A 121,896-nucleotide genomic window follows, 5' to 3' on the forward strand; every position below is an offset into this window, starting at 1 on the left:
AAAAAGATTTTAAAAAGGAGGGACAAGAGTAGATAGTCATAATTAGCAAGAGGCAACTAAGGTGTACTTATGAGGATTTCTGTAAGACCAAATATGGGAGATGACCTTCTTAAAGTTTCAGAGGAAGTTTCTTTCAGTCTTTAATGAAATTAAGGCTTAGGTGAGTCAGATGGAGCTCAAATCTTATAGATTCACACCTGTTAAAGTGGAAGGACAAGTTAAAGACTGCCTTGTCTACACCCTTTCTTTTACAGTAGAGATTCAGAATGAGTGAGTACCTGAACAGACTCAGACTCATATTGCCTTCCTCCTTGTCTAACTACTATCCCTTAGCTGAGTTATTGAAATGTGTCCTTCCTCAGAAGATAGATCCTTCCAGATCAATAGCCTCTAATGTCTTGATTCAGGACAATCAACAGAGTCAGGTGAGTAGAATGAGTACTTCAAGCAGCACCCAGTCTGCCCCCCCACTCATCTCAAATATCATCCAGGGATGTTTAAGCAGATACAGAGGACAAAGTTTCAAAGGAAAAGAAGTCCTACAACTGGGCAAAATAAAGATGCTTCTTGGAAGGCATAGTCCTCCTTAAATGTTCAGATTTCTGCTCTTTGCTCAACTTAAAATGTTCCCACTACTTCTATCCCAGGGAAGGCTATGATTAGGAGTGATGAATTAGTAATCCTAGGACAGCATTCCTTCTCTTCCCCCCCCCCCCAGGGCAATCCAGCCCTGGCAAGAATCCCCAAATTTCTGAAATTAATAATTCGTAAGATTTGGAATTCCAGAAGGTGTGTGAAGTAATGGAAGGCAAAATTACATTGGAAAGAAAATATTCTCATAATCAAGGTAGCAGAGCTATCCAGAAGGCACGGCCTACCAGTCACCCATATCTTTTCCCAGCACTCGATGGACTGTACTCTCCATTGTCTTATGCAATAATAACTAATATGAACAAAACGTTTCTCAATCTGCTTTTTTTTAGGTTTTTGCAAGGCAAATGGGGTTAAGCGGCTTGCCCAAGGCCACACAGCTAGGTAATTATTAAGTGTCTGAGACCAGATTTGAACCCAGGTACTCCTAACTCCAGGGCCTGTGCTTTATCCACTGCGCCACCTAGCCGACCCTCATTCTGCTTTATTTAAGAAAGATTTTATTTGAGTTTTACAATTTTAAACCCTAATCTTGCTTCCCCCCACCGACACAGAAGACAATCTGTTAGTCTTTACATTGTTTCCATGGTATACATTGATCTCAGTTGAATGTGATGAGAGAGTAATCATATCACCAAGGAAGAAAAATAAAGTACAAGAGATAGCAAAATTACACAAAACGATAACAGTTTTTTCCCCCAAGTTAAAGTCAGCAGTCCTTGGTCTCTGCTCAAATTCCATAACTCCTTCTCTGGATACAGATGGTATTTTCCATTACAGATAGACCAAAATTGTCCCTGATTGTTGCACTGATGGAATGAGCAAGTCCATCAAGAATGAACATCACTCCCATATTGCTATTAGGGTGTACAATGTTTTTCTGGTTCTACTCATTTCACTCAGCATCCATTCATGTAAATCCTTCCAGGCTTCCATGAATTCCCATCCCTCCTGGTTTCTAATAGAATAAGAGTGTTCCATGACATACATATACTACAGTTTGTTAAGCCATTCCCCAATTGAAGGACATTTACTAAATTTCCAATTCTTTGTCACAACAAACAGGGTTGCTATGAATAATTTTGTCCAAGTGATGTTATTACCCTTTTTCATAACCTCCTCAGGGTATAGACCCAGGAGTGGTATTGCTAGATCAAAAGCATGCACATTTTTGTTCCCCTTTGGGCACAATTCCAAACTGCTCTCAAGAAAGGTTGGATGAGTTCACATCTCCACCAATAATGTATTGGTATCCCAGATATCCCACATCCCTTCCAACATTGATCATTTTTCTTTCTGGTCATATTTGTCAGTCTGAAGGGTGTGATGTGTTATCACAAAGATCCTTTAATTTGCATTTCTCTAATAAGTAATGATTTAGAGCAATTTTTCATATGACTATGGATTGTTTTGATTTCCTCATCTGTAAATTGCCTTTGCATATTCTTCGATCATTTGTCAGTTGGGGAATGATTTTTTTTTGAAAATTTGACAGTTCTCTGTATATTTTAGAAATGAGTCCTTTCTCAGAAATACTAGTTATCAAAATTGTTTCCCAATTTACTACCTTTTTTTAATCTTGGTTACAGTAGTTTTGTCTATGCAAAAGATTTTTAATTTAATGTAATAAAAATTTTCTACTTTGTTTTAATGATGTTCTCCATCCCTTCCTTGTTCATAAACTGTTTTCCATAGATCTGACAAGTAAACTACTCCTTGATCTTCTAGTTTGCTTATAATATTGTTTCTTATGTCTAGATCCTGTATCCATTTTGATCTTATCTTGGTATAGGGTGTGAGATGTTGGTCTAATCTAAGTTTCTTCCATACTATCTTCCAATTTTCCCAACAGTTTTTATCAAAGAGAGAGTTTTTATCCCAATAGCTGGACTCTTTGGGTTTATCAAACAGCAGATAACTATAATCATTTCCTGCTATTGCACCTAGTCTATTCTACTGATACACCACTCTATTTCTTAGCCAATACCAGACAGTTTTGATGACTGATGTTTTGTAATATAATTTTAGATCTGATGAAGCTAAGCTACCTTCTTTTGCACTTTTTTTTGCATAAAATCCCTGGAAATTCTTGATGTTTTCTTTCTCCATATGAATTTACTTACTACTTTTCCTAACTCATTAAAGTAATTTTTTGTAATTTTGATTGGTAGGGCACTGAACAGGTAGTTTAGTTTTGGTAGAATTTTTATTAGAATTTATTAGAATTGGTAGAATTTTTATTATATTAGCTCAACCTATCCATGAGCAGTTGATGTTTACCCAGTTATTTAAATCTGTTTTTATTTGTGTGAGAAGTGTTTTGTAATTGTTTTCAAAAAGGTTTTGACTCTGCTTTGGCAGATAGACTCCCAAGTATTTTACATTTTCTGAGGTTACTTCGAATTGGATTTCTCTTTCTAGTGCTTTCTGCTGTATCTTGCTAGACACACATAGAAATATTGAGGATTTATGAGGGTTTATTTTATATCCTGCAACTTTACTAAAGTTACTAATTATTTCTAATAGTTTTTTTAGATGATTTTTTGGGATTCACTAAGTATACTATCATGTTATCTGCAAAGAGTGACAGTTTTGTCTCTTCCTTCCCTGTAAGAGTACTATAAACTTTCAGCACCTGATCTCCTCAAGCACCAGAGCCTTATTTTACTGGTTGATTTTAGAGTGCCATGGGAGTGGGAGTGGACCAGGGAGTGGGGAGAATATTTAAGCACTTGTATTTGATTTAATAATTGGAGATCTTGAAGATCTAGGAGATCTTGGAGTACTTGGAAAACTTGTCTCCCTTGTCTCCCACCTCTTCAAATTTACCTGGATAAAGATAGGCTAGTCGGCATGAATCTAATACTTCCTGAGCAGCTTGTATAGCAGGAACTTAACAAATTGTGCCTGAATAGGTACACAAAGCAGAACTATCTGAGTGGAGTCTGGGATAAGGACTAGCAGGTACAAGTAAGGAAAAAGGGCTTCCAGGCAACATCCCAGAGCATAAGACTTCAGAGACGTAACAGTTTGATTGTTATCAGGGGGTTGATTTTAAGGAAGTTGGAACAAGGAGGTGTGAAGGAAAGCAAAAGTAAGAAGAAATAAATAAGTATTCAGCATTGAGGAGTCAGAGAGAAGTGGAGTCTCCAAGGCTGTGCTACAGGGGATGAAGCTTCTTCCTCAGCAGCAGTCCATACCAGTGCCTTGAACAGGATGTGGGGACCTGCTTGCTGTTCCTTTTGGCCACAGCTCCTGGCCTGACTGCACTATGCACATCTGACTCAAACCCCTAAATCTACAACCAACTGCAGAGACTCCTCATGGGTGCCACTGTCCCTGATGCAGACCCTGACACCAATCCTGACACCTATGATGGATTTCACTCCAGAAGCCACAATGAATTTCACTCTCCAGCCTGAGATCTGGTGCTAACCAGGGTATCAATTTCAGCTTGGTAAATGTGTTTCAAGGGAGTTTCTGTGTTTATGTTAGTATCTAAACTCTTGTGTGTGTCATACAAATCTGAAATAGGTAGTTAAATGTTACTCCTTTTAGTTTGAGTTTTGAATTTAATTGCTTAAAAAGGTCTAATTTAAATAATTAATGTAGTTGGGATCTGAGCCTATCCATTTATTCCATTTGAAAGTTTATAAGCTGAGCAATTTAGTCACCTAAGTTTGTAACAAGTCAAGAATTTGTGTGTATTAAGAAAGAAAATATAATTGGGATAAATTGTATTTTAAGGAATGTAGGAATATTGAATCACATAATTTAATTATTTCTTTTGGGAAAGAGATATTTGTACTATCTGATTTGTTTTGATTTTAAATTGATATAATTTTCAAACAGTTACTTATGTAATATTTTCTTTGTCTCACCTACCATCACATGCTTATGATAAGGGAAATATCACAAATTATGACCCCTTTCTGGGATAAATCTGTGGATTCATGCATAATATAATGATGGAAATATTATTTTGTAAAATTTAATAACTCATGTTGATTGACTTGGATGCTTAGTTGTTTTTACTATTGTTTAATTGACCTTTGTTTATACTATTTTTGAACTTTTGTTTACAACTTATTTAGCATTCATTATGTACTTGAATTCAGGAATTTTGTTTCAAAAAAAACAAAACAAAAAGGTTTGGATCTATATCTCCCTGGCCCAATATTGCATATGATTTTTATTGCATTATAATCTGAGAAAGAGGTATTCACTATTTCTGCCTTTCTACAATTGATCATTAGGTTTTTTTATGCCTTAGTACATGGTCAATTTTTGTGTAAGGGACTGTTGTGTGTGGGAGTACTGTAAACTTTCATTACCTGGTGTCCTAAAGCACAAGAGTCTTATTTTACTAGTTGATTATAGAGTGCCACAGGAGAAGGAGTGGACCACGGACTGGGGTGGATATTTAAGCCCTTATATTTGGCTTAATCAGTGGAGATGTTGGAGATCTAGGAGATCTTGGGGTATTTAGAGAATTTTCCATCCTTGTCTCTGGGCCCTTCAACATTTGCCTTGGTAAGGGTAGGCCAGCCACCAGGACCCTAACATTCCTGAGCAGCTAGTCAAACTTGAACCTAACACTTCTCAGTTCTAATTTATTCAATTTTTTTCCCTTTCTTATTGCTAAAGCTAACATTTCAAATTTAATATTGAATAACAGTGATGATAATAGGCATCCTTGCTTCACCCTTGATCTTACTGGAAATGCCTCTAGCCTCCCCCCATTGAATATAATGCTTTTTGATGGTTTCAGATAGATAAATTTCAACAGCATGTCCCATTCTTCATATTTAAAATGCTTTGGAAAGATTTTATGTTAAACTAAATGATATTAATGGTGTTTCCCTTATTTTCAAGAAAACAAATATTTGATATATGAATTTGGCTTAATATAGATAGCAATCAAATGGTCTTAGAACTGAAAGAAATCTTAAAGAGTCCCTAATATAACCCTCTCATCTGATAAATAAGGAAACTAAGAACCTGAAAGGAAGTGATTTGTCTAAGATCATATTACTATTATTATAGACAACAATTAAACCCAATTTCTCTGACTAATCCACTTCTAATGCTCTCTTACCAGGCAAGAAATCACCATACATTTTATTTCCACAGTATAAGCATATTTATTCAAGCATCTGTCTTTATGACTTCCCACACATTTTTTTCCAGGTTTCCCTCTTTGTCTTCTGCCGAATCGTGTCAGACTTTTTTGACATGTGAATGAAATATTTTCTCTTATTTTTCAATTTTGTTGTATTCTCCCTTCTGTTTAGTCCCTGTTAGACACCATACATAGAGTCCCAGTTCTGGACTCCTTCAATCTTCCACAGGTGAGCACTGGAGGAATGGGAGACAAGGAAGACAAAGGAGACAAGTTTCTCCCTCAAGATTTCCAAGTGCTCCCTTTATTCATCAAAACACCAGTGAATAAATACCTTTCCAGTCTCTAATCCACTCCCACTCCCCTGGCACTTAGAAAGATAAGATTCTGGTGTTCAAGGACACCAGATGAAGATAATTCACAATACTACCATACACAATGTTTCCCAACACCCTTCATACAGGTTACCCTGAAGTTGCAAATTATTGATAACAAATACAGATTTGAATCTATTCTAAAAATATAAGAGAAAAAATTAATTTACCCAAATTGGAATTCCCCCCCTTCTTCAAGACACCTAAAACAAAAGCACAAAAGGAGGAGGTTAAGGAATACATTGTACAAATTCACAGGATACTGCCAGTAGCAGCAGCATGAGATCCTGCCTGAGAGCCCTAACTATTTATTCAATAATATATGCCTTAAGGTAAGAATTGGGCTAATTTCAAAAGGGAGATGAAAGTAAATCAGATAGATGTTTGCTTCCCTATCAAAATTCCATTAGAAAATCAGTGGTTTAGAACATATAAAAGAACCTTAAATACAGAAATTAGATTATAATTATAATTATAACTATATAATTATAAAGTATTTATTGTAAAAATAATAAACATAATAACAATAATAATGATGATGACAAAAATGGGTAGCTAACATTTATATAGCTCTTTAGTATTTGCAAAATGCTTTAGAAGCATTATCTCATTTGATCCTCATAATAATCTTGGGAAATTAGTGTTATTACTATTATTATTATTATTATTATTATTACTACTACTATTACTATTGCTATTTTACAGATGAAAAATTAAGGTAGACAGAGGTGAAGCAGTTTGCCCAATACCTAATAAGTATCTAAGATCAGATTTGAACTCCAGTCTTCCTGAAACTAGTTCTGGTGTTTTATTCTCTATGTTAACCAACATCTCACACCATGTACTTAAAAAGGTACAAACCTATGTATAAGTTTTAGCAAAGAAAGACCACCACACTATCTAGACTTTCAAAATATAAAAGAAAAAGGAATGAAGAAAAGTAATAGTGGAACATCTTTTTTAGAAATTAAGAGAAAAGAATGGAAGGTAATACATAAGGAAGGTCCAACAGATAAGATACCTTTAAAAACTGTAGGCTTGAGGCAGCCAGATGGCACAGAGGATAGAGAACTGGCCCTGGAGTCAGAAGGACCTGAGTTCACATCTGTCCTCAGACACTTAATAATTGCCTAGCTGGTGACCTTGGGTAAGTCACTTAACCTTATTAACTTAAACTTTTTTAAAAACCATAGACTAATATTATTAGACACTTGAAAAAAAGTCACAAGCTCTACATTTTAGAGACTTGAATTTTCACATGGAATTCTCTATTTTTGTTATGTATTTGCAAATGTCCACTGCATTTGGTATTTGTTAAGTTTGGAATAAAAATTTAAAACCAATTTTTAAAAAGGTAAAATGGACTCACTAATAAATCAATCATTAAGCATTCTTTAACCACCTACTATTCCCAAGTACTATGATATATTGGTCAGAAGAATTGATATAAGGATACTCTTAAGATATCTTTGAAAAACTTTACTATTGGCTGTTACATGGTAAAGACAACAAGGTTTGCCCACATCAAAAAATGTACATCATGCCCAAGCAGGAAGGATAAAGGAAACATGAGCTGAAAAAATCCAGACCCAACTCTACATTAAATGTTAAAATAGACAACTTGTGTCCAGTCTGTGGTACTGCCTTTCAAACACATATTAAATTGATCAGCCACAGTCAAATACATTGTGTCTTGACTACCAACACTGAATTTCTTCAAGGAAAGATGAACAACAAATTTCCCAAGTACCATGCTATGCACTATGTATATAAAATCAAAGAAATATCCCTACTCAAGCAAGGAGCTTACATTCTAATGAGATTTTGAATGTTTGGAATAAAAGTATTTATTAAGCCCCTAAGATCATAGATGTGGAACTATGACAATGGAGATCAATTCCTACATTTTAGTGATGAGAATATGAGGAAAAGAACCTTTGAACTTACCAAAGATCTTTCAGGGAACAAACATTGGAGTAATATCATTTGAGAATTGGAAGGGATGTTTGAGGTCATATAGTCTAATTTATATTTAGAATTGCTTCTAAAATGTTTCTGACAAGTGTTCATTCAACTTCTACTATAAACTTCCCTTATTGGCAAGAACTGATTTTGTGAAAGGAAAATAATAAATGTTAGAGGGGGGTGTGGAAAAATTAGGACACTTAGACAAGTCATCTGTGAACTGATCCAACAATTCCAGAGAGCAATTTGGAACCACGCCCAGAGGACTATAAAACTGTGTATACCCATTGTTCCAGCAATACCACTATTCGGTCTATATCCCAAAGACATAAAAAAGGGGGAGGGGGGTTGTGAAAGGACCTATATGTACAAAAACTTATAGCAACTCTTTTGTGATGGCAAAGAACTGAAAATTATGAGAATGTACTTTAATTGGGGAATAGATGAACAAGGTGTTGCATATGATTGTAATGAATATTGCTGTGAAAAACCTGAAAATACATGAAATGAAATAAAGTTAAGTGAGCAAAACCAGAAAAACAGCAATGCCGTTTGAGGATCATCCGTGAATTACTTAGGTATTCTCAGTAATGACACAATCCAGGAAAATTCCAAAGGACTCATGATGATAAATTCTATCCACTTCCAGAAAAAGAAGTGATGGAGTTTGAATGAAGATTTAAGCATACTGTTTTTCGTTTTCTGAATTTCTTTATGGTTTTTCCCCTTTGGGGGTCTATATTTTATTTCATATCTTGATTAATATGGTAATATATTTTGCATGATTGAACATGTAAAATAACTCATATCATATTGGGTTTTTTGGAAGTTAAAAAAAATTTAAATGAAATGTTAAAAAATATCTGCATGTAACTGAGGAAAAATAAAATATTATTTTTAAAAATTATTTCATCTGCTTACAGAACATATATATATATATAGACACACACACACACACACACACACACATATATATATATATATTAATTACTCAAGGCACTACATCTCTAATTAAACAGATACTTTGGTCATAAGATAAATCTGTCAGAAGAAAATGTCTATTCAAAAAAACCTATATGACAATAGGTACTAATAAGGGACTCAAAGGAGATAGACAAAGGGTCTTGCTACTTTTTATTTGTAGGAGATCTTTGTATCTGGTCAGGAATATAAATTATCTAAGAGACCTATTTTTCTTTCTTGGGTAGGTAGGTGGCTAGAGAGTGGATAGAGAGCTATGCCTGAGTCAGGAAAAACTAGAATTCAACTAGGGCCTCAGGTACTTTGTATGTCTTATGTTAAACCACTTAATCTCTGCCTCAGTTTATTATCTATAAAATGGGGATAATAATAGTGCCTGACTCTCAGGTTTATTGTGAAAATAAAATGAGATAACATTTATGAATATTTGTATTTTCAAATAATATTATAAAAGCATTTTGAAAAGTTTAATGCAATCTATAAATTATTATATATTTAGGGCAGCTAGGTAGGACAGTGGACAGGGTATGAGCCCTGGAATTAGGGGAATCTGAGTTTAAATTTGACCTCAGATACTTACTAGATGTGTGGCCTTGGATAAATCACTTAACCTTATTTACCTCAGTTCCTCATCTGTAAAATGAGTTGAAGAAGGAAAGGGCAAATCAATCCAACCTCCATACAAGAAAATTCCACTTGGAGAGTTGGACAAGACTGAAATGATTCCATAATAACAACAACAATTTGTATTTATTTATTATTTATATTAGCAGTATAAGTGGTTGTTGTTACTGTTGTTCACTGCCTGTTCCAGGTTAGAATCTTCATATAAGATTAGTCCTCTAGGATATTCATGTCAGATAATCCCTCTGATCCATCCTGCCTATAGGAAGCACCTCAGAATGAGCAGTTCAGAAAATCATACTTTAATCCTGCCCATTCTAATTAACAAGTCCACAGAACAAAAAGTGGGCATTCACAGAATGTTACTATTCACTTCTATATGTATATCTGGAAGATCAGGGTTTTAACATGAAGATCTCAGAACATTGATCACATGAAAAGTGCCATGATGAATAACTCCAAGAGCACCTTGACTGTCAGTGAGGAGAAGACCATCTTATCTCTTTAAAGGGTCCTGGATTCTCTGTGAGAAAACACCTCAGGATGATGACTTTAAAATAAAACCTAGGTTCCTTATGTTGAGAGATAGGTATCCCAATTTCCCTGCCATTTCAACTGACCTCCTTCTTTCCCTTTCAGCAACATAGACTAGGATCTTCCATGAACTTATTATGGTTCCCTTGGCCTCATTTTATTCCTCTGAAAAAACATGTTGATCTTCATGATTTCCCAGGTCATTCTTCCCTAAGGGAAGACCTTGACAAATGTGAGAGGGAAACTTCAATCGACACATAGGTTGTAAACTTTGCTTTTTGATCTTCCTGAGTCAAACTACCTGTGATCCTAACCCTTCCCTCAGAGCCTGCTATCATTACTGCTACCCAAGGGTTAATAGGAGACTATTTCCTGCTTTGTTAGTTTTCTAATATCATCCCTTTAACCTAGGTCACAACTAAATTCTAAAAATACCTTCCATAATCTGAACCTGTTTGATCATCACCACCATCATCATCAATACAGCAGATACTTATTTTGAACTTTGATGTTTTAAAGCACTTTATATGCAATCCAAAATACCTCCATGAAGTTATATAGATGTTATTATACCCATTTTGTAGATGGACAAACTGAGATTCAGACAATTTATGTGACTTCCCCATGGTCATATAGTCAATAAATATGGGGGGTGGGGGTGGGGGGAGGCTAGAGGGTGTGTTGAATATACATTATCTTGATTATTGTTATGATAAACAATTACTTTCACAGCTTCTTTTTTTTAAGCTTTGTTCCATTGTCCTTATTACTTTCCTTCCCCCATCCCCAAAAGAATAGCAGAAAAAAGAGGCTAACAGTCTCAGATATTTCAGGCTTCCCATGCCAAGCGGAAAGCTTTCTCTAACTCTATCCCTGAGTTATATCATCTTAGGGAAAAAAGAGGTTATACCTCATAATATCTCTCCTTCCTTTGCTAGCTCTGACCTTGTTTCCAGTCACAGCTTTCTCATTTGAGGGAGGGGGAAAGATGAGGTTGATCTGATGGAAGGGCCCTGAAGACACTGAAGAAGTTTTTACCAGGTTTAGAGTTCTCTCAAAGAGTTCTCTCAAGGGACAGCTGGTTGGTGCAGTGGATGGAGCACTGTCCCTGGAGTCAGGAGTACCTGAGTTCAAATCTGACTTCAGACACTTAATAATTACCTAGCTGTGTGGCATTGGGCAAGCCACTTAGCCCCATTTGCCTTGCAAAAAAAAAACCTAAAAAAAAAGAGTTCTCTCAAGAAGACTTCATTAATGTTGTGGACTCAGTAGAGGGAGTGAGAAGTGAAAATGTGAGAAAAAAAGGAAAAATTGGAAAAAAGGGTGATAAGTAAAAGTATGAGAGTCATAGGAGAGGTTAGAGAAGAGCAACAAGAGACAAAAGTGAGAGAAACAAGCAATAGATTGCTTGAAGGAAGAACAAACTTATATAACCCAAATAAAGCAGTTAACAGGATTAAAAAAATTAAAAAGTGAAAGAAAATATGAAGTATTTTATGGGGAAAACAACTGAATTGGAAAAACACGTCAAGGAAAGATAATTTTATGAATCATTACACTAGAATATAAAAGAAACTCACTTAAATCATTGGCATTTCTCCATGACCAACAAAGCCAAGTAGCAAGAGATGGAGAAATTCCATTTAAAGTGAATATAGACAATATAAAATACTTGGGGGTCTACCTGCCAAGACAAACCCAGAAACTAAATGAAAACAATTACAAAACACATTTCACATAAATAAATCAGATGTAAAAAAATTGGAAAAATGTCAATTGCTCTTGGGTAAATTGAGCTAAAATAATAAAAATGACAATTCTACCTAAAATAAACTACTTATTCAGTGTAACACTAATTAAACTAGTAAAAAATTATTTTTAGAGCTAGGAAAAAACAGTAACATAATTCATCTGGAAGAATAAAAGGTCTAGAATATCAAGGGGAATTAACTAAGAAATGCAAAGAAAGGTGGTTTAGTTCTACCAGATATAAAACTATATTACAAAGTGGCAGTCATCAAAACTATCTGTACTGACTAAGAAATAGAATGATGGATCAAGGAAATAGATAAGGTACAAAATAAATAATAATAATAAATAACAATAACAATCCACTTTTTGATAAACCCAAAGATTACAGCATCAAGGATATGAATTCATTATTTAACGAAAACTGCTAGGAAACTGGTAAAGAGTATGGCAGAAACTAAGCTTAGACAAACATCTCATATTCTCATACCAAGACAACATTGAAATGGGAGTATGATTTAGACATAAAAGATGCTTTCATAAATCAATTTCAGAAAACAAGGAATAGTTTATCTGTCAGATCTATGGAAAGGGAAAGAGTTTACACCCAAAGAAAAACTAGAGAACATTATAAAATACAAAATGGTTAATATTGATGACATTAAATTAGAAAGGATTGGCACAAATAAAAACAATGCAACCAAGATTAAAAGGAATTAAGAAAACTGGGAAGTGATTTTTACAGTGAGTGTTTTTTGATAAAGGACTGATTTCTAAAGTATACATATAACTGCAACAAATTTATAAGAATACAAGTCATTCCCCAACTGATCAACAGTCAAATGATATGAACAGGCATTTCTCAAATGAAGAAATTAAATTTATCTATCATCATATGAAAAAATGTTCTATTACTACTAATTAGAGAAATGCTAATTAAAATAAATCTGAGGTACCATCTCACACCTACCAAATTGGCCAATATGACTAAAAAAGGAAAATGATCAATGTTGGAGGAGACGTGGAAAAACTAGAACACCAATGCCCAGTTGGTGGAGTTGTGAACTGATTCAACCATTCTAGAGAGCAATTTGAAACTATGTCCAAAGACAATAAAACTATGCAGAGTCTTTGATTTAGCAATAACACTGCTAGGTCTGTATCCCAAAGAGATCATAAAAAAGGGTAAAAGACTCACTCATATAAAAATATTTATAACAACTCTTTTTATAGTGTCAAAGAATAAGAAATTGAAGGGATGGCTGAACAAACTGTGATATATGAATGTGATGGAGTACTATTGTTCTGTAATAAATCATGAACAGCCAGACTTTAGAAAAGCCTAGAAAGACTTGCATGAACTGATGTTGAGTTAACTGAACAGAACCAGGAGAACATTGCATGCATTAATGGCAACATTATGAGTTGTATCAACTATAATGAATGTAATTCCTGGCAGCAGTTCAGTGAACATGTACAATCATGAGATAACTGATGGAAAAATGCTATCCATATCCAGAAAATAAAACAAAAGAAAGCAACAAGCAAAATTTTAGAGTCTGAATGCAGAGCAAAGCATATCATGTTCACTTTTTTTAAAATGACTAATGTGAATCCCAAAGTCTCATAATGAAACATGATACTCACCTTCAGATAAATAAATGATGGACTCAGAGTACAGAAAAAGGTTTAACTAGGTGGATTTGATTAAGCAGAAATCGATTTTATTGCAGTTTCATCATTGAGAGTGTGTTATAGTGTGTCAGAAATTAATGGAAAAGTGAATAAACTACAATTCAGACAGTGGTGTTTGTATACTATTTAAGATAAAGGAAAAAATGGCTTCTCAATATAACATATATAATATGATTATACAAAATAAAGTGGAGTATGTGTATTTTTGGCATGACTGACCATACTAAATCTTAAGGAACTACATGTCAGGCTATAGAAGGAAAATGAACATCTTCAGGTTTTTGAAATCTTTTTTTAAGAAATTAAGTGTGTCTGTACTAATTAGAGGAGAAAAGAAGATAGTCAACCAGCAGGTGCAGCTGGTCCTACAGCTTATGCAGAGAGATCATACATCTCTAATAGAAAATACATAAGAAAATCAACAATTCCTCCTTTAGTTCCTACATAATGCCATTATCTCAGAACATCTAATCCTCGTTAAAATTCATACTAAAGACAATCTTGTACAAAAATAGGTAATTAAGTACAAAGATAATTATAGAGATAAATGTTCTGAAATAAAAATAAACAGCTCACAAATCATGCAAAATTTAGAACATTCTCTTTATTTTTTTTATTTTTTTAGGGTTTTTTTTTTTTTTTTTTGCAAAGCAAATGGGGTTAAGTGAGTGGCTTGCCCAAGGCCACACAGCTAGGTAATTATTAAGTGTCTGAGACCAGATTTGAACCCAGGTACTCCTGACTCCAAGGCCAGTGCTTTATCCACTATGCCACCTAGCTGCCCAGAACATTCTCTTTAAAACTAAATACCAAACATTAATCAGAAATATTAGTCAGGGGTGGCTAGGTGGTGCAGTGGATAGAACGGCAAATCACTTAATCCCGTTGCCTGGAGTCAGGAGTACCTGAGTTCAAATCTGGCCTCAGACACTTAATAATTACCTAGCTGTGTGGTCTTGGGCAAGCCACTTAACCCCATTGCCTTGCAAAAACCTAAAAAATTATATATATATATATATATATATATATATATATATATATATATATATATATATCAGTCATACAAAACCTCTTAATGAGACTGGAGGATCATAAATTCTAGAATTCAAAAGCAATAAAAGCAATAGAAAAAAATTCACTTATAGAAGTAAAACATACTGAACTCAAAGATAGTATGTATAGAAACAACATAAGGAAGATAAGTCTCCAAGAAAACATGAGAGGACAACTTTAACAACATAATGAAGGAATAATAGAAAAGAACTGTCCAGAACTTTCAAACATAGAAAATGAAATACCAATTAAAAGAATTCATGAAAGCCCCTCTTTAAAAAAAAAAGCAAGCAATGTTAGAAACTGTAAGATCCATAGTATTTAAATTTAACAATTCACTTCTGAAACATGTTCTAAAGTCATCAGAGGAAAAAATTTTAAATCAAAAGGAAAGGAAATTTGAATAATGCAAGACTATTTTGAACCCACTTAAAAATGCAAAAAGTAATGGAATAATATGTTCCATAGAGCTGTAGAACTTAAGATTCAGTCAAAGGTACCCTACCTTACAAATATAAGCTTAATCATACATGAAAAAAGGACATTCAATGATAAAGAAGCATTTGAAACATTTTTTTAGAAATAAATTCTTAAGGGGCAGCTAGGCGGTATAGTGGATAGAGCACCGGCCCTGGAGTCATGAGGACTTGAGTTCAAATCCCTGCTCAGACACTTAATAATTGCCTAGCTGTGTGACCTTGGGCAAGTCACTTAATCCCATTGCCTTAAATTTTTAAAAAAGAACTTAATAGAAAGAAATCATTAACTAGAGATTATATGCTTCTTGAAACCCCAGGCAACAGAAATGGAGAAGCAAATAAATACTGCAAACAAAGACAGTAATAGTAATGAAACCAAGAATGAGAACAGAGACTGATGATACTTCTTTCTAAATATACACAAGAATACAAGAATGAAGACAGACATTTGCTGGCAGTAACAATGAACAAGTAGACTGAACATTATGGATAGTATGTAGTGACACCCTACCCACAGAAGAATCAGTATTTATTTGTTTTTTTTTTATCACTGCAACAAGGAATAATACATGAAGAGGCAGAGCAAAGAGCAGAATAATGAAGAGGAGTGTGGAGTGTGCAGATTTCAAGATAAGGGCTTGCAAAAAAGGAGAAAGTGAGCCTGTATGGTCTCAGAAAGAGAAAAAACTACAGGAGAATAAATGAAGAGAAGGGGAGGAAGGCCTGAAGAGGAAAGAAATGAGAAAATTCTCACTCTCTGAGGGGGAGTTTTACTGATTAGTATTCCCATGGTTGAAGAGAATGACTTATAAAGGGAGATGAGGACCTTCTTTGAGGTATAGCCTTGGGGATTTTAGGTCTGAAAAGTCAAATTCTCCAATTTTGGGGAGGGAAGAGACTAAAACTCCTGGAATGACAGATTCCTGGAGGAGTGGGAGTAAAAGGAAACAGGAAATTTTGAGATAAATATGGAATGGAAAAACAGTAATCAAGGAAGGGTATGAGACAGGATAAAAATACATGGGTATGATAAGAAGCGGCATGGTGTGACCTAGCCATGGAACAGTGTTTTCTCTGACACAGAAATTTGGCATTGCTCTAGAAGTGAGGTATTGTATTTCCCCATGTATTAGAAGCTCCCATGTATAAGATGTACCTTAATTTGGGGGGCTAAAATTTGGAAAAAATATATTACCTAAAGTTATTGAACTCAAGTTTTATCTATCATAAAATTCATACAACTCCTCATCACTGTCAAAACTCCCATCCATTATCCATGTTTGATGATGAATCAGTCTCAATAGAGGCTCTGACTGCTCTCTTACCTGTGCTCTTACCTATGGCTGACCACAAGCACTCCCTGGGAAAATCTGGTGTGTGGATGCATACTTAGTCCATTCCATTTCATGAACCTAAAGCACCAATTATGTCCTCCTTGAAAATCAGTCTCTTCTTTTTCATCAGCAATTCTTGCCTCATGCTGTATGGACATAGGAATTCCAATGGTCCCTTGCTCTTCAATCCACCTCTTCAATTCCCTCTCTAACTCAAGCGATTTGATTGACTTGCTTCTCATGACCTTCAAGCCTTTGTGTTTTCTGTAGGATTTCTTCTTCCCATAGCCAGTCTCCGATTGTTTTCTCAGTTGCAGGAGGACCAAACTGACGTTCAGCAGCAGGATTTCCATTCACTTTTGCAAACTGGATCACTTTGAACTTGAATTCAGCACTGTATAAAAATCTTTTCTGAACTATTTTTGGGCAGAATGTGGCAAAATGTAACCTAATATACCAGTGATAAATGTGAAACAATGATTCAAAAAGACAACTGCAAAAAAAAGTGGAAAATATAAGTAAAAAAATCTACAACCACTGGATAAGATGCTCCCAGTTTTTAGACCTCAAATTTTTTGGGAAAAGAGTGTGTATTATACATGAAGAAAAATGGTATAATGGAAACTGGCAATCCATTGGGGAAAATATACAAGTCAATGGCAGAAACTGCCTAGAGGTAGATGGAAGAGCTAATAATGAATATAGTGGAAGATTTTAATTCAATAGAAATATAGAGAAAAGAAAAAAAACCTCATGAATCAGAGTATGAGAGTTTAAGGAAGATGAAAGAGAAGTTCAATAAGGAAGGAGAATGAGAAAAATCTTTTTTGGAAAAGGAACACATAATAATTTTAAAATTAAAAGAACTAATGGAAGGGGACAGAAGGAGGAGGACTCTAATCTACTTAATTAAGAAGGGGGGTAAAGGGGGGGGAGAATTTTATAATCAGATAAAAGTAGAAGAAAAAGAGGAACTAAACTAATAAACAAAACCCAAAAGGAAAAGGGCAATAAATGAGAAGAAAGGATTGGGATAAGAGGAAGAAAATTAGAGAAGACAGAACTAACTTAAAAAAAAGATTGAAATAGATGATGAAACTTTGGTAATAAAACACAATAAAAGGACAACTCAGGCACCATTCTCCAAACAAATCAGTTTATTAACAGTGATATATTTATTAATGAAATAGCCACACTGACAACCTCAGTAAAACCAAGGACCCCCATGAGAAGGGAAAAAACCCTCTCTATTGAGACACATGAAAAGAGTATTCTAGGTGATTATGGAATGCTGTATTGGCTACAGCTAGGAAAGGTGGATTGATTAGCTTTCAGGTGTAGATGATCATATGTCTCTCTTGGACAATTAAGGAATGTTCATTGATTTTTATAGGATTCATCTGCACTCTGAAATCTTGAGATTAGAATCACCCTGTTAGATTCCCACCAAGGCTAGAATCAAACCTCCCCTAATTTCAGTAGAAGAGACAAGAGCAAAAGAATTGTTTTTTGGGGAAGGGCTCTAGTATAATCTGACTCCTTTTTGCAGTCAATAAACTGAGGTCCCAGGTTAAATTGGTTAGAAATCTGATGCCCTCACAGGCTAGCTGCAGGTGTGATTCACATTTCCCTTTTAGCATTAAAATGTTAAAAAAAAAAAGGGGGGGTGGCTAGGTGGCACAATGGATAGAGAACCAGCCTTGGAGTCAGGAGTACCTGGGTTCAAATCCAACCTCAGACACTTAGTAATTACCTAGCCATGTGGCCTTGGGAAAGCCACTTAACCCCATTGCCTTGAAAAAAATCTAAAAAAAAATTAAATGTTAAAAAAATTAAAGGAGAAATAGATAAATTTCAAATAAAACATATAGAAAAAGATAAAGTTATAAGCAACTTCTTTGATTATTAAAATTGTTAAAACTTTAATCTTATTAAAATGAAGATAGCAGAAAACCAATAAAATATCAAATGAACAAAGTGAAATAACAAAAAAAAGCAGGAAAAAAACAAAAATTATAATGAGAACATATTATGTACAGTTATACATTAATGAAACCAAGACACACACACACACACACACATACACACACACACAAAAAAACTCTTAAAAATATAAAATGTCCATGCTATAGAAAACCAGATAGAGATTTTAAATAACCCAGTTTCAGAAAAGAAATTATATGTACCAATAAAGGAGCTATCAAAGGAAAAATCCTAGACCTTGTGGATTCACAGGAGAACTCTTAACAAACTCTTAAAGAACAAATATCTGTATTTTTCCTATTGTTCTCCAAAATTAAGAAAAAAATTAGTTGTCCAGAATATTTTTATGAGGCAAGTATAGTCCTAATGACTAAATCAGAAAAAAATAAATCACAGACAGAAAACTATAGACCAATATCACCAATGTATACTGACTCAAAAATTTAAACAAAATCCTATCAGATTAAACAACAAGTCATTCAATAAATCATTCATTAAAAGCAAGTGGAATTAGATCAATTTTAAAGGAAAAAATCAATATAATTATATTAAAACCCCAAACATCCAAAGCCACATGATCATCTCATCAGAAAAAGCCTTTGAACAATGTACAACACTTTTATGTTAAGAACTCTACAAATTATAGGCCTAGAAGGATATATTAATCATAAAAACTATCTAAAGTCAAAAGAAGGCATGATCTGCCTTAGGAAATAACTAGAATCTTTTTTTTCCCAATAAACATGAGAATGACCTAAGGATGTGTATTTTCCCCTCTTAGTATTTGATATAACTCTAGAAGAGCTAGCAGTAATGGTAAAACAAGAAAAAGAAAATAAAAGAATAAAATATACATAAAGAAGAAATAAAAATCTGCTGATGATATGATGTTTTACTTGGAAAATTCTAAGGAATTAGCAAAAAAAGTATTAGATCAGATAATATATTCAGCAAGTTGCAGGCAAATTATCAAACATCAATAGCATTCTTATATAAGAGCAACAAAACAACAAAAAGCAATTATAGAGAAGAAAATCCCATTCCAAATAACTACAAAATGAAGGAAATATCCAAAAGCACACAAAAGCCTTGTATAGATTCAATCACAAAGTGGTTCTTAAAGAAATAATTTAAATAACTGGGCTATTCAAGACAAGGCTGGGTCTTGAAAATATGATAAAAATTATAATATTACTAAAATTAATTTGTGTTTTTAGTTTTATGCCAATAAAATTCCCAAGGGAATCTTTACAGAATTTGGAAAAAATAATTATTTTCAAAAACAAAGTATATAAAATATGGGGAATGTTGTGAAGAAATAAGAATGAAGAGGGAATAGCACTCCCAAACCCTAAAACTATATCATAAAGTAGCAATCATTAAAAACATCTGTTAGTGGTTAAAGAAGCAAGAGATAGATTACTAAACAGACTAAAAAAGGAGAGTCAAACAATAGAAGTCAATAACCCAGTTTTTGATAGGGCAAAAAAAACCTCTCCATATTGAAAAAAACTGCAAAAATGTTTAAAACAGTCTGACAGAAATTAGGTTCAGAGTAAATGCCCATCAAATAGGGAAACACCAAACAAACTGTGATATGCAAGTGTTATAGAATATTAATATGGGTAAGAAATGATATATGGGATGAATATGGAGAAGCATGGAAGTTCTATATGACCAGGTGCATGGTAAAATAGGCAGAATCAAGAAAACAATATACACAATAATTAAAGTAATGTAAAGGAAGGAACAATTAGCACCAAAAAAATCAAAAGTAAATGTGACAAAAAATAAAAATAAATGTCTAAAAAATAATATCAGGAATTGAATGTAGAGATATGAGAAAACAGCATCAAGTTAATCCATTGTGGGGGGCGGGATGTCTATGGGTGTTCCACATTGCTAATGTTTTCAGACTTTTGTCATGAAGATTTAAACCACTAAAAAGCAAGGAATGAATGAAAATTTTATTAAAATGATAAATAATATCTATATCAAATCAACAGCATAATAGAGATAATAGAAATAAAATGTAATAAAGATAAAAGACTTTTCAGTAAAACTCAGGGTTGAAGCAAGGATGTCCATTGTACCATTATTTAATATTGTACTAGAAACCCTAGATATAATGATCACAATGAAAAAGAAATTAAAGAAATAAGTATAGGTAAAGAATGAATATTATTTTTAAAAAATATTACTTTTGTAGATGATATAATGGCTTACTTAGACAACCCTAAAAAAGATCATTAGAAGACTATTCTAAATAACTAATTTTAGAAAACTTGCTGGATGTAAAATAAACTCAGACAAATCATCAGCATTTTTATTTATTAGCAGCAAAACTAAGGAGGAAGATAGAGAAATTTAGATGAAGACATTTAAATAATTGGAGAAATATTAAATCTTTACTGATAGGCACAGATATTATAAAAAAAGAAATTATATTCTAAATTAATTGATTTATCCAGTGCCATACCAATCAAACTAGCAAACAATTTATAAATACAGAAAAAAATTGCAAAATCCATCTGAAAGATCAAAAAAATCAAAGAATAACAAAGGTATCAAGAAAAATAACATTCATGAATAGGACCTTAACAATTTGATATTAGATGAAAAAATACACAATTGTTGATCAAAAGAACAAAATAAGTGTACAATTTACAGAAGTAAATAAAGTATTCTAATGTTTGATAAATTCAAAGATTCCAAACAACTTGGACAAGAACTCACTACTTGACAAATCTGGGAAAACTATATATTAAGCACAAAAGATACACATGTTTACGACATAAGGCATAAGTAAATATTGGAAACATGGAAGAAATAATCTATCTTTTCAAAAAGTTGGGGAAGAAAACAAGAGATGGAGACTTTTTTGATAAGAAAAATAAAAAAAATTATATAAAATTAAAAAGTTTTTGTACAAAGTCAGTGTAGACAAAATTAGAAGGATTAGAAAAAAATTATTGCTAAATTTTCCAGATTTGTATGAACTATTACCCTAATGAAAAATTTTTAAAAAGATATGAATAGTCAGTTTTCAGATGAAAAAATCAAAGCTATCCTGCTTCAAATCATTCTTAATTAAAGGAATGTAAATTAAAACAACTCTGAAGTACCACCTCACACTGGTCGTACTGGCTTACATAACTGAAGAGGAAAACAACAAAAGCTAATGTGAGATTGCTGTTTATTAACTATGATAAATTAATAATCAATATAAAAACTTTAGTTTCAATCACTGGAGTAAATATTTATGAATTAGTTTGACTTAAAGGATCATTTGACTAATTAACAAAAGGTTTGAGGGGCAGCTAGGTGGCACAGAGGATGGAGTATCAGCCCTGGAGTCAGGAGTAACTGAGTTCATTTAATAATTACCTAGCTGTGTGACTGAGCAAGTCACTTAATCCCATCCTTGCAAAAAAAAAAAAATTATAAGGTTTGAATTCTTAATAAGAGTAACTACCCTTTTTATGTCCCCAGAAGAAAGCAGGCAACTGATTTATTTCAGATTGGCAGATAAGACCTTTTCTATGCCTTTGCAGAGTTCCCAGTCACCAGTACTTATCTCTGATTCCTGTGGATTGAAATCACAATTCTTTGGAATAAAAAAAAAACTTCTTATTACAGAGGTAGTACAATTTACCTCACTAATAAAAGAGTGGAACATCTTTTACTTAGCTCAAAATATTATGTGATCATTTTTTCCTTCTTTCTATACTATATTCTTTCTGACATAGTAATTTGGGCTGTCCAGTATTTAATTCTTTACTTCTGTTTTTTAATGTTATTCTTTTATTCTTTGTGATCATTTTATTTTTCCTAATAATTTGAGAAGTAAAGATAGATCCCTTCAAACTTTTTACTTTTTAATGAAATAACTACCTGAATTTTCTCTGAAAAAAAAATAAGTGATATCTATTGAGGCTAAAAGACCTTGACTGGATAAGAATCAGTCCTAGGAACTTTGCCATGAAACTCTTTCATGTCTCTTGAGATAATTTACTCCATTCTACCTTTCTCTTGTCTCTGTTTCAATGTACCCCCCTTTTTTCTCACGCCTTAATTTTATATTTTTTAGATATCAACTCATCATAGTCAACTCATAGTTATGCCGCCTATGTGTTCTACTTATAACTGCCTAAAAAATGAAAAAGTTCTCAGGAGTTTTAAGTATTATCTTCCCATTTATGGATGTAAACAGCTTAATTTTTAACCTTTGTACTTACTCTTTCCTTTTTATCTTTCTGTTCTTCTCCTGAGTTTTATATTTGAAGGTCAATTTATCTATTCAATTTTGGTCTTTGCTTCAGGAATACTTGAAATTTTTCTGTTTCTCTAAATGTCCATTTTCCTCCCAATAGATTATATTCAATTTTTTCTTTGTAGGTCACTTTTGGTTGTAACTCTACCTTACTGCATTCCAAAATATAATATTTTAAGCCTTCTAAACTTTTCATGTAGAAATGTTAAATCTTATGTTATCCTGATTGTGACTAAATAATATTTGAATTGTTTCTTTTTGGCTGTTCTCAATATTTTTTCCTTGATCTAAAAGCTCTGAAATTTGGCTAGAATAATTCTGGGAATTTTCTTTGAAGAGATTGGTAGGTTCCTTTAATTCCTATTTTACCTTCAGGTCCTAGAAAATCAGCAGTTTTACTTGAGAAATTATTGAAAGATGATATGTATATTATTTTTAAATCATGCCATTCAGGTATTACAATAATTCTTATTTTCCAGGTCATTTGTTTTCCCAAGGAGATATATTTTATTTTATTCTACCTTTTCATTTTTTAAAATTTTATTTTATTATTTCTTTATGTCTCATAGAGTCAGTAACTTCCACTTGCCCAATTCTTATTTTTAAGGAATTATTTTCTTCAGTGAGCTTTTGTACCTCCTTTTCCTTTTGGCACATTTTACTTTTTAAGAAATTCTGCTTTTCAATGAAATTTTATGTCACCTTTTCCATTTGAATAATTTTGCTATTTAATGAGTTTTCTTCAATGAGTTTGTGTCCATAATTTTCCATTTGGTTAATTCTTTTTAAGGAAGTTTTTTTTTTCCTTCCTCTTTTATCATCTGGCCTATTCTGTCTTTTATGGGGTTATTTTCTTCACTATTTTTCTGTGTGTTCTTTACCAAGCTTTTGATTCTTTCTTTTTCCTGATTTACTTGTATCAGTCTCATTTCTTTTTCCATTCTTTCCTCTACTTCTCTTATTTGAATTTTAAAATCCATTCTGAGCTCCTCCAGGAATTCTTGTTCTGAGAATAATTCACATTTTTCTTTGAGATTTTGGACGTATTTACCAAGACTTTTCTTCCCAATTTGTGTTTTGATCTTCCCTATCATCATATTAACTGTTTATTGGTTAGTTTTTTGGTTTGTTTATTTTTTTTATTTTGTTCATTTTCCAGTCTATTTCTTGACTTTTAAATGCATATTAAAGTTTTGCTCTGCTCCCAGAGTGGAGAAAACATTTTTGCAAGCTTCAAGTTTTTATATACATATATATATATATATATATATATATATATATATACATATATATATATATATATATATATATATATATATATATTGCTTTTTCCAGAGCTAGTTCTTTGGATCAGTAAGTTTTCAGTTCTTCTAAGTGAGATGTGATCACTGCTCTCCTGGCCAGAAGCACTATCCTTTGCATATGTGACCAGGATGCTTTTATTGCTGCTGTACCTACCTAATTTTGTTTCCTAGCATTCCTCTTCTTCACTGTTGGACTATAACCCAGAACCACAAATGGGCATTGCAACAGAGTCCTACATCAAGGGCTAGGTGCAAAAGGTTCCCTATAATCTTTTTCTGACCAGTTCTTCTCTCTCTCTCTCTCTCTCTCTCTCTCTCTCTCTCTCTCTCTCTCTCACACACACACACACACACACACACACACACACACACACACACACCATATACCACACACACACACACACACACACACACACACACACACACACACACACAAAGAATATCAGTGGGTGGAGAATTTCAGAAGTCATAGCTACCCCCCACCCCAGGTATACCTCTGACTTGCTAGGTGTGGTCTATTCTGGTGTGGCCTACAGTGGACTACATTGGACTGCACTCTAATCCCCATGAGACCTTACTTACTGAATTTCTTAATTGTCTTGGGCAAGAAAATTGCTTCACCTCATCTTTGTGGATTCTGCTCCTCCAGAATTCATTCTGAGATATTATTTTAAGGTTGTTTGAAAGGGAATTTGGGTGAGCTCAGGAGAGCTCTTGGTTTTACTCCATCATCTTGGTTCCATGCTTCAAGTTGAATAAATTACTTTACTATTCTGAGCTTCAGTTTCCTTATGCATAAGAAGATTGAATTAGTTTACCAATCTATAGCATGAAATTTATGATCTGTGAGTTCAATGAGACACATAGAAAATTCTGGAATTGCACTAAAGTAAGGAATTGAGACAAAGATATCTAGAGCCATGAGAAATCTAGATGACACTTGTCTCTAAACTTAAGAAAAGTTAGCATTTATATTTACCCAAGCCCTTGTCATAGCCAACCTGGAAAGAGCAAGTATTCTCCCAAAGCCCTCATTGAATATATAATAAAATCCCTGTGGTTGCCTTCCTAATTGTGGCCCAAGGGTTTTGCTCTTCTCAGAGCTCATTGCTCTAATAAAAGATAAGGGAAAAATTTTCTTCAAGGAGAGGTAACCTCTCCTCCCAAGGTCTGGTAGGCTAAGAGCTTGCTAATCAAGTATAACTAATCCCCTATGCCTGAGGGAAACAAAAGTAAAGAACATACCATGCCTTCTTGCTTCAGAAATTTAAATTACTCTGAATCACAGATATAACTCTCCAATCCTGAAAGAAGGCTGGCAAGTCTCCTTAAACTACAGTCAATGAATTGTTCAGAAAGGTAGGATATTCTCCCCATCTCCTAATCCTATAATACTGCTTTGCAAAGAGATTATCACCTCAGAGGAAATGAACAAAAATTATTTTCTCAAAAAGAATTACAAAATATTAACAACAGCATGAGAGAGTTTCTAAATCATTACCCAAAAGAGAAATGCAAATCAAAGCATCTGGTTTTGCCTTATAACCAGAAAATCTGCAAACATGACAACAGATAGGAATAATCAACCCTGGAAAGGTTGTGGAAAGACAGGTATGCTTCTTTCCTGAAAAAGTTGGGGTATGGGGAATCTTCCAGAAGATGTTAAATGGTAAGGGATTAGGTCACAAAAACTAATTTTGATGGCCAAAAGGATGAATTGAAGTGGAAGATTGATAGAGAATATAAGATATTATTTCCTTTTTTTCCTTGAAGAATTCAACTTTTGTCTAAAAAAAGACCAATATGAAGTTTTCTTTGTGTGTTTGTTTGTTTTTACTATAGTGAATCAAGGACAATCTGAAGAGACAAAATGGCATTTTTATCACCAGCAACTAAAACTCTCTTGCAGCTCTTTATCTTGATTCTTTGTGGATTTCTAGGTAAACAATATTCTGAATCCTAGTTGGGATACATCCACTGGAAGCCATAAAAAGGAATTCATGTTTTCTTTTATTTCCTTTATATAACTTATAATTTCTATTAGCTTTAGGGCTCTGATCTTGGGTTTCAAAATAGAAATAGTTAAAATATGATGCAAAAATAATAAATGTATTGTAAAAACAATAAACTAACTTGCTAAAGTGCAGCTTAGATTAACAGTCATGAATTTTGCAGAAGTCCTCTTTGGATATAATTATGTGGGATGAACCAATATAACTTTCTTATATACTAGATAGGAATTTCATTGTTCTCTGAGTACCCACTTAGAATCCATCTTTCTCAGTCCCTTCTAGGTTCTATCTCTCCCCTTCTTCCACAAGCAGAAATACTCCTCCAATTCCTGCTAGGATCATGGACAATGAATGAGCATTTCTTTTTATTCAACCTTGCATGATGTATCCTTGTGCTGACCCCATCTCCTTTTCCAACTCAAAAAATTTTTCAATGGCTCTCTATTGCTTCTGGAATAAAATATAAAGTCTTCAACTAGACATTTAAACCAGTCTAACTATAACCTATATTTCTAGACATTTCATATTGCATCCCCTAAGACCCCTGGAAATATGAGGCTCTCACCCACAGTTCTAGAGTATTAAGTATCTAGGACAACTTCCATAGAGATTGAGGATAATTATAGTCTCAAATACTTACAGATGAGATACTTTTATGAGTGAACCTAAACACATTACCTCCCTTGTTTCTATACTTTCTCAGTGTTCCCTGTACTTTGAATTCCCTCCTTCCTCATTTTTACTGCTCAGAATTGCTGCCTTCAAAGCTCAGCTTAGATGACTGCTAAATTTTGGCCTTAGTTCTTGGTGCTCTTTCCCATCTGAAATTACTTCCTATGTACTTATCTATCTACATGGTAGATTCTCCCCAAAGGATATAAACTTCTTGAGGCTAGAAAACATTTTGGTTTTATTTTTTGGCACATAGATGCTCAATAAATGTCTTTTGAATTGAAATTACAGATTAACCTATTAACTTTGACTTTCTATATCTTGATTGTAGGTGTTTTCAGCAAAATAAAAGAAGATGTTTATGAAAGGGTAAGATTGTCTTTCTATGATGTAAATTAGACTTCAGATCTAATTTTCATTCATGATTCAGTTTATATTCAGATATTAGAAGAGAAAAAAATAGCTCTGAATATAGGTATAGGTAAGATGCTGTGTGACTCAGTTGATAGAAAACTAGAGTTAGAGTCAGGAAAACTTGGGATCAGGTCCTACATCTGACTCAGTGATTGTGGGAGCCTTCAGTTCTCAGGATTCCAAACAACTCTCTAAAATGATATAATGTAAAAAAAAAGTCAATCTTCATTCTCTGAAGAAGTTCCTCCCTGGAAGCTCCCTACACTCAGGAAGTCAGAAGTATGGTCAACAATAACAATATACATATGTGCATAGGTGTTTATACACACACACACACACACACACATATGTATATATTTGTTTTAGGTCTATAGCTAGGAGTTTTTGCACCTTAGAAATGTACTATGAACTATGCTTTTCATCAGTAGCACCAAAAGCACCCTAAATTGTATGTTAAATGGAAAGTCAGATTAGACATGTCCTATGGGGAAGACAAAGTCCCAAAAGAGGATGATGGTAGAGAGATAATCCTATCACTCCCTCTTCCCACCCTCACTACTCCCTACCCCAAAGAGTCATTTAGTATTTTCCTAACTGATTATTATTGTTAACTGGATAGGAGATGCAGGAAAAGAGAGAGAGGTAGTAACCCTTAGAGAAAAATAGGAGAGTTGACTTGAAGCAGGGTTTTAAAGAGACTAGTCCTGAGGGCTAAATGATAATTTTTCAGCATGAATACTAATGCATCAGAAATCACAAATGCTATAAATCAGGGCTTGATTTTTTTTTTGCTTTGTTGATTGTCAAGACTTAAAGTTTTGGATAAAATGTTAATAGCACAGATTACATTTAAAAATGTATCATGTACACATGTATTTTTCTGGAGAGATGATTGCTGCCTCTTCACAACCACACACACACACACACACACACACACACACACACACACAGACATCCATTTGTACATGTACATACACTCAATCCTCAAAGTATCAAGTGAAAGGTCTGAATTTTATGGAAGAAACTAAGGCTCCAGTAAATGGAAATGAATTCCCATGGGGACATAAGTTAAAATTCCTGAAATTGAGACTGAGTCTAGATGGAATCAGATGAAGATCAAATTGTTATTAAAGGGATAGTTCTCTGGAGAAGGCAGTGGGGAGAGACATATTTAGAAATTAAAGTGAGAAAACAGAAATATCAACAATTACAATAAAGTGAGTAAAAAAAGCATATAGAACAGATCTGAATTTGGTTCAATGATTTATTAGTCCAAAATTCCCTAGATAGGAGCTATGGAAAACATGTCTTCAATGTATAAAATAGCTAAAATTCCCTCTTCTCACAAAATTCAGGACTGCATATTTACAAAAGAATATTCTACTCATCCTTCATCTATCTCCCTCCATAAATGACAATGAAATAAGTGCCAGATACCCTTCCCTGGTTATTTCTCACCTTTAGTTTATAATCATTCCCATATACTGGCATTATCCTGCACATGCTCAATTTCACCTTTGCTGAGTAGACTCCTCTAGCATCCTAGAAGTTATCTGATTGCATTTGTGAGACAATGATCACTACGTTATACTGATAAGTCTTTGATAGCTGGCATTATTTTGCAAGGATATACACCCTCTCCACCCTAGTCATTTTCTGATGTCTAGCAAGGCTTTTCTAGGTCTTGTTTGCAAGAATTCCTTCTGGTCTACATTGGTATTTTCTTAGTATAGAAATATGAAATTCCTGGTCCTAGATCTTCTTCCACCAATAGGAACCACAGTTCACCTTTAACTTAATAGATAAATCTTAGGAAATTGCCTAAGACACAACAAAGTTAAGTGACTTGACCAGTATTATGTAAATAGCAAATATTACAGATGGATCTTGAACCATGGATTTCTGACATTAGATCTGTCACTCACAGGTTCCTTGATTGAAAGTTAGAATAAATAAACCTTAAAAACTACCCAATACATTCATTTTACAGATGAAGAAATTAAGAATTAAATGATGATACAGCTAGTATTTCAGACAGGATTCAAATTCACATCTTTCTACCTCTAAGTCCAGAGTTCTATTTATTCTACTTTTTATTGAGGCTACGATTAGGGTAGGGGTGGGGGAATAGTAAATCTAGACAGTTCTAAAAATGAACCATACCAATTATGCTTAAGGTTAAAAAAAAGGTCTTGCTCCTGGGAAAACTATTGGTCAACTCCTTCTATCCTTCCTTCTTGTCATTTGTCAATTGTTGTTGTTTTATTACTATTGATTATTGCAATAGAGTGCTATAGATATTAAGAATCTGGGAAGATCAGTAGGGGCTGAGTGACAGAAGTGTTTTCAGAGGAGGCTTCATAGAACTAGTCTTTGATTGATGGGTAGAATGAGAATCAAAAAATACTGACTTCACTACTAGAAGCAACCTTAGGGTCTGGGAAATAATAAAATAACTCATATTTGGTAGATGAGGAGGATGGAAATGGGGAAACAATTGCAATTCTTCCCATTAAGGGAGACATTTTTGTCTTAGAACATATTATATACAGAATACAGCTTTAGATGGGTTCTTCTCTTAGCCCTAGAACAAATCAGATCCTTTGTAAGTTGGTCTCTGAGACACAGGATGTTCTGTAGACAGTATTTTGGAGTTCCATCTTACCATGCCTTCGCTATTTTTACAGGGGATTTGTCGACAGTACTCAGACCCTAATTTAACTTGCTCAAAGATATTTAAACCAGTTTGTGGTGGAGATGATGTGACCTATATCAATCTCTGCTATTTTTGCTGGACCTTTTGGTAAGTACAGAAAGTTCTAAGATGGTTCTCCCTCGTGCCCTGTCAAGGGATTAGTATGACCCAGAAGCATTTACTGTACCATCACAAATTGCATTTGGAAACCTTAAAGTACTATATTAATGGCAGTTATGATAATTAATATAGTATTAATATGAAATAACTGGAGGGTCTAGACTCTTTCTGTACATAGAATTTTCCACACCTGAATACAGTCTGGTTATTTGAGGTTGTCTTATTAACTACCTAGAATAGTCTAGGTAATTATAATAATTGCAGCTATATCTAAACTCCTTAAAGCATCCCAAGGGTTTCTTAATGAACTGTTGTCTTATTAACCCTACAAGATAGGTAGTGCAATTATATACTCCTCCTTAACCAATTCAATTCTACACTCTCCTCTATTTTTGCATCCTTTACTACCTTACTCTATCACTACTCAACCCCAACCAAATCTCAAATTTGGATAACTCACACCATCTGCCTTTCCTTTCATTTTCTCAGCTGAATTCCTCAACTCATACTTTATCAGGAAATTTGAGAACACTTGATTTTTTACCACCCTTTTCCTTATCTCATTTTTTTATTGTCTCCAACTAAGGCTTTTACTTTATTGTCTATCAAAGCGATGACCCTTTGCCTTGTTAATTTCTCATCTTTCACATATTCCCTTAATTCTATCCTCTTCTATTCTTCAATTTAAGATACCCCCCACACACATACATCAACCTCTCTAAAACCTTTAATTTTTCCTTCTCTTTTGATTACTGCTTTGCTGACTACAATTCCACCAAATTTCTTAAGCCTAAAAAGTCCCTACTCTATCCTACCAGCTCCATAATTTTTTATACTATCTTTCTCTGAACTTTCACAGTCAAAAATGAACATTTGATGAAAGCTTAAGTAGAAAAGATACCACCCTTAATTCTGAGGCAAGATCAAAACATTTACTCAGGAATTACAATGAACTGGAATTCTCCCCCTTGCACTCACATGTATATTCAACACTACTATTTTATTATCTACTCAAGAATATTTGAAATGAAGAGATTCAGCCTTCCTGGTCCTTCAATAGGAGTGTACATAGTGGAGCAGTAACTGAAGTACCCTTCAGGTAAAAAGACCAGGCATCAAATGGATCAGGGCTAGTTCCAAAGACCCTGCTGGCTGCCCTGTCCATAGTTCTTGGTGTACAATAGACACTAGGCAAGCCAAGATAATATGACCCTGGGATTAATCAGTTATTTCTAATCTTCCTGTAACTTACAAACATTTCTTTGTTCCTTGGTAACACATAGGGACATGGTGTTCATATTGGATCAAATGAACTTGCTTCTTTTAATGGTGCTAATGTCCAAAATCAGTGTTCAGTCTTCCTATATGTCTAAGGCTGTTTGAGAAATTCCCTCATTCCACCACACTCCCCTGGCCCACATGAAGTTTTGTTTCTATAAGGAAATATTTCTTTCTTTCTTCAGGAATGATTTTACAAACAAATTACATTTTAAGAGATTTGGTCCTTGCAATGATAGCAGAGTTTTACCAATTAAGAACTTGACTTCTAGACCACTTGATCCTATGAAATGACTGCAAATACCTTCTCCTCAACTGGACTGCCTGTTCATCGATTATTGTATGCTGAGCAGATTACTTTAAATTTTATTCAGAAGAAATCTTATTCCATATTCAAAAAAAGGACTTTGGAATCTGAATGCCTACCAAAACAAGTTTTCACTTTTTTTTAAATTTGTTTTAATTTTTTCTTTCTCAAGCTTTTACCCTTCTTTTCTGATTCTTCTTTCACAACATGACTAATATGGAAATATTTTTAATATGATTGCATATGTATAACCTATATCAGATTACTTGCTATCTTGGGGATGGGGCAGGGAAGAACATTGAGGGGGGGAAATGTGGATCTCAAGATTTTACAAAAGAAAGAATATTTAAAACTATCTTTACATGTAATTGGAAAAAGATAAAAAAGGAAGAAATGTTTTTTCTGCTTATTCCTTATTTTTGTAACCATAAGATATCAAGTCTGTTTATCTCCCCCTCTTATTCAAACGTATTTAATTAAAATGAAATTTCTGCAATGAAGTATGACTTGCTAGTAAGTCAAATTTTCTACCTAGGGTTATAAAGATAAACATGTAAAAATGATAATAGAACAAATGTGATTTCCCAGAGATTTGGGGGAGAATAGCAGTACTGAGAGAAAGAGGGCTATCCTGTGAGTTAAAACTTGGCCCTAATTTTGACTCTATAATTAAATCATTGTTTAACCTAAAATAAATAATTTCCTCTCTGTAAACCTCAATTTCCTCTTCAATAAAATGAAGGCATTTCAGTTATGATATTCTATGTTGAATATTCTAAAGTCCCTTTCCTTTTCTAAAAGTCTTTGGTTTAATGTCATGATACTTTCTAGCAGTATAAATATGGTTTTACCATCTTGTTGGATGAAATATCTATCTGAAATATTAATCCTTTAATCGTACAGATGACTCTAATAAAAATGGATCTTAGGACCTGAAAAATTCACATAATGTCAAGAATTCTTCAGTTGTCTATAGATGTGTAGAGATAGTCTTATTTACTGTAATAATGTGCTTGTTTCCTATTGCAAAACCCTTTGCTAAATCCTGAGTGGATTGTGTAATAGACTGTGTAACAGAAACCAGCCAAGATCTTAGAAACAATTGAGATCAGTTTCTAAATTTTTTGGCACCCTAATTTCATGACCTTAGCTAACTGGATCCAAATACAACAAGAGTTCATCAGAGTTAGAGTTAGAGATAAAAATGATAGAAGAAAAAAGTAGAAAAAGAAATGAGAACAAAGTAAGAAAATATTAAAAAAACTAATAATTTGGGTAAAAAGAAGCACAAAAAATGTTACTGAAGAAAATAATAGCTTAAAAAACAGAATTGGTCAAATGATAAAATTGGCACAAAAATCCATTGAAGAGAAGAATTTCTTAAAAATCAGAATTGGCCAAATCTTCCAGGAAAAAAAATCCTTAAAAATTAGATTGGTAAAGTGGAAGTTAATAACTTCCTGAAACCTCAAAAAAATCAAACAAATTCAAAATAACAAAAAAATGGAAGAAAATACTAAATATCACATTAAAAAAAAACTCACCTGGAAAAGAGATTAAGGAGAGATAATTTTGAAATTACCGGACTAGAGAGAAATAAGTAGAACAAAGGCAGAAACTCACCTGAGGTGTCCCAAATTTCCCTCCAAACCAGTTTTTAAAATTGCTTCACAAAGAATCCTAGAGTGGTAGAACCACATAAAATAGGAATGAAACAATATTCTAGCATAAAAACAGCTTAAAAGATTAGTGGGAAAGGTCTGTCACACTGAAGTGAAAAATGAGAAACATTGTAGTATTAGGCTAAACCCCAGCAAATCAACAATAGGCCTTGGTGGTGGTGGAATAAAGAGCTCTCAATTTACAGATGGTAAGGAAGTCACATAACTGGTTAGGAAAAGATTGCAGGGGAACCTAGATACAGGATTCTGTTGTATTGCCCTTATACAATTTTATGACCAGGACAAGAAGGAGGCATTTGCAGCCACAAGGCTGTGGAGGTCGTGGCCATACTTCATGGACAAAAAAAGAGTACTTGTTCTTTCTCACAAAGGACACAGAGACCTCATCTTTCCTTAGATCATAAAACCTTGGAACAGACAGCTCCCCCTGCCCCCAAACTAGCTCTGAAAATAGCAGCAAGAAAGAGCTGAAGTATAAAATATAAGGAAATATACCTGTCAAAATAAATCCAAAGCTATGTAAACAAAATTTTAAAAAACTTTGTATACAAATAAAATCATATTTAAATAAGTGAAAAATATTGAGTATTCATGGGTAGACAGGGGAATTATAATAAAAATTACAGTTCTACCTAAAATAATTTTTATATTTAACAGCTTCCCAAGTAAATTACCAAAAATATTTTATTGAATTAGAAAAAAAATCAAAACTCATTCAGAATAAGAAAAGTCAAGATTATCAAAAGAACTAATGAAAATAATGTAAAGGAAGGGTATTTAGCAACTATACTATAAGGCAATAATATCAAAATCATCTGGTACTGGTTAAGTTCTAATGGAATAGAACAGATATGAAATTTATACCAGCAAAAAAAATTATAATAAGGTTGTATTTAAAAATATAAAAGACTTAAGATTCTGAGATAAGAATTATTTGGTTTTAAAAATTGGAAAAACTGGAAAGCCGTATGACAGAAATTGAACATAGACCAATATCTTCTTTCATTTATTCAGTTAGGGTCAAAATTGAGGTGCAACCTAGATATAAAGAGATAAAAAGATATAAAATGAGAACACAAAACATATTACATACCAGAATTATGGATAGGTGAATGATTTATGAATAAGACATAGAGAGAACAGATATAAATGGATAATTTTGATTATAATGAATTAACATTTTTATACAAATAAAACAAATGTAGCCAAGAAAAGAAGAAAAGCAGGAAATTGGGGAAGGAGGGGAAGAGAGAAGGAATGTATAAATGAATTCTAAGGGATATAAAAGGCTTATATCTCAAGTTTATAAAAATATTTTGTAAAATCAATAAAAATACAAGTCATTCCCCAAATGATAAATTGTCAAAAAAATATAAGCAGGCAATTTTCCAGGGAAGAAATCAAAATAATTTATAGTCATATGAAAAAATGCTCTAAAATATTATTGATTAGAAAAATTAGAGAAATTAAAACAACCGTGAGATTTCATTTTACACTTACCAGATTGAACTAAATAATAGGGGAGAGTGACAAATGTCAACAAGAATATGGAAAAATTGGGACACTAATTAATCATTGGTGAATTTGTGAGCTGATTTAATCATATCAGAGAGTTATCAGGAATTATGCCCAAAGAATTATTAAACTGCTTATATGCTTTAACCCAGTAATACCACTATTGAGTCTTCTTGCAAAGATGATTAGGGTAAAAGGAAAAGAATTTATATATTCTAGAATATAGCAGTTCTCTTTATGGCAAAGAACTGAAAATTGTAGGGATGTCCATCAATTGAGGAATGACTGAACAATCTGTGGTATATGACAGTGATAAAATACTACGGGATACCTAGGTGGCACAGTAGATAGAGCACTGGCCCTTCAGTCAGGAGGACCTGAGTTCAGATCCATCCTCAGACATTTAATAATTGCCTAGTTGTGTGACTTTGGGCAAGTCACTTAATCCCAATACCTTAAATAAATAAAAAAAAATTTTAATGAAATTGTGAGCTCAAAGATCTAGAATAACATGAAAAGACTTGCAGGAATTAATGAAGTGAGCAGAACCAAGAGAACACTGTATACAGTAAAGCAATAGTGTCTTAAGAACAGTTATTAGCTAATAATTCATTTTGACTCATATGAATACCCAAATTAACTATAAAGGACATATGAAAAAAATTACCTGCATCTAAGGGTGGAAGATACAGATAAATAGAAAGATGTATAGAATGATTTTATCTAAAAATATATTTATCTACTACACACATTGATAAATAGGGGATTTTCCCTCTCATAACTAAATAAGTCTAACAAAAATAAATAAATAAAGAAGTTGAGATAAATAGAACTTTAGAAAAGTTAGATATAATTAACCATAATTAACCTTTAGAGAAAATTGAACAAAAATAAAGAGGATAATATTTTTTCTCAATGATATGCCAATACATAAAACTTAGCCATGAATTAGCACATTTAAAAAATCTTCAACAAAATTCTAAAAAGCAAAATTGCTAAATGCATCCTTTTCAGACAAGGAAATAAAAGGCAAAAAAAAAATGTATTCAATAAAAGATCCTGGAAGTAATTGGAAACTAAATAATCTAAACCTAAATATGGATGTGTCAAAGATTACATCATAGAAACAATCAATAATTTCATGAAGAAGAATGACAGTGAGACAACATGCTAAAATTTATATAATGAAGCCAAAAAATACTTTGAGGAAAATTTCTATCTTTAAACAAATAAATAAAATAGAGAAAAAGAAGAACAATGAATTCGATGAGCAACTACTACAAAATGAATTAAGTTGAATATACCTAATTGAGCATCAAATTGGAAATCCTGAAAAGTCTAAGGAGAGCTTTAAAAAATTGAAAGTAAGAAAATGATTGAACTAATAAATAAAACTAGGAACTTATTAATCAAAAAATAGATAAAAATAAAAGATACCAATAAAAATTTAATAAAATGTTACCAATGAGATCATAAAAATAAATCATAAGATCATAAAATATCAAGTTAAATTTATAAAAGGTATGCAAGGCTAATTTTTCTTAGTAAAACTATTAGCATAATCAACAATAAGAAAACCAATAAAAGTCATAGGATTATCTCAATTGATGCTAGAAAGCATCCTTCCTATTAAAACACTACCAAACCTAAGAATATATGAAATTTCCTTTAAAATGAAAAGTAATCCTTATCCAAAACTTTCAACAAGCAATATCTATAAAAGGGGATAAAGTAAAAACCTTCTCAATAAGATCAGAGGCTCCCAGTGAATGTAAATAGCAGCTGTTTCTGTTTTGGCCAGAAACCTTAGGAATCTTCCCCTCCCAGATTGTTTGTTGTTGTTGTTTTAAACTAAGCAAAAGAGGTCATTTTTTTGCTTCATAGATCACAGAATGGGTATTGTCTCAATCAAGATAATAAAGACCTTACCTTAAAAAGACCAAGCTGTCCCACTTCATTCAGAGTTATCTTTAGTCATCTAGATCCATCCTGTTTCCTCTGGATCCAGATGACTCAGGAGGAGAAAGTGAGATTGGTGATTTTGCACAGTCTTCCCTCCCTGAATTCCAATTCACTTGTGAAAAGCAAACAAAGAGTGATCTAGAATTGATAAACCCGAAAATCTAAGCTTTGGGGGCAAAACCTCATTATCTGACAAAAATTAGAAAACAGTATGACAAAAGTATAAACCAGAATCTCATATCATATAGTTAAATAAGGTCAAAATGGATATCTGATTATGCATAAAGAGAGATACCATAAGCAAATTACTTTAAAAAATATTAAATAAGAGTCAGTCCTTAACTGATAACAATTAAAGGATATAAACACCTAGTTTTCAGAAGAAGAAATCAAAACTATCTATAGTCATATGAAAAAATACTCTAAATTACTATTGATTAGAGAATTACAAATTAAAACAATTCTGAAGTACCATTTTACTGTTCTCAGAAATGATGAATGCTAGAAAGAATGAGGAGGAAAAGCAAGTATGCTAGCTATGGTGAAATAGAGGGCTAGTTCAACAATTCTGGAGAACAATTTGGAACTTTGCCTAAAGGACTATGGTACTCTGCATATCTTTTAACTTAGCAATACCACTAATAGATCTATATCCTAAAGAGACCAAAGAAAAGGGAAATGTATAAAAATATTTATGACTGCTTTTTCTTGGTAACAAAGAATTAGAAATCTGGGAGATGTTCATCAATTAGGGAATGGCTGAACAATTTGTGACATATGATTGTAATGGAATGTTATTGTGCTATAAGAAATGATGAGGGAGTGGTTTCATAAAAACATGGAAAGACTTATATGAACTGACGCAAAGTGACCTGAGAAGACCTGAGAAATCATAGTGCACAGTAACAGCAATGTTGTAATGATCAGCTGTGAAAGATTTGGCTATTCTGAAGACTCATAATGAAAAAGGCTATCTACCACCAGTGAGAATTATTAAACTCTGAATGAAAATTCTAGTATAACTTTCTCTCTCTTTCATTATTCTTCTTGCTTTTTAAAAATATGTCTAATATGGAAATATATTTTGCATGATTTTACTTGTATAAATGATATATTGTATGCCTTCTCACTGAGTACAGGACAGGATGGGAATAGGAGAGTTTGTAACTCAAAATTTAAAAAGCAATAATGTTAAAAATAAATAAATTAATTTTTTTTTTAAAAAAGAGGATATTAGGAGTCACCATGGTGGAGAGAAAACAGAAATTTCCTTATACTCTCCAAGGTTTCCCTCAGAAAAAAAGTATTAATCAAGTCTCTAATGGGATTCTAGTGACAGAACAGTTGAAAACAATGTGTCCAAGGCAAGGAACTGAAATCAAAATGTGGGCAGAGTGGGGGAGGAACTAGCCCTAGATTCTAAGCTATAGAAGAGATCTTCATCTGAGACCCCAGGTGTCTAGGTTCAGCAACTCAGGCAAAGAAGGCCAGCTGGAAGGACTCCAACACAAGTACCTCAGACTCCCGCTCAGCCAGAGCAGCTAGGCCACCTAATCCAGTGAGCAAGCTGCTGATCTCAATGCAGAAAGTCTGCAAGTGGGCTTCTCCCCTCAACACAAAAGGCTTGGGGCAGTACCAAGTAACAAAGCTCAGAATGACCAAGAAAAGCCAGAGAAAGTCAGGACTATAGAAAGTCATCTTGACAATAAGGATGGGTGAAGCATTGTCTCAGAGGAAAAGAGCAGAAAAAAAACTACATGTGAAACTGCTGAAGAGAATATGAATTGGTATCCAGTCCAAAAAGAATTCTTGCAAGAACTCAAAAAGGATTAAAAAAAATAGAAAAATTGGGAGAAAGAAATGCAAGAGAAATTCAACATCTTGAAAAAGGAAGCACAAAATTTGACTGAAGAAAATGAATCTTTTAAGAAGACAATTGGGCACAGCTTCTTTAGAAAAATAGACTTGAGAGTCAGCTAGGTGGCACAGTGGATAGAGCACTGGTCCTGGAGTCGGAAGGACCTGAGTTCAAATATTACCTCAGACACTTAATAATTACCTAGATTTTTGACCTTGGGCAAGTCATTTTAACCCCATTGTCTTGCAAAAAAAATTGAATTGACCAAATGGAAAAGGAAATGCAAAAACTAAATGAAGAAAATAATTTCTTGAAGAACAGACTGGGGCAAGTGGAGGCTAATGACTTCAACAGACATTAATAATCAGTCAAACAAAATTTAAAATATTAATAACTAGAAGAAAATATAAAATATCTTATTGGAAAAACAATTGACCTGGAAAATAGATCCAGAAGAGATGATTTAAGAATTATTGGACTATCTGAAAACCATTAAAAAAAAGATTCTGGAAAACATCTTTCAAGAAATCATCAAGGAAAACTTGAACTGATATCCTAGAACCAGAGGGTATAATAGTCAATGACAGAATCAACCAATCACCTCTTGAAAGAGATCCCAAAATAAAAACTTCAAGGAATATAGTAGTCAAATTCCATAATTATCAGATAAAGGAGAAAATTCTGGAGGTTATCAGAAAGAAACAATTCAAATAACAAGGAGTCACAGTAAGGATTATGAAGGGCTTGGTACCATCAACATTAAAGGAATATGATATTCTGGAGGACAAAGGAGCTTGGATTTAAACTAAGAATTAACTACTCAGCAAAATTGAGGATTTTCTTTTCAGGGGAAAAGATGGAATTTTAATGAAATGTATGACTTCAAATTTTCCTGATTTAAAAAAAAACAAAATGGACAGAAAAATTGATCTTCAAACAGAAGATTCAAGAGATACATAAAAACAGGGGAAAAGAAAAAGAATAAATTGGTTACATCCCTACAAGGGAGAAATATATTCATAATTCTTGAGAGCTGTATTGCTATTCAAAGGTGTATTCTTAGGCTGAAGATATGGACATAAGTTAATTCTGATGCAATGATCTTTTAAAAAATTAAGACATCAATAAAAAGGAATTGTACTGGCAGAAGAGGAAGGGGAAACAAGATGGGGTAAATTAATAAATGAAGAGGCACAAAGGACCTATTTCAGTAGAGAAAAACTAAGGAATGGGTGAGAATTGCTTGAATCTTACTTTCATCTGATTTGACTCTAAGACGGAATAATATACACTGAACTGCATTTAAAATGTTATCTTGTCCTTCAGGAATTAGGATGGGAAAAGAGAAGAGAAAGAGGGACTGTTAAAAGAGAGGAAAGGAAGAAGTGGAAAAGTAAAAGGGGAAGGGAAAAGAAAAAGGAAGGGAGCTGATAGAAGAGGGCAGATTGAGAAGGAAGAAAATTAAGGGGATGAATAGAATTTTTAGAAAAGTTAAGTATGATAGATTTCTAGAGAAAATTGAATAGGGATAGAAAGGGATGTTCAGAAGCAAAATGCTGTTTAAGAGGGACAGTGTGAAAGGAGAAAGAAAAGTGCAAACAGAGGGGAGAAAGGATGGAGGGAAATAAAAGAGTTAGAAATTATAATTGTGAATGTGAATGGAATAAACTCTCCAATTAAATAGAAGCAGATAGCAGAATGGATTAAAAACAAGAATGCTACAATATGTTGTCTACAAGACATACATTTGAAGTAGAGAGATACACCCTGAGTAAAGGTAAAAGAATGGCTCAGAATATATTATGCTTCAGCTGAAGTAAATAAAACAGGAATATCAATCCTCATTTAAAACAAAGTAAAAGCAAAAATCGATCTCATTAAAAGGGGTGAAGAAGGAAACTTCATCTTCCTATATCGTACCTTAGACGATGAGTTAGTTTCAATACTAAACATATAGTTCTCGTCCTTCATTATCAAAGAAGACCAAAATGACATCACTATGTTTGAGACAAATTACAGTGTATCCTACTGTGGCTGATCAGACCAATAGGAATTCTGAATGCTCTACCATGCTTTTGGGCACAAATAGCCAATGTGAACACCTGGCTTATGAATGTCACATTTCCTTTGAGTTGCTTCAATTCTGCCTTCTTTATAGAGCGCAGTACCCTTGTTGATGAGGGCATGTCATTCTGGACAGTCCTGTGCCAGTGTCTCTCATGCTGTATGAACAATTCTAAAGTTCTTCAAAGAGACCTTGTATCTTGGTATGACTTCTTCTGACCCCTTTTTGAGCACTTGCCCTGTGTGAATTCTCCACAAAATAGTTTTTTTGGCAAGCATAGGCCTGACATTCTAACAACATGTCCAGCCTATCGTAGTTACACTCTCTGTAGTAATGTTGGAATGCCAGGCAGTTTAGCTTGAGAAAGGACCTCAGTGTCTGGTATCTTCTCCTGTCAGGTGATCTACAGAATTTTCCTAAGACAATTTTTTTTATTTTTTTAATTTTTCCTAAGACAATTTAAATGGAAATGATTCTATTTCTCGACATGGCGCTCATAGATTGTCCAGGTGTCACAGGCAATGTGGTCAGCACAACACCTCTGTAGCCCTTTGGCTTGGTAGTCAGTCTAATACCTCTTGTCTCCCACACTTTCTTTTGGAGTTTCTCAAATACTGAGCTAGCTCTGGCAATGCGAGGGTCAACCTCATTGTAGTTATGTACCTCCTTGGAAAGGACATTGCCAAGGTAAGTGAACTTGGTCCACTGTACTCAAAACTTCTCCATGTGCTATCATTGATGGTTTCACATATGGATGGTGTGGTGCTGGCTGATGGAGCACCTGTGTTTTATTGGTGTTAATTGTTCAACTAAAACTAGCACAAGCATCAGAGAATCAATCCATATTTTGTTGCATCTGAGCTCCACAGGTTACACTGAGTGCACAATCACCTGCAAATAGAAGATCATGCACCAATACTCACTCCACTTTGATCTTGGCTTGTAGTCTTTTTAAGTTGAAGAATTTGTCATTGGTGTGATAGCTGACCTTGAGGCCATGTTCATCCTCAGTGAAGGCATTTGATAACATGGCTAAAAACATTATACTAAAAATATGGGAGCAAGGATACCTCCTTGTTTTACTTCATTGGTGACTGGAAAATCTTGAGAGCATTGTCCACTCTCCAGAACCCAGGCATACATGTTATCACAGAACTGACATACAAAATTGATGACCTCCTGGCAACCTAATTTTGACGCAATTTTCCATAATCCCTCATGACTGATGTTATCAAAGGCCTTGGTCAAATCTTCAAATGTTGTATACAGACCTCTGTTCTATTCCAGGCATTTTTCCTGGAGTTGTCAAGGAGTGAACACCATATCAGCTGTTCCTCTACCCTTTCTGAAGTCACACTGGATCTTAGGGAAGTGACCATCTTCCAGGTGAAGATTCAGCCTTTTGAGGACTCCTGAAAAAAATCTTACCAGCAAAGACTAAATTACTAAAAATGACTAAAGAAAAATACTCCTGTGGTTGTCAGAGGATAATCTATTCCCTTTACCTTTATAGATAAAACATTATCATCCATCTCTACTCAACATATATTCCCTAAGTGTTATAGGATCAAGATTCTTAGAGAAGAATCTATAGGATGACATAGAGAAAAAAATTATATTGGTAAAGGACCTCAATCTCCCTCTATCAGAATTAAATAAATCTAACCACAAAATAAACAAGAAGAAAGTTAAGGGGATGAATAAAATTCTAGAAAAGTTAGATGTAACAGAACTCTGGAGAAAACTGAATGGGGATAGAAAGGAATATACCCTTTTGTCAGTGGTACAGGAAACTTACATTAAAATTGACCATGTATTAAGGTATAAAATCTTACAAGAAAATGCAGAAAGACAGAAACATTAAAAGTATCATTTTTAGATCATGATGCAATAAAAATGCATGCAATATTAAAGGTCATGGAAAGATAGACTAAAAATTATTTGGAAACTATATAACCTAATTTTAAAGAATGAGTAGTTAAAACAAATCATTAATAATTTTAACCAAGACAATAACAATAATAATATAACATTACAAAACTTGTGGGATTCAACCAAAGCAGTTATTAGGGCAAGTTTTATCTCTAAATGCTTTCAAGAATAAAGTAAAAAAAAGGGGAGTTCAATGAATTAGGCATGCAACTAAAAAAACCTAAAATTGGAACAAATTATAATATCCAATTAAATGCTAAAATAGAAATTCTGAAAATCAAAAGAGAAATTAATAAAATTGAAAGTAAGAAAGCTGTTGAACTAATAAATAAAACTCAGAGTTGGTTTTATGAAAAAATCAATAAAATAGATAAACCATTGGTTAATTTGATTTTAAAATTGATTTTAAAAAAGGAAGCCACTATACTATATCAAAAATGAAAAGATTGAATTCACCACCAATGATGAGGAAATTAAAGTAATAATTTAGAGCTGTTTTGCCCAACTGTATGTCAGTAAATTTGACAATTTCAGTGAAATGGAGGAATTCATACAAAAGTATGAATTGCCCAGATTAACAGAAGAGGAAATTAAACACTCAAATATCTCCATTTCAGAAAAAAAATAATTTGAACAAGCCATCAATGAGCTTCCTGAGAAAAAATTTCCTGGGTCAGATGAATTCACAAGTGAATTCTACCAAACATTTAAAGAATAATTAATCCCAATTCAAAACAGAGAAATAAAATTATAGAACAATTTCTCTAATGAATATTAATGCAAAATTTTTAAATAAAATATAAGCAATGAGATTATAGCAATTTATCACTAGGTTAATTTACTATGATCAGGTAGGATATATACCAGAAACATAAGACTACTTCAATATTAGGAAAACTATTAACATAATTGACATATCAATAGCAAAACTAAAAGAAATACATAATTATCTCAGTAGATACTGAATAAACTTTTGAAAAAGTATACAGCATGTTTTTCTATTAAGAACATTAGAGAACATAGGAATAAATGAAGCTTTTTTAAAAATTGTAAGCAAGAGCTATCTAAAAAATATAGCAAGTGCTATATTCAATAAGGATAAGCTAGAAGCATTCCTCATAAGATCAGGAGTTAAACAAGGATGCCAATTATCACCACTTTTATTCAATATTTTACTAGAAATGTTAGTTTTATAGAGAAAGAAATTGAAGATATTAAGATAGACAATGAGGATACAAAACTCTCACTCTGCAAATTATATATGAGAGTATACTTAGATAATTCTAGAAAATCAACTGAAAAAATACTAGAAAAAATGAACTACTTTAGTAAAGTTTCAAGATATAATATAAATACACATAAATCATCAGCATTTCTTCATATTACCTATAAAGCACAGCATCAAGAGATTGAAAAAGAAATTCCATTTAAAGTAACTGTAGACACCATAAAATACTTAGGAGTCTACCCGCCAAGACAAACTCAGAAACTATATGAAAACTTCACATAAATAAAATCAAATGTTTTTCTGAGCTAATATAATAAAAAGAATTCTACCTTAATTAAATTACATCTAGAGGAACAGAAGGTCAAGAATATCAAGGGAATTAATAAAAGAAATATAAACAAAGATGGCCTAACCATGCTAGATCTAAAATTATATTATAAAGCATCAGTTAACAAAACTGTTTGTTCCTGGCTAAGAAATAAAATGGTGGATCAGTGGAATTGATTACAGTAGTAAATGACTAAAGTAATCTGTTAAATGAATATAAAGACTCCAGCTTCTGGAATAAGAATTTATTCTTTAACAAAAACTGTTGGGAAAAATAGAAAATTGTATGTCAGAAACTAAATCAACATCCCACACCCTATACCAAGATAAGGCTGAAACAGGAATTAGACATAAAAGGTGATGGTATAAGCCAATTAAAAGAATAAGAAATAGTTTACCTGTCAGATCTATGAAAAGGAGAGCCGTTTATGACCAAAGAAGAAATAGAAAATATTACAAAATGCAAAACAAATAATTTTGATTACATTAAATTAAATAAATCTGCACAAATGAAACCAATGAATCCAAGATTAAAATGAATGAAGTAAATTGGGAAACAAGCTTTACAGCTAGGATTTCTGATAAAAGATATTTCAAAAGTATGTAAAGAACTGAGTCTAATTTTATAAAAGTAAAAGTCATTTCTTAATTGATCAATGGTCAAAGAAAATGAACTGGCAGTTCTCAAATGAAGATGTTAAAGCTATCTATAGTCATATAAAAATGCTCTAAATCATTATTGATTTGATAAATGCAAATTAAACTAACTCTGAGGTTCTGTCTCATTCCTATCAAATTGGCTAATATGGCAAAAAAAATGATCAATTTTGAAGGGGATGTGGGAAAGCTAGGATACTAAGGCATATTGTTGGTGGAGTTGTGAACAGATCCAATCCTTCTGGAGAGCAACTTGGAACTATGCCCAATGAGTAATAAAATTGTGCATATCCTTTGATCTAGCAGTTCCCTTACTAAGGACTGTGTCCCCAAGAGATCACAAGAAAGGGTAAAAAATACACATGTACAAAAATATTGATAACAACTCTTTTCTTAGTGGCCAAGAATTGAAAATTGAGGGGATGTCCATCAACTAGGGAGTGACTGAACAACTTGTGATATATGTATGTGATGGAGAGCTATTGTTCTGTTACAAATAATGAGGGGTATGAAATCAGAAAAGCCCAGAAAGACTTGCTAGAACTGATGCTGAGTGAAGTGAACAGAACCAAAAGAATGCTGAACACATTAACAGCAGTATTTTATAATGAACGACAATGCTGGACTTGCTCCTCTCATCAGTTCAGTTAAAAATAATTCTAAAAGGGGTGGCTAGGTGGCACAGTGGATAAAGCACCCACCCTGGAGTCAGGAGTACCTGGGTTCAAATCTGGTCTCAGACACTTAATAATTACCTAGTTGTGTGGCCTTGGGCAAGCCACTTAACCCCATTTGCCTTGCAAAAACATGAAAAAAAATAATAATTCTAAAGGACTTGTGTTGGAAAATGGCATCTACATTCAGAGAAGGAATTATGGAGTTTGAATGCAGATCAGGTTTTATATTTCAGGTTTTAAAAATTGTTCTTTGCTTTATTTTTTCCTTCTATAAGCTACTTTTCATTTGTTCTGACTTTTCTTTCACAACATGATTAATATTTACATCCATGGATTCTGAATGTAGACCACAGCATACTATTTTCATCTCTTAGAATTTGTTTTGTCTTTTTTTCTTTCTTATGTTTTTCTCTTTTGTTCTAATTCTTCTTTTATAACATGATTAACATGTTAATATGTTAAACATGATTGAATACATATAAAACCTATCAGATTATTCACTATGAATATTGAATTTTATCTTTACATGTAGTTGGGGTAAAAATAAAAGAGAAAAACAAACTCAAGTTCTTATCTTACAAATTACACCATAACTATTTAATCACAAATGGAGGCTTAAAACAAAATGGAGTTGATTTTTATCAAAGTTTACTTTTTTATTCATCCATTTATCTCCAGTTACTTTCATTAATTTTAGGGTTGCACTCTTCTTGTACTATTTTTAATTCCTATTTGAAGATTTACACGTTTGTTCCCAAGAAGGCAGCTGCTTCCCTAGGTTCTGAATTCTTAACATTATAACTCAACTTCCCTCCCTCACTATGGGCTCCCCATTAACTATCTACCTACTGGCAGATTCAAGTTAATTTCAACTACTTCAAGTTAATCAAGGCTTAGTTAAATACAATTTATTTTGTCTTATCCAAGAAGCAAGAAATCATAACATTCTGAAAATGCAGAGAGGAGAGAGAATCCAGGAGTGAAAAGCGATCAATGTCAAATCTTGCAAAAGTCAAGAGTAATGAAGATTGAGAAAAGGTCATCAGAATCGACAATTAAAGAATCAGTGATAACTTTGATGAGAATATTTTCCATTTGGATGATAAGAGAGAAAGCAGAAACAATGAATATGAGTGAGATAGTTATTTCAAGAAATTTGTTTATGAATGGGTAGAAGGCTTTAGAATAACTTGAGAGTACATGAAGATCAAATGAGAGGGTTTTCTCCCTCCCCTCCTCTTTTGTTCCAGTGTGAGAGACTACAAGGCTATAGAGAATATGATAGATAAGAAAACATTAAAAAATAGAAGGATAGAGGAGAAGTGATTGCTTGGGCAATCTTCCAAGAGATGCAAATGGAGACATCAAGGTATGTGTAGATGAGTTGGCCTTGGCAAGAAAGATCACCTGTCCCTTAGACATTTGACTAAAAGAGAAAAGAATTGGAGGAGCTGTCAAGAGGTTTTGATCAGATAATTTAATTTTTTTAATTTTTAAAATTTGAAATTTTGAATTTTAAATTTTAAATTTGTTCGCTTTTAAGTTTAATCTTAAAATTTAAAACTGAATGCAGTATTCCCTTGGTTGTATCTCACATCATCAAATCCATGGATATAGTCAACATTTTTATTAACGATGCTATTGTTATTGATGATATTGATGCAGGGAAATGATATAAAGAATTATGAAAGTAGCTTTAAGGATGGTAAAATCTTGTTTATTGTGGAAGGCTATTTGCTCCTGAGATATAAACTGACCCCCTGTTAATAGTATTTTGTCTCCCCTTGACACTAGTGCTTGCAACTCGTCCCCCATTTTCTTCTTAACCTAATCTTGGCCATAGATGCTCGCATGACAGGAAATGACATGTTGAACTTGAGTATCAAGCACCTTGGGAAAGATGTTGGATCCAGGCCTGAATTTCATTGGTGCCCAGTAAAATTCTGTTGATTATCCTTTCCTAAGGACATGAACTCTACCTCCAAGCATCTCATAATCTCATCTTGGTGAACTCCCAAAACAAATCCTCCAGGGAGATCCCAATGTCTCTGAGTCTCTATAGAAAACCATACCACCCTGCCTCCTATATCCAATACCCTGTAAAGACTCTCTCCCACTATCCACTGCTGGTGACTGCTTGGACCCAGCTTGCCATTCCTTCCTTCAATAAACAGCTTTGCATTCATTTCCATTTATAGTGTCATCTTCCTTGTTACTGAGGGTTACCCTTTTGACCTTTCATTTGGTGTCACAGAAGAGGGGGTAGCAAGGAATCCTGAAGGCTCATTATCAATTAAGCCGTGAGCTCCAGCTAACTCCCTGATCTTGCCTATAGGAACTTTTGCCACCCTCTCCTGGGCCCACTGAACCCTTGATTTTTAAGGACAACTGCTACCAATCCTCCCACTAATCTTGGCCACTTCAGAAGACAATACGAATTTGAGAGTTAAGACTCCTACCCTGACACTCCCCTTCCAATATTCCAGGACCCCCAGGTATTCTTTTCCAAAATCCTAGCTAGATAGAACTGCTTCAAACAGAGAACCAGACCTGGGATGCTACTTTATTTCTCTGATGGAACTGAACTAAATGATTCCGAAGGAGGGGATGCCCCCTGTCTTATTTATAGCCACTGGGACATTCTGTGGATTTTCACCTCTCCTACTACCTGTCTTCATGGGGAACTTAAATTCCAAAAATACTGCAGACACTCCATTGGGGTGTGTCTACAAAAATCTGAAACAAATAGATCCCCAACTCAAGTCTAAACAGCTTGTCTTTCTTTCCACTGTACAGTAGTCTGAATATAAATTGGATAATGGAGAGGCATGTTCACCTAAGCGAATTTTTATTATGCCATTTCATACCTATCAGATTGGCCAAGAGGAGGGAAAAGGGGAAATGATCAGTGTTGGAAAGGTTGTGGGAGGATTGGGGCATTGATATAGTACTGTTGGGGTTGTGAGCAGATCCAACCTTTCATGGAACTATGCCAAAAAATAATAAAACTGTTCATACCCTTTGACCCAGCAATTCCGATTCTAGGTCTATATCCAGAAGAAATTATAGAAAAAGGAAAAAGTGCTGCATGTTCCAAAATATTCATAGCAGCTCTTTTTGTAGTGGCAAAGAATTGGCAATTGAGGGGATGACCATCAGTTGGGGAATGGCTAAACAAATTATGATACAATAATGCTATGGAATACTATTGTTCTATAAGAAATCATAAATGATTGAACTCTAGAGAACCATGGAATTACTTAGGGGATTTGATGCTGAGCAAAGGGAGTAGAACCAAGAGAACAATGTATATAAAAATCATCTCTTGTGTATCTCTTTCCCTTATAATCCTCATACTGAAAATTACTAATCTGTATAAAAATGATTATCAAAACATGTATGTACAATGCTAACCTAACTGTTTGCTTCTGGGGGAGGAGGGAGGATGAAAGGAAATTTTGTAATTTAAAAATATGTGTGTGTATACTGATGAAGACAATTTTTTAAAAAAATTTTAAAATGACAGTGTAAAATGATTATGGTACCATGAGTGGAGAGAAGGGAATAGATGTAAGTGATATTGAGGAAATAGAATCATCAAGAATACTGATCAAATATAGGGGAAAGAAAAAAATTAAATCTGAAATTTGAAAGTTTCTATTTCTTATTTCTTCAATTTCAATTTGTAAGTCTTAAATTTAAATTTTTAAATTTTAAATTTTGTGATTCAAAATTTTAAATTTTTAAAATTCCAATATTAATTTAATTCTTAATTTAACATATAATTTAAATTAAAATTCCAATTTTAATGTATTTATTTACATTTCCCATTATTTATTTATTTTGTAAGTTTTTTTTAACTTTAGCAAGGCAAGATCAAGTGTGATAGGAAGAAAGAAATCTAGACAAAACTCTATGAAAATTTGGGGTAGTAGAGAGTATTTTGAACTTAAGAGATGAGGGAAGACTTCACTGAAAATATGATTTGGAAGTCATATACCTGGGACCTCTAGATGGCATCTGTATTTCAGTAATATACAATTATTATAATATATTATATTTATACATAATTATATTACATGATTTATTATATAATATACATAATCATATATTATAGTATATTATATATCATATATTATGATATTATTATAAAATAAATTATTACATATATGCAATCTGAATTAAGTGACTTAGCCTCACACAGTGCCAAAAGTTGGCATAATACTAAACATTGCTTGATGTACCCATATTTAATTATCATTATTTGACAGACTGTCCCAGCTTGTATGCAGTAATAGTTCATTGAACTTAAACTTGAATTCTTCCATTTTACAGATGAGAAAACTGAGGCCCAGGAAAGTTAAGTGACTATCAGACAGATAATAAATATCAGAGGCAGGACCTAAATCCATAATCCTTAACTCCACTACCAGACCATGTCGTCACCAAACCAATTCAACAAACTTTTGTTACGTATTTGCTGCATGCAGAGTCTTCTACCATTGTGGAATTTAAAGTCTAGTAAAAGGAATGATGCACAGATGACAGACACCTAAGAGATGCAATCTGGCATAAAAGAGAGGGTGATGGACTTTGAGTCCAGAAGACTTGGATACAAATCATTCCTCTGATATTTACTACCTATGTGACCAAGGGCAAGCATTTGATGTCATTTACCTTCAGGCAACTGATTGATGTTAAAAGGTGTAAGAGGTCATAATTTGTCTTTGGTTGAGAAAATTTCCACAATAGGAATTCTGACACCTAAATGCGGAGCAACTAGATGAATGATCTGGAGTCTGAAAGACTTGAATTCAACATTAGATAGTTACAAAATGTGTGACCTTGGGCAAGTCACTTAGCTACTGCATATCTCAGTTTTCTCACCTGAGAAATGGTGATAATATTACAGGGTGGTTGTGAGCTTAAAAATGAGGTAATATTTGTGAATTATTTTTTAAATCTTAAAGAATTACATAAGTGTTAACTTGCTAAATCCCTGAGCATTTTCAGATTCCTGAGTTCAGATTTCCAGTTGTCACTTTTCTATTTCCCAATTACCCTTTCCACTTTCAATTTTGTCTAAATCCTCTGCATTTGATCTTGAGTTTGGAATATAGTAAGTGCTGACTGTTATTTGTGAGCAGATTAATTAGCACCTACTATCTGTGATCCCTTCCTCCTTCACTACTCAACCCAGAAAATAAGGATGAGAATTTTCTAGGGTTTATTCATAAGGGAAAAAAGGAAATTCAGAGATATAAGAAAGGGTAGTATATCATAACATGAGAATCAAGAAGGGAGTTCAAGACATTCTAAATGTATATAAATAGTTTCATTCCCAATAGACCAAAGGGTGCTATATTAATATGAAGTTAAAGATCCCCGAATCTGGATCATATCAAATTGGGACTCATCCAACCAGAAGTTCTGGATGGAGTTTTTTAGAACTTTCTACAGTCCCTCAAAATCCTCTTAGCCAATCAAGAAATGTACTAATTGTTAATACATTCCAGTTGTTAAACTTACACATCTACTTGACTCCCTCCCTACCAAGCTGAGAGAAAGAGAGAGAGAGAGAGAGAGAGAGAGAGAGAGAGAGAGAGAGAGAGAGAGAGAGATTGAGAGGGAAAAAAGGAAAAAAAAAACTAATTTAGTCCCAAAGTTAATAACCTTTTTTCTTTCCATGGAAGACAGTGTCTCCAAAGAACTTTACCACAGGATTTAGCACCACCAAAACTGCACCTAGATGCTTAGCAATGGTCTTCAACAGTGAGGAGAGTAAGGTGATTGATTTTGACATTTGGCAGAATTTGACTTTTGAAGAATTGAGATTCAAAAGAGATGGTAGATTCATCTGCTTTGAGGCAGAATATGTTAGGGGGAAAACAATGTGATACAGTTGGAAGAGCCCTGCCTGTATAATAAGAGGACCTGGATTCTAATCCTGCCTCCAATGATTACTACCTGTGTGACCTTGGGCAAATCATGTATTTCCATAGACTTCAGTTTCCTCATATCTAAAATGAAAGGGTTGAACTAGATCAAGTATAGGGAACCTTTTCTCTGCCAAAGGCCATTTGTACATTTATATCATTCTGCTATACTTGGTCAAACATTTAATTAATTCACCCCTAAAAAGCTTCTAGATTTATTAAATTTCAAGGCCCCTCTGCAATTACCATGGCAGTGCCAGATCATGGGCCTTATACGAATCTGTGGACCTGACATTCCCTGCCTCTGGACTAGATGGTCCCTTCTTGCTTTGGATATTCCAAATTCCTCATTCTAGGACATGAATTAAAATGGCAAATAAAACAACAAATATAAAGAATTCAGGGAAGTATGGGAAGACTGATGGACTGCAAAGTAAACAAAACTGGAAAAAAGACATAAAATTGTTAAAATAATATAAATGTGTAAAAAATAACAACAAAATGCAATAGAACACTTTGCAATGGACAAGTTTGGCCCTGAAAAAGAGATGAGAATAAATGTACCTTCTTCACAAAGGTGAAACCCATGAGTGTGGAACATTGCACATGTGGTCAGATTCAGTTGATATACTGATTAATTTTGATGAATTCCTTTTTTTTCCCTTTTTAAAAATTCATTGTATTTATTCATGTATTGGGTAGGAGATGAGAAGAGATCTATTTGGAAATGATGGTGATATAGTTTAGAATAAGAATATGGCTCAGAACTGTGCATGTTGTTTCATTAATATAGAGAAACCCTCCATGATACAAAAACAAACAATAATGACAATTTTATTTTTGCAGTGTATAAAATGTTTGTTCTTCATTCTTGAAGAAGACCATCACAACAGAGAAGTGATGCCATGACAAGCACATGAATCGGATTTGAGTGAAGGGGTGTTGTGCTAAATCACCAACCTCACTTAACTGCAACTCTATAGTTGTACCCATCTCCCCTTTAGTGTGATTTTGTTTCAACATTTTGTCCCACTCATCTATTCTTTCTATCATTTTACTATCTGATTATATCACTTATCTCTACTTCCATGTAAGAATTTTTTTCTCCTTTTCCTTTTCAGGTTCTACTCCTAGTCTTCCTTGATCCTTTTAGATACTCCTTAATCATTTTTGAATTTTCATCCTCTTTAGACTCAGAGAATTTGGACATATACTACAGGAAGCTAGGTGGTGCTGATAACTGGAACTGGAATCAGGTGGAACTTAGTTCAAATCCTGCCTTTAGAAATTTGCTATGTGATCTTTCATCTAACATATCCTGGCTTCAATTTCCTCCTATAAAATAAAATTTTTACTTTTCGTCTAAGAAAAGTAAAAATGAAATATATGTAAATTTACTTCTGAACCTTACTAATAAATTGATTGTACTCCAAACTTTGTATCTCAGTCTTCCTTAATTTTAACTGTTACAACTTGTAGAGACCAAATATGATGAGATCCCAGGTACAGAAATCTAAAGGAGAAAATGAAGGTGGAGATAGTAGAGAAACAAAATCGATAAGATTTATTAATAAATTCCATGGGAATGGAATTAAAAATAACTCAGATTCTGCATGAGTAGGATAGTAGTACCATCAACATGTAACTCATGTCTCAAGTTCACACATCTCTGAAGGCTAGAGGGTGGCCTGGAGTCAATTCTGATGACCCAAAACCATTTTAACTCTGACTCATTTGTCTCCTTTCAGGAGTTTACTCCGGGGAAAACTCTGAAATAATGCTGAGAAATATCTGGTTCCCAAAAGGAAGGGTGGTAGTCAGAGTCAATCCAGGTACCAGGAAGAAAATAGCTCAAATTCCATATCTGACCCATAATAAATATCATTTCTATTGAACAAGTCATTTAACCACTCAATATCTACAACAGCAGTTATTTATCTAAAATAGCAAAGGGAACTTCCTTACCAGGAGTCTCTAGTGGTTCATAACTTCTTTTCTCTGAGTGTTATTATCTGTAAGGTAAACACTTTAATACCTATACTACCTGTCTTACAGGGAGAAGGTTAAGCATTTCTCACTCAAGTCAACAAGCATTTATTTAGTATTTAATATGTTCTAGTACTAAGCACTGAAGATGCAAACAAAGGAAAAAATCAGGACCTGCTTTCAAGAACCCTACAGTGGAGACAACATGCAAAGAAATGTATGCAAACAACAGAGGTACAAGATAAATTGGAGATAATCAACTGAGTAACAGTACTCATTAAGGGTCTTTGGAAATGGGGTACAACCAGTAAAAATCCACAGACTCAAGGAGATGGATTATCTTGTGCCAGTATCAACAAGGAAGTTTTCGCTTCATAAGTTATATGGGGATATCAGCTATCTTTATTACAGAAATGTGGTACATGATATATATTACAAATTAATTAATATTTATGTAGCTCTGAAATACTTACAAAATGCTTTTCCCATACAATAACCCATTGAGGAAGAAGTGTAAATATTTCATTTCATAGGTATTTAAACTGAGTTGCAAAAGAATAAAATTATCTCTGGTCTTCTACTCCCTTGCTCTACATATTCAATCAGGTGTCAAATACTATGACTACATGTCTTCATTTCTCATATGTCTCCCCTTCTCTTTTCTCACATGACTTCCCTGGATGAGGCCCTCATTATCTTTTCCAGGACTATTGTTATAACCATATAAATGGTCTTCCTTTCTCAAACCACTTCTTTCTGTTTTTTAATTTCATTTATTTAAGACAATGGGATTAAATGACTTGCCCAAGGTCACACAGCTAGGTAATTATTAAGTATCTGAGGCTGGATTTGAACTCAAGTCCTCCTGACTCCAGGGTTCATGTTCTATCCACTGTGCCACCTAGCTGCCTCCACTTCTTTCTTTAATCCATTATATATATATATATATATATATATATTAAAGATTTTCCTAACACAGTTAGGATCATGTAACTTCCCTATGAAAAAAAATCCAAAGTTTCCTTAATGATTCTTTGGGTTGACAACAGCCTCCATCAGTTTTTAAATTCTTCAAAAATAGGCCCCAATCCATCTTTCAAACAGTATTATATTACTCTCCTTCAGACCATCTACATTCCAGTCAAACTGTAATTCTTACTATTCCTTACCACTTGGCACTCCAACTCTTACCTCTAAAACTTTGCTATTCCCCATGCTTGGAGTTCATTTTCTCCTCATCTTTTTCATCTTTGAGTCCCTTGTTTCTTTCCACACTCTACTCAAGCTCCACCTTCTCCATGAAGTTTTTCCTGATTCCTGACCCCTTCTAACTTCCTATTGCCCTCCCTTCCCAATACCCCCACCAAAATTACCTGCAGCATTTGCTTCACCTTCCTGGTTATGAGACTGCTCTCTTGGTTCTTCTACTTGTCTGATCATGCCATGACACCCCCTTCCTGGCTTGCATTAATGTTAACACCTAACAGTCATACACTTCCCTTACAAAATACTGTTCTGGGACCTCTTCTCTTTTCACTCCATATTATCTGACTTGGTGATATCCTCACATCCCCTGGATAAACTTATTTTTATGAAGATGATTCCAAGATCTATTTAACCAGTACCATTTTCTCGATCCCTTATCAGCAGTTCTCTTTGGATATTTCCAACTGAATGTCCTTCTAGACATCTCAAATTCATGCTGTTCAGAAGAAAAATAAAACAAAATAACTCCAGATCTTTCCCAGAAAACCCTTTTCTCTTCCAACCTTCCCTATTATTATTGTTGGCTCCATCATTTTCCCAGTCATACAAGTTCACACTCTTGATTTCATGCTCAACAATTCATTCTCACCTATATATCTATCTCTCTTATCTTGTTATTTCTACCTCCACAACATATCTTTTATGTTTCTCTCTATTCTTATCTTTTTCTCTATTCATACAACCAACAGTCTAATTCATCCTTCACCATCTCAACCCTCTTGATCTCTTCTTCTTCCTGTCCTACTCTAATCCACTCAGTTTGTCAGATGACAAACACACACACACACACACACACACACACACACACACACTCAAAATAGTCCACATATAAGCACTCAATGAATTCCAAAGACTATTACCTTGAGAATAAAATGTAAACTCCTCTGTTTGACCCTTAATAATTCAGACTTTATTATTCTCCCTTCCACACTCTATATAGTACAACATTCTTCATCCCTTACCTTCATTTTTTTGGACTAGCAACCCTTCTGCCTAAAATGCTCTACTCCCTCATCTCTATCCTTAGTTACTCTGACTTCCCTCAACATCCAATTTAAATACCAACTATTGCTAGCCTTTCACAATCTACCCTGCTTGCCCCATAGAAATAGAGTTCTATAATTGTGAAATAGATATATTATAAAGAGATGATTATATGTTTATATTTAATATATAAATCTATATTTATTCAATATATAATATATATATATAATTACTGTTCAATCATTTTTAATCTTATCCAACTTTTTTATGACCACATTTGAGGTCTTCTTAGCAAAGATCATGAAATGAGTTGCCATTTCCTGCTCCAGCTCATTTTTATAGATGAAAAACTGAGATAAACAGTGTTAAATGACTTTTCCAGGGTCATACAATAAATAAGTGTCAGAAGCCAGATTTGAGCTTAGGAAGATGAATCTTCCTGACTCCAGGTCTGACCCTCTATCCACTGTGTCACCTAGCTGCTCTAGAGATAACTGGGAAAAGAGAAAATGCACAGTGCTTTTCCTGTTTCCTTTAATTAATACTACAGTGATGTTAAACTAGAAACATTAGTTTGTTTTCTCATAGTTCATGGATAAGAGTGTATATCTACCACCCAAGTTGACATCCTCATCACCTTTCACTTTGATGATCACAGGGGAGTCCTATTTATATCCTTTTCATCTTAAACACAAGCTGCCAAACTGATGCTCCTGTAATGCAGGTCTGACTGTATTGTCCCCTTTATAAGAGGATACATTAGGTCCCTTTCACTCTGGGATAAAATATAAACTCTTCCCCTAAAAACCCTTCACTTTGGGCTTTTTACTGTCTTCCCTGACAGATCACCCATTATTGTCTCTTATGTTCTCCATCCAGACTGATCTATTTTCTATCACCTAGGCATAGTAACTAGGTGGTACAGTGGATAGAGCACTGGTACTATAGTCAAGAGGACCTGAGTTCAAATGTGACCTCAGACATTTGTCACTGATTAGCTGCGTGACCTTGAGTAAGTCACTTAACCCTTATTGCCTTACATCCAGGGCCAACTTCAGTCTTCCAGATCCATGTCTGGTCACTGGGCCCAGATAGTTCTGGAGGAGAGCATAGGGCTGGTGACAGCATAGCACCCTCTCCCTCAAATCCAATTCATGTGTTTGTCTTGGCATCACCTTCCTTATGTGATGGGCTTCTTTAAGAATGGAAGATAAACATCATCAGTAGTATATCTCCTAGCACCATACCTATATGTGAGAACATATAGAATATTTTTTCTCCATAACTCCAAGCCCTAGAAACCCTTATGTACAATGGAAGCCAGAGTAGGAAATGTGATCTATGACCCCAACAGTTCATATAAACTCCCTTCAATGCAGACAGCAAAAAAGCTCCAACTATCCTGTGGGAAAAGTTGACATCCCTGGCACTCTGCCCTTTGTGTTCTGTTTCTGCACAATATCTGCCCTGGCCTGAGGGTGGTATGAAGATCTACACTATTCTGCCACCACCAGGATGAATGGTCAATAAAACCTATTTACATCCATGCTGGCAGACTAGCAAGGTGGTGCAGTGGATAGAACACTGGTCCTGGAGTCTTAGAATCAGGAGGACCTAAGTTCAAAACTGACCTCAGACACTTGATACTTATTCACTGTGTGACCATGGACAAGTCATTTAACACTGACTGCTATCTTTCTTCAGTATCTTGGAATTATCTTGGAGGTGGGACCCTTCCTCAGTGTACCCTGCCACCACTTCAGTGGCATAATCAGGGCAGAACAGGTCTGCCATCTTACACCTTAAATTTGTCCAAGGTTCAGCTCAAATGCCACCTCCTATAAGAAGATTTTCCTACATCTATAACCAAGTTACTCTGTATTTTATGGTGTATATACTTAATAAGAACCTAGCTAGGTACATAGTAGAAAATTATTTCTTTGAAGACAAGGATTCTCTCATTGTTGCCATTTTATCCCCAAGACCTAGAATAGTGCCTGTCTATTAAGCACCTATTTAATATTACATATATTTTTGAATGGAATTGAATCTAATTTTGGCAATTAAAAAATTGTTCCATGATTAGCATTCAGAAAATATAGAATAAGTGAATGAGGAAATGGTCACAGTTTCCTATGTGATTTTCTAAATGACATAAGACCAATTAAAGATAGATATTCAAGGAAAATTGCCCTGTTATCTATGAGGATAGGCAAAGACATTACCTGCTTCCCATCTCTAGGCCACTTGGATCCTCTAGTTTTTCATGCCAAGACCATGATCCACTATGGGATAATATATAAACTTTTCCACTTGATACTAAAAGTCCTTCATTTTGGGATTTTTACTCTCTTCTCTGGCTGAGAGGAAATTGTAAAGTGTAAGGATCTATTACAAATATAGGGTGATATGATATCAATGTTTCCAAAAATTACAACATGGTTTATAATGCATCAACTACCTCACATTACAAATAATAATAGCTAATATTTATACAAAATTCTATATCCGATACTCTAAAGAAGTGAAGAGTTTATGATATGATATTCAGAAAGATTAGAACTAAGAATAATTTATGCAGAAAAAAACTAATAAAATCTCAGCCAATTTTGTATGTTTGGTTGATTTTACAGCAACCATTTTACAGATAAGGAAACCAAGGCAAACGATGTTTGAGTAACTTGCTCAGGATCACACAGTTAGAATCTAGGCAAGGAAATTCTTATTTCTATGGAATTATCTCAGACCACAAAATTTGCATATTTAGAGGAGGGTTGTCTAACAAAAAAGGAAGACAAAATAAAAATTTCGTGAAATAAGAGCATGAAATTCAATAACATATCCCCAAGGGCATCAGGATAAGATGAAGCTATTGCAAATATAACAGAATTGAGCCCACCTATAGGGACCATCTCAGGGGAAAATGCACTCAGCTCCCTAGGAAATTTCCAAGATGATTAATTCTATGCTTATTGCTCCTAATCATGTGGTAACCCAAATATTTCAGCTGGGGTGTGGGGGACCTCTGCTTTGGTGGTCACACATAAAGACTGGAATGGTACTCTTGCTCTTTCACATTAGTGGCCTCATTAGGAGCTTGGGCCACACCAGGCAGCTTTATGCAGATGTATCTAAATAACTTTGTCCCTGACTACTTTTGTTTTTTCATGAACTCAGGCAAGATCAGAGGATATGTGCAAAGAGTTTCAAAGGTCATCTAGGAAAGTTACTTTTGCTATATTGGTTTCCTTTTGAATAATAAAAATATTAGGATCTTACACTGATAAATAGGAGAAATGTTAAAGCCAAGCATGAATATTTAGCTAAAATGTTTAAACTTTGAGTTATTTTCTGTTTAATGAGATTAATTGATTCCTATTTTATCTTCATAAAGTACAAATCTGACTGTGATATTTTTTTTTCCCTTATGCTCCAGTGATACCCCACTAATTCTAGGACAAAATATAAAATCTTCTATCTGGCATCTAAAGTTCTTCATAATCTGATTCTCTTTTGCCTCTTCAGTCTTCTAACTTACTTTCTTCCATTTCTTCTACAATCTGGGAAGCTATGTGGCACAGTGGCTAGAACCCTGACCCTAGAGTCAAGAGGACCTGAGTTCAAATGTGACCTCAGACACTTACTAGCTATCTGACAAGTCACTTAACTCTGGGCAAATCACTTAACTCTGATTGCCTTGCATTCAGGGCCATCTCCAGTCATCTTGATTCATATTTGGCCACTGGACCCAGATAGCTTTGGAAGAGAAAGTGATGCTGGTAACTTGGCATAGCACCCTGTCACTCAAATCCAATTCATGTGCTTGTCATGGCATCACCTCCCTGATGCTGTAGTCTTCCAGAAAGAAGGACAAACATCATCATCATCATCATCATCATCATCATCATCATCCTGCAATCTACTAGTCTTGGTTTCCTTTCTGTTCCTGGTAAAAATTCTGTCAGAGTTACTCAGAACATTTACACTGGTTATTCCCCATGCCTAAAATGTTCTCCTCCTCATCTCCTCTCACCTTCTCTGGCTTCCTCCAAATCTCAGCTAAAAAGTCTAGTGATATAATGGAGAACATGAATTCTGGGCTTGGAGTCAGGAAGACCTGAATTCAAACTGGCCTAACACTTATTATCTATGGGACTGTAGGTAAGTCAATTAACTTTTATTTGTCTCAGTTTCCTCAACTGTAAAATGAGGAAAATAATAATACTTGCCAAGTAGGGTTGTTGTGAGGATCAAATAAGGGAATAGGTGTTTTTTAAAAAAGTTCAACTCATGGTAGTTACTTACCTTCTGTAATATGTCTTTTCCAGTTTTTCTTAATCTTAGTGACTTCCCTGTGAGACTATTTGCAATTTGTACTCAAATTTAGTTCAGCTTGATCCATAGTAAGACAAGACAAGAAATCTTGATTTCACTTGACTACATGCACTCTGGGCTTCTGGGCTCAGAATTACATAGAAAAAGAAATAGTTTGTATTATGTTTCAGAAAGTATATATTGTTTTTAAAGAACTGAAATGTCTTCCTGAAACAAATGTTCCTCCTTTAAGAACCAATATTTTTCTATGGGGACGGGAACCTCTGCCTTGAACGTCATGTTTTGCCAAGGCAACTGTAAGCAGGATTTGAAGTTCAATAAATTTGGGAGCTTTTTAGGGGTGAATTAATTAAATGTTTGACTAAATATAGCATGTGAATGACATTATAAATATTCAAAGGATCACTATGAATCATATAATGAAATATCCTATAAAGAATTAGAGTTGTTGATCACTCAAAAAGTAATCAAAAGATGTACAGTAGGCATGAAAAGTTTATAGTAACTTACCAGTGAAGAATTTCACAGGGCAACAATATGAAGACTGTAAACAAAATGTAAAATTTCTTTACAGTTGGTGATGACTCCCTATCTATTCAAGATCATCTTGACAGACATCCTAGAAGCTGGGTAATGTTTGTCCTTCATTTTCAAAGAAGAGCATGACATCAAGGAAGTGATACCATGGCAAGCACAGGATTTGGATTTGATAGAGGGGGTGCTGCACTAAGTCACCAGCCTCACTTTCTCCTCTAGAGTCATATGGTTCAATGGCCAGATTTGACTCAGAAAAACTGGAGATGGGCCTGGGTGCGAGAAAATCAGGATTAAGTGACTTATCCAAGGTCACAAAGCTAGCAAGAGTCAAGTGCCTGAAGTCAGATTTGAACTCCAATCCTCCTGAGAGCCAGTGCTCTATCTGCTGCATCATCTAGAATACACTAATGGGAGAGAAGTGGTTTGGTGTATTGAAAAGATGACTGAATTTGTTAAGTGACTTGGATAAAAATCCTGACTCTGATTGTTTTCACCTATGGAACTCCTAGAAAATTTTTTAATTTCTCTCTCAGTTTCTTCTTTGAACTTCACCATGCGTACCCTTGAATTTGATAAGCTAATATTTAAATCTGTAGAGAATAGAGGTAGGTTCTTAAAATAGGTCATCAGCACAGGCTGTGTAATGCAGAATTTTTATGCCTAAGTCTCAAACAAGTAGTAATGTCAGGTAAAAGAATATCAAAACACTGACTCATAGAGGGAACCAGAGATTCTTCTTGGATGAAGAGACCCTTATTTTAATTGGCTATTCTTAATAAGTAGGTAGATGCTAAGTTCTGTTGTTTCTAACTGCAAACTGGCTTCAAGTCCTATCAAAACCCTCTATATTCAGTACTGTGGAGCAAAAACTCTGCCACTCCACCAATCATGTTTCTGTCCAAATATGGTAGTCATAGATTTGGGGAACTCAAGAACATATATATGAAAGCAAAAAAGACAGGGATGTGTCACACAGGCTAGAACATATAACTTCTGGATAAGCATCGCAACTAGGAAGAAAGTAGACCTCCTGTCCATAGCTATGTTTCCTTGAAATTGTCTTGACAAAGTGATAGAAATTCATTTGGATCTTTGTTTCTCTTAGTGATTAAATAACCAGAGTCATCAAGTAAAATAGACTTTATTATGGGAAATATTCCTACAGCCAATAGAATATATCTATGGGAAGTGCTTTGAAGTCCCCTCTTCTAGGAACACTATCTGGATATAAAGTTTCAATGAACAAATCAAACTGCAATGATAAGGAGTTTCCTGGGCAAAATTGGAGAAGAGTAGTTCTCTTGAGGTATATGCAACAGGGAAGGGTTGAGGATAGACGTCATCCTATGGCCACCCCAAAAAGTCAGCAGTCACCATAATGCAGAAAGTAAATTGTTGTTTGTAGTTGTCTAAGGAACAAAAAGATAGAAATGAAGATAGATACAATCTTATAATTTGGAGTTTTAAACATCTCTGAATCCAAACAATGCATCATCATGAAACAGTGTCTAAATTGAGGGTCATCATAGCATTATGACTCAAAATCACAGAGTTAGAGCTAGAAATTATTTTAGTGAATCTAATCTGTGCCTCTCAGAATCCTGCTGTCCTCTACCCTAGTCAGACCCCATTTGAAGTGCAGTGAACATCTCAGAGTGATCAGTTCTTTCAATAAGTTAGAATAACTTGTGAGGGAGCTATAAATCATGTCATATTAATAATGACTGAAAACTCTAATAATGTTATGGCGTGGAAAAAAAAACAAAACTGATGGAGCATAATGGTTGTTTCCAGTTACTGGAAAGACTGTCATGTTGAGGAAGGGTTAGATTTATCCATTGTGAGCTCATAAGACAGAATTAGGATCAATAGAGAAAGTTACAGTGAGGTCACTTCCTACTAAAAATAGGATATTCCAAAAATTTTAATGCAGTCTTAAATGCATTCTTTAAAGCCATTAAAACTGCCTTAATATTCAGGGGAGAAGAAAAGAAAAGAAAAGAAGAGAAGAGAAAAGAAGAGAAAAGAAAAGAAAAGAAAAGAAAAGAAAAGAAAAGAAAAGAAAAGAAAAGAAAAGAAAAGAAAAAGAAAAAGAAAGAAGAAAGAAGAAAGAAAGGAAGAAAGAAAGAAAGAAAGAAAGAAAGAAAGAAAGAAAGAAAGAAAGAAAGAAAGAAAGAAAGAAAGAAAGAAAGAAAGAAAGAAAGAAAGAAAAGAAAAGAAAAGAAAGTTTTTGACCATTGGAACTAACCAACAGAGCATGTGTTTCCCATTTAAGATAGTGAAATCTCCAACAATGAAAGGGATCAAGTTGAATCTGGGGGACTATTTGTCAGGATTTGTTAGAGAAGTTCTGTTCAAATAGGATTGAATCATCCAGTCAACTCTAATATATTGATTGGAACTGGAATAAGAAGAGATATTTTATGCATGTTGCCTGTCTTCAATTACCTCTCTGGAGACAAGAAACAAAAACAAAAAAAGGTAAGAAATATAATTGAGTCTTGTAAAGTACAGGAAAATGTCTGTGCCACTCATCATTCAATGACAACATAGAAAGGGGGAAAGAATTCTGAATCCAAGGTCAGAAAATATGAGTTCAAATCCTTCCTCTGACAAATTACTATGTGACCTGGAACAAGACATCTTTCTCTTCTTTAGGCCTCAATTTCTTCATCTGTAAAATGAATGGGTTGGACTTATAAGATGACTTACAAGAACTACATCTATGACCTTATGACATTTCTGAGTTTTGACAGTAGAGGGATGCATTAGGAAAATGATATCATGTTTAGAATTTTTTTTCAAGTTGCAGATGTTTGTATCAGATAAATTAGGAGGTCAATAATCTAGAGTAGAGAGACTGAAATCCATGATGTGTGTTGGATCAAAAATGAAGAGACTTATGAAGGATCATCAGGGTTGGATTATAGTTTACCTGTGGAAGATTCAGGAGCAAAAGAAACCTACGGCTTCAGAAATTATTTTTATTATTGTTGAGGAAACTGAAGCTTCAAAATTTACCTGTCATACTATGAATAACTAACATAGAAGGGACTTTTCAAGGGCTAATAATTCACATTATGATACTCTATTTTCTAATTACATGAATAATGTTAATAATTTGTGAATCTGAAGAGTGACTCTGAAGAAAAAAAATTAGTTGAAAGGTGAAGAGATATTTTTAGACATGTTTAATTTAAGGAGATGTTTTCCAAATTTTTATCAATCACTCCACCAGTAAAAACTTTTAATATAGTTCCTAATATATTTTTTCTTATTTTATTTGATTCTCCTTTACATGTTTAGCCTATATTACATTGCTTTCTGTCAGGGGTAGGGAGAAGGGAGAAAAGGGAGAGAGAGAAAGATGAAACTCAAAACCTTGCAAAAAATGGTCATTGAAAACTATAGTTGCACATAGCTGAAAAAATAAATAAACACAATATTAAAAAATAATATTTATCCATAGGGAGCCTTTGGATTTTATTGTGGATGGTCTGATTGTTTTAAACCTTTTTGAAAATCACTTAGGTAGGTTTGTCGAGAATGTCATATTTGGGGGGAGACAAGAGACCAAATGCAATGTTCTAGTTTGTCAAGAAATCATGAAAATCAAGGTCAAAATTGCTTTATTTCTATTTCCATTTTCCTTTATCAAAAGCTTGGTTTAATAGATCATATTGTTGTAACATTAACTGCACATGGCATCTTTTCACCTTTATCCTTGATTCTAGTTTGGTATTGATTTTGACCTTTAAACAGAGGATGAATACTGCTGGCCCATATAAATACTTCATCATTTTGATTCTTCATGATTCATTATAATGATTCAAAATATTTAGGAAGATGATCTATACTTATATTGAGGGCATTCTTGATGAAAATATGAAACAGAAATAAGTAAACATTTGCTAAGGGAGAAAAAGTCTGTAGCCAATCACATCTCCATAATCATAAAATTAACTCAAAAGCATTCAGACCAATTTATTTGTTTGCTGATCATAAAAAGAAATTGCTTCAGTGAAATAAAATGTAAATATAAAGATTTTCATCCACCATTGAGTGCCTTATGCAAATCATATGTTCAGATTACATAAGATATTTGGAGAATGAAACCACAGAGATAGATGGGATTAATAATTATTAAGGATATTATTAATTATAATTATTAATAATAATTAAAGATAACACAGTGAGATATATGCTTATTTAAGGTTTTCATATGGAAAGATGCCCTTCAAGATGTCCAAAAGGATGTTATTTCTGTATCTATGGTGAGGTTTTCTAATTTGCTCCTAATTTTTCTAATTGTGTAGACTTCTAGATTTTTATAAATTTTCTCAATGCAATCCATAACATTTCAAAAGATGTTGGCAAAACAAGATAAAACCAAGATGATAAAAAATGTTTCTCCAGTCTGAGAAAAATAGGTGAATGATGGATAATAACATTGAGTTAGTCCACCAGTTCCTACATCTAAAACAAGTGTTGTAGCTGGACAATGAATTGAGTGAATTATAGCATAGGAGAAGTAGAAAAGAATTTGAGAAATTATGTTCCCATTCAATGACCCTAACCTATTTCCTGAAGTCAAAAATAAAAAAATGAACTTGTTCAACATAAATGAAATTGGGCATGGAAAATCAGTCTCATAGTCAGGAAGACTCAAATTCAAGCCTTATACCTGATATCTCCTGATGGTGAGCACATAAAAAAAGTGATAGATAAATATTTCTGGAACTGAATTGTTTTTTAAGTAGTTAAGAATACAGTAACAGCAATACCCATTTGGATATGCTGGATGCTCTCTGAGATCCCTTCCATCCATCTCCAAGATTCCATAATTATGTGATTTCTTTTCTTTTCTTTTTTCTTTTTTTTAAAGTTTTTTTGCAAGGCAATGGGGTTAAGTGGCTTGCCCAAGGCCACAAAGCTAGGTAATTATTAAGTGTCTGAGGCCGGAGTTGAACTCAGGTACTCCTGACTCCAGAGCCGGTGCTTTATCCACTGCGCCACCTAGCTGCCCCCACCCATAATAATTCTTAAAAGCTCAAAATGTTCTTCCTCACAACAGTACTTATTAAAACGCTTTCTATTTCTCAAGGTCCAGATATATTGTCCTCTTTCTTTGTAATCTTTCCACATACCTCCAAACAGCATTGAATAGGAGGAGGAGACTGGAATAAGTATTTATAGAGCACTATTATGGGCCAAAAATAGGGCTAAAAACTTTACAAATATCTTATTTGATCCTCACAACAATCATGTGAGATAGCCACTATATTATCATCCTCATTTTGCAATTGAGAAAAGTGAGACTGGATTTGAACTCAGGCAAAGTGCTATGTCCACTGGGCCACCAAATGTCTCCCTTCTCTGAATTTAGGCAGAAGGATGAATGGGGTAAGTTCTCTAAGTCAAGAAACCTAAATCCACACTGAAAAACTTACTGTCTATAACTGTATAATTCTGGACAAGTCACTTAACCTGTCAGAGCTTTGGTCCCTTTATCCTTTAAAAACGGAAACTGTTTAACTAATAAGCAAATTAGAGTAAAGTACTTTGAAATCCCATAGCATGTCACAAAACAGGTAAAATCGAATGTTGAAATATTTGTTTATTCCCCCCCCCATTGTGTTTTATGATTTCTGGCATAATTATAAATATCCTCAGTCTTATCTCTCCCATAGACTATAAGCTCCTTGCAGTTGAGGGGTTGCAATAGAGTCTGCTTACTTGATTGACTCCCTCTACCAACACAGGTTAATAGCTTCCCTACAATTTATAGTCTTACAAAGCTGCCTAAATCACTAAAAAGTTAAGTGTTTTGCCCAGAGTCACAGAACAATAGGTATCAGAAGCAGGACCTAAATACACATCTTTCTGCATCTTTGGCCAAATCACTTTCCATTATGCTTCCCCCCCACTTCTTATTCATAAATTCTATGAGATTTAGAGATATAAGTGACTTCAGTGATGCTTTGAAAACTGCATCTTACAAATGAGGAAACTGATACCCAGGGAGAACTGCTTTGCCCAAGATCCCACTGAATTCTTGACTTTTAAATCCAGGGTTCTTTCTCCTATAATAAACTACCCCTCCTATACAGCAGGTACTCAGGCATTACAAAGAGTAGGCATCCAAGAATGTTGACTAAATGTATGTAAAAATTAAATGCCTGCAATACAGACCTGATGTTTCTGAGTTACTATTTTTTTTCCCAGAATAATATAATAGAATTTCTTGGTCTTTTTGCAAAATGGATGCCACTTTGCAAGTTGGAAAATCACACATCTGTGTCATACCTACAAATTATCCTTTGAAACATTTCAAAATACTAAGAAAAAAATAAGAAATTTGTCTCTCCTTACTTGTATGCCAAGCAGAATTCGCACACATTCTTATAAGTTTGATGGTTAGATGCACAGACTGGGTCAATAATTGGCGCACAGTTTTTTTCTTCTTTAGTTGGTTTTGCAAAATCAGTCAAGAATCTTTGACAGTTAGGCTGGAAATTCATAAAACATTAACATATAAATCAGTAAGTAAGTCCTATGGCTATGGTTCAAGTTCATCAAAATGTACTGATGATTATTAATTCCCTTGGCTTTAGTACAACCTACAAATAAAGGAAGACTAAGTCTGCATAGACTTCATGCTCTAATAGATTAGAGTTCAGTTCCAAGGCCTAAATTTCTAAGTCATGGCTTCTATTCCAAGGAAAGAAGAACCTCAGAGGATATCCAGTCAAACCTAAACTTGAACAACAGAATGCCTGAAAATTAGTCATCAGTCCTCTATTTGATTATCTACACTGGTCATCTCATTTTGAGAAAGTTTCAACTATTAGAATTTTTTCCTTATACCAAACCTAGATTTACATACTTATAATTATGACCCACTAGTTCAACTCATATCCTCATAGGAAGCCTCTCTTCATTCCTTAACAGTAGTCTTCTGGCTTCAAACTGAACAACCCCACTCCTTTTGCCTGACATCTCTTTCAAATGATAGCATCTAAAATACTTGAAGTCAAAAATTATCCCTACTCAAACCCATGGTCTCAACCCAAGTCTTTTCCTTTCTCAGATTCCCAGTTCAAACAATGCCCTTTTCATCAATCAATTAAACTATGGTAGATTACACAATTCCCTTGAGAATCTTGTTTCTCAAATCTAACTCTAACTCTCAAATCTATTAGATTTCACTATTCTTCCCAAAAGGTAATGTCCATAGCTGGATCCAGTATTTCAGATATCTCTTCAGGACAGTGGATGGTATGAAGATCACCTCTCTCATTTCTTATGCAACCAAAAATATCACAATAGCTTTTTTGAGACAACTGCATTGTAATGTTAGTTCATTGTAAATTTTAGATTCACTAAAATTTCTAGATCATTTGAATATAAACTACTGCCAACCCACATTTTCCACATCTGGTACTTTCAAGATTAATTCATTTTGCTCATAATAATTTATCCATCAACAATTTACTCAATTTCATCATTATTCTATCATGATAAGTTCTTTGATGATGCCCAGTTATCATCAACATAAATTAAAACAACATTAATATTATAACCTGAGGATCAAGTCAAGCCACCTTACTTTTTTTTTGTATTGTCTTAGCTCTCAATCATTCAAAGCAGGTATTAGTTAACTTCACTTAATTAATATCAATAACAGCTTACTTTATTTAGTACTATGAGAATTACAAAGCTCTTTACGTGAAACACTCCTGCAGTATTGATAGATATTATTTTTCCCAATTTATAGATAAGGAAAGTGAAGCTTAGAGATTTCTGGGTTTCCAGGGTCAAAAAGCTATCAAGAACTCAAATTCAACCCCAGTCATTTAACTACGTCCCAAATTCTTCCTAATGTAATAGTGCAATCTAATATGTTAGCTATTCACTCTTGCTTCATATTATTTGCTTCATTTCACAAATATGATATTCACTCCATCTATGCCTCTATTCACATCACTGATCAATATGAGGAACAGTTAGGGCTAGAGGGAGTCCTGAAGTATTCCCCTAGAAACTTTCCTCAAGGTGAATATTGATCTATCAATCACCACCCTTTGAATTTAGTGATTCTGAATTTGTCTAAAACTACTATCAACCAGGAAATATCACTCTATTTTATGCAGAAGCTTATTGGAAATCCATGTATATTATACTTATGATATACTTCTGCAATTTTATTTTAAGAACTCTCTTGAAAAAGGAAATGAAGTTAGTAATTGTTTTTTTAAATTAATTCATGAGACTTGTAGTAATCACTATTTGGGGGGTGTAAATAACTCACCAGACATTGCCTTTAATAATGGGAAAAAAAGCGCAATATCAAGTTATTGATATCTGATCTATGAGGCAACTAACATTCAACAACTCTATAATCTAGCTTCTCTACATGCCTTATGGAATGAATATACTGTATTTCCCCATTATAAGATGCACCCTTTTTCAAAAATTTTTGGGTCGAATACCTGGGACTGTTTTATACAGTGGTTGTAGATTTTTTCATTTGTATTTCCTCCTTTTTTGCACTTGTTGTCTTTGTGCTCATTGTTTCACATTCTGCCCAGAAATGGCTCAGAAAAGATTTTCAGACAATGTTGAATTCAAGTTCAAAGTGATCCAGTTTGCAAAAGTGAATGGAAATTCTGCTGCTGAACGTAAATTTGATCCTCCTTCAACTTAGAAAACAATCCAAGACTGGCTAAGGGAAGAAGAAACCCTCCTAAAAACTCCATAGCAGAAGAAGGGCATGAGAGGCAAGTCAGCAAAATGACCTGAGTTAAGGAATTGAAGAGAAGGATTGAAGAACAAAGGGCCATTGGAATTCCCATTGGTTCAGATCAGCATGAGGCAAGAATTTCTGATGAAAAAAAAAAGTGACTGATTTCAAAGAAGGACACAATTGGTGCTCCAGGTTCATGAAACAGAATGGACTAAGCATGTGTCCAAGCACCAGACTTGCCTAAAAGATGCCTAAAAGCTATGAATAGAAGGTCCTTGAATTTCATGATGAATAAAACTTGAGTTCAATAACTTTATTAATACTTTTTCCCAAATTTCAAGTGCATCTTATACAAGGGGAAACACAGTAGATAGGAAACATTTCAATGCCTAGTTCCACCACTTGTGCGACTTGGACAAGCTACTTAATGACTGTGGGTCTTGATGGCTTCGTTTACGAAATGAGAAAACTGAACTAAGTGACTCCTAAGCTCTGTATCAGAAGCTCACAATTGGAAATCTGGTCTGAATTCTAATATGTAGATTTCTTACCTTTACAAATACTGAAGGCTGTAACCCACTGAAAACTTCTGCAAATAAAGGACAAGTATGGTTAAAGAGCTTAATCTTTCACAAATGATGTCAGATGTTGGTAAAATAACAATGTCTTCTCATTGTTCAGGAGTGCTTCTACTTATATGGAACTTGGAGCCTGAATATTTGAAGAGCTCTTAGATTTGTCACAAGGATTATATGATGTACTCAGAGTAAAGGAGCAGGGAATGGTACAATCACCAGGTAGTATTTTGTAAGACTTTAATGAGGTTGAAAGATTAGCTAATTCAACAGTTTCCTCCTTCTTGGATAAATCTGAATAAATCTATCTACATTTTTCTCTCCAAAATGTAGTTTTACTTTGGAAGGTCCATAGATTAAAACCAAGATTATTATGCTCACCCTCCCCATATTCTACTGATGATTATCTTGATTTTGTTATTTCCAGCTAATAGCATTTGCATTCGTTCATTGTTTATAATCTTAGCATATTCTTTGACTCTTTTTTCTCCCTTACTGCTCATTATATCAATTCCCAAATCCTGTCATTCATTTTTGCAATGTCTTTTGCAATTGTTCCCTCCTCTCTATTCCCACTGCCTCCATCCTAATGCCCATACCCATCTGAACTACTTCAGAAGGTGACTAAAAGACATTTCTGATTCAGGCATTCTCTCTCTATAATTCTTTCTTCACATAGTAGCCAAGAATAGTATTCTACTTGGAGCCAGTCAACTCATTCCTCTGCTCAAAAACATGTAATTGGGGGGGGGAGCAGTGGATAGAGTACCAGTCCTGGAGTCGGGAGGTCCTGAGTTCAAATCCAGCCTTGGACACTTAATAATTACTTAGTTATTGTGACCTTGGGCAAGTCACTTAACCCATTGCCTTACAAAAAAAAAATAAACAACAAACAAACAAAAACATGTAATGGTGACTTCTCACCTACTAAACAAAACAAAAATTCTTTGTCTGCACTTCAAAGTCTGCCACAATATAGCATTATTCAACTTTTTTATCTTTGTCTCACAGTACTCTCTCCATACACTCTACACTCCAGTCAAATTGCTCTATGCCTCCAAGATATCTTTCATTCTCATGTTTCTGTGACTTCCTCATTACCTTCAATATGATTAAAAAGCCCTCTCAAAGTCTCTTCATCTATTGCATTTCTTGAAATTCCAACTTAAATTGCCAACTCTTCCATCATGCCTTCTCTAATTCCCCTATAGTTCATGATGATCCTTTGCTGACCTGATATAAAGTATTGTTTGCTTTCTTCTAATACACGTTTTGTGTCAAGTGAAAATGAGACCTGTCTTAAGGTCAAGAAAAACCTGGGTTCTCCATTTCATAGAATACTTCATTTCTTTTAAAATTCAACACAAGCATCACCTCCTATACAAGCTTATTTCTGATGTTCCCAAAGATAGGATCTTCTTTCTCCAATGGCCTCATATTTATTAGATGGCTTAACATAAGCCAGATAAATCATCGATTGGTGTTTTTTTTTAGATTAATATTCCCTTACCGTGGTAGAACACAAAAGTTCCTTGGTGCCAAGGATGATTTTATATTTGCCATATCACTAGGGGCTAGCACAGCCCTGATATATGGGGAGCATTTTATATGCCTGGCTCTAAAGTACACTGGTTGTATACTCAAAGACAAATTGCTTAATCCTTCTCAGTACCTCAAGAATATCTCTGACTATAATATAGAAATGTTACAAATGTGTATAACTGGTGGGAGTTTATGCTTAATAAAAGTCAATGGAAAAAAGCTCACACTTATCCTAGTGCTTAGGCACTGTACTAAGTGCTTTAGAATTATTATCACATTTAATCCTCACAATAACTCTGGGGGGGGGGGGTTACATGCTTTTATTATCATTCCCATTTTGTAGATCTGAAAGTTAAGGCACAGATTAAGTTATTTGACAAGGACACTTAGCTAGCACATATCTGAGGTCAACTTTGAGCTCAGGTCTTTCTGACTTCAGACTTAGAGCTCTATCCATGGTTTTTATTTTCTACTGAACTGCATTAATGGTTATTTAGCTCTGCACTAAACCATAAACTCCATGAAGGCAAGGATCATGGTTTATATAAATACACTTTATTTCTCACAACTCAAATTATCAATTATGGTCTAGAATAGATACTTAATAAAGACTAAATGAAACTGAATGACTGACAGCACAAACTTCAGCATGAGGTTTCATCAGGAATATCAAGGTAAATTGTTTCATAATGTCTACTCAAGGGTACCCTCACTGACAGGAACAACCCAGGCCAGGAAAGGGAGGATATTGTTTTATTTCTAAAGATTTTACCAAATCAGAGGTTCTCCACCTGTGACTAAGAACATTGCTCACCTGAGAAACAAGACAATTCCAAGATGAAGACAACCAAGAGAACCTTGGTCGATAGTAGGGAGAAGGCCATGTTTTCACTCCAAAATAATTCAGCTCCTATCCAATTTCCTTTTATATCTTCCCTCTCAGATTCTTCTCACATGATGCCCTTTATTAATCTGCTGACAAGAACATTAAATGTAGATTACTGAAGACTATAACAATTTGTACAGAATAATGTGTCCTGGCACAAAACCAGTGTAGAGAATTTAATGAAGCAACTACTCAGAAAGAGGGGGGTTCATTTCAAAGTTCCTTTAAACAATAGAACAGTTACTTCAAAAGGAGCTACAAATGGAACTTGAATAGAGGAGAACTTCTGAATTTAGGGAAAGGAAGAAGGTATCATATGTTGATAGCTTACAAGTCAATAGCTAGAGTAGTCATGAATGTAATTATTTAATTTCCATTTGATTTTCAATAACTTATTGGACACCCATCAGGTACAAACTGAATACAAATATTTGGTGGGGTATCTAGAAATGTCTGATTTGGGAAAACTGTTCCAGGAAGATGAGGCAGTCCTATTAGTGAGAAAGACTCACTTCTGGGAGTCAAAGTACTACCTTATTGATCAAAAAAGCTTTAGATTTGGAGGGACAGGAACCAGAGCCATAAAGCAATAATGGGTTTGTGCTATCTACAGTACATCATCTCCACTATGTGTAGTAGAATTCTAGAATTGAAAATGAGAGGTTAAGAACTCTGCTCTCCTCAGACCACATCTGAATTGATATATTTATTTTTAGGAAAGTCCTTGCTAAATTGAAGAATATCAGAGGAGGGCAATTAGGGTAATAAAGAATCTAGAGATCATATCATGTGAGGGTTGGGTGAAGATCTAAGAGATGTTTATCATGGAAAATGGAACATTGAGGGTCATGGTAATCTCAACAAAGCATTCAAAGGGCTAAGATGAGATAAATAAATTAGGCTTATTTTATTGACTCCAAAAGGCAGAATTGGAACCAATTAGTAGAAATTTCTAAGAGGTAGAATAGAATTTGATAATAAACTAAAGAGAATCCAAAAAAGTGTAGGCAACTTTTGATAAAATAGCCTACACATTATGGGGAAGTGAACTCCTTTGAATGGAGATATTCCTAAAAAGTCAGAACTATTTTCTTGTTGCTGTAATACAGGGGACAACCACCTTGAACAGAGGGCAGGAATATACAATTGTTAAGGTCCCTTTGCTTTCTGTCTTATTTTATCAATTAGAGGTTTTTCTTTTACTTTAATATTTATTAATGGAATTAATATTTAAAATTTTTTTTAAATTAAAGACTGTCCTGACTAGAGTCATCAAAGAAAATATGGCTACTTCATACTATTTGCTTTCATGATTTTTTTGTTTCTCAAACTCAGGTTGCCACTGGCTTCTTTGCAGTCCTTCTGTGGATTAACTCTTTTAGAAAACATCTCATCTTCAGAAAGCACAATGATCAATGTTGGAAAGGATGTGGGAAATCTGGGACACTAATACATTATTGGTGGAGCTGTGAACTCATCCAACCTTTCTGGAGAGCAATTTGGAATTGCACCCAAAGGGGAACAAAAATGTGCATACCCTTTGATCTAGCAATACTACTACTGGGTCTATACCCTGGGGAGGTTATGAAAAAGGGTAAAAACATCACATGTACAAAAATATTCATAGCAACCCTGTTTGTTGTGGCAAAGAATTGGAAATTTAGTAAATGTCCTTCACTTGGGGAATAGTTTAACAAACTGTGGTATATGTATGTCATGGAACACTATTGTTCTATAAGAAACCAGGAGGGATGGGAATTCAGGGAAACCTGGAAGGATTTACATGAAGTGATGCTGGGTGAGATGAGAAGAAGCAGAAAAACATTGTATACCCTAATAGCAACATAGGAGTAATGATCAACCTTGATGAACTTGCTCATTCCATCAGAGCAACAATCAGGGTCAATCAGGGTCAATCAGGCTATCTGAAATGGAGAATACCATCTGTATCCAGAGAAGGAGTTGTGAAGTTGTGAAGTTTGAGCAGAGACCAAGGACTATTGCCTTTAACTTGGGAAAATAAAACTGTTATCTTTTTTGTGTAATTTTGCTATCTCTTATACTTTATTTTTCTTCCTTGTGGATGTGATTTCTCTCTCATCACATTCAACCTGGATGAATGTATACCATGGAAACAATGTGGAGATTGACAGATTGTCTTCTGTGGGGGTGGGGAGAGGAAAGCAAGATTTGGGGGGGAAATTGTGAAGTTCAAAATAAATAAAAGCTTTCTTGAAAAAAAGTCTCATCTAATCCTATGATTTTACAGGGAAGAAGCTGAGGAGCAAAGTGATGGTGTGGCTTCCTAAAGGTCAAAAACTCATGACAGAAGAGTGGAACCAAGATGGCAGAGAAAAACCAAGAAGTTCTCCCTTGTTTACTTCAGAAACAATGTTAAATCAAACCTCTAAATGGATTCTGGCATGACAGAACTCACAAAAAGATGTAGCTGAAATTCTGCAGCTGAAGATAATTTAGCAGGACTTCAGGAAAAGTCTGTCTCACATGGATAACAGGGGAGGGCAGCCCAGCATAGGCAGAATATGGGTAAGGGCAAGGCAAAGAGCAGCTCTTAGCCACAGCACATAACAACAAGGTAGGACCTTCAGTCCTGGCTCAGCAGGCCAAATGTGAAGCTTCCAGCCCCAGCACAATAGACACAACTAGGCTGGACTACATCAGTGCAGTGGACACCTGAGTCCCCTGTGCAGAAAACCAGTGGCCAGGTGCCCGGTGCCCCAGCACAAGAAGCTAGGGACAGTGCCCCCTGTGCCCCAGCAACAGAGCTCAACTTTTTAAAAATGAACAAAAAAACTAAAAAGAGCCCTGACCATGGAAAGCTACTATGGTGACAGGGAAGATCAAAACACAAACTCAGAAGAGACTGGCAAAATATCTACCTATGAAATCTCAAAGGGGAATGTGAACTGATTTCAAGTCCAACAAATCCTTTTGGAAGAAAAAAAATTTTAAATCAAGTAATAGCTTAGAAAGGAAGAGCAAAAATTGATTGAAGAAAATAATTCTTTTAAAAATAATATTGGTAAAATGGGGAAAAATCACTGAAGAAAATAACATCTATAAAAGTAGAATATTTTCTTAAAGAATTAATTCCTTAAAAATTAGAACTGGGCAAGACTTTATGAGGCATTCAGAATTAGTCATACATAAACAAAAGAATGAAAAAATATAAGAAAATGTAAAATACTTCATTGGAAAAATAACTGAACTGGAAAATAGAACCAGGGATGAGAATTTTTTTTGCAAGGCAATGGGGTTAAGTAGCTTGCCCAAGGCAACACAGCTAGGTAATTATTAAGTGCCTGAGGCCGAATTTGAATTCAGGTACTCCTGACTCCAGGGCCAGTGCTCTGGTCACTGCACCACCTAGCTGCCCCTCAGGGATGATAATTTAAGGTTTACTGGACTAACTAAAAGTCATAATTTTTAAAAAGAGCCTGAAGAATTTTGAAGAAATTATCAAGCAAAAATGTCCTGATATCCTAGATGAACCAGAGGGTAATATAAGTATTGAAAAAATTCATTGATAAACTCATGAAAGAGATCCCAAAATAAAAACTCCAAGGAATGCTAAAGCCTAATTCCAGAATTATCCACTCAAGGAGAAAATACTTCAGGCAGTTAGAAAGAAAATTCAAATATCAAGGAGTCATAATCAGGATTACACAGGACTTAACAGTTTCAGCATTAAAAGATGGAAGGGTCTGGATTATGATATTCAGGCGGAGAAAAGGAGTTTAGATTATAATCAGCAGAACTGAGCATAACTTTTCAGGGAAAAAGATGGATATTCAATGAAATAAGGGACTTTCAAATCTTCCTGTTGAAAAGACTAGAACTGAGCAGAAAATTCGATCTTCAAATATAAGTCTCAAGAGATGCATTAAAAAAAATAAACAGTAGAGAGAAAAAAAGTCATTCAAAATACAGATATGTCTTTAATTTCTTTCCCTGAAAACTGCCTTTGTTAATATCCTTTGACCAGTTTTCAAGTGGGGAATGACTTAAAATCTTATAAATTTGATTCAGTTCTCTATTTATTTTTAGAAATGAGACCTTTAACAGAAACACTAGTTGTGTTCTATATTATTGCCATTTATTTTTAAATCCTGTATCCCATTTTGACATTATTTTGGTTTAGGTTATGAGATGTGGGTCTTTGCCTAGTCTTTGCCAAACTGTTTTCCAGTTTTCCCAGCAGTTTTTGTTGAACATGAGCTCTTATTCCAGAAGCTAATGTCTTTTGGTTTGTCAAACAGTCAAACTATTATAGTCATTTACTACTGTTTCTTTTGTATCTACTTTAATTCACTGGTCCATTATTTTATTTCCTAACTAGTATCAGGCAGTTTTGATGACTGCCACTTGGTAAAATAATTTTAGACCTGGTTCAGCTGTGCTACCTTCCTTTGTGTCCACCCCACCCCCCAGGGTACTTGATATTCTTTATCTTTTGTTGTTCTAGATGAACAATTCCAGATGAGTTCTGTAAAATAGTATTTTTGGTATGGCACTGAATAAGTAATTTTATTTGAGTTGAATTGTCACATGAGCAATTGATATTTTCCAGTTGTTTAGATCTGACTTAATTTGTGTGAAAAATTTTGTAATTGTGTTAATATGGTTTCTGGGTTTGTATTGGGAGGTAGATTCCCAAGTATTTTATGTTACCTACAATTACCTAAAATGGAATTTCTTTTTCTATCTCTGAGAAGTTGATATTTTCACAGTTGCTTAGATCTGATTTTATTTGTGTGAAAAGTGTTTTGCAATTGTTTTCATAAACTTCCTGATTTTGTCTTGTTAGATAGTCTACCAAATATTTTATATCGTATACAGTTAATTTAATTGGAATTTCTCTTACTGCTTGGTTTTATTGTCAATACATAGAAATGCTGGTGATTTATTTGATTTTATTTTACATCATGGAAAATTTGCTTAAACTGTTGTTTCCAGCAATCTTCCTCATGCCTTTTTTATATCATTTCAAAATCAATTTATACCCATACTCTCTGTATTTGTATATACTTTCTAACTATTCTTATAGTAGTAATACAGTTCTCAGTAGTTTTAGGTATCATCTTCCCATTTAGTGATATAAAGGGTTTAACTTTTTTGAATGTATATATATATATGAAAAAATGTTCTAAATCACTATTGATTAGAGAAATACAAATTAAAACAACTCTGAGATACCGCCTCACAACGATCAGATTTATTAATCTGACAAAAAAAGGAAAATGATAAACATAGGAAGGGTATGAGAAAACTAGGACACTAATGCATTCTTGGTGGAGCTGTGAGCTGATCTAACTTCTCTGGAGAACAAGCTAGCCCAAAGCACTATAAAGCTGTGTATTCCTATGTGGCACAGTAGATAGAGCAATGGTCTTGGAATCAGGAGGACAATAGTTCAAATCTGGCCTCAGACACTTGACTCTTAATAGCTTTGTGACCTTGGGTAAGTTACTTAACACTGATAGCCTCACATCCAGGACCATCTTCAGCCATTCTGATTCAAATCTGGTCACTGGACCCAGATGGCTCTGGAAGAGAAAGTGAGACTGGTGACTTAGCACAGCATCCCCCTCACTAAAATCCAATTCAATTGCTTGTTTTGACATCATCTTCCTAATACCATGGTCCTCTTTGAAAATGAAGACAAACATTGATCCAGCAATACCCTTACTGGGTATATATTCCAAAGAGATCATCAAAAAAAAAAGAGCAGGAGCCACATGCACAAAATTATTTATAGCAGCTCTTTTTGTAATGACAAAGAACTGAAAATTGAGTGGATATCATCAAATGGGAAATGGCAAGTTGAGGCATATAAATGAAATGGGATATTATTGTTCTATAAGAAATGATGAATAGGAATATTTAGAAAAACCTAGGAAGGCTTATGTGAACTGATAAGGGTTAAATTTAACAGAACTAGTAGAACACTGTACACATTAACAGCAACACTATGTGATGATAAGTAGGATAGACTTAGCTCCTTTCAGCAATACAATGATCACTGACATTTCCAAAAGAATTGTGAGTGCAAATGTTAATCACATCCAGGGAAAGAATTGCAGAGTCTGAATGAAGATCAAATCATACTATTTTCACTGTTTTTACTTTGTTTTGTTTTTTCTTTCTTCTGTTTTTTCTCTTTTGTTCTTATTTTTCTTTCACATGACTAATATGAAAATATATTTAACATGATTGTACATGTATCATCTTTATCATGTTGTTTACTATCTTGAAAAAAAGGGAGAAAAGGGAGAACTCAAAATCTTATAAAAACAATTCTTGAAAACTTTCTTTACATGTAATTAAAAATACTATTAAGTGAAAGAAAAAACTCATGACAGATGAAATTTGGTAGAGGAGTCAAAGCTGAACATACAGTCAGAGGATCTAGATTTGAAAACTGACTTTACTCACTTTTCTGATGTTCAGATTCCTCATTTGTCACATTATAGAGCTGGACTATGAAATAACTTCAGAAAGTCCTCTTAGTTCTAAATGTGCAATCCTATCATCCTTTGTCTTCCAAACATATTATTATAATATAAGGGAGAACTTTCAAAATATTAGAGAAGTACAACAATGAATTTCATTGTAAGAGACAAAATCCCAATTATTGGAAGTTTTCAAGTAAAGCTTTGGATAATCATTTGCCAGAGATATTCAAGAGGATAGTTGTACTTCAAGTAAGGATTAAACTAGATAATATTTTTAGAAAAATCAAGTCAGCAGTCATAGAATCGTATGTTTAGAACCGGATGCAGCCGTAGAAAGTCATAGTTTCTAACATCATTTTACCAATGAGAAAACTGAGGCTACTTAGCCTTTTACTTTTTTTTAGGTTTTTGCAAGGCTATGGGGTTAAGTGGCTTGCCCAAGACCACACAGGTAGGTAATTATTAAGCGTGTGAGGCTGAATCTGAACTCAGGTACTCCTGACTCCAGGGCCGGTGCTCTATCCACTGCGCCACCTAGTCGCCCTTACTTAGCCTCCTGTGCTGATACAACTACCATTCCACATGCCAAAGTAGGATTTGACCCAGGTTTTTTAAATTTATAATCATGCTCTCAACTACAATTTTATGGGAGTTACATATCACAGCATATTTCCCTTACAATAATCCCATTAGGTAAGCTATGATTAATATCTTGTTCCACTGGTAAGAAAAATATAGTAATTTGGCTCAGTGGATAGAACACCAGCCCTGGAGTCAGGGGGACCTGAGTTCAAATCTGACTTCAGACACTTAATAATTGTCTTGTTGTGTGATCTTGAGTAAGTCACTTAACCCCATTGCCTTGCAAAAATATTTTTAAAATAATATAATAAAATGAGCTTTTGAGGGTAGGGGAAAGAAATCGTTCTAGGATCACCTGACCTATAAATGGAAGACCTGAGACCTAAATATAAACAAAATTTTAAGTTCCAATGAACCAACAAGACATCATTCTGGCAAGACAAATTCTTACTTCCCTGGAGAAAATATTGATTTAGGCAAACCAGGCAATCATTCTTTCATTCCCTGAATTAAGATATACCTGTCAACACCTGCCCTATTAAATGGACACCAGGATTTTCATAATCTGCTTTAGAAATTAGAAGCCAACTGGAAATACCAGATAATGTCTATTACAGAACATAATAGTTCAGGGCTTGCTACCCAGAACCCGTATGACCTAGTTTCTGGAAAGGTAGGATCAGAAAATTCACTAGCCTGAAAATTCAGAGAATTGGAATATATCCCTGTCTTAACTACAAATTCGTCATATGACTCACAACAGAACATTTTCTCTCTTCAAGTGTTCTATAAATCCAAAGATTAGGCTTGTTTTCAAAATATTTTTAAGGGTGAGGTCCTGGGTGTGCACAGTGTCAGACATGTCCATGCAGCATAGTAAAAGGTGATGCCACAATAGTGAGTAATGTTCACAGGAAACTAATTTTCAAGTTCATAAACTATTCTGAATAAATTTAAATGACTTCTTTCTCAGGTCTGTGAAATACCTTATACCATGCAGTGCCTTGAGCTATCATTATTGTTTTTAATTTCAGACATGTTCCACAATGACAAGACTATTATTTTATCAACTAGGATACTATCTCTACTAAAAGAGTCCCAATCCCATTGAAATCTTACAAGACAACTCCCATTCAATCCAATCCATTCTGCAAAATATTTATTAAGCATTTGGTCTATGCCAGGTACTCTGTTAGGCATGAAGATACTAATACAACACAAAATAAAACACAAACTACCACATCCTTATTTGAGAACTGAAACTCAGAATTGAAGAGAGTATTCCAGATGTGCTTTGAGGAAGACAGAAGACAGCAGAACTATCTCTCCTAATCTCCTTTTCTGGATCCTTTATGTCTATTAGTGTCTATTGGTGTCTGATTCTGATAAGCCTTTGTGCTATGACAGTACTGAACTTATAGTCCATTTAAATTACCATATTTCTCCCATAAACTGTTTGGTCATATTTCCTCTAAACTCTCCTTGATCAGTTGATCTTTAGAAACAACTGTTATTTCCCCATGTATAAAAAAAAATTGAAAAATTTGGGGGTCTAAATGCTTGGACTGTCTTATGCAGTTAGTGTAGATATTTTTACTTGCATTTCCTGCTTTTTCAAGCTTGTTGTCTTTGTGCTCATTGTTTCTCATTTGTTATTGGTATATTAGGTTATGTTTTGCCATGTTCTGACCAGAAATGGCTCAGAAAAGATTTTCATATAGTCCTGAATTCAAGTTCAAAGTGATCCAGTTTGCAAAAGTGAATGGAAAACATGTTTCTGAATGGCAGTTTCGTCCTCCTCCAACTGAGAAAACAATCCAAGACTGGCTACAGAAAGAAGAACCCCTATACTGAAAATGCCATGGCAGGAAAAGACCATGAAGGGCAAGTCAGCAAAATGACCTGAGTTAGAGAGAGAATTGAAGATATGGATTGAAGAGCAAAGGGCAATTGGAATTCCTGTGTCCACAAAGATGGTTCAGCAGGAGGCAAGAAGAATTAATAAGTGACTGATTTCCAAGTAGGACATAATTGGTGCTTCAGGTTCATGAAACAGAGTGGACTGAGCATGCATCCATGTACCAGACTTGCCCAGGGAATGCTTGTGGTCAACCACAGAACATAGCACAGGCAGGAGAGCAGTCAGAGCCTCTCCTAAGACTCTGATTCATCATCAAACTCAGATGAGGATGAGCCAAAGGATGGGAGTTTTGACAGTATTGAGGAGTTGCATAAATTTTATGATGAACATAACTTAATTTCAATAACTTCAGATAATACCTTTTTTTCCAAATCTTGGACCTCCAAATTAAGGTGCATCTTATACACAGGAATGTCTTATTCATGGGGAAATACAGTAAATGTAGTATTTACATCGATTCCAATAAAGAATCACCCATTAATCTAATCTGTTGAGATTGGAGAAGGAGATTTGATATCATTATCCATTTAATATTTATCTTCTCCTTCCTCGCCATATGGGCAGTTGGGTGATACAGTGGATAGAGTACTGGACTTGGAGTTAGGAGGACAGAAGTTCAAATCCAGCCTCAGACATTTGCCACTTACTAGCCATGTCACCTTGGGCAAGTCATTTAACCCTGATTGCCTTGCATCCAGGACCATCTCCAGTCATCCTGATTTATATCTGGTCGCTGGACCCAGATGACTCTGGAGGATAAAGTGAGGCTGGTGACTTAGCATATTCCCTCCCCTCCAAATCCAATTCATGTACTTGTAATGACATTACCTCCCTGATGTAGTGGCCTTCTTTGAAAATAAAGGACAAACCATCCTAACAGCAACATGGGGGTGATGATCAACCTTAATGGACTTGCTCATTCCATCAGTGCAACAATCAGGCACAATTTTGGGGTATCTGCGATGGAGAATACCATCTGTATCCAGAAAAAGAATTGTAGAGTTTGAACAAAGACCAAAGACTATTACCTTTAATTTTTTTTTTAAAAAATCATTATTTTAGGGGTGGCTGGGTGGCAGAGTGGATAGAGCACCCACCCTGGAGTCAGGAGTACCTGAGTTCAAACCCGGCCTCAGACACTTAATAATTACCTAGTTGTGCGGTCTTGGGCAAGCCACTTAACCCCATTTGCCTTGCAAAAAACTAAAAAATAATCATTATTTTATTATGTAATCTTGCTATTTCTTATATTTTTTTTCTTAAGGATATGATTTCTCTCTCAACACATTCAATTTAGATCAGCATATAACATGAAAAAATGTAAAGACTAACAGACTGCCTTCTGTGGGGGGGTGAGAGAAGGAAGCAAAATTAGGGGAAAATTGCAAAAATTGTAAAATTAAAAATAAATAAAATATTTTTTAAAAAAAGAAAATGAATGACAAAGCATTATTACTATGTCCCCCATAGGCTTTAGGATTTGTAGATTTAATACCCTCATCTTTGCCTTCATCCAAAGAGTTAATCAAAGTGTTGAGCATAGTTAAAGATTATTCCATGGAACTCCCTTTCTAGAGACCTCCTTCTGGGTATACAATGATTTGTTAATGACTGAAATCCTTTGGTGAAATCATTCAAACCTAACTTTTCCCAACAAACTATAATAGTATAATCCTCATAGCTATATCCCATCCACACGGAGAGCATGAGACATTTTGACATATGCTTTACTAAATTGTAAGTTTCCTGTGTCTATGGCATACTCCTTGACTTCCAACTAATAATCTCATTCAAAAAGAAGAAAAAGAAAATGAAATAAGAGAAATGCAAATTAAAAACTCCATGGTTTTATACCATACCTATCAAATTGCTAATGATAACCAAAAATAAAAGTCAATGTTGGAGAGATTGTTTGATGAAACTATGAAATAGTCTAACTTTTCTTGATAATAGTTTGAAATTATGCAAGAAAAGAGATTAAAGAAAAGAGATTAAACTTCACAAACCCTTTGAGTCATCAGTTCTACTTTGAGGTATATATTTCAAGGAACTGAAAGACTGAAACAAAAAAACAATATATACCAAAATAATCTTAATGGTATGTTTAATGATACCAAAAATCTACAAACAAAATGAGTTCCCATTGGTTGGAGAATGTTAAAAAAAATTATGTCATGTGAATGAAGGTGCCGAAACATCATTGTGCAGTAATAAATGATCAATATATGGAGTCCAGGAAACATGAGAATATTTGTATGAGCATTAGCACATGCAGAGGAAATGGAGAAAAATCAGAACATTGTATGTAGTGATGATAACAATGCAAATTAAGAGGTCACTAAAAGGAAGTTAAACTGAGTAATTGAAAAACCTAAAATGATCCAGGAGAACAAACAATGTTCTCCCTCTACCTTTAGGAGAATTTGGGAGCTAGGAGTCAAACTTTATATACTTTACCAAGGGTAGGACTGTATCAATTGTTCTTACTTATCTGTTTTGATTTGTGAAGAGAGTGTTACTATTAATTCATGTCCATGGTTTAATAAACAAAAGTAATCAATTTTTTAAAATTAATTAAATGAGACTAATCTAGTATGACTTGTCTTAATTATCATCTCTTCAATAATATATTCTAAAATATTCCTTAGATTAACACCAATATTTTCAAAACTCTTCATTTATAAAAAGTGTGACAATTTTTGCCTAGACTAAGTTTGCAACATCTTTCCAATTCTCCACAGCTTTGCAATCATCACTGGCAGCTTAGCAATAAATCCTGCTAATGCCTTTGAGATCTTAGAGATATAGTTGTTGTGAAGATCAAATGATTAACACATATAAGGTACTTTATAAATAAATATAATTGTTATATTGTTTGTTTTTCTGGCAATGTTTTTTCTTGTGGTACAAGTTAGAAAGACCTGGGTTCAAATCAGGACTCAGTGAATTCCTACCTGTGTGATCCTGAGCAAGTCTTCAACACCTGGTTGCCTCAGTTTCTTTATCTACAAAATCAAGATAATAGCAGCACCTACAACCCATGATTGATATGAAGATCAAAAGAAACAAGAATGTGATTAGCACAAAAATTGTACCATATAAATATATCATCATCACCATCATCACCATCATTATCATCATCATCATCTCCTACATGTTCATCTATTCCTCCATGATCTATTTTTGCATCACCTATATCCCAACCCCTAAATAGAGGCAATGAGGTGATACAGTGGATAGAGTCTGGACCTAGCCAAGAAGATTTAGTTTCAAATTCAACCCAAGATGTTAATCAGCTGTCATTTAACCTCTGTCTGTATCAGTTTCTTCAAAAGTAAAATAATATTATAATAGCATCCACTTCCTTCCCAGAGTTGTGAAAATCAAATTAGATAATATTTATAAAGCTCCTAGAATTGTGACTGTTGCATAGTATATGTTTAATAAGAACCTGCTACCCTTCTTTCTCCCTTAACTCTAGACAGCTCTTTCTTATCCTCCTTATTTAAATTATTTTTTCTTTAAATTGTAATTCATTTTTCAGAACTTCCTGTTCCTCTTAGTATGATCTTCTATGCATTTTTACCCTATAACCTTGTGAAATATGCTCTCTTGAAATTCAGGATGCGTGTCGACCTGTGCCCAGTTGTTTTTTTTTCCTCTTCTCACAAAAAATCAAAGACAATGGTCTTTTTCTTTTAAGTTTCCCAGCATCTCTCTTCAAGCTCTAGTTCTTTCTAGTCAGTAAAAATCAGGTCCAGACTAGCAATTTCCTTTGTTATTTTCACTACTTTTTGAAAGAAGAGATTATTACTAAAGCAAATCCTAGAAAAATTAGCAACTTTGCATTTTATATAAAGAGAGCTTAAGTTAATGTCAAGGGTTTGAAATTTTCTGTCACTATTATATCCTTACTCTGCACCAATCAAGTCCTTGATCACTTTACCAAATTTCTCCTGTTTCCTTTCTGATGAGTCCAATGGTTCTAAATCTGTGTCCTTTACCCCTTTGACAATCTGATAAAGTCTTTGTATCCTTTTTCATAAAAATTCGTTTAAAAAAGCAAATGAAATATTTTGATTAAAGACATAAAGATGTCATTTTCTCCCCCGTCCAAGTTTAAAGACAATTTGATACCTCTCCATGAACTAGAGACCTTTGCAGTGGGAACTTTTATGGCCAACTACTAGGACAAGTGCTACGGCAAAGACTTGCTAATAATCCTGAATTCTAGTGGTGGCTCTTCATCACTTTATGAATAGCTTGAGAGATATAGCCAATTGTCTTTTTCTTGTCGAAACAACTTTTAGTCCATTCCAATTTTTCTCCTTGAATTCCTTCTTGTCTTTCTCAGAGTCCTCCTCCTCTTTCTGTTCATGTCATCCTTCATTTACTAAATCTTCTCCTCCAAAAGGATATTAAATAATCACAAGAGATATTAAGAAGATGGTATCAAGTGAATATTTAATCTATACAAGTTTAATTTTCCTGGCTTAGGTGAACTTTTTGCAAGTTAATAGAGTAGATCAGAATTATTTTGGTACAGACCAACTTCTACTATACCCACTGAACTTGACCTTTACCTATATACTATATTTCCTAGAAAAGCAGTGTGATGTACTAGAAAAAGTCCTAGGAAGAAAAGTTGGTTGAAATTCAAGTTCTGCCCCTTTCTACAAAGGAGATTATGGGGGTAGTCACTGAATATGAACCTCTCATTTGATGAGAATAATGGTATTCCCTTCCTCCTTTCTAGATATAATGAGGAAAAACATTTATCATTAGGGCTGGAAAGGAACATGGAGTTTATTTTTCATTTCATTAATGAAGAATTTGAGGCCTAAAGTGGAGCCATGGTCATACAATCAGCAATTCTGATAGCATTTCAAATCCAAGCCTCCTGGGTTCAAATCTAAGACTCTACACTGAGTGTATCTCTAAATCACTATAATCAGTTAATGCTAGGAATAAAAATAACAAATGACATCCATGTGATCCTTTATCCTCATTTTCCATTCATTATTCAAGTCAACCACAGGAATACTTGGATTCAAGTTTTGCCTCTAACACCTACTGGCTGTAAGACTCTGGATAAGTCAATGTCTGATGGTTCCAACCAATTCTCTAAAGTTCAGCTACAATTATTGTAGAGGAATTCCATTGGAGAAATCTACGGGAAAACATATGGGAATTTCCTATTTCTATGAAGTCAAAAGTTCTAAATGAAAAAAAAGTGAAATTCAGAGAGCCATTATACGACATGACCGCTACTCTCAGGAGTGTTGATAAATTTTTTTGTTACATCAGGTAAAGTGAATAACCTAGTTGTTTGACTGGTTGGACTGAACAACTAAGTGACAGGAGGTCCCCCACCCAGGGTGTGCCAACAGCTTGTGAATAGTGTCTCTATAAGATTACAATATGTAGGTGGAGAATATCTCTGTGGGCATATAAAAGTGACCCCACCATTGGGGACTCTCCATTACTCTCTACAGAGAAGTCCCCTGCCAGTGATTATAAGTCTCAGGTTGACCATGAAGATCAGTGGAGGCTTGCTACTGCTCTTTGCCCTGGCTCATCTCTGCCTAGCCTCCCGTGAGTAAAATAGAATTCCTTCTCTAAAAGTCTCTTAATGCTAGAATTTCCCCAAGAGAATGAGTTTTCCTGCAGAAACAGAAAATAGAAGTGTTTTCCACAGAAAGGAATAGAAGCAGTCCTGGTCCAAAAATTAAGAGATCTGGCTTCAAGGCCTAGGAACTTCCTCTCATTGAAGTTATTTCCCAGGCTGAAAAATGGTAGTAATGGTAATTGTCCTACCTCCCTCACTGTATTATTTTGGGGATTAGATTAAATAATGTATGTTAAAAGATTGTGTAGATGTCATGTATTATTATTATTCCTAGCATCAACTGGTTATAGTGATTTAGAGACATAATGTGGGAGGAAAGTCTTACCCACAAGTAAAAAGACTTAAGTTGAGAAAGTTGGAACTCTGTTACAGACTTGTCCTGATCTTGACAAATTGATTCACTTCTCTGGACCCTAGTTTTTATGTCTATAGAAAGAACCTGTTCTAGGTTTCCTCCAGCTCTAATACTTTATGATCTGAAAGTTCCAGCTCATCCATAAAATGGGGTTAGAGTAAATAAACTCTAAGTTTCTCTATAAATCAAAACATCTGGATCTTTATTTTTAGCTAGGTAGCTGGATGGTGGAGTGGATAGCTTGCTAGGTTCAAATCTGACCTCAGACTCACATAGCACTGTGTGACTCAGCAAATCACTTAAACTCCTGTTTATCTCAGTTTCCTCAACTGTAAAATGAGGATAACAGCAGAGTACTTACATTGCAGGTTGTTTGGAGGATCAAATGAGATAATATTTGTAAAGTGCTTAGTACAATGTCTAGTATATAATATGCACTTAATAAATGCTTGCTTCTTTCCTTCTATCTGTACAGTGTCATAGAGATAGTAAGCGTGAAAACTCAATCCCTTGCCCAAGTCTCTTCACTCCAAGTCAAATGCTCTTCCTGAGATATTTTTGTGGATAGATAACAGAAAAAAGAAAAATATGTTAATGGACCAGGGCTGAACAAGAGCTGTCCAGGCTACCTGCCTTTACCTAAATTGTAAATCTACAATGATAGTACAGAACCTAAAATTTGCACAGACCAACTCCAGCCTTGTCACTGAGCCGAGGGGGGAAAGACAAAGTGATTTCTGCATTGAACTTCTATCTCTTTTTGTTTCAGGAATTCCTGGCCAGAATATAGGAAAGGTAAGTAGATTGCTTTCATTTCCTTCTTATTTTTCACCACTATATATTCATTGGGCAAGAATTTAATGAGCATAGAACCCTATGCTATACTATAGATTTCAAGAAGATTCCTTAAAGAGGGGTTGCCTCAATACAGTGAATTAGGAGTCAGTAGAACTTCTAGGTCCAACATTAGCTGGGTGACTTGTCCTCTGAAACTTGGTTGTTCTCATCTGTAAAATGAAAACAATAAAACTTATACTAGCAATCTCATAGAGCTGTTGTGTTAAAGTTCTCTGAAAAGTATGCTATTATTACCAATAGTGATTTCTCATTGAAAAAACAGAACTCTTGAGACTTGGAGATCTATGCTCAAATTTTAGTTCTAATTAATTATGTGACCTGGAGGAAATTAGCTTTCCTCCCCTGATGAGTTTAGTTTTCTTAGTTTGCAAAATGTCAAGATTGGATTTTATTGCAAGACTTGTGGCATGTCTTTTTTTTTCCTTCAATAAAGTGACAGTGATATATTTTTTTGTTTCTTTGCTAACAATCCACTCATTTTTTAAAAAATGGGTTATTTGGGGGGTTATTTTTTAAACAAAGTATAACTGACCAGTCATTCTGTCTGCACTATTATATTTAAAATTTCTTGCTATTTCCTTTTGAAGTGTCTAACTTTGAACATACTAAAAACAACAGCAAAGTTTGCCCAAAGTCTTTCCTGATAGAAACCTGGGCTATTGAAAGGTAAAACATATAAGCACAGACAAGCAAGCAGACAAGGGTCTGTCTGCCTTTATGAACTTTTGAAAAAATAATTCCTGGAATTAGTATTATTTTTTACAGAAGTTATACCCAATTTTACTCATTTGCATTCTATTTTTTAAGAAAAGCAAACTGACAAACCATGCACAAGAGGATGGCTTGAGAAATAGCTATCTTGAGTTAATTCATTCTAAACATTTTTAATATATATATATATATATGTACAAGGAGATGTAGACAGATGTATAAAAATGTGCTTGACTGTAAAATTTGCATTTATCAATGTGTTGCTTATAGATCACTTGGACCTGTACACATATTAAGTTAGTGTGACCACTTACATATTGGAAACATAAATCTAAATATAGATAGATAGATAGATATTATTGCAAAGACTTGTCTCAATTTAAAGAAAAAGCAAAGCTTGAAAACATTATTGCTACTAATATGTCTCTATGACTGAATTTTTTTCATTTAAATATAAACATTTTTGTTTGCAGACAGAATGCTGAATGCCTTGTTTTTCCTTCCCCCTTTCCCTTGTAAATATATTTTGTTCAGTGTGACTCAAAACTTTTATTTAAAAAAAAAAGTTGTTTAGCCTGGAAATGAAATTTTTAAAAAATGGATAGAAGAAATGAACAGTGAAACTTGAACTGAATAGATAATTTCCCTGCCTCACCATCTCTGTGGAAAATTCCTTGAAGATTGAAGTCCTCTCCTCTTAATTACATAAATGACACTTGGTAATAATAAGAAATCTTTTAGATGGAAGAAAATTTTCTAAGATACACTGGTTTTTCCAAATTTACTTTCACTTGTGGAGTATTAATAGAGGCAGGAGTTGAAAGCTCAGCTTTTGCTGCACAGAGATGTATCCTAGTCTATACTCAACCTCTCCTCATACAGGGAACCCTGAAATGGATTCATAGAATACAAAAGGACACAGAAAGGCTAATCTGAAAGGGACATTAAAACACAGAATTTCAGGCTTGTAATGAATCTGAGAAACAAAATACAAAATATCTAAACCAGAAGGACCCTAGAGGTTATTTATTCAACTTGGAATAGACCTTGGAAGATTAGAGGCAGAAAGAAAGATACAAGCAAAGAAACAAAGAGAAAGAAAAAAGAAAGGGAAGGAAGGAAGGAAGGAAGGAAGGAAGGAAGGAAGGAAGGAAGGAAGGAAGGAAGGAAGGAAGGAAGGAAGGAAGGAAGGAAGGAAGGAAGGAAGGAAGGAAAGGAGGGAGAAAGAGAAAGAAAAAAGAGAGAAAAAAGAAAAATTGAAAGAGAAAGAAAGGAAGGGAGGGAGGAAAGGAGTGAGGAAGGGAGGACAGAAGGGAGAAAGGAAGAGAAAAGGATAGTGAAAGACTAATCATAGGGTAGCTCCTGCTACTGATATATGTTGGTGTTTGTCTTTCGTTCTCAAAGAGCATCATGACATCAGGGAGATGTTGATATGACATGCAAGTGAATTGGATGTAAGTAAGGGAGGGCTGTTCAAAGTTATCAGCTCTATTTTGTCTTTGGAGCCATCTGGTTCCAATGGCCAGATATAGATCAGGATGACCTGGAGAGAGAGCTGGAAGTAATGAAAGAACTTGGTCTTTTAAGAAAGATTTTAGTAGGTCTCAGTGTGACTGAGACCATGACTAAGGCAGGTTAGAAAGAAATGAAGTAAAGAATGACCTCTTTTGCCTAATCAAAAATAAAAAAGAGTTGATGTCAAAAGAAGATCTGAAAATAGATCTACAGACCTTAGGCCAGAATTCTCTCTCTCTCTCTCTCTCTCTCTCTCTCTCTCTCTCTCTCTCTCTCTCTCTCTCTCTCTCCCCCGCCCCACTTCTCTCCTTTTTAGGAGGACTGCAGCATTTATAAGAAATTCCCAGTGGTAGCCATTCCCTGCCCTGTTATATATTTCCCTGTGTGTGGTTCTGACTACATAACTTATGGCAATGGATGTCATCTGTGCATAGAGAACTTGTGAGTATGGAAAGGAAATAAAGGAGTGACAGATCAAGGGTTACTGCCTCATTCATATTTAGTGCTTTCTTTTCTAATTGAAATATCAGACCAGCCTCTCATACATACATATATTAAATAAATTCTTTCATGAAAGACTTGAAGATAAGTTAGAGACCTAGACTTTATGAGAATGCAGTTTGGTAGATTCAGAACTATCTAAGGGTCTAAAGAGAGATTTAGCTAAAAGTAAAAATAACTGCCTACAAAAATTTGTAGGGATACCTAGTTTAAAAGAATGACTGGGGCAGCTAGGTGACTCAGTGGATAGAGTACTGACCCTGGAGTCAGGAGGGTTTGAGTTCAAATCCTGCCTCAGACACTGAATAATTACTTAGCTGTGTGACCTTGGGCAAGTCACTTAAACCCATTGCCTTGCAAAAACCAAAAAAGAAAATGACTAAAATATTAAAGAAAATTCAGACCCAAAAGATATAATGAAGAGATTAAATCTAATATGATCCTTTTAATAAAGATAACCTATTGGGATCATCCCAAGGAATCAGGAAATCATCTGCACCTGTATGAGTTAGGGAAGACATGAATGACTGTTAAGTAGTTTGGGTGGAAAAAACCTGGGAATCTCAGTAAGTTCTAGGATAAGCATGATTTAACAGTGTGATAAAACAGAAAATACAGAAGCAAAATATTTGTCCTATGCAGAAAAGGAATTACTTTTTCTCTTTGGTCCTAGAGGACAGAATTGGAAAGAATGAATATAAGAATAAGTGTGTTTATGTATAGATATGCATATATCTATATATGTACATGTGTGAATATATAGATGTCTGTATTAGCAGTATTATTTTAAAGTAGAATGAACTCTTGGAGGATGTCACTTTCCTCCTCAGTGTAAGTATTCAAGCAAAAAGTCACCACTTCCCCAAAGGTTCCTATTCAGGTATAAATTTAACTCTGATATCTTGATTCTATGACTGGTCCTGATCTATGAGTCAAAAGACCTGATTTTTAAGTTCTAGTGTTGTCACTCTGTAACCTTAGACACATTCTTTAACTTATCTGGGACTTAATTTCCCTCTAAAGTAATTTGGACTCATAGGTTATTATAATGTGACCACTAATTCTGACATTGTATGCATTACCTAACTCATGACTCATGACATTTGTTATTCTCTTCCCTTAGGAAAACAAATGGAAAAGTGATTTATCTTCATGATGGAAACTGTTAATGTCCCCTCCCTCCATGAATCAGAGTACAGAAAAATAGTATTTTCATCATCTTCATCACCTTCTGAACCACTCTTGTTCCCTGATGTTTCCTGTATGTGTGCAGGTGGGCTGATTAATGATCCAATCTGGTAGTTATTCTCTAAGTGCACATGCAGTATGCCTCTTGCTCTCCATATTATAAAACAAATCTTGGGTTTCCTTCTCAGTAAAAATATTGATGAAAGATGGAGTTCAGTTGTGAAATTGGGTTTTCAGGGTTTACAAAAATTTGCTCAATCTGTCACCACTTGAGAGGCAGTGTTTCTCAGTATTCTTGGAATCAGAAAACAAGAATCTGAGTCCTGGATCTTCCAGTTACTAATGGGATGCACCTTTTTCCTTTGACTATTTGAATCTCAGTTTCTAAATCTATAATTTGGGAATGATCTTTATATTACCTAGTCACAAGAGTGTCTTGGAAGGAAATCACTTTAGACACTTTAGACAAAGGTGAGCAATCACCAATTGACAGGAGAAATTATAGTGATAAGAGTCAGAATTTAAAGAAGACAGGAAGCTCTTAGAAATAAGGACTCAGGGCAGCTAGGTGACTCAGTGGATAGGGCACTGGCCCTAGAGTCAGGAGTATCTGAGTTCACATCCGACCTCAGACACTTAATAATTACCTAGCTGCGTGACCTTGGGCAAGCCATTTAATCCCATTTGCCTTGCAAAAACCTAAAAAAAAGGATTCATTGATTAAATCCCTTAGTGAAGACTAAAGACTGTACTATATTGCTCATTTTGTGTGTTTTATGGTCTTTATCACATACTTTTTATAAAAGCTACTTCTATAAATATCTAATCAGGACTTCATAATGGACTAGAAATGATTCTTTGTCATTGGAGCTATATAAATGGCATGCCAGTTCTGACAAGAGTCACCAAATTGGAAGGTTTCAAATACTGGTCCATAAATAGAGTATTCATCTAAATCTGAGATAGAATTTTGTTAAGTGTGGAAAGGTTTATCATAGGAAGGATGAGTACCAGAGGATGAATAAATATTATTCAATTACAACAGTACATGAAGAACCATTGAATAAGTCACTGAGGGTTTGCAACTTGATTCACTGAGGAAAAAGCCATATTGAGGGGATGATGCATCTTTGATGTATTGAAGGAAGGCTTATGGATACACTCCACAGCATGCTATACAAAAACTTGCCCAAAATACTTAAATATTTTACTCCCACCAGTATCTCATTGGTATTAGAAGTATCTCTGGTGGCAAGGATCAAAATTCATTCTTATAATGCTCACTGTCATCAAGCTTCATCATCATCATCAAAGCTAAGTTTAATGCAGCATTTTCAAGGTTTGCAAAAACACTTTACATTTGATCTTCATAATAATTCTGAAGTTTAGGTGCTATTTTTATCAACTCCTTTTACAGAAACGAAAACAGAGCCTAAGAGATCAAGTGAACTGCAAGTCTGAAACAGGAGTCAAATTCAACTCTGATTCTCCTATGGCTTATTTGTGATGAAAAAAAACTCATTAAAGTATCTGCCTGATTGCCTTTCTGTTTTTCCCTAATTTAAAAAATTCTTTAAAATTCAAAGACTAGCCAATATTTTTTCATAGAAATATTGCTAGGTTACTTTGTAACAGTTTAGGATCAATTCATCTTTTCTAAACCATTTCTATTATAAGAAGCAGGTCAAATCATTTGGAAACTGATGTAATTAATCCACTCCAATATGTCAGTGAAATGGAGCATTAGCCTTACATTATCTACTTCCCCTTTATAGTTTATTCTGATCTTCTAGCAGGATAATAAGGCTATGATGGCACTATAGTCAAAGTTGTTTGAAAAGAACAATCCTTTCTTATAATTATATAGAAATTTGACCTCAACATTTCAAAAGATCTGTGATTTGATCAATATAATAGATTTATATGCATCTGCTGACTCACATTACAAACCCTTCATATCCTCAGAAATGGTTTTAGGAGTCACTGTGACCAAAATTTTCAATGTACCTGGGGTTATTAAGAAAGGATTGTTAGATCTATTATTAGCACTGGGGAGACACAGTTAAAGCAGATTAACCCAGGAGCAATAGGACTGAAATTAGAAGTATATTAGATCCCCCCCCAAAAGAAAAATATCTGTAAGCAATTTTTTCTCCAATGACAGTAAGCTACCACAGTTGAATTTTAACATCACAATCAACAATATGCTACTGAAGTACCCTCTTCATTCATGTAGTATAAAGATATCAAAATTAATTATTTCAATCATCTATAATTGTGTTTAGGTTTAAGCTCAATTAGAAACAGTGGCTACATGGAGAACTCCTAGGAGAATGGTTTCCTGATACAAAAGTCTTGCTCTATTCATCAACTGTCCTAGTTTGTATAAGATTTCTAAACATGTTAAAGATTTCCAAGAGATGTTTAAGCATTTACCTCAGACTACAAATTTTGCATTGTGTGACATATTGAGGGCAGATTGTTTACCTAACAGAAAGAGAAGACAGAGATTTTGTGAAACAAGAGTTTGAAATTCAATAACATTTAACTTCAAGGACATCAAGATAAGATGAATGTATTGAAAAAATAACAGTTGAATTCACCTATTGGGATCATCCCAGGAAAAATGCACCCAGAACTTGTTGGGAAACTTCTGGGGACTACGGCACTTCATTGTTTGGGCCTTTCCAGGATGATCAATTCTATGTCTATTACCTTCAGTCATGTTGTTGCTCCAGGGTTTAGGCCTGGGTGATAGGGAGTATGACTTTTGTTTTGATTCTCCCATTCATGGCTAGCAGTGGCACTCTCATGATCCATTACTGGCCTCACAAGGAGCATGGCCCCAACCAGGTAGCCTTATCCAAGAGTCTCCAAACAACTTTATTCCTTTTTTGTGTTTGTCCTTTCCTGATCTAAGATCAGTAAATGTGCACAAAGGGCTTTGAGTTTTAAAAAAGATCATCTATAGCTGGAGCTTTTCCTGTATTGGTTCCCCATTATAGAAGAAGAATATTAGGATTGCACTTTGACAGGTTAATTGAAAATGTAAAAGATAGGCCTTAATGTTTAACTAAATTGACTAGATTAGTGTTACTAATTGTCTGTTGAGACTAATTTAAGGCTACTTTTCTCCCCTCTTACCTATACCCCTCATCCTCTGCCAAACATGTAATATCAATGGCTCTAAGATCAAATATAAAAACTTGTTGCAACTTCTTTTTTAAAGGTTTTTTTGCAAGACAATGGGGGGGGGGGGTAAAATGACCTGCCTAAGGTCACACAGTTTGGTAATTATTGTCTGAGTTCAGATTTGAACTCAGGTCCTCCTGACTCCAGAGCTGGTGCTCTATTCACTGAGCCACCAAGCTGCCTCATTTCATCTTCTTTTCTGAGCATTTTCACCAGACATCATTCATGCCTGGAACAAGCTTTCACGTCCTCTCCATCAGTTGGCTTCCTTGAGAACTTGAACCTGGATTCAGGAGTTAAAATCCAGCCTCAGATACATATGACCTATGTGACCCTGGTAAATTCATTTGAACTTTTTTAGCTCAGTTTCCTCAACTGCAAAATAAGGAAAATCAGCATTTAATTGACAGAGTTGTTGTGAAAATACAATAAGAAAAATATTTTTTAAAAAGTATTTAGCACAGTGCCTAGTACATATAAAAATTTATTACTTACCTATCTTCTGTAAGAAGTCTTTCCTAAACCTCCTTTAATTTAGTATCTTTCCTCCAAGACTATTGTCAATTTATCCTGTACATATGTTTGTGAATAGTTAGCAGCAAACTATCTTCCCACATCTGGACTCTAAGATGAGAATAGGATGGTTTTGTGCCTTTTAAAAAAATCCCCTAGCATGCAGCAACACAGAGCAGATATTTAATAAATACTTATTGAATTAAATGTGTATATATATATATATATATGTATATATATATATATAAATATAAATATATGCCAACTGGGTCTAGACTTGAATAGGAGGAAATCCCTATCAGCCAAGTGAGTGCTAGGATATTGCCACAAGGAAGAGAGGCAGAGTCCTTTGCTTGGAGAGTCTTCTCCATCCAAGAGGAAGATGGGATGGGGAGGAGTTCACTCTAGCTTTCCATCTGGCTGACTTTTGGTTAATCTAGTTGCAAGCTAGGTCCTAAGCTATTTCGTCCTTACAAAAGAACTTTGGTATCCTCTTTATTCAATCCCTTGGGCAAAAAATCCTATCTAAAAGTGGTAGTTATAGAATTGAGGAGCCCAGAAGTATGTATTGTGAAAGCAAGAATGAACATCAGACAGAATATGCATCAGGTGGGAAGGAAGTGAACTTCAGTATCTATGAGCCCTTCAGCTAACCTTGGACAGTGTGACAGAAGTTCAGGTAAGCCCCATGTTTCTCTGAGTGATTAAATAACCAGAGTCAGCAAAAGAAATAGTCTTTATTACAGAAATTTTCCTATAGCCAAGGAGCATGCCTTCTATAAAGAATATACGTATACAATTTTAATGAACAAGTCAAGCTAGGGCATTTTCCAGGCAAAAAGTAAAACAAAAGTATCATATAGTAATTCTAAAAGTCAGCAAGAATCATTACGTTCTATGCGAATTCTTGGTTGTTGATCTCTAAAAGAAAAAAAAATGAAGATAAATCCAATGTTATACTCTTGAATTATAAACATCTCTAAACATGAAAAAGGTTATTTTCATCCTCAGAACTAGTGTCCAAATTGAGTGAATACATCATATCATGAGGCCCTAAAGTCATAGAATTAGAGTTGGGAGCAATTTTAGAGATTATCTAATCCATTTCCATCAGAATCCCACTGTCCTCTACCATAGTCAGATTTCTCATCAGTTCAGGGCACCTTTTTTATAAGCTAATCTACCTAGTGAGGGGAATAAAAGTCATGTCATATGAGAAGACAAAACCAAAGGACACATAATCAGCAATTATTGGAAATATTGACACAATGAAACAGAATTAATCTTAGTTTCCTAAGATCTCATAAATCAGAATTAAGATCAGTGGGGAAAGTTCTGGGGAATCCCAAGTCAATAAAAGAAATTCTAATGTAGTCTTAAGTGTGTTATTTAAAACTATTAAACTGTCTTAAAATTTTGGGGATTTTTATGTGAAATAACAAAGAAACCAAGAAACTTCCTGACCATTAGAACAATCCAAGAGTGCAAATGTCTCCCCTATAAGATAGTGAATTTCCCATCATTGGAAGGGATCAGGCAGAGAATTAAGGACTACCGATAAGAATTATTTAAAGATTTCTGTTCAAATAGGGTTGACCTTTGGGGGTCCATTCTAGTTCTAGGACCCTATAGGTCACTTCCAACATTTCAAATGCACTTGCACATAAAAACATTTTCTTGAACCTGGGTCAAGAAGAGTTATTTTTATGCACATGGTCTGAATTCAAAGTGCTTAAAATTTAACTGTGAAAACAAGAAATATATAAGCAAAAAATAGGCAAGAAATAATAAAAATGAGTCCTGTACAGAAGATACAGAAAACCATCCATGCTAATTGTTTTATTAATGGACAAAATGGGAAAGGAGAAAAGCCCTGGATTCAGTCAGAGGACCTAAGTTTAAATATTGTTTATAATACATTATCTATATGACTTTGAGTAAGTCAAGTATGCCCTCTCTGGGCCTTATCTTCATCGTCTGTAAAAAGTTGGCCTAGATAATTTTCAAGATCGCAGATAATTTAAGTTATTAAATAGTCTTGGAGAAATAAATTGAGGCCATAGGTAAGAGTTGGATCTAAAACAAATAGAATGAATGGAAGAGTTAAAGGTTTATCAAAGTTTAATTATTTTGTAACTGTAGAAATAAGGGAGAAGAAAAAATCTATGCTTATACTGCTGCTGAGAAAAATGAGGATCATAGATTACATGTTCTTGCATTCCATATTCAAAGACCTTCTAATTCTTACATTCTATAATATAATCATAGGAACAATGACAAGAATTTGAGAATCTGGAGGGGAAATTTTCTTTTTGAGGAAAAGAAAAATTAGTTTCATTTTAGACATATTTAAGAAAGTGGTCTTCAAAAGAATTTAACTAGCATCCCACCAGTAAAAACAATTTTATGTAGACATCCTCTGCATGTAGTAAATTTATATATATTCATTTATATTTCAATTAAAGGATAAAAAGCTATGACCCTTATGCATAGTTCATTATCTTGCTTTGAGATCCATTGAAAATATTGAAAATATTGAAAAATATAATCTATATATGTGTTGAGAGCATACTTAATGAAAAAAATAACCTTATGTTACATGTTAAGATCATAAGCAATATATATATATATATATATACAATAAATAAAAAAACCAGCCTCATAATCAGAGAGATTAAGATTCAAATTCCCTCTATTTGCAAATGTCTATTGACTGTGTAACCTAGGTCAATTCATTTAACCTCTCAAGATTCCTAGGCAATTTCTAAGTCACAGAGCAGTTGCCAATCTGCAGAGATTCATAAAAACAATTCATAGAATTATTGATTCAAATTTGAAAGCGGGCTTGGAGGATATCAGGTCCAACACCTTTATTTTACAAGTGAGGAAATAAGCCAGGGAAGTAAAGAGACTTGAACAAACACACTCACATAACTAAGTGTCCAGTGAATAACTTGAATCCAGACCCTTTGGCACCTGAGTTAATGAACTTTCCAGGTCGGTTGCCCAGTGGATAGATCATTGGACCTGGGGTCAGAAAGACCTGAGTTCAAATCTAGACATTAGACATTAGGAGCTAGGTAACCTAGAGAAAATCACTTAACCTTTAACTACTTTAGTTTCCACGTGTATAAAATGTGATTTCATATATACATATATATATATATTAGATGTGTATGTATATATACACATACATGCTTGCATATAAAATATGTATATATGAACATATGCACAAATATGTATGTGTGTGTATAAAGTAATTTGTAAACTTTAAAGCACTCCACAAAAGGCAGTTATTACTATTACTGTTGCTATCATCAGGACTTCTTTATACCACTAAATTCAATGCCATCAATATGACCATGGGAAATCAGTTAATCTCCCTAAGTCTGTTTCCTCATCTGTAAAATAAAGGTTGAACTGAATGACATGTGAGGTCTCTTCCAATTCTACATCTAATACTTCATCTATTACTCCTCAAACTAGGAGCAAAGATGGGGAGAGTGACCAAATTGAGAATGAGAAAGCTGTAGAGAAGCAGATTTCAACTTTTGAGAGGGAAAATGCTAAATCCTGGAGATATTCAAAAGGGGAATGATTTGTCATGGAAATAATAAAGTCCTCATCATAAAGTAAAGGAACTAGAATTACAATCCAGAATTATCTTAACAAGAAAAATTGAGTGTAATCCTTCAGGAAAGAAAAGGAAAAATTAATGAAATAAGAGGGATTTTAAGCATTCTTCATGAAAAAAATAGTTGAATGGAAATTTTGACTTTCAAACATAAGATTCAAAAGGAGTACAAAACAAGTAAACATGAAAGAGAAATCAAAAGAGACTCAATAAGGTTAAACTATTTATATTTATATTCTCATCAAAACTGATTCAAAGAGGAGTAGCTAAGTGGTGCAGTGGATAGAGCACTGGTCCTGGAGTCAAGAAGACCTAAGTTCAAATCCAACCTCAGAAACTTATTACCTAGCTGTGTGACCTTAGGCAAGTCACTTAACCCCATTGCCTTGCAAAAACAAAAAACAAAAATATTGATTCAAAGACAGAATAATATATATGGATGTTATCATTCATGCTCAAAGAGAATCAAAATGATATCACTATATTGGAGTCAAGATACAGTGTGTCTACAGAGTCTTAGAACTGGAAGGGACCCCATAGAGTCAACTTATTTCAGCAGAAAACCTTACTTTTAAATTCTAATAGGTGATCCTTCATCCTCTGCCTTATCCCTTCCATTGGGGGAGAATTCACTATCTTATAAGGCAGAAAGTTTCCATTGTTGAATAGTTCTAATCATCAGGAGATTTCTTGGTTTATTATTTCACCAAAAATCTTCAAAATCTTAGGGCAGTTTAATAGTTTTCAATATTATTCTTAAGGCTACATTAAGATTTTTTTTGGACACTTTATATTTAGTTGACTACAGAGGTGTTTTATTCTAGAAAGTTCATGAATCAAAACCAAAGTTATTATGTTTCCCCTCCTCACCCCTAATTTATGATTATCCTTCTAACTGCATCCTTCTCTTTCATTCAATCTCTGGTTTATAATCTTGACACTCTCTCTAATTCTTCCTTCTGTCTTATCTCTCTTTATATTTACTGTTGTTTCCAATCCTGTAATGTCTTTCTCAATTATACCCTCTTTTCTAACCCTACTGCCTCATCCTATTGCAGTTACTCATCAGAATCACTTCACTGGCTAACCAACAGGTTTTTGTGCCTTGGACAAGACTATCATGCCCATGTGGAACTAGTCAAATCACTCCTCTGCTCAAAATATGTAAGAGTGACCTCTTTCCTACTAAATAAAATAAACTGTTGGCTGCAAGTCAAGGACCGTCAAATATAGAATTGTTCTACAGTTTCAGTCTTTGTCTCACATTACTTTCTTTGATGCCCTTTACAGTGTAATCAAACTGTTCTTTTCACTGTCTCTAAGATAGCCTTCACTCACACAGTTCTGTGCTTTTTCTCATGCCATTGCATCCTTTTAATTTTTTATATATATATATATATATATATATATTGATCTATATCCATATATCGATATATAGATATAGATTAATATATTTAGAGGATTTGAGATCTGCCATGAAGACAAGACCACCTAGCATCCTCCACCTCTTAGAATACCCTTTTCCTTCAAAGCTCAGTTCAGATATTGCCTTCTACACTTTCCTGATACTCCCAAATGCTAGGACTTTCCTCACAAAATGATTTCATATTTTATTAGATAATCCACTGAAGCCAGAGAAATTATCAGTTGATTTTTCCAGGGTGAACAATCATACTCAGTCCCCTTGGCATAGTAGAATGCAAGGGTTCCTTGCCATCAAAGACTGTTTAATATTTATTTTTGTATACTCAGGATGTTGTCCTGGAACATTTGATTTATGCCTGTCTCTAAAGCACACCTAGTTGTGTGCCCAGAGGCAAGTGTTTAATCCTTCTCTATGTCTTAGTCATCTAAGACTATGGGATAGAAATAAACTACAATTGGATATTGAGGGAGTTTATATATTAAAAGTAAATGAAACCAGTCTACTAGAATAAAATGAAATATTTCTATAATGTATTATTCTGTATTAATGGTGCTCTAGCACTTCATTGAAACTTAAGTTCCAAGAGAGCAAGGGTCATGGTTCAGATATACTTTTTTCCAAGTATAATTTTTAATTATTCTATTTTCTCTCTAACGTTTTAAATTAAAAGTATTTTATTTTTTGCCATACAGATAAAGATAAATTTTAACTTTAATTTTTATAAGATTTTTTTCCCTTTCACCATTCCTTCTCCTTCCCCAGCATGTAATTTGATATAGTTATACAGGTACAAATACATTAGCATATTTCTACATTACCTATATGAAAGAAGAATCAGAGCAAAAGGAGAAAACCATGAGGAAAAACATTTTTTAAATGAAAATAGTATGCTTTACTTTACATTGAGGCTGTATAGTTCTTTTTCTGGATGAAGTTAGCATTTTCCATCTCAAATCTTTTGGACTTGTCTTGAATCCTTATGTTGCTAGGAAGAGCTAAGTCTATCATAGTTGATCATCATACAATGTTGCTGTTACTGTGAACAATGTTCTGGTTCTGCTCACTTCACTCAGCATCACTTCATGTAAGTCTTCACAGTTTTTCTGAAATCCATCTGCTCATCATTTCTCATGGAACAATAGTATTCCATTACATTCCATTTCATATTCCACAACTTAGTCATTCCCCATTTGAATGTCATTCCTTCAATTTTCAATTCTTTGCCATCACAAAAAGAGCTACTATAAATATTTTTGTATATGTGGGTCCTTATTTAAATTTTCTTTTTGGGATATAGACCTAGTAGTGATATTGCTGGATCAAAGGATAGAAATGCACAGTTTGATTGACCTTTACAGATATTGTTCTTCAGAATGCTTCAATCAATTTGAAACTCCACCAGGAGTGCATTAGTGTTCTAATTTTCCCACATAGCTTTCAATATTTATCATTTCCCTTTTATATCATATAGCCAATCTAATGGGCATGTGGTACCTTGGAGTTGTTTCAATTTGCATTTCTCTAATCAATTATGATTTAGAGTATTTTTTCATAAGACTATAGAAAGGTTTAATTTCTTCCTCTGAAAACTGCCTGTCCATATCCTTTGACCATTTATCAATTTAGGAATGACTTGTATTCCCAGAAATTTGACTCAGTTCTCTATATATGTTAGATCTTTATCAGAAGATCTTTATCAAAAGCACTGACTGTAAAAATTGCTTCCCAATTTTGTTTCCCTTTTAATCTAAGTTGAATTTGGTTCCACTGTGCAAAAGCCTTTTAATTTAATATAATCAAAATTATCTATTATGTATTTCATAATGTTCATAAATTCTTCCCTTCTCCATATATCTGACAGGTAAATTATTCCTTGGTCTCTATTTTGCTTATGTCTTCATGGATAAATCATATACCAATTTTAACCCCAGAATCACATTATATCTCTTCCATCTCAAAGCACTGGGTCTTACATAAACAAATGCTTAATAAAGTTTGAAGGAATTTTTTTAATAATTTTTGATCAGGAAATACACATTACAATAAGAATATCAGCAAATAATTTCCTAATGCATACTTGAGGGTCCAGAAACTGACAGAAACAACCTAGGAAATGGAGATCCCTGTTTTCTTCCTACAGGTTCTGGCAAACCAGAGGTTTCCCACCTATGACTAAGAACACTGCTCATCTGAGAAATCAGATAATGCCAAGATTAAGAAGTTCAAGAAAGCCTTCCAAAGTACAGAAGTCATATTTTCTCTCCAGAAAAGTCTGTTCCTATGCAAATATCCTTTCTTCCTCACCTCCCAGGCTATTATCATTTAATGCATTTGATGCAAGATACAAAGTTTATAACACAGGATATTTAGTCCTTGTGTAATGCCAAGTATAAAAGAATCAGTGGGGCAATTAATAATGAAGAGTGAACCTAATTCTATACTCCTTCTATACTCCTAATTCTATACAATGGCATAGTCAGTACAAAAGAAGTTACAAATGGGGTCCAAACAGAGGAAATCGGCAGAAATGGAGACTGACAGAGGGTATTATATGTTGACAACTTACTAAACAATTATCAATATGGCCTGAGGGGAATTATTTAATTCCCATCTTTTTCATTTGGATATGGCCACTTTCTAGATACAAACTGAAGATAAATTTCCAAGGGGTACTGAGAAATACCTGTTATTAAAAGGCAATCCCAAGAAGCAGTCCTCTTCTTATCACTGCTCTCTCCTCCCCCCCACCCCTGACCCCAGTAAAGGACAGAGTTCTACCTGACTAATCAAATTTAGTCTTAGGGTGACTAGGAATAATATCATAAATCAATAAGTCAACCACAACTGAAGTATTAAATTTAGTTTTAGAAAAGCCTTTGATAAGCTGAGCAATACCTAGAGGGGAACAACTAGTTAAGTGAAGGGCCTGAAAATCAATATGAGGGTAAGTTGAAGGATCTTAAGAGATATTTGCCTTTGAAAACAGAATTTTATGGACATCATATGTTTATCAAAGTGTTTGAAGGGTTATTTTAGGATAAAGGAATTAAATTTATTCTGCTTATACCTACAAGATAGAACAAATAGACTCAAGAATTTCCAAAAAAAAATACAGCTAGTTTACAGCAAAATGGTTTACAGTAAAATTCTTGCCATGTGAGGCAAAAATTCCTTATGAATGAAGGTATTCATGAAAAGTCAGGAGGATTACTTCTTGGTATTGTAATATAAAGGACTCCTGTCATTTTGAAAGGAAGAATAGAAAATGAGGAAATTCCATAGACAAGTTAGGAGAAAAATAGTTTTTAAGGTCTCTTCCAACTTTGAGGACCTTCCAACTTTAAGTACTTTATTCTTTCTCTTTCTATCTGTCTTTCTAGCTCTATCTCTCTGTGTGTGGATCTGTCTGTTTGTCTGTCTATCTGTCTCACACACACACAGTCAATCAATTAGTGGGATATGACTTTTCTTTCCCATTCAAATGGGAAGTCCTTGATATTTCAAAATTGAAAGAATGCCCAGCCTAGGGTCACATAGACATTTGTTTCTCTTTCAAACATATAAAAAAGCAAGAATTTTATAAATTTTAGAGGAGTGAAACAATAGACAGAAATGTTATAAACAAATGTAAGTAGAAAAAATGAATATTGATGAATTAAATATGCACTTTTTTGAACTAAAAAAATCAATGAAAAACAACCTAAAAATAAACACATAAAAGGGAATATTAAAAATTAGAGGGGAAATAAACTGAAGACAAAACAACCGAAATGAAAAATAAACTTAAAACTGATTCTTTGAAAAGACTAATGTAGTTCATAAAGACTCAGCTATTCTGATTAAAAAGAAGAAAGCAGAAAATCAAAACAGTGAGATAGTAATTAAGCAAGATGAAATCAAAGAAAAACCTGAAGAAATAAAAAGAATAGAATATATTATGTAGCTATATGCTTACAAAACTGAGAACACAAAATTAATATATAAATATCTTTAAAATACAAAATACTACAAGATATCAGAAGACCAAGAGGAGATATCAAATCTCATAAAAGAGGGGTGGCTAGGTGGCACAGTGGATAGAGCACTGACCCTGGAGTCAGCACTGACCCTGGAGTCAGGAGTACTTGCGTTCAAATCCGACCTCAGACACTTAATTGATTACATAGCTGTGTGACCTTGGGCAAGCCACTTAACCCCATTTGCCTTGCAAAAACCTAAAAAAAAAAAATCTCATAAAAGAAAGTAAATTTAACTATAGAGAAACTACCAAGGGGTGGGGGGAACTCCTGGACCAGATGAATTCACAGGAAAATTCTATCAGACTATTCAAAGAACAGTTAAATCCCTCCTTAATAAATTACTCTCAAAGATTAAAAAAAAACCTTACCTGAATTGTTTTATGAGACAACTATAATACTAATACCTAAACAAAGGAAAGATAAAATGCAGGGTGAAAATTATAAGCCAGTAATTAATGAACATTATCTAAAAAATTTAAACAAAATTATTTATACATGCAACCATTCATTACGATCAAGTGGGATTTGTGACATAGATGAAAGGGTGGTTCAACATTAAGAAAACAATCAATATAATTAATTGCATTAAAAAACAAAACTATGTAATCATCTCAAAAGATGTTGGAAAAAACCTTTGAAAAATTACAATACTTTTATACTAAAATCAAAGAAATCACAAATCATTGGCATAGAAGAACCTTTTGTAATGTCATTAAAAAATCTATTTAAAACCAAAAGAATGCATGACATATAATTAGGATAGACTAGAACATTTTCCAATAAATAGAAAAGTGAAGTAAAGATGCCCATTGTTCTCACTATATTTGATATCATTCTTGAAATCTTAGCAATAGCAATAAAACAAAAGAAAAAATAGAATAAAGAATGTAAAGGATAAAAGGATAAAACATGAGGAAAGATACCTTCACAAAGTCCCCTTTTAGCTACCTGCCTCTGAGTTGACATTGATCTATTAATGACTGAAAAACTTCTAGTCTATTCATTCAACCAGTCTTTTTCTATAATTATTTAATCTTCATGTCTATCTCCCATTCATATGGATAACATGAAATGTTTTGATAATCAATTTTGATAAATCCTAACTTAACTACATCTATGGAATTTCCTCATTTTCTATTCTTTCTTTTTAAAAAAAAGGAAATGAGAGAAAGACCAATAAAAAGGTGAGATTTCATCTCTCATGCCTGGCAAATTGAAATCGTTTGAAAACAAGCACACTAATACATTATTGGCAGATCTAGATCAACTTTTCTTTATATTTGTTTGGAATTATGCAAGAAAAATGTTTAAATGCTTTAAACCCTTTGACCTACTAATCCTATTATTAAGGTTATATCCCAGAAAGTCATACAGAAGCAAAAAATTAATATATGCCAAAATAATCTTGGCAACATGTTTTATGGTAGCAAAGAACAAGAAACAAAATGAGTGCCTATCAGTTGGAGAGTGGGTAAACAAATTATGGCAAGTGACTGCAAGTTAATATCATGATACAGCAAAAAAGGATTAACATGAAGAATTCAGATAAACATGAAAATATTTATATAAATTGACACAGAGTAAAAGAAGTAAAACCACAGTGTTATAGTCACTAAAAGTCACTAAACAGAAGTCAAACTCTGAGTAATGGAAAAATGTATAACAATCCAAGGAAACGGACAATGATACATAAATCCCTCCTTTTTTCAGAGCCCACTGACTAAAGTATAACAATGTATGACATAAGTAGCTTCCTTATTGCATGTAACATGAAGGTGTCAAAATAAATAAATTGAATCATCCATTATTGTGTTTAGGAATAAGATAGATTAAAAACATTAATTAGTTACATAGAGTTACATAGAGCAACTCCTAAGACAGCTGTCTAGTTTATAGAAGATGTCTCACTGTTAACCTTCCAAGATATTTCTAATCACTTCAGACTACAAATTCTGCATTGTAGTGACATATATAGAGGGCAGGTTTCTTAACAGAAAGTAAAGAGAAGACAAAGAGATTCTGAAAAATAAGGGCATGAAATTCAATAATAAAGTTTCAAGGATACCAGGATATGATGAAGGTATTGAAAATGTAACAGAATTGAATCTACTTATAGGGGCTGTTCCAGAGAAAATTCACCCAAGACTCCATGGAAAACTTCCAAGGTCACCATGGCACTTCTATGACTATAACTTTCTTATGTCACCCAAGGCTTCAGCCTTTCTGTTCTTGGGCAAGATAAAGGAATTGTACCAAGGACTTTGGAAGTTCTAAAAATCACCTGGAACTGCTGCTCTTCATATACTGATCTATTTTAGAAGTAGGACATTATAATTGCACATTGATAGATAATTGAAAATATAAAAAATAGACCTTAATGTTTAGTTGAATTGACTAGACCTATAGTACATTTATTGAGATTAATTGACCACTAATTGAACTATTTAAAGCATATGTCTGACTATGTGACACTCTCCTCTAATCCTCTAATTCTAGGATTATATAAAATAGATAGATAGATAGTTAGATAGATAGATAGATAGATAGATAGATAGATAGATAGATAGATATGTATGTCTGGGATTTTACCTCCAGGGTTATATATAAAATCCTCTATTTTGATTTAAAAGCTCTTAATAGCCTGGCCCATCTCTATTTTTCCAATCTTACATATTGTTCCCCTCCATGCATTCTGTAATCTAGTGAAAATGTCCCCTTTTGCTGTTCCTGGCACAAAATACTTTATTGACTCTGTCATCTGGCATTCCCACCTTTATTTCTATTTCCTTGCTTCCCTGACTTCCTTTAAGTCTCAGTGAAAGAGTCTTGTGGTAAGAAAGTGTTCTCCTGAAATTCAAGTCCAATTTTTCAATTGTAAAATGAGGATAGATAGTACATATTTGACAGACTTTGAGTATCAATTTTTTTAAATGTTTGTATTTATAAAGCATTTAGCACAAAGTTTGGTGCATAGTAGGTGTTATGTAAAACTTAATCTCTTCTTCCCTATGTTCTGTTTGTTTTGGTTTTTGCAAGGCAAAAGGGTTAAGTGACTTGCCCAAGGCCACACAGCTAGGTAATTTATTGAGAGTCTGAGGTTGAATCTGAACTCAAGTCCTCCTGACTCCAGGGCTAGTGCTCTATCCACTGCACCACCTAGTTGACCCCCCTTTTCCCCTATCTTCTGCAAGAAATCTTTTCTAATCATCCTTAATTTCAGTGCCTTCCTTCTGAGACTGCCCCCAATTTATCTTCTATAAATCAAGTTGGCTCCCCATGTTTAGACATAAGGTTCTCCTTTGTATTCCTTAGCAGTACCTGGAATATAGGCATGCTTAATAAATATTTGTCTTGACCATATGCCAGCTTAGGTCCAAGAAGGAATAGGAGGAAATCCTTCTTGGTTGAATAAATGTCAGTATATTGCCATATGGGACACAGAGAGCTTTGGATGGAGAGACTTTAAGGGGAGAGTAGAGAGAGAAGCCAGAATGCTAAACTCTGTGTTCTAATTACTTGCAAAAAGATGTTAAGTATGGTCAGTCCCCTCTATATTCAGACAAAAATATTATAGGTGAAAAGCAATTTTAACAATCTTTTTTTTCAAATTTTGAATTCATTATTCTCTTTCTCACTTCTTCCCTCCCTGCTATGAGAAGGTAAGCAATTTGACAAAGGTTATACATGTGCAGTAATGCCAAAACACATATCCACATAAGTCATGCTCTGAAAGAAAACTTAGACAAAAAAATCCACCCAGAATAAAGAAAAAGTATTCTCTATCTGCATTCAGGCATAACCAGTTCTTTTTCTGGAGGTAGATAGCAGTTTTTCATCATAAGCACTTCAAAATTGTTTTTGTATAGTTGATCTATTTTTCATTTTTTTACCATCAATAAGTGGCTTAATAAAACAGATTGTTACACTTTTAACTGCTCTACCTTTTCAGCTCAATATTTAGTTTTAATTTGGTATTAATTTCAATCATTGCTTTAAATAGCTAATGTTAGACATTTAAAGGAAAATTAGCTAAATAAAGGATGAGACCCTTATGCAAACTTCATCATCTTGATTAAGATTCAGTATAAAGATTCAAAATCTTTATGAAGATGAATCTATCTAAAAATTATAAATATATACAAATGTCTATATATCTTTATCTGTCTATATTTGTATATAGGTGACAGGAGTCCTTGCTGAAAAAAATTAGAGAGACACATAGAAAAGTAAGTGTCTTGGAGCAGATTATGTCTCTACAGTCATAAAACTAACTACAAGGCATTTAGAGCAAAGTATTAAAGAGCATTTACTTTAATGTTTATCTAGACTAGGTCTCTCGTTGAAGGCAAGAGATTTCAATAGAGACTGAGATTTTATTTAATTTTATTTTATTTTATTAAGTTTTTGCAAGGCAATGGGGTTAAGTGGCTTGCCTAAGGCCACACAGCTAGGTAATTATTAAGTGTCTGAGACCAAATTTGAACCCAGGTACTCCTGACTCCAGGGCTGGTGCTTTATCCACTACGCCACCTAGCTGAACCCAAGACTAGAAGGAACTCTTAGAAGAAAAAACTCCCTCTATCAATGCAGGTTATCATCTTGTCCACAATTTGTAGTCTTAGAAAGTTATCTAGAACCCTAGTAATCCTCAGGAATAAGACTTGATCCAGATCTTCCTGGATCATAGACCAGATCTCTAATCATTATACAACACTGTCTCCCATAAGATCATGAGATTTAGAGCTAGAAGGAACTTCAGGGATGTTTTGAAAACCCCATTTTACAGATTAGAAAATTAATCCCCATGGAGAACAGATTTGCTCAATATCTTACTGTCTCCCCAACTCCAAATCTTGGACTCTTTCTACTATATCAAACTGCCTCCCCACACAGCAAGTATTCCACCCACTGCACATAGTAGGCACTTAATGCACTTTGTATGAACGTTGAAATTAAATGTCCCAAATACAAATCTGTTGCTGTTGAGTTTTCATTTTTTCAGAGAATAACCAGAGTCTGACTCTTTGACCTTTCTTTGCAATTTAACAAATCAATAAAAATTCATTTCTGTTGAGCAGAACCAGAAGAACATTATAAGCACAACAACATGGGGAGCTGATCAATTATGATGGACTTGTTCATTTCAGCAGCAAAATAATCAAAGACAATTTTAAGGTACTTGTGATGGAAAACACCATCCCTATCCAGAGAATGATCTGTGGAGTTTAAATGAAGACCAAAGCTTATTATCTTCAATTTTAAAAGTTGTCTTTTGTATTATGGCATTTTGTTTTCTCTAATGTTTTCTTTCTTCCTTTTGTATCTGATTCTTCTTTCACAACATATTCAATATCGATCTATACTTAGTAAGGTTACAGATGTAGAGCCTTTATCAGATTGCTTTCTGTCAGGGGAAGGTAGGAGGGAAGAGAGGGAGGGAGAAAAATTGTAAAAAGCAAAACCTTGCAAAAAAAAAAAGAAACTACCACTGTATTTAGTTGCAAAAACAAATACAATATTTATATTAAAAATCAATTTCTGTGTCTTAACAAGACACAAATAACCTTTAATTCATATCAAAGGGTTAAGAAAAAAAAGAAATTGAATTCTTTCCTTACCCCACTTCCATGCAGAAATCACATATGTTGTTATAAGTTTGCTTGTTATTTGTACAAACTGGGCTAATTGTATAAAGGCAATAATTCTTGATTCTCTCAACTCCTTGCTTAAGTGCTTTAAGCAGCCAAACACAGTCAATCTGAAAAATAATTTTAAAATAAGAATTTAAATCAGATAGCAAGTCCTATATGGAATCAGGTTTGCCAGAACAGTATTAATGATGATTATTGTCCTGGGTTTCAGTGCCACCTGTAGGCAAAGAGAGGCTGAGGTTGTCTGGGCTTAGGGTTCTGACTAGAATACAGACCTGGGTTTTTAAAACCATGATCCTCCACCCTGTCCTTAAGCAATGTTTGCATAATCATAAATGCATTCTAGTGAACATACTAGTTTGCCATCCTTCTGATACTAAACCTATATTGAATAATTGACTCAGAAAGGTAGCAGGAACCTCACAGGATATGTAATCTAACTCATACATAAACAAGGTTTTCACAATATAATTTATACCAAACTATCATTCAACCATCTTTCCATTAGTTATCAAAATTAATGGGAAACGCCAACTTCTCAAAAAAAAAGCTTATCCCACTCTGCAAAAGGTTGTTTTTAGGAAGTTACTTTTTTCTTTAGCAAGTCAATTTTTTCTCCCTATAAATTCAAACCACTGATTTTAGTGTAACCTTATGAGGTCTCATAAAATGAAAGTAATCATAATAAAATCTCAAAGCAGAAAGAAAGTGCAGAAGGTGTCTAATCCAATTCTTATCTCAGTAAGAAATCCCTCTTCAACAAACCTGATCAATGAAAATCAAACTTCAAATTGAAGAACACTGATCCTTTTGCCTAATGTCCTTTTTATATGATATTCCTTAAAATACTGAAACTTAATCTTCACCACCACCTTCCTAAAATCAAACCTTTTCATCAATCAATCAACGTCATAGTTTTCTAGTTTCCTTTAGAATCCTGTTCTTCATATTGCAAAAACATTTTACATATCAATGTCCTTTCAAAATTGTAGAGCCCATATCTAGATATAATATTCCAGATATGGTCTGACAAGAGTAGTGTATAGCATGATAATTAGCAATCTTACTTTCTTGTGCAACCAAGGATCACAATGGTTTTTGGGACTATGCATGTTACTTTAGTGACACTAATTCTATCAATGGATCATCTTAAACTTTTGATTCACTAAAACAGTCAAATATCTTGAACACAAACTGATGCCAAACCACATTTTTAATAGCCAGTACTTGCAAAATTGGTTCATTTTACTCAAATTGAGAAACTTTACATGTATCTGTATTTAATTGATTTCAGCTCATTATTCTGCTTTGTTGAGTTCTTTAGGGATCAATATCATCAACATTATGATCTATCAGTAATAGAGGTCAGCAAATTATGACTGAAATACTAAATCTGACCACTTGATTCTTTTTTATATAGCTTTAGTACTGGGCTATATAAAAACAAGTGTCAGCCATATTTAGCTGATGAAATATAGTATGTTGACTCCTGATGAACACTCATAATGATTTACTTTTTATAGAACTTTGAGACTTACAAAACATTTTATGGGGAACACTCCTGTGAGACTGATAATGTAGTTAATATTAGCCCCAATTTATAGATAAGGAAGGTGATGCTTAAGAGGTCCAGGTTTACAAGTTCACAGTTATTAAATGTCAAAGTGAGGACTCAAACCTAAACCCAATCATCTGAGTCAAAATGTAAAACTCTTTCCATATTACCATAGTGTTCATCTAGTATATTAGCTATCATATATCATATATATGTATATCATATCATTTATATCATATATATATATATGAGACTTCTCTAAAGATGAATATTGGTCTATCAATCACTACCCTTTGAGTTCAGTGATTCTACCCTTTCTAAATTCATCTTAAATAGTTGTAAACTACACACTCTAGTTTTGCCCATAAGGATTTTGGGAACCCAGGTATATTATGCTTATGACATTTGTCTGCAATTCAGTACCAGGGATCTTGTTGAAAAAGGAATGAAGTTATTGTTATTTAACTTGTTTTCAATTCATCCATGTCAACTTGAAGTGATCACTGTTTCCCTCATTAACCATTCCTTTGATAATATATAATAGAATAATTAGACATTATTAAAAACTTATTTACAACTAATATTCATCCAATCTGCCACCTGATTCCCCTACATATGTTATGGAATACATACAGATAAAAAACTCATAGTGAATTGTCTAGAGCTCTAATTTACCCTTTAACAAAAAATTATGAATTTTAACAAGTGAAATAAAAGCTACCTAGCTACTGTTCAGTCATGGATTACCTCATTCATTCAATAATTCATTAAGAGTTGTACTGGTTTTACATGATGAAGTTTGGTTCACACAATTCTCACAATTCTCTAAGAGCCTGCTTGCTATGTGCTGAGCCCAATCAAGGAGATAACACACATAAATAATCATAGTTGTAGAATCATAAACCTATTTGATCTGGAAAAGAATCTCAGAACATATAAAATATTGGAGCTGTAAGAGATCTTAGAAGTATAATAAAAGATTAATAGCTGAAGGGGCTCTTAGAGATCATACAGTCCAATTTCCTCTTTTTTACAAATGTATAAACCAAGGTCTAGATAGATGGAATTTTCCCAAGATCACTGCCCTCATGTGGCTCACAATTTGATGAGAGAGTTGAGACACCTACCCCAATAATTATAATACAAAGTAGACTATATGCACACAAGTGAAGTTCAAAGAAGTACTGGCTTCTCCCTTCAGCTTTATTTTCCACTAAACTGACACTGAAGCAGTGCGCTTTCATAGAAAGAACATTGGAACTGATGTCAGAAAAAACCTAGGTTTGCATTCTAGTGTTATCATTTGATATCACCATAAATAAGTCACTTGGGGTATGGAATCCTCAGAACCCTCATCTGTAATGTGAGCCCTAAACTCCTTTTCAGCTAGAGATCATATGATCCCAACTGGAAATTAGACCTAACACCCAATCTATACATTTCTTACCTTTACCTGTGGTGTAGTTAGGGAAAAATGGTAAACAGCTCCTACAAAAGGACAGAAGAGTACATTAAAGAATTTAATCTTTGATAGGATGCTGTCAAGTTTCTGTTGAATAAAACAATACCTTTTCATTATGCAGGCACTACCAGAAATTCATAAAGTATTTCTAACCATTAAGGTCTGGATAGTCACAAAATGGCCTCATATTTATTAGATAGGTTCAATTATAGAATCAGGAGAACATTGTACATGTTAATAGCAACAATGCATGATGATCAACTAGGACAGACTTAGTTCTCCTCAATAATACAACAATCCAAGGCAAATCCAAAAGAATTATGATAGAAGATGCCATCCACATCCAAACAAAGAACTGGTGGGGTCTGACTGTAGACCAAAGCATACTAATTTTTTTGTTTTTCTTTTTTCTACCTCATAGTTTTGTCTCCCTTTGCTCTTATTCGTCTTCATAATATGACTAATAAGGGAATATGTTTAACATGACTGTATGTGTGTAACCTTTATCAGATTACTTGTCTGGCAAAGGAGGGAGGGAGAAAAATATGGAACTCAAAAATATTAGCAAAAATGAATGCTGAAAAATATCTTTACATGTAATTGAAAAATAATACTAAAAAAGACTCATTTAAAGCCCAAGAAATCATAAGCTGATTTTTTTTTGCTAGGATGACATCAATGTTCAGGTCCCCTATCCTATTAGAAAACAAGCTTCTTGGGGGACAAGGACTATGTTTAATCACAGTACTCCCCAGGGTCTTAGACTGCCCTGGAATATAAGGGGCCTCTGTTATAAACTTATCTCTGAAGCAGCCTAATTCTCTGCCCAGAAGCAAATCACTTAATCCTTGTCAGTGGCTCAGACATTTAAGACTAAAGGACAGAAATGAGTTGCATTTGTGTATAACTAGAAAGGATTTTTACATACAGAAAATCAATGAAATCAATCTACTAGACAAAAAAATGCAATTAAAATGTATCATTCTGTATGGTTATCTAAATCTCCAATAAAAAAGTGAATTTCACAAGAGCAGGGACAATGATTTATTTAAACTATGTTTCCCAGTTCATAGCATCACATGCCATCAGTATCAAAGTTGATCAAGAAATACACATTATAACCAGCATGGAAACAATTTTTTTTCCTAATCTGTGCTTAGGGATCCCAATATTGACAGGAACGAGTCAAGGTAACAACTAGAAAGAACTGTTTTCTTTCTACAGTTTCTAGCAAATTAGAGGTTCTCCACCTGTGACTGAAAGTATTGCTCACCTGAGAAACCAGATGATGCCATGAGGAAGAGGCCCAAAAAAGTCTTGGTCAATAGCAGGGAAAAGGCCATGTTTTCTCTCCAGAATGTTTTATTCCTCTGTGGATTTTTCCCTTCTTCCTCAGCTTCCAGACTCCCTTTTCATGTTATTTATAGAAGCCCTCAGGTGCTAAAATGTCTTTTATTATCAGTTGACACTGAACATTAAACACAAGTTCTTGAAGACTATAACAGTGTGCACAGAATGTGTTGTTCCAGTACAAAGTCAGTAAAGAGAATTTAATGAAGCAACTACTTATGGAGATCCTCCACAGAATATTGGCATAATCAATGCAAAAGAAGCAACAAAACTCAAATAAAGGGCAACCACAGAATTTGGCATATTAGAAGGTAGCATGTGGTAACAGGTTGCTGGTCAAAAGTCAATGTAGTATAAGTGGAATTATTTAATCCTTATAGGTTTTTCCAGTTGGTAAGTGGTTAGCCATTAAGTACAGACTGAAGCTAAGTCTCCAGGGGGTATTGAGAAATCTGAGAGGGAGATACATTCCAGGTAGAGAGGGCAGTCTACTTCTTAGGCTTCATTAACCTCTCTCTCTCTCTCATAGAGGACAGAGTCTACCTCATTGATCAAACACTTTGATATTAGAATGACTGGGAAAAACATAAAGCAGATGTGGGTTATGTGCCAACCACATGACTTCATCTCCACTATGCTTAAAAGGAGTCTAGAATTAAGAGTGAGGAGGATCAGAGTTCTGTGCTCCTCAGCCTTCATCAGATCGGATCTAAAGTGTTCTATTTATTTTTAGGAAAGTCTTTGCCAAGCTGAGGAACATCTAGAAGAGGACAACTGAGAGAGGATTGGGTGAGGGATCTAAGGGATGCTTACTTTAGAAAAACAGAACTTTGAAAGACATGAAAATCTTGTCAAAATGTTTGAAGGGCTATTACAGGATAAAGGTATTAATCTTATTCTGTTTGTTCTCTAAAGATATTAGAACCAATGGGTAGAAATTTCTAAGAGGCAGAATTTGATACTAGACTCGAGAACTTCCAAAAAAAACAGCTTTTAGTAAAATGGGCTGCTTTGTGAGGCAATGACCTTCTTGTGAATGGAAATATTCATGAAAAGTCAGGAGGATACTTCTTGGTACAAGGCATTCCCATATATTCTAGAATATATATGATTAAGTTCCTTTCAAAATCTGAAGTTTTTTTAATCTAAATTTCCATTACTTTCTCATTCTCTGTCTCCGACTTTATCTCTCTCTCTCTCTCTCTCTCTCTCTCTCTCTCTCTCTCTCTCTCTCCTCCCCCTGCACCCTTTCTGGAGCTCTCTTTCCATCTCTATCAGGCTTTGTCCCTGTCCCTATCTCCCTATCTCTATATGTGTCCCTCTTTGTCTATCACTGTCCTTTTTCACTCTCCCACTTTTTCTATCAATTAGACATGACTTGTCTTTTCCATTCAAATGGGAGATTCTCAGTATTTCAAAAATATTTATAAGCATAAGTTTCTATCTATCCTGTTGATTTCAATACTATTTTTGATTCTTCCAAACATAGCCCATTCCATTTTTGAACACCTTAATGGCAGAGTTGTGATTTTTTTAACACCAAGCCAGAATTTTTCTTTCCACAACTTCTGATGATTGCTATTAATTTTATATTCTGAAGGTGATAGAAAAACAGAATATCTAATCCCCCTACTTTATGATAGCATTTCAAATATTTGACCATGTCTACACCAACAAAGTCTTCTCTTCTCCATCAACATTCCAAATTCCTTATATCATCAGTTTCTGGGTCCCTTTAAACATGCTAGTCATCCTCCAGGTTCTAAGCCCATTCTAACTTGCTATTGCTCTTCTTAAAACATGGTACTGGAAATCAGAAAGAGTATTCCATATATGATCTAATGAAGGACTTTCAACTCTCTTTCAACATTTTGCATATTATCAATAGATAAAATCCTGATGATTCTTCTGACTGCCATGCAGCTGTGATGGCAGCTAAGACAAATAGCTTCAGAGTTCTGGGTCCAGAGCCAGGAAGACTTAAGTTTAAATATGGTCTCAGATGCTTGTGTGTGACCCTGGGCAAGTGACTTAATCTCTATATGCATCAGTTTACTTGTTTGGATATTTGGGAATACCCCAAAACTGGGATATAACACCAGCTAGCTCACGTGAAAGAATGCTGTGAGGATCAAATGAGATATAAAAGTGTTTAGTATAGTACTTGGCAGATATTAGATACAATGTTGATCTTATTCCTCTCCCTCTTCCTCATTTCACACCATTGTCTTATATTGAACTTATTCTGTCACTTCGCTTTGTGACCTCATTTGGGGTTTTCTTGACAAAGATATTGGAGGGGTTTGCCATTTCCTTCTCCAGCTCTCTTTAAAGATGAGGAAACTGAAGTGAACAGGGTTAAATGAATTGCTAAGAATCACACATGTAATAAGTGTCTGATGACAGATTTGACCTTAGGAAAATGAGTCTTTCTGTCTCCAAACATAGTATTCTATTCACCTAGTTATCTTGCACCACTTAACTATTTTGGCAGTTGATTTTTAAAACTCAAATATAAGATTTAAATCAGTTGACATTGAGCTTTTTTGAGATTTGCAGGCTGTGGGAGAGAAGGGGGCATCTTGACATTACTATGCTAACTATTCATCCCCACATCAGCTTTGGCAGGTGTCAAAAGATTAGATTTACTACCTTGCCTTTATCCAGGATACCAATAAAAGGCTTAAGTGTGGTCAAAGATAAATCCAAGGGTTAGTTTTTTTAGAGACATCCCTCCAGGTAGATACTGATCAATTAATGACTGAACTCTGAAGATATAGTTATTCAAATCAAGTCTTTTCCCAGTAAACTAATCATTTAGCCCTCATATCTACATCCATTCATAGACAATGTGAAACATTTTGACAAATAGCTTCCTAAATCTCAAGTCTACTATCTATGGCATTCTCATCTTCCACTTAAATATTCCCTATCAAAAAAGAAAAAGAAAATGAGATGAAAATGTAATTAATCATCTGAAATGCTATCTCCCACCTTGGAAATGTATGAAGATGACAATGAAAGTCAATGTTGAAACGACTGTTGGAACAACACTCATATATGTTTACTTTATAAGCATTAGAATTGTATATAAAAGTGAACTATAACTATGCAGATAGCTTTAACCAGTCAAGATATCAATTTTAAAGACAATGTAGTATGATGGAATTAATTTAGTTGAAGGAACACTAGACCTATAGAATCAGAGTTCCTGGGTTCAGATTTGGCTATGCTACTTACTATGAGACCTTAGATAAATCAGAGAATTTAGAACCACAAGAACATTCAGTCTAACCCCCTCATTCGAAAGATGAGGAACCTAAGATCCAGATAGATGAAGTTATTTTGTCCAAGTCACATACCTAGTAAGCACTCAAATCTTGATCTAGTCATTTAATTTCTCTGCTCCTGATTTTCCAAATGTATAAAAATATGGATTATGAAATAATCAATGGCAAAGGTTTTTTATTAGGAGCAATTGTAATTAAACTAGAAATTCCAAAACATGACCTAATCAAGCCAGAAATAGTAAATAAGATAAATCTGTCAAAGACTCATAAGCTTTTTTCAAAATGATTTTATTCTACATCTAACTCACATAAGCATTTTGTAAAGTCAGAAGTATAGACCAACCCCTTTCAGGAAATGACATGAATAAGCACAAAAATTTCATGGTCAGAATGAAACCAGAAACATTATGAAAGAGCAAAGTAATATTGCAATACATCCAAGTGGGGTCAGCATGATATGGGAATGAGGAAAGCTTGCTTCATAGATGTAGTAGGATTTTAATAGTTTGAATGAAGGTAAAGAAGAGATGGTTTGAGAAGTCAGGGAAAGCACAGTATTTTAGAAAGAAATGACCCAATAAAATGAAGATCTGTGATATTATTGGAAATGAATAGATGGAAAAAGTGATGAGTAGGTGGTTCTGAGATTAGAATACAGGGTGAGCAGTGAGATGTTCTTAAATATAATTCGTGTGAGAATTCAAGAGACCATAAAAAGGTTAAGAATCATAAATGAGTGTTTCTGAGACTTGGTAAGAAAGTGAGAAGGGAAAATAGCAGCTGTAAAAATGAAAGAAAATATAAAAGAGGTAAAATTAAAAAATAAAGGAAATCATAGTATTTTCTTTTATTTTTAGGAGGGTCTAAGGAGATAGAATAACTGAGAGGTGGAAACTGGAGAATGAGAGAAACTAGAGGAGAGTTAGAGATCAGAGTTGAAGAACTGAATAGAAGTTAAAGAAGTTGGAACTGCTAAGGAAATGAGAGGAGCTAAGGGGGAAGAAATTACTGATGGAATAGGAAAGGAGGAATAAGCATCTATTAAATATAATCCATGTGCCTTATAAATATTATTTCATTTGATCAGAAGAAATGACGAAATGTAAAAAGGCAAGGGGCATAAAGAAAGTGAATGGGGAATGAAAAGAATGAGAGGGTGGGAAGGAATGAGATAGGAATAGCTAAAGAGAAACAAAAAGTTTAGGAAGTAAGAAGAACTGAAGAGGGGGAAAGACTAAAAAATGGGAATAGCTAAAGAATGAAGTGCTAAGAAATAGCAATAGGTAAGAACTGAAGAGTATGCAACACCTGAAAATGTGGGAGAAACTAAAAGGGAAAAACATCTAAAGAAACAGAAGCAATCGAGGAAATAAGAATGAGACTGAGGAGGAGCTGAGAGATGAAACAGTGAAGGGCTTAGGAGATGTGGATGGCTGATCAAATGGAAGTAGATAAGGAGTTATAAGCCAAGGAGCTGAATATCTTAGAGGATGGGGAAAAGAATGAAGAGGGTTTGAAATATGAGAAAAAGTAAGAAAAAGGAATGTTGAGTTCCCCTGTCTACCAGGGAATCCATTCAGCTCAGGAGAGAAAAAGAAATACACATACACTCAGATGGGGGTACTAACAGGATGACTAGCTGAGCCATTTATTGTTAAGTATCAAACAGTTCTTATAAGAGAAAACCACAAAATTAGCATAAAGGATAAAAACAATGATCTAACTCTATTTTGGGAAGGATGTAATTCAGTTCAAGAAGTTCTGGAACAGGGCTAACAACATGTGAGGACACAAATGATGTAGCTGTGTTATCAAATCAGAGTTATGTGGAAAGAATTCAGTTTGAGGATCACCAAAGCTTAGGTCTTTTAGTCATAACTGACCTCTAACCCAAACTAATTTGAGTAGCTCTCAACAGAGGAAGATCTTGAAAAATAGTTAGGGGCCCGGGGCCAGCGCTGATCCAGGTCTGCTGCGGGGCCGCTGGCCCCGGCCACGGGCAAGCAGCTCCCTGCACGCGGCGGGAGCCCGGCCGCTCACCATGCCGGCCAAGCAGCAGCACTTCCAGGAGTCCGAGGTCAGCTGCTGCAGGAAATACTTCCTATTCAGTTTCAACATTGTTTTGTGGCTTTTGAGGGCTGTGCAGCTGATCATAAGCCTGTGGGCCTGGGGGGAGAAGTTCTCAGTGTTCCTTGGCCTTATCTTCTTTCTGGAGCTGGCCACAGGAATCCTGGCCTTTGTCTTCAAGGACTGGATTAGAGACAATCTTAATATCTTCATCAACAACAACATCAAGGCCTATCTAGATGATATCGACCTGCAAAAACCTCATTGACTTTGTTCAGGAATATTGGTCTTGCTGAGGAGCCCAAGGGCCCAGCGACTGGAACCTCAACATCTATTTTAACTGCACTGACTGGAACCCCAGCCGTGAGCCGTGTGGAGTGCCCTTCTCCTGCTGTGTCAAGGATCCTGCGGAGGATGTTCTCAATACCCAATGTAGCTATGATGTCCAGCTCAAACTGGAACTAGAACAACAGAGCTTCATCTATACAAAGGCTGTGTGGGCCAGTTTGAAAAGTGGCTGCAAGACAACCTGGTTGTGGTGGCCGGGGTCTTTGTGGGCATCGCCATGCTCCAGATCTTTGGCATTTGTTTGGCCCAGAATCTTGTGAGTGACATCAATGCGGTGAAAGCCAATTGGTGAGGGCGGAGAGGGTGACTCTGAGCCAACAGCATCCAGTCCTCAGAGGGTGGGCAGCCCTGGCCGGTGCCACAATCGGTTGAGCGGATGAACTCCAGGGGTGACTTTAGCAGGCCCACCTTGAGGAGCCCCCACTCAGCACCAGGCTCAATGGCCCTGGCACCCCAGAGTTATTGCAGTTGGGTGGGGCTGCAGGGAGGGTATTTATATTTAGGTTACAGAGAACTGTACAGAGTGGGGGTGGGTATGTGTCCATACTGGGGCAATGTGAGTGGCGCAGCTGCCTATTCCCCCCCCCCCCAGGCACAGCTGTGAAGTCCAGAGATGATGTCAAGGATTTCTGGGGTGGCTGGTTGCCATGGAAACAGTTCCATGTAATGAGGTGGGGGGAGAATAAAAGGTTCTAAATCGAGTACTGGTTCCTGAGAGTCCTGATAACAGGGACAGTATCATTCCCTGATGCTACCCAGACCGCAGTCCCTGGGGTGAGGGGAGGAGGGCATGTGCTGGGGAAAGTTGGGGTGGGGAGGGGTTCTACTGTTGCCCTCCACCAACCCCGTGGAGACTAATAAACTGTCCTCACCCTCAAAAAAGAAAAAAAAGAAAAACAGTTAGGGGAACAGGAGACATGAATCAAAGAGATAGAAAGACTCCAGGGAACAGAGAGGAGTTGAAGAATAGGAGGTGGTAGTGGTGGTAGTGGTGATAGCAGAAGGTGAAATGATGGAAGAAAATTAAGTGTTAATAGTTGAGAGGCTTAAGAGTTGGGGGGAAGAGTAAACAGTTGAGGATATTGAAGAATTTAGGAGATAAGGTGGAAAAAATTGAAAAGAAAGTAGGTTTGGAGATAGCTGAGCAATATTTTGAAGAAGAGGCAGAGTGAAGGGAAAAGGTAGGAGATGACAAGTGGGAATATATCAAGGGATAGGAATATCAGAAGAGATATAAAAAGCAAAGGAAGTAGAAGGAACTAAATAATAAGAGAACCTGAAAGTTTAACTAATTTCTAGTTTATAAATAAATATAGCACTTCACAGAGCATCAACATT

At 34.4% G+C, this 121,896-nt stretch overlaps 2 protein-coding genes and 1 pseudogene across 3 annotated transcripts; 2 read left to right on the forward strand and 1 right to left on the reverse strand.

Annotated features, from left to right (window-relative positions):
* Nucleotides 1–61,929: 61,929 nt before the first annotated feature.
* LOC141517938 (ovomucoid-like) lies at nucleotides 61,930–72,313 on the reverse strand. The gene is made up of 4 exons (XM_074229457.1): nucleotides 72,244–72,313; nucleotides 69,864–69,901; nucleotides 66,939–67,075; nucleotides 61,930–61,975 (listed from the first exon to the last, which is right to left on the reverse strand). The coding sequence occupies exons 1-4, from the start codon at nucleotides 72,311–72,313 to the stop codon at nucleotides 61,930–61,932; spliced, it is 291 nt and encodes a 96-aa protein (XP_074085558.1).
* Nucleotides 72,314–86,749: 14,436 nt separating this feature from the next.
* LOC141505985 (serine protease inhibitor Kazal-type 7-like) lies at nucleotides 86,750–98,331 on the forward strand. 2 transcript variants are annotated; one of them, XR_012473735.1, is made up of 5 exons: nucleotides 86,750–86,889; nucleotides 88,048–88,073; nucleotides 90,679–90,803; nucleotides 91,987–92,136; nucleotides 93,469–98,331. XR_012473735.1 is itself a non-coding variant. In XM_074212357.1 (4 exons), exons 1-4 carry the CDS (start codon nucleotides 86,829–86,831, stop codon nucleotides 92,030–92,032), a joined length of 258 nt encoding a protein of 85 aa, XP_074068458.1. In that variant the 5' UTR covers nucleotides 86,750–86,828; the 3' UTR covers nucleotides 92,033–93,462. The 2 variants fall into 2 exon arrangements, 1 of the variants encoding a protein (XP_074068458.1); XM_074212357.1 differs by lacking the exon at nucleotides 93,469–98,331 and having other exon boundaries at nucleotides 91,987–93,462.
* A 21,853-nt stretch (nucleotides 98,332–120,184) lies between these two features.
* On the forward strand, nucleotides 120,185–121,104 carry LOC141517942 (tetraspanin-17 pseudogene; annotated as a pseudogene).
* The last annotated feature ends 792 nt before the right edge of the window (nucleotides 121,105–121,896 follow it).

The sequence above is a fragment of the Macrotis lagotis genome, chromosome 1 (genome assembly GCF_037893015.1).
Source record: "Macrotis lagotis isolate mMagLag1 chromosome 1, bilby.v1.9.chrom.fasta, whole genome shotgun sequence".
Lineage (NCBI taxonomy): Eukaryota > Metazoa > Chordata > Mammalia > Peramelemorphia > Peramelidae > Macrotis > Macrotis lagotis.

Bases quoted from the DNA above. Each gene is read 5' to 3' on its own strand.
- LOC141517938 (XM_074229457.1), bottom strand. From the start codon at position 72,313: ATGGCCTTCTCCCTACTATCGACCAAGGTTCTCTTGGTTGTCTTCATC. The intron at 69,902-72,243 runs GTGAGCAATGTT...CTTTATTTGCAG, and splicing joins GGAATTGTCTTGTTTCTCAG to AAGTTTTCAGTGGGTTACAG. The intron at 61,976-66,938 runs GTAAGGAGAGAC...TTTGTTCCTTAG, and splicing joins GAATTCTGCTTGGCATACAA to ACAACTACAAACAACAATTT.
- LOC141505985 (XM_074212357.1), top strand. From the start codon at position 86,829: ATGAAGATCAGTGGAGGCTTGCTACTGCTCTTTGCCCTGGCTCATCTC. The intron at 86,890-88,047 runs GTGAGTAAAATA...TTTTTGTTTCAG, and splicing joins TCATCTCTGCCTAGCCTCCC to GAATTCCTGGCCAGAATATA. The intron at 90,804-91,986 runs GTGAGTATGGAA...CTCTTCCCTTAG, and splicing joins CATCTGTGCATAGAGAACTT to GAAAACAAATGGAAAAGTGA.